Genomic DNA, 118,570 nt, shown 5'->3' with positions numbered 1-118,570 from the left:
TATTGCATTGATGCAGTATTTTTATATTTTGGCTGTCAGGAAAATCATGTTTGGAGTCGAGAAGTTGACATGGGCAAAGTTAGAGCCTCAAAAATGGGGGGGCTAAAGCCCTCATCCAGGGGCAGAGCTACACGAAGAGGTGAGGGGGTGGCCAAGTCCGCAGGCGCCGCCGGAGGTAACACATTTTTTGGTGGGCACTTTCATTTTCACTTATAAGCCGTTAAAATTATTAAAAAAAAAAGAATAGTCTTAAACAGCTTCTATTCTAATTTGCTGTACTATATAGATACAATATCATGAATTTGTTTTACTTTTATTTTCATATTAGGTTTCATCCAAGGAACACGTTTCTGAATTTTATTGCAATATCCATAATGTATGAACCATTCTGTATATGTATTGGAGTATATTGCATACACATCAAAAGTCAAAAGTCGCTAGGTAGTTTTAAAAAAAAATTTTAACTTTCAAGAAAAATTTCAAAGTTCAAAGTAATATCAATTTAATATCTAATTGTCGGACTTAATTAATTTAGACAAAGTTAAACACGACGTTTCGGTTGGGAAGTATCTCCAACCATTATTATATTAAAATGTTATATTAAGTGTAAACTAGCAGTTTACACTTGGTAACGGTTGGAGATACTTACCAACCAAAACGTCGTGTTTAACTTTGTTTAAATTAATTAAGACATTGCAAATCCGACAATTAGATATTACTTCTCCATTGTATGCCACCTTCAAAACCAATATCATTTTAATAAAACGCAATAATTCGTCAAAACTAGTAAAAGCAAAATTTATTTAAAATGTCCTTAAATAAAATGAAATCCACTAAAATTATCTTATAGCTACTCTAATAAAAATTTTCGATTTCCTTTTTTTAAAAACTCTTTTAAAATTTCATCTGGCGACAATGACTTTGTTAGACCACTTTCAATACTAAGAGTGGTTAGTGCTAAAGAACTAAATCGATCCTGACCCATCGTTGACCTAAACCAATTTTTAATTCTTCTCATTGTTGAGAAAGAGCGTTCGCAGGACGCTGAAGAAATTGGCAAAACTAATGCTATTTGCATAAGGGTATATACATTTGGAAAAGTCTCTTTTCTTAAAACATCTTTAATATCAGAAATAGTAATGTTGTGGCTCTGGCTTTTATTTATGCAATTCCCAATAACGGTAATTTCAGCTTTTAATAGCTCCTTATCAATTAAAAAGGTATCTCCATACAATTTAATGAATTCCAAACTACCATCAAAATCCATCTGCAAAAAATTGAAGACAGATTTAGCAAATTTCTGACTTTCGGAAGAAAATCTTATTTTTAGATGATTTATTATATTGTCGAGAGACCTATAATAAATTGAAATTAGCCAAAACTTTTTGTTTTGGCTAAATTTTGTGCCTAAAAGTTTATAATATAAAATAAAGTTTTGTGCCTCATTTTTTATCAAAGGTGAATTTAAGAACGTTTCTTCGTGTACTGCGGAAGTGGAAGCTTCGACCACATATTCTTTAAGTCTTATACTTTCTGTTTTTTTACGTTTTGAACAATTTTTTTGGGGGGGGGGGGGCTAATTTCATTTTAAAGGGGGCTAAGCCCCCCCAAGCCCTCCCCTAACGCCGCCCATGGAAGTTGATTAGCAAAAGCTGATCTGGTCACTGTGATTTCGGTATTTTTAAATTTATTGTATTGGGCCATTGCAGGGCACTCTTTACACCTAATCTCATAAACTCCTGGAGAAGATAGCGGGGGTAGTTTATTTTTAGTTTTAATTAGATGTCTTTTTAAGGTATTATTGGTTTTAAAAGCTGGGGTTATGCCAAAGGGAGAAAAAAAAGCGGGATATTTGTGACGAAATTGGTCCAAAATAAGTAAACGACCTAAAAGTTTTGATATTGTTTGTTTGTTGTCTGATAAAATTAAATGATAATTTATACTTGTTCACATACTGAAAATACATTTTATATATAGGTTTAAGAGGGAAAAAGTTACTGACTGCTAGTTGTTTAATGGTAAGGAATTCTTTTTTAAAAGCTTCACGAGAAAGTGGGATGTTAAAAAGTCTGTAAAATAAAGAATGGAAAGCAGCAAATTTATGTGAGGACGGTGATGTTGAATTATATTGTATAATATTATCTGTTGTTGCTTGTTTACGAAATATTTCAAAGGATATCTTATTTCTTTCCCTCTTAATTAATAAATCTAAGAATGGTAAGGTGTTGTTCTGTTCCCATTCGATTGTGAACTCAATTTTAGAGTGAAGAGAGTTGACATAATTATGGAAATTTGTAAGCTCTACCTCACTTCCATTCCAAATCAAACATATATCATCCACATACCGTTTATAAAAGATGATGTTATTTTTAAAATTACTGCTCATTATTTTTGTTTCTAAGTTGCTAAGAAATACTTCACTAAGAAATGGCGATAAACAAGAGCCCATTGCTAGTCCTTCTTTTTGTTTGAAAAAACGGTTGTTAAATTGGAAAAAATTTTGATCTAACACAGTAGAAAGGAGCAAAAGTAGATTTACCACCAAGAGTGAATCAAGTTTTCCCCTCAGAAGATCTATGACTAAGACTAGACAATCAGCGGGTGGAATGCTTGGAAATAAGTTTTTCACGTCTAGCGATATAAGCTGGGCTGTATCTGGAACGTGAACATTCTGAATGCTTTTGGCAAAATTCACTGAATTTGTTACAGAATATGGCGCTTTGAAGTTTGAGACATTTCTAAGAACGTTGTTAAGCCAAGATGATAACTGGTAACAAGGGGAGTCAACAAAGGAAACCACAGGTCTAATTGGCATGCTAGTTTTATGGAGTTTTTCGAGTTATATGACAATATGCCTAGGCATATTGAAAAAGCCTAGGCGTATTACAATACGACTGATTTTACAATAAGCCTGCGACATATATATATTTAGTATAAAAACAGCGTTATTACATTGGATATTATGAACGAAAAACAGTTATCTTTCAAAGCAATTTCTTACTGAGCAACTGTTTGTGGTGGTTGGAGGGTTAAGGGTTGTTTTGATAAAAAACAATGTTTCTGCAGAAAATATATTTGCAATATTTAATTTGATAACACTGTTTATTTAAATTCCATCTAATTTTATATATAAATATTTAGTACAAAAACAGCGTTATTACATTGTATATAAAAACAAAGGTAAGGACACAAAGTCACGGTCTCATCAAATCCATATAATTTCTTAAAAAAGCTTAAAAGCTACACGTGTTTCGCTCCTGTCGGAGCATCATCAGGCCTAGACCTACACAGATCACATTACAACTAACAACTTGGATATTACATTTTTTTAATGTAATATCGTGTATTTTTTAAGAAATTATATGGATTTGATGAGACCGTGACTTTGTGTCCTTACCTTTGTTTTCGTTTGGTCTCTTAGAGAAAAATGGATGATACGTTTCTATACATTGTATATTATGAACGAAAAAACAGTGATTTTTCAAAGGAATTTCTCACTGAGTAAACGTTTGGGGTGGGTGGGGGGATTCACGGTTGTTTTAATGAAAAACAATGTTTCTGCAGAAAAAATATATGCAATATTTAATTTGATAACACTGTTTATTTAAATTCCATCTAATTTTATATATGAATATTTAGTGTAAAAACAGCGTTATTACATTGGATATTGTGAACGAAAAACAGTTATTCTTCAAAGGAATTTCTTACTGAGCAACTGTTTGGGGTGGGTGGAGGGTTACACCTCACTTCCATTCCAAATCAAACATATATCATCCACATACCGTTTATAAAAGATGATGTTATTTTTAAAATTACTGCTCATTATTTTTGTTTCTAAGTTGCTAAGAAATACTTCACTAAGAAATGGCGATAAACAAGAGCCCATTGCTAGTCCTTCTTTTTGTTTGAAAAAACGGTTGTTAAATTGGAAAAAATTTTGATCTAACACAGTAGAAAGGAGCAAAAGTAGATTTACCACCAAGAGTGAATCAAGTTTTCCCCTCAGAAGATCTATGACTAAGACTAGACAATCAGCGGGTGGAATGCTTGGAAATAAGTTTTTCACGTCTAGCGATATAAGCTGGGCTGTATCTGGAACGTGAACATTCTGAATGCTTTTGGCAAAATTCACTGAATTTGTTACAGAATATGGCGCTTTGAAGTTTGAGACATTTCTAAGAACGTTGTTAAGCCAAGATGATAACTGGTAACAAGGGGAGTCAACAAAGGAAACCACAGGTCTAATTGGCATGCTAGTTTTATGGAGTTTTTCGAGTTATATGACAATATGCCTAGGCATATTGAAAAAGCCTAGGCGTATTACAATACGACTGATTTTACAATAAGCCTGCGACATATATATATTTAGTATAAAAACAGCGTTATTACATTGGATATTATGAACGAAAAACAGTTATCTTTCAAAGCAATTTCTTACTGAGCAACTGTTTGTGGTGGTTGGAGGGTTAAGGGTTGTTTTGATAAAAAACAATGTTTCTGCAGAAAATATATTTGCAATATTTAATTTGATAACACTGTTTATTTAAATTCCATCTAATTTTATATATAAATATTTAGTACAAAAACAGCGTTATTACATTGTATATAAAAACAAAGGTAAGGACACAAAGTCACGGTCTCATCAAATCCATATAATTTCTTAAAAAAGCTTAAAAGCTACACGTGTTTCGCTCCTGTCGGAGCATCATCAGGCCTAGACCTACACAGATCACATTACAACTAACAACTTGGATATTACATTTTTTTAATGTAATATCGTGTATTTTTTAAGAAATTATATGGATTTGATGAGACCGTGACTTTGTGTCCTTACCTTTGTTTTCGTTTGGTCTCTTAGAGAAAAATGGATGATACGTTTCTATACATTGTATATTATGAACGAAAAAACAGTGATTTTTCAAAGGAATTTCTCACTGAGTAAACGTTTGGGGTGGGTGGGGGGATTCACGGTTGTTTTAATGAAAAACAATGTTTCTGCAGAAAAAATATATGCAATATTTAATTTGATAACACTGTTTATTTAAATTCCATCTAATTTTATATATGAATATTTAGTGTAAAAACAGCGTTATTACATTGGATATTGTGAACGAAAAACAGTTATTCTTCAAAGGAATTTCTTACTGAGCAACTGTTTGGGGTGGGTGGAGGGTTAAGGATTGAATTTCCTCTATTAGAAGCTGAATTGCATTCGAAATTTAACTACAAGGGGCCGTAATTCAAAGGTCAATAATCCAATTCTATATTCGTATACTTACCCTGCTATAACCTTAAAAATAAGTGTGTGCAATAATTTATTTGAAATTTCACTTACCAATGCACACAAACTTATATCCATCTATCGATAGATATGACAATACTCAAATGCACTTTTTCTTTAATAAACGTTTTTTAATATGTATCTCAGACCGTCATATATCGCTAATAAATTAGAAGCATTTTACATGTAAAATATAGTGAACAAGTAGAAAATCAGTTGGATATTAATAAAAATGGGAACCTAAAGGAATATTTAATATAGCAAGACAATATTCAAGCGATACACCTCCAGATCGGTGGATTGGGATAAGAGGTTCGATAGAATGACCGCCGTGATCCCCAGATCTAACAGCCCTCGATTTTTTCTCTAGGGTCACTTGACCGTTGTGTTTCAATCACTATCAAATTCCCTTGACGATCTTCGACAAAACACAATGTGCAAACTGTCCTAAATTTTTAAAAAATGGAATTCATTATGAGCATTTTGTTTAATAAAATAGCAAGTATGACCTAGAACCCCCCAGATAATTGCACCAAAAGCACTAGGGGATAAAAACAGTGTAATTTCAGTATATTAAGTTTAATCCGTCATAATGACACAATATTAAAATATGGCCTTCCGAAATTGTTTAATGGCTTTATTTCGATACTCGTAAATTATTTATCACAAACATTAAGTTAGGTTAAATAAATGATAAAATATTTATTTATATAACTACACTCTAAGCGATTATATTCGAACTAATAGTCTTGACAGCACGATTGCCCTTAAACTAGAAGTTTGATTAATTAATTAAGAAGGCAAGCACTTAACTATAATTAGTGACTAATTTTGCTTAGTAAGAGCAAAACCGACCCGGTTATTCCCTGCGTCGAATTCGGTGTAATATTTGCCGATGAAAACGTCCCCCAAGATCCACAGTGGACCGTTTGGTGGCGGGATGTCGATCCCCATAAATCCAGAGAGGCAGATCGTTTTACCCATTTGACTCACCTAGAAAGAAACCCTCAACTTTTAAATAATTTCTTGATTAATTGACTACGTATTAATTTGTAAACCTATCTACTAAATCCAAGGCACTTATTTAACCTTTAACTGCTCGCACTGGTGTAAAACATACACCAAATTGGCGCCAACCGCTACCGATTCCATTTTTTCGGCGTCACCGAGCTAGCTATGTTTCGCTCGATGTGTCTTTCAAATGCAGTGCCAATACGGTTTTGATCGCCTAAGTAGAAGCACAGATTTAACTAGCTACGCTCCAGATAACCACTCCAATGTATTTCATTTTTCCCCACTGAGAAAGCAGCCGCTTGCTCGCGATTCAGCCGAAAACGGATATTTCGCTCCGATTGTGGCCCTGCGTTGCAAATTTTAATTTTTGTCGGTAGGTATGCTTCCGGGTCTTCGCTTCAATCATCGCATCGTAGCATCGCTTTCGTCGGCCACTGACGCACTTTTTTTTCCTCGATGCGACGCCGACGCGACGGGGTTAATTTTATTGACTAAGTAGGTACTGTGACAATATTAATTGACGAATTTTTAAAGAGGTTTGTTTTACTTGAAAATTTTTTTTGCGATTTTTTTTTATTCGATAGTTTTATATTTTGCAACAAATATAAAAAAAAATGAAAAGTATAAAAACGAGCGAAAAAGCTGTTCTTTTATTTTTTTGCTTCTTTACTGTATAATCAATAAAAAAATTATAAATCATAAAAGTTTTTTTTATATAAACAATAAAGTATATATCCGAAATATTTAAACTATAATAATGTAAGGTTTATGGTATATTAAAGGTAATTAAAGATTTTTAAACGATAAATTCGAAAATAAAAATTTGATTTGATTCCCCCTGCCCCCAGTAGGTATTTCTCAAAAAAATCAAAATAGCTAATCGATGTATTTTAGCTCGGAGAATTCGAAAAGCGTAACAAAAAACCAATTGCATGAGAAACAAAAGACTTTTTGTTCAAAATTTTTGTCCAATTTTAAAAATTTTTAACCATTTTTTTTTAATAAGTTTTATTTGACATTTATGTGAGAAGATAGGTATTAAAGAGTTAAGATAAGGAAGTGCAATTTGTTTTTCTTATTTTTAATAAAATAATCTGTAGGTCATCTTTAAAACAGTTGAATAAAAGTATGGCATGTGTCATCTATATCAAAGTTTTTGGAATTTTATAAGGAATATAAAAATGTAATAATATATAGGGTGTTCCATTTAAAAAAAAGCATCACTTATGGCGTAAGCCTTTTTTTGCAATTGTTTTTTTGTTACGCTTTTCAAATTATCTGAGCTAAAACACATCGATTTAGTATTTACATTTTTTTGTAAATACAAGAGAAATCAAAAAAATACCATTTTTCCTCTTCGTTGGAAGACCCTGTACATTGTACATATTTACCTTATTTATTTTAATTATGAGCCTTGAGAGAGACTAGGTACCTTCAGGAGAACACAGCTTTTAAAATTTTCTTCTCTCTAAGCTTTGGAGGAAAAGGTAAATATGTATATAAAAAAAATAAATATTAAAACCGTATATTTTGACTTTGCAGATTTTCCCAATAAGTATTTACTTAGTCGATGTATACAGGGTGTCTCACGACGACGTTAACAGCGTAGAACTTCAGCCTATCTTGTAGATAAAAAAAATCTAAAAATGCGTTTTTTATGGGAGGCAATGCTACTCTTTCTAAAAATATATTCAAAACTACCTCTGCATATTTCACCTCGAGAGACTACCTGTAACTTTTTTTTTCAACTGGCTCCCTCAATTTTTTTTTTATATTTTAATAGCGTTTTTCAGTTTGAATAGGTACTACAGTGGAAAATTTTTTTCTCATTAAAAAAATGAAGAAAAAATACATTTACATTTATTTTTTAATAAAATTTTTATTTATTTCCTTTTATTTTTAATTATTATCAAATAAGTGCCCAAATAAATAAAAATTTAATTCAAAAATATAATGAAAATGTGCTTTTTCCTTCATTTATTTAATGAATTTTTTTTTAATTGTACTCGAAAGAAAAATGCTGTCAAAATATTTAAAAAAAAATTGAGGGTGCCATTTGAAATAAAAAATAGTAGTAGTTTCTCGGGGGTGAAATACGCAGTGGTAGTTTTGAATACATTTTTAGAAATAGCATTATCTCCCATAAAAAACGCATTTTGGGTTTTTTTTCTTCAAAAATGTCCAAGTTCTACGCTGTTAATGTTGTTGTGAGACACGCTGTATAGGAAACAATAAAACTTTTGTTGTAGAAAAATTTTGCATTACATTTTTGATACGTTAGAAAGTAAATTGAGTGTAGGGCATCAGACATGCTCACCATTGGACATTGCTCACTATTCACCAAAGGAGAACTTTCTAAACGGAGGGAAAAAGAGACAGAGAGAGAGACAAAATCGGGGAAAAAGTTACGCAATTTTTAGCTCAATAACATGCCATTTAAATTTTTTTAAAAATTAGAACGATTGTGAGGATAATCGAAAAAAACCGGATCTTTGAAAAATCAATTTATTTTTTTCTGAGCCTATTTTTATTCGATTTTAAAATAATTTACAGTTTTGCATTGCCCCTTTTTTCCGTCCTACATGGTGGTATTTTTAGATTTTCAATACGACGTTTCGTCTTTTGCTGACCATCATCAACTTTGTTTTTTCGTAGGGACGCCATATTGGATTTTTGAATTTTTAAAAAGTACATACCTACTTTTTATTAATGTATCACACTTACATATTATTGAATATGCGATTTGGGTACTTGGTGTCATCAGTCTGATATGCAGGTACGATACATCAATGAAAATGTATTAAAAAGTACTTTTTAAAAACGCAAAAATCCAAAATAGCGCGCATAAGAAAAAACAAAGTTAATGATGGTCGACCAAAGTCATATTGAAAATCTAAAAATACCACCATGTAACACGGAAAAAGTGGCAATGCAAAAGTGTGAATTATTATAAAATTGGAGCAAAAATAAGCTTAGAAAAAAATTTTATATACATACTTAAATCTTTCAAAATTTCGTTTTTTTTTGGATTATCATCACAATTTTTTAAATTTTTTCAAATGACATATTATTGAGTTATTGGACTATTTTTATTGAGTTATGCTGATATGGTTTGATTAAATTAGGGTATTTTATAAAAGATTTTTTCGAAAAGAAGTCTCATTAATATATGTATAATATTATTGATTTGTAGTTTAAAAATCAAAATTTTGTTTATTGTTTCATTTATGTTTCAAGTTTTTAATTTTTTGTTTAGGTTTTACAGATCTTTTGCGATACCACTTACAAAACTTGTAAAGGTTGGTGTGAACGAGCTTTTTTAATAAAAATATGTTGTGCTCATAACACTCATCATTTTATTTTTAATTTTTGTTCCTAAAAATTCGCGATATTTTATCTTTTTAAATTCCTTACTAGTATGGTAATGTGGTAAAACTGCTTATTTTTCATTGAACCGAAACGTTGTAACTAAAATTTGACTACGCAGATGTTTTCTACTTAAAAAGTTGCTCCAAAATAGTTTTCACAAATTTTAAATATTTTAAAAAGTAAAGAAATTACATTTTCGAAATGGATGAATTTTGTTTTTTCAAAATATCTCAAATATCAAAAAAGATAAAATTCTACACTAAACGGGACTAAATTTCAAACAAAATTTTTAAAAACTTTCCCTATATATTTAACCATTTTTCTATCTCTAATGGTTTTCAAGATAGCAATATGCATGTATCACCAATTTCGGACACACTGTGTAAGTATTGTATTTCTTTATTTTAGTGTAAAAACCTTTAACAAAAAGCGTTTCATAAAAAATATATTTACTTAAATTCTCTCATTAACACCTATTATTATTTTTTATATTCTCAAAAAGCTCTTTTTTTTATCCATATAATAACATCGTATTTCTGATTTGAGCCGCTTACAATACGCAGCGTATTTCGTAAAGTTCATACCTACCCAAAAATAAAATTGTTCCATAACAACTTAACAAGTAGAGATTATTCTTTACATCTTAGCTAAGCCCTTAAAATCCTCTTTACAAAAATATTATGAAACACTCTGTATCGTAAGCGACTCAAATTACATAGGTAAACATGATGTCATAATTAAAAATATAAATATTTTTCTGATATATCCACTTTTATGAAACGCTCTGTGTAAAAATTAATAACATCAACTTATTTAAAATAAAAAAGTGCTTCGACAATATTTTATACACAACTAAAACTAAAAAAATCTAATGGGCCCGTTCTCGATTTTTTTTTTATTTTACAAATCGAAAGAAAAACACCTATAAAGTAAATTCCCAAATTTTTAGATTTTTATTCCTACTTTTAACCCCTTAAAAAAATTAACAAAGTTGCTCCACGCGAAAACGGGGCGGAGCTTCGGGTGACGTCACGATGCAGCAGACGAGACGGTGCGACCGCGCCGCGGTATCGGGAGACGGCCAGAAACAGTGGAAATCGAATTAAAAAACGTGTTTGTTTAGTCTGTTGCGAGTATTCGTGTGGTGTTTTCTGTTCTGTAACTTTTTTTAATTTAATTTCTGGTGTACCATGAGTGACAAAAAAACTATAAACTATATTGGTATTTGATTCATAGTTTACTACTTGAGCAAGAAGATAACGTGACAAGCGAAACAGAACCGAAACAAAAAGATGTAGGCATTCAAGTTTTATTTAAGGTAGAAAGTCGCAGCAAGGGAATTCAATGTATGCCAGATGATTTGGTGCCAGTGGAAAAAGAGAAGAAAAAAAGAAAATGTGCATTTAAGCAAAATGATTCGAAGATAATGCGGTTTGCTGAAAAAAATAATTCTATCTCTATTTCCACTACGTCCACATTTAGCTTGTCACAGCTAAGTATGTCGGATTCTGACAATACGCAATATATGGAGAATATGGACTTTTCAGAAGAAATACGAAAAAGATCTACGTTTTTAATAGAAAGAAATCCAAAACTTTATATAGGTATTCCTAGCCATTCATTGTTTATTGTAAATATTCTAGCGCAAAAATGTAAATTAGATAGATTAGATATTTTTTTAACTTTCAAAAAGATAAAACTAAATTTATCCTATAGAATATTAGCTGACGATTTTGGCATACAAGTTGCTAGGGTATGTAATATTATTCAAAAAAACTATACCTTTATTAGCAGGTTACCTTTATTCATTTGTGCAATTTAAATCATTAAATGATGTCCAAGAAAAACTTCCTATTCCCTTTAGGCATAGATATAAAAATGTTCAATGTATTATTGACTGTTTTAAAATATCGATACAAAAACCAAGCAACCCAATACTACAGTCTCTTTCATGGTCAGAATATAAAGGTTGTAACACTATGAAATATTTAATAGCATGTACACCAAATGGTTTTATTTCTTACATTTCTAGTGGCTTTGGTGGTAGAACTACTGATAAAATGATAGTTGAAGAATCAACTTTTTTGGCAAAATTAGATCCAGGGGCTCAAGTAATGGCCGACAGAGGGTTTAAGCATCTCGAAAATCAACTTTTAGCCAATAATAATCAACTGGTTAGACCACCATCTGTTTCATCAAGTCAAAAAAGTTCGAAGAATGAAGTTACAGAATCAAAAAGAATTGCAAGCTTAAGAATACATGTTGAACGAGTGATTTCTCGAATAAGGGAATTTTCCATTCTTTAACCTCATGCTAGTGTTCATTTAAGTTTAGTTAAATATTTAGATTTAATAGTGCAAATAGTTTGTGGAATTATTAATTTACAAGATTATTTAGTGAAATAAGTACACAGAGTAATATTTTACATTATTTTATTAAAAATGTTTTCCAACCAAAATTTATTCAGTTGTTTTATTACAGATTTCACAAGTTTTTCATCAAAATCACAATGTTTAATTGTAATTTTTTTTGATTTTTCAAAATCGGGATGTGAGATGACAAAAATTCCATGCGCTCTATTACTAAGATACATTTGTATCTGAATTTGATACAAGTATTTTTTCTTAATATTTCCGTCGGAATCTATGTAATTTAAACATGATTTTTCGGTTGTTGGACTTTTAATTTCAACTACAGATGTACTATTTATAGCATCAGGAGAGGCACCTATTAGAGGATTTTCTTGAGAAAGAAATATACCTGCTTTCGAGAATTTTTGCCCCATTCGGTTTTCCAATACTTTTAAAATGTCACTTTCCAGATTTAATCCCCTCTTCATTGCTTTTGTTTGAAAAAGTTTTGCCCCTAAAATGCTTTCGACTAAACATCCATCTAAAACTCGACATCTGGTCACAGCATAAGCCTTTGATGCAGTAATTCGCCCATATCTCATTTCCTGCCAAATATTGCTCTCACTCTGTTTTCTAGTATCTTTTTCTACATCTAAAATTAACTGATTTTTCATTTTTGTTTTAATAAATTCAACAAAGCATGTTGAGCTTATTTCTGCTTGTAATGAATTTTTGTATGAAATTGATAAGCTATGGATTGAAAGATCCGAATATTTATCAATGTTTTCATATCGCATTAAGGTATTTTTTTTAATTTTCTGCCTTTTAGCTGTATATATATATTCTTGTAGTACCGAATCATTATACACCGCTTTAATTTCTTTTCCAAAATCAGATGATGAAAGGTCAGATCAGATTCTGTTGGAGAAGGTTCTTCACTACGTCGATGCAACCACATCAAAAATGCTACTTCATGTTTACATCCTTCTTCTGACGCTGCACAGCCCTGACATTGTGCTTCCATTACTTCTTTTTCATTAGTGTTAATAACACAGAACACGTCGTAATTTTTTGACTTTATTTTATGTTCTGGCGTAATTTTAGCTTTTAGTTCACAAAGTACTCCTTGCTGTTTGACTTGTACATATCCAATGGCATTATCACCATAGTCTTTTCTACCAGACCTGAAATTAATGGTTTTCCTATCAAATCGGAAGATTTATTTTAAATAAATAAATAAATAAATATTATTGTCTTTATTAGTACCAAAAATGTACATAGGCGAAGTCTAGCCAAAGCTAATCTACCTAACCCAATACACTTATTACAAAATAAATTATTTTAAATACGTAGATAGCAATTTAATAAATTATCCAAAAAGAAATAATTATAATAATAACAATAAATAAATATAGTTTAAAAAAACACGCTTTTAGAGCATATCAAACTAAAAAGTAAAAAATAATTTTTAATATAAGCTGAAAACAATAATAAACGGAAAATACTAGTATTAAGGTGAAAAAAGCGTGGGGCGCTTTGTGCCATTTTTTTTTTTTCATATATCGAGCAACCCACTCTTTTTTCACATTAATACTAGTATTTATGTGAAAAAAGCGCAGTATAGTCGCCAGCGCCAAACTTTCCAAGTTATTTTGTTATCTTACTTAGAATGAGACGCCCGGTACCTATCACTCTTTACTCTATTATTTTTACCTATTACTATAGTGGTATATTATACCTATAACTTGACTACTTACCTTATCAATTTTATTCCACGCATTTCTGAACTTATAAAGTCTTTATTTTTATTAAAATAATCCAGCACCATGAACATATCTACTTCTGGCAAATTCCCAGAATCTGCCTTTATGAAGCCTCTTTCGACTGAAAACATTGCACAAAACTCCACTAATCAAAACAATAGTTTAACTAATAATAATAGTGTTTTATTACATGCAGGCATCAAACAAAATAGACCCTTTTTTATAGCGGCGAACTAGATAATAACAAATAATAACATCAAAAACACTGAAATGTCCGACTCAAATGCGTTCGGGGTCGGCCGCCCGCAGAGAGCTGCTGCGGCGTGACGTCAAAAATGGAGGGAGCGGCTTTTACGGATATTCAATATTTAACGTCGAATATCTAAAGATTGAATATACATAGAAAGCTGAAATTTTTACAGTTTATTTAGGATGTTAAGTGTTGTTGAATTCTATGAAAAAAATTGCGAAAAAAAAAAGTCGGCAACAAGCCCATTACCAGAATTTATTATCCATTGATTACAAATATTTGGATCTTTACTGAGAAACCTAAACATCCTGACCGTAGAGTTTCTACGCGAATTAGAACAATTAAAATATTCGCATTTGCTACCCCCTGGACGTTTTTTGTGATCCAAATTCATCATGTTCGGATTAAAAAATCAAAAGTAAAGCCACAAAACAAAAAGTAACACTGCAATTTACAAAATAATAGTCAACATCAATTTAAATGAAGTATTACTGGATTAAAAGCCGATCAACGCATCGACTCAACATGCAAGCGACGAATGAACAAAAACAAATGAAAACATAAGGTGTGTGTGACCTAAAAAAAAATGATGCCCATGTGCCAATAATAGTCAATAAAAAAAATAATAGGACGCCGACGATACAAGAGGCTCACCGCAACCCCTTACCGCGTACCACGCCGTACGCCCTAATAAATTTATGGTCTTATTACATTTGGCAACAGAGCGCAACAAAACGTGCTGTTGGTCAACCGGCTTGAAAAGTCGGGCGACATTTCTGGTGACGTTGCTGCCTATGCGAGTGTTTATCTGGAGCGTAGCTAGTTAAATCTGTGGCTCGATGTGTCTTCCAAATGCAGTGCCAATACGGTTTTGATCGCCTAAGTAGAAGGTCGAATATCCCGAGAAGTTTGTCGTGGTGTACAGAATACACCAACGCGAGTAATTATGTAAGTAAAGATATAAGTACATTAATAAAATGAATACGTTTACTCCAACTCTATTGAAAAATTAAAGGAAATCCATGCATTATACTACTGCTCCCACAGATCGGCCTTTTATTTTTATTTTAGTTTATTTTATAAAGTTTATCTTTATGTAAACTATGAGAAAGAAAAACCTAATGCATATTTTTTGGAAGTATTTACTTTTTATTCAGATTAGCTGATAATATCAAAAAAGTCTGCAAGACTGTTCATAATTCTGACCATTACCAAATTACTATCAATTGAGATGTAAAACCACCTTAATAACTTACCCTTAAAACGTAATCCTTTCCTTCCAAAGTAAAGGTTTTCCCTCCGAGAACGAAATCGATAGTGGGTAGTTTAGGGATCAAGGTGCAATCTACTGTGTACTCTCCACCAATGATCGGTGTCGCTCCGATCGCCTCATTTATCCCTTTAATATCCGCCATTGGGCCGGCAATTAAACTAGTACCTAACAAATATCTCTCAATCTATTTTAATTTCTTTACATGATAAAAATAAATAGTTTAATTAAGGTAAAACTAAAGGGAAAGGAGAACAAATTGAAGTCCTACCTGTATCAGCTATTGCCTCACAACCACCTTTACAGAAGGACTTTCCTCCGATTTTAACGCCGTCCATCTTAAACTGCCAGTAAGCTTCACGATCTACCGGTAAATATGTAAAATCGCCCGTGTAGTAATTAGGGTCGGACCCTCCCAGAATTAGTTCACCACCTGCCTTACCATCAGGATTTCTATAAAAATACGATTTAACTATAATATTACTTTATATACAGGTTGTTTCAAGAGATACGACGATGGTTAAATTGGGGCAAAGTTGAGAATTTTTGGGCTTAACAATAGCATAAGAATGTATCTAAAGCGTTTAAATCAGGAGACCTTGCCGGTCATCTGAGAGGATCATTGTTTCCAATCCACCTGTCACCAAATCTTGCTGTAAGATCATTTGAAACTTGTCCACCATCTTGATAAAACCAGACTGTATAGTAATTTTGTAAAGGAATTATATAGGTTATCAAAATTGGACCTTAAAAACTGGTAATAAGAATGTACGTTAAGAGTTCCGTTAATTCAAAATTCGATTTTTATAAATATTTGCCCGGGCATTTTTATTTATCCTTTTAGTCATTTTTATTGGTCATTTTTTATGTTTTCTAAACATTTGATGTCATTTCCGTGAAAGATGTGAAAAATGACTTCAAAATCCTGGAATAAAAGGAAGCCTTATTCCAACTACATGGAATAATAGATAAATAAACTAGATAAATTTAGAAAATTAAAAAAACATTCCAAAAATTTCAAATTAAAAAAACAAAATTACCAAAACCACAAAAAGCTAAAATTAAAAGGAAAATTATTTCAAATTCTCGAAAGACGTGAAAAAAAAGTCCGAAATCCTGGAATAAAACGATATTTTATTCCAAACGCCTGGAATATTAACACAATGCATAAAAATCTGGAAATTGCTGAAAAATATTCAATAATCTTGAATACAAGGAAAGAAGTGAAAAATGACATCAAAGTACCGGCAAAAATCCATATTTTATTTAAAATGCCTGGAATATTAACACAATGCAGAAGAAATCTGAAAATTGCTGAAAATTATTCAAAAAATCTTGAAAACAAGGAAAGAAGTGAAAAATTACATCAAAGTACCGGCAAAAATCCATATTTTATTTCAAATGCCTGGAATATTAACACAATGCAGAAGAAATCTGGAAATTGCTGAAAATTATTCAAAAAATCTTGAAAACAAGGAAAGAAGTGAAAAATGACATCAAAGTACCGGCAAAAATCCATATTTTATTTCAAATGCCTGGAATATTAACACAATGCAGAAGAAATCTGGAAATTGCTGAAAATTATTCAAAAAATCTTGAAAACAAGGAAAGAAGTGAAAAATGACATCAAAGTACCGGCAAAAATCCATATTTTATTTAAAATGCCTGGAATATTAACACAATGCAGAAGAAATCTGGAAATTGCTGAAAATTATTCAATAAATCTTGAAATCAAGGAAAGAAGTAAAAAAAGGCATCAAAGTATCGGCAAAAATCCATATTTTATTTAAAATACCTGGAATATTAACACAATGCAGAAGAAATCTGGAAATTGCTGAAAATTATTCAATAAATCTTGAAAACAAGGAAAGAAGTGAAAAATGACATCAAAGTACCGGCAAAAATCCATATTTTATTTAAAATGCCTGGAATATTAACACAATGTAGAAGAAATCTGGAAATTGCTGAAAATTATTCAAAAAATCTTGAAAACAAGGAAAGAAGTGAAAAGTGACATCAAAGTACCGGCAAATATCCATATTTTTATTTCAAATACCTGGAATATTAACACAATGCAGAAGAAATCTGGAAATTGCTGAAAATTATTCAAAAAATCTTGAAAACAAGGAAAGAAGTGAAAAATGACATCAAAATACCGGCAAAAATCCATATTTTATTTCAAATACCTGGAATATTAACACAATGCAGAAGAAATCTGGAAATTGCTGAAAATTATTCAAAAAATCTTGAAAACAAGGAAAGAAGTGAAAAATTACATCAGAGTACCGGCAAAAATCCATATTTTATTTCAAATACCTGGAATATTAACACAATGCAGAAGAAATCTGGAAATTGCTGAAAATTATTCAATAAATCTTGAAAACAAGGAAAGAAGTGAAAAATGACATCAAAGTACCGGCAAAAATCCATATTTTATTTCAAATGCCTGGAATATTAACACAATGCAGAAGAAATCTGGAAATTGCTGAAAATTATTCAATAAATCTTGAAAACAAGGAAAGAAGTGAAAAATGACATCAAAGTACTGGCAAAAATCCATATTTTATTTCAAATGCCTGGAATATTAACACAATGCAGAAGAAATCTGGAAATTGCTGAAAATTATTCAATAAATCTTGAAAACAAGGAAAGAAGTGAAAAATGACATCAAAGTACCGGCAAAAATCCATATTTTATTTCAAATGCCTGGAATATTAACACAATGCAGAAGAAATCTGGAAATTGCTGAAAATTATTCAAAAAATCTTGAAAACAAGGAAAGAAGTGAAAAGTGACATCAAAGTACCGGCAAATATCCATATTTTTATTTCAAATACCTGGAATATTAACACAATGCAGAAGAAATCTGGAAATTGCTGAAAATTATTCAAAAAATCTTGAAAACAAGGAAAGAAGTGAAAAATGACATCAAAATACCGGCAAAAATCCATATTTTATTTCAAATACCTGGAATATTAACACAATGCAGAAGAAATCTGGAAATTGCTGAAAATTATTCAAAAAATCTTGAAAACAAGGAAAGAAGTGAAAAATTACATCAGAGTACTGGCAAAAATCAATATTTTATTTAAAATGCCTGGAATATTAACACAATGCAGAAGAAATCTGGAAATTGCTGAAAATTATTCAAAAAATCTTGAAAACAAGGAAAGAAGTGAAAAATTACATCAGAGTACCGGCAAAAATCCATATTTTATTTCAAATACCTGGAATATTAACACAATGCAGAAGAAATCTGGAAATTGCTGAAAATTATTCAATAAATCTTGAAAACAAGGAAAGAAGTGAAAAATGACATCAAAGTACCGGCAAAAATCCATATTTTATTTCAAATGCCTGGAATATTAACACAATGCAGAAGAAATCTGGAAATTGCTGAAAATTATTCAAAAAATCTTGAAAACAAGGAAAGAAGTGAAAAGTGACATCAAAGTACCGGCAAATATCCATATTTTTATTTCAAATACCTGGAATATTAACACAATGCAGAAGAAATCTGGAAATTGCTGAAAATTATTCAAAAAATCTTGAAAACAAGGAAAGAAGTGAAAAATGACATCAAAATACCGGCAAAAATCCATATTTTATTTCAAATACCTGGAATATTAACACAATGCAGAAGAAATCTGGAAATTGCTGAAAATTATTCAATAAATCTTGAAAACAAGGAAAGAAGTGAAAAATGACATCAAAGTACTGGCAAAAATCCATATTTTATTTCAAATGCCTGGAATATTAACACAATGCAGAAGAAATCTGGAAATTGCTGAAAATTATTCAATAAATCTTGAAAACAAGGAAAGAAGTGAAAAATGACATCAAAGTACCGGCAAAAATCCATATTTTATTTCAAATGCCTGGAATATTAACACAATGCAGAAGAAATCTGGAAATTGCTGAAAATTATTCAATAAATCTTGAAAACAAGGAAAGAAGTGAAAAATGACATCAAAGTACTGGCAAAAATCAATATTTTATTTAAAATTCCTGGAATATTAACACAATGCAGAAGAAATCTGGAAATTGCTGAAAATTATTTAAAAAATCTTGAAATCAAGGAAAGAAGTGAAAAATGTCATCAAAGTACCGGCAAAAATCCATATTTTATTTAAAATGCCTGGAATATTAACACAATGCAGAAGAAATCTGGAAATTGCTGAAAATTATTCAAAAAATCTTGAAAACAAGGAAAGAAGTGAAAAATGACATCAGAGTACCGGCAAAAATCCATATTTGTTTAAAATGCCTGGAATAATAACACAATGCAGAAGAAATCTGGAAATTGCTGAAAATTATTCAAAAAATCTTGAAAACAAGAAAAGAAGTGAAAAATGACATCAAAGTACCGGCAAAAATCCATATTTTATTTCAAATACCTGGAATATTAACACAATGCAGAAGAAATCTGGAAATTGCTGAAAATTATTCAATAAATCTTGAAAACAAGGAAAGAAGTGAAAAATGACATCAAAGTACCGGCAAAAATCCATATTTTATTTCAAATGCCTGGAATATTAACACAATGCAGAAAAAATCTGGAAATTGCTGAAAATTATTCAAAAAATCTTGAAAACAAGGAAAGAAGTGAAAAATGACATCAAAGTACCGGCAAAAATCAATATTTTATTTAAAATGCCTGGAATATTAACACAATGCAGAAGAAATCTGGAAATTGCTGAAAATTATTTAAAAAATCTTGAAATCAAGGAAAGAAGTGAAAAATGTCATCAAAGTACCGGCAAAAATCCATATTTTATTTAAAATGCCTGGAATATTAACACAATGCAGAAGAAATCTGGAAATTGCTGAAAATTATTCAAAAAATCTTGAAAACAAGGAAAGAAGTGAAAAATGACATCAGAGTACCGGCAAAAATCCATATTTGTTTAAAATGCCTGGAATAATAACACAATGCAGAAGAAATCTGGAAATTGCTGAAAATTATTCAAAAAATCTTGAAAACAAGAAAAGAAGTGAAAAATGACATCAAAGTACCGGCAAAAATCCATATTTTATTTCAAATACCTGGAATATTAACACAATGCAGAAGAAATCTGGAAATTGCTGAAAATTATTCAATAAATCTTGAAAACAAGGAAAGAAGTGAAAAATGACATCAAAGTACTGGCAAAAATCAATATTTTATTTAAAATGCCTGGAATATTAACACAATGCAGAAGAAATCTGGAAATTGCTGAAAATTATTTAAAAAATCTTGAAATCAAGGAAAGAAGTGAAAAATGTCATCAAAGTACCGGCAAAAATCCATATTTTATTTCAAATACCTGGAATAATAACACAATGCAGAAGAAATCTGGAAATTGCTGAAAATTATTCAATAAATCTTGAAAACAAGAAAAGAAGTGAAAAATGACATCAAAGTACTGGCAAAAATCAATATTTTATTTAAAATGCCTGGAATATTAACACAATGCAGAAGAAATCTGGAAATTGCTGAAAATTATTTAAAAAATCTTGAAATCAAGGAAAGAAGTGAAAAATGTCATCAAAGTACCGGCAAAAATCCATATTTTATTTCAAATACCTGGAATAATAACACAATGCAGAAGAAATCTGGAAATTGCTGAAAATTATTCAATAAATCTTGAAAACAAGAAAAGAAGTGAAAAATGACATCAAAATACCGGCAAAAATCCATATTTTATTTCAAATACCTGGAATATTAACACAATGCAGAAGAAATCTGGAAATTGCTGAAAATTATTCAATAAATCTTGAAAACAAGGAAAGAAGTGAAAAATGACATCAAAGTACCGGCAAAAATCCATATTTTATTTCAAATGCCTGGAATATTAACACAATGCAGAAGAAATCTGGAAATTGCTGAAAATTATTCAAAAAATCTTGAAAACAAGGAAAGAAGTGAAAAATGACATCAAAGTACCGGCAAAAATCAATATTTTATTTAAAATGCCTGGAATATTAACACAATGCAGAAGAAATCTGGAAATTGCTGAAAATTATTTAAAAAATCTTGAAATCAAGGAAAGAAGTGAAAAATGTCATCAAAGTACCGGCAAAAATCCATATTTTATTTAAAATGCCTGGAATATTAACACAATGCAGAAGAAATCTGGAAATTGCTGAAAATTATTTAAAAAATCTTGAAATCAAGGAAAGAAGTGAAAAATGTCATCAAAGTACCGGCAAAAATCCATATTTTATTTCAAATACCTGGAATAATAACACAATGCAGAAGAAATCTGGAAATTGCTGAAAATTATTCAATAAATCTTGAAAACAAGAAAAGAAGTGAAAAATGACATCAAAGTACTGGCAAAAATCAATATTTTATTTAAAATGCCTGGAATATTAACACAATGCAGAAGAAATCTGGAAATTGCTGAAAATTATTTAAAAAATCTTGAAATCAAGGAAAGAAGTGAAAAATGTCATCAAAGTACCGGCAAAAATCCATATTTTATTTCAAATACCTGGAATAATAACACAATGCAGAAGAAATCTGGAAATTGCTGAAAATTATTCAATAAATCTTGAAAACAAGAAAAGAAGTGAAAAATGACATCAAAGTACTGGCAAAAATCAATATTTTATTTAAAATGCCTGGAATATTAACACAATGCAGAAGAAATCTGGAAATTGCTGAAAATTATTTAAAAAATCTTGAAATCAAGGAAAGAAGTGAAAAATGTCATCAAAGTACCGGCAAAAATCCATATTTTATTTCAAATACCTGGAATAATAACACAATGCAGAAGAAATCTGGAAATTGCTGAAAATTATTTAAAAAATCTTGAAATCAAGGAAAGAAGTGAAAAATGTCATCAAAGTACCGGCAAAAATCCATATTTTATTTCAAATACCTGGAATATTAACACAATGCAGAAGAAATCTGGAAATTGCTGAAAATTATTTAAAAAATCTTGAAATCAAGGAAAGAAGTGAAAAATGTCATCAAAGTACTGGCAAAAATCAATATTTTATTTAAAATGCCTGGAATATTAACACAATGCAGAAGAAATCTGGAAATTGCTGAAAATTATTTAAAAAATCTTGAAATCAAGGAAAGAAGTGAAAAATGTCATCAAAGTACCGGCAAAAATCCATATTTTATTTCAAATACCTGGAATAATAACACAATGCAGAAGAAATCTGGAAATTGCTGAAAATTATTCAATAAATCTTGAAAACAAGAAAAGAAGTGAAAAATGACATCAAAGTACTGGCAAAAATCAATATTTTATTTAAAATGCCTGGAATATTAACACAATGCAGAAGAAATCTGGAAATTGCTGAAAATTATTTAAAAAATCTTGAAATCAAGGAAAGAAGTGAAAAATGTCATCAAAGTACCGGCAAAAATCCATATTTTATTTCAAATACCTGGAATAATAACACAATGCAGAAGAAATCTGGAAATTGCTGAAAATTATTCAATAAATCTTGAAAACAAGAAAAGAAGTGAAAAATGACATCAAAATACCGGCAAAAATCCATATTTTATTTCAAATACCTGGAATATTAACACAATGCAGAAGAAATCTGGAAATTGCTGAAAATTATTCAATAAATCTTGAAAACAAGGAAAGAAGTGAAAAATGACATCAAAGTACCGGCAAAAATCCATATTTTATTTCAAATGCCTGGAATATTAACACAATGCAGAAGAAATCTGGAAATTGCTGAAAATTATTCAAAAAATCTTGAAAACAAGGAAAGAAGTGAAAAATGACATCAAAGTACCGGCAAAAATCAATATTTTATTTAAAATGCCTGGAATATTAACACAATGCAGAAGAAATCTGGAAATTGCTGAAAATTATTTAAAAAATCTTGAAATCAAGGAAAGAAGTGAAAAATGTCATCAAAGTACCGGCAAAAATCCATATTTTATTTAAAATGCCTGGAATATTAACACAATGCAGAAGAAATCTGGAAATTGCTGAAAATTATTCAAAAAATCTTGAAAACAAGGAAAGAAGTGAAAAATGACATCAAAGTACCGGCAAAAATCAATATTTTATTTAAAATGCCTGGAATATTAACACAATGCAGAAGAAATCTGGAAATTGCTGAAAATTATTTAAAAAATCTTGAAATCAAGGAAAGAAGTGAAAAATGTCATCAAAGTACCGGCAAAAATCCATATTTTATTTAAAATGCCTGGAATATTAACACAATGCAGAAGAAATCTGGAAATTGCTGAAAATTATTCAAAAAATCTTGAAAACAAGGAAAGAAGTGAAAAATGACATCAGAGTACCGGCAAAAATCCATATTTGTTTAAAATGCCTGGAATAATAACACAATGCAGAAGAAATCTGGAAATTGCTGAAAATTATTCAAAAAATCTTGAAAACAAGAAAAGAAGTGAAAAATGACATCAAAGTACCGGCAAAAATCCATATTTTATTTCAAATACCTGGAATATTAACACAATGCAGAAGAAATCTGGAAATTGCTGAAAATTATTCAATAAATCTTGAAAACAAGGAAAGAAGTGAAAAATGACATCAAAGTACTGGCAAAAATCAATATTTTATTTAAAATGCCTGGAATATTAACACAATGCAGAAGAAATCTGGAAATTGCTGAAAATTATTTAAAAAATCTTGAAATCAAGGAAAGAAGTGAAAAATGTCATCAAAGTACCGGCAAAAATCCATATTTTATTTAAAATGCCTGGAATATTAACACAATGCAGAAGAAATCTGGAAATTGCTGAAAATTATTCAAAAAATCTTGAAAACAAGGAAAGAAGTGAAAAATGACATCAAAGTACCGGCAAAAATCAATATTTTATTTAAAATGCCTGGAATATTAACACAATGCAGAAGAAATCTGGAAATTGCTGAAAATTATTTAAAAAATCTTGAAATCAAGGAAAGAAGTGAAAAATGTCATCAAAGTACCGGCAAAAATCCATATTTTATTTAAAATGCCTGGAATATTAACACAATGCAGAAGAAATCTGGAAATTGCTGAAAATTATTCAAAAAATCTTGAAAACAAGGAAAGAAGTGAAAAATGACATCAGAGTACCGGCAAAAATCCATATTTGTTTAAAATGCCTGGAATAATAACACAATGCAGAAGAAATCTGGAAATTGCTGAAAATTATTCAAAAAATCTTGAAAACAAGAAAAGAAGTGAAAAATGACATCAAAGTACCGGCAAAAATCCATATTTTATTTCAAATACCTGGAATAATAACACAATGCAGAAGAAATCTGGAAATTGCTGAAAATTATTCAAAAAATCTTGAAAACAAGAAAAGAAGTGAAAAATGACATCAAAGTACCGGCAAAAATCCATATTTTATTTCAAATACCTGGAATATTAACACAATGCAGAAGAAATCTGGAAATTGCTGAAAATTATTCAATAAATCTTGAAAACAAGGAAAGAAGTGAAAAATGACATCAAAGTACCGGCAAAAATCCATATTTTATTTAAAATGCCTGGAATATTAACACAATGCAGAAGAAATCTGGAAATTGCTGAAAATTATTCAAAAAGTCTTGAACTAAAAAACTAAAGTCTTTTTCTTTAACTAAAGTCTTTTACTAATAGCATTTGCTTGAAATTAAAGTGAATAACATTTTGCTTTTACTTACTAGCGAAAGCTAGATATTTTAAGTATTTACTTAAAGTTTTTATTTAGTAAATCATCCAATGGCGTTATGCCGTACCCTTTATCGCCTAAAATAAGTCCATAGTTCTGTTGACGTCTTCTCATCATACCAAAAATGTTTGGTCTACTTAAAATACGACTGTTGTGCACCGAGCCAGGCCATTGAGCATCTACGGATGTAAAAATTTCTTTTACGTCACAAGTTGCTTGCACATTTATACTACACCATCCTTTCCTATTGATATACTTGTCACCATGTAGCGATGACGTTATTATTGGTACATGAGTGTCAATTGCACCAAAAGCACAGGGAAATTTATACAACTGTACCCATTCGTTGATTGCCTGCTCAGTCGAGTTTTTTGTAGGAAATTTCATCCAAATTCCTGCCTTTTCAACTATTTTTGGTAAAACGTGAGATATCGTTTTACATATTGTTGTTCTATGAACTCCTTCTTTTCTGATCCTTATTTGAAATCCAGGATCACTTAGAAATTGCAAAAATATTTGCATTTTTTTTGGACTCAATGCACCAACTCTAGTCTCCACTTTTGGCTCCAAAAAATGGTTAGCTATCTACTCAACATTTTCTTCACTAAATCTATACAGATCGTGGTATTCTTCGGCACGACTTTCTTTTTTCTTTCGGGATAAAATTTTACAGATCTTATATTCATAAATGCAGCCATTTCTACCAAACTGTTTAACAATACTAAATTTTTAAGCCAGGGTCTAACAAACTTGCAAAAATGTAAGCTTTTCCTTAATATTCTTAGTAATTGTTTACTTTTATTCCCACCATTTTTAGACAATGCTAACAACTTTAGCTTTTGCTAATTGTATTAATTAGTAAAAGTTACTACTTACTTTTATCCATTACAAACTAAGCATTTGCTAGGAAAATATAAGTTTTAGCTTTTACTGAATTCTTATTCACACTGCCCATTGTAATTTAATAATTAGTATTTTTATTTTTGGGTGTATAAAAAAGATTTTTTTAGTGGATATTAATGCGACTGTTTGATATTGGCAATTGTATTTTAGTTGTGTTTTTATTTGTCTTTAATTAATTTTAAAATAATGGATATTATGGATTTATAAGTTATGGTTATACCTATGTTGTGTTTTTTTTGTAAGTAGTATTTATTTTTATCTATCTATCTTTTTATGCTAGTAGTAATAATTTTTTTCTTTTTCATATCACTACATATTTTTCTCTTTGAGTTAATATTTCATGCGCTTTCATTCTCTATTTCATTAAAGTGAATAATATTGAATACACATTTTTTTCTAATTAACAATTTTTATTGTTTGTCTACCCGAAAGAAAAGTTCACGCTTCGCCACTGACAACTAGTGTCAATTCACAAAAAGTGGCATTTTTAGTTGCTTAATTTTTAAAAAAGTTTAACACCCTGTATACAACCAAAATTATGTTCATATAAAAAAAAATCTTTTTCCATGTAGAAATCACTTTTTAAATTATTCGAACGTCCTTACCTTGTTTCTTATCTTGCGAAAGTTTCCTATGCTCCTGCTTTTTACCAATAAAAGAATTTCAGTTTTTTAAATAAGAAACAAACTAATTTAACAAATTAGTGGTAACTCAGCAAGGGCTACAACGCGTACAAAATCTGTAATTTTCAGTCTCAGAAACGACAATTTTTCTTTAATTAATCTTTATCTCGTTCTAAATCAGACACCAAAATATTGATTTGACAAATTAGTTCCAAAGTTTTGCGTTACACGGTAGAAATATAAGACACCGAACCGAATATCAGAGTTCCGTTCTCACATAATTACAATTACTTTATTTAACAATTTGTTAAATATAAGTAATTATGTGAGAACACCTCACCCAATAGACCTAATTTCTCAATTTTAATGTAAACATTATTATAAGACTTAATTTTTAGGTGAACACTTTTGTCCCTACTTAAACACTTTTTCGGCTTTATCCATTAATAATTCCATTAAAGCAACATCTTGAAGAGTTTTTTTAAACTTCGTCTTCCCGGGTGGGGTACAAATGTACCCCATACATCTCTTTTCTTGCATATTTGCCCAAAAAAAGCTGATTTTTTCTGAAGAATTTTATTTTCTGCTAATAAAAGCTTTGTAAATATTTACTGCCTTTTAAACCACATTTTTTTCTCGGTTTTTCAAAAATAAAGTTGTTTGAATAGCCTGGGGTACATTTATACCCCACTGGCTTGGCGGTGCTTTTACTTCGATCTGGCGCGCGCTGCTTCTAAAAATAGACCATTAGTTGATTATAGTGATCGTTGCAGTGTGCGCAGACTTATTTACTGTTTTATTTATTTCAAAGCCATTGAAGTGTTTTGTTTTAGCAGTTAGTTTTGCTAATTTTGTGGTATTTCGCTTTTTTTAAATTTAATCAAAAATGTCGAAGTGATGCCGAATTAGAACGGCTATTATATGCAGACTCCGATGATGAAATAGGGGAATTTGACGTACTTTTGTCTGACGATGAGGAAAGTGACGGGGAACCGGAAATAAATGACGAGGAGTCGGATCTTATTGAATGCGATAGTGACAGTCAAGGCACATCTGTGGAGCAGGAACAGCAAGAGTCTATGAACGGTGGAAATCTATTTTATAAATCTAAAGATGGTACCCAGTGGTCAAAAGTTCCCTATCCTCAGACACGCAGAGGAGCTAAAGATATAATAAAGAATAAACAAGGTCTTACTCCGTATAGTTCAAATTTTACCACTGAAATTGAAGCTTTTTTACTGTTCATGTCAGACAATATATTGAATACATTAGTAGTTCAAACGAATAGAAAAGCTGAAGAGGTAAGTTTCCTTTTTCATTGATCTTATTTAAAATTTTATTTGATATTATTTATTAGTATTATTAGTTTTCTTTATTTTACTGTTACTTATTAAGAATTATTTTGTTATAGGTAGTAAGACAATGGAATGAAAAATATCCACATAAATTGCAACGAACTTGGCAGCTTACCGATTCTACGGAAATCAAGGCGTACCTAGGAATCCTATTGATCCAAGGAGCGCTTCAAGCAACCAAGGAGCCCCAAAAAATGTTATGGTGTACAGATAAGAAATATGTCAGGGCTATTATTCCAGCAAGAATGTCACGTAATCGATTTCAGTTGCTTACAGCATTTATTCGATTTCACGACTAGAGTCCATAAAATGAGAGAATATGCCGGTGACGTCAGACTTCGCGCATCTAAGCTGGCTATCGTTAAGCGTAGAAGCGTAGAATTCTAGCAGATGTGAAAGAGAGAGATGCATGTATTCACGGTCAAGTAAACCTAATCAGGGAAATATGGGGCCTCCCCTTTATTGATTTTTTGGTTTAAATTTAAGTTTGTGCGCATTTTACGTCACCGGCATATTCTCTCATTTTATGGACTCTATTCTACTAGACCTCAGTGTAAGATAAACGATAAATTGGCGCTAATTAGAGAAGTTTTTGATTTGTTTGTTCAGAATTGTATCATGGCCTATTCACCTGGGTCACATGTTACTATAGATGAGTAAGTAATAGTTCTACCTCATTTTACTCCTTACTCACATCCTCAACCACTAAGAAATATCACTCATCTGACTTATTTATGATCTTCACATACGAGGATAATAATTTTATAGCGATCGTCTATGATTCGTGGCTCTCAGAGGGAGATTTGTGTCAAAAAGTGGGTAAAAGTAAAGATGTTGAGTTTTTACCTCATTCCACTCCTCACTGACAACCTCAATCGCTTGGGAAAATTACTCACCTGACTTATTTATGATCTTCACAAACGAGGATCATCATTTTATAAAGATCGTCAATGATTCGTGGTTCTCAGAGGGGTTTAAAGGTCAAAAAGTGGGTAAAAGTCAACTTTTTGAGTTTCTACCTCATTTCACTTCTTACTCACAACCTCAATCGCTTGGGAATATTACTCAGTTGACTTATTTATGATCTTCACAAACGAAGATCATCATTTTATAGCGATCGTGAACGAGTCGTGGCTCTCAGAGGGGTTTAAAGGTCAAAAAGTGGGTAAAAGTCAACCTATTGAGGTTCTACCTAATTTCACTCCTCACTGACAATCTCAATCGCTTAGGAATATCACTGATATCACTTGGTTATGATCTTCACAAACGATGATCATCATTTTATAGCGATCGTAAACGATTCGTGGCTCTCAGAGGAAGATTCCAGTCGAAAAAGTGGGCAAAGGTAAGTTTTTTGGATTTTTTTTTAAATTAAATTTTTTTTGGAAATGGATAAATCGTTCAAAAGACGTCAAAAAAGTCTAATAAAACTTGTGTGAAAAATGTCATCAAATCAATGCGACAGGTATATTCGTATAAAGAAATCAACTATGCAAGAACCATTATGTCCAGAACACAAAAGTGACTATAACTTCTATGCTTCTTAACTTATTTTAATTATTTAAAGTTATTTGGAAAGAAGATTTATCCCTTATTAAAAAGACGATAATTAATTTCTCTTCCAGGGGTTTTTTATTTAAGCCTAATCGGTCTAGAAATTAGACTTTTATACATTTACAGGTTTATCTTGGTAAAATAAATAACAAACCAGAAAAAAATCAGGGTGAGAGAGTGGTTCTGGATCTTGCTGAACCTCTTGGCACCGGATATGGAGCAACCACTGATAATTTTTTTACAAGCCTACCCTGTGTGGAACCCTTAGAAAAAATAAGTCATACATTCCAAAAAAGTTGCAACCCAAATTATTTAGGCCTGAATTTTCTTATACACCTAGCAAAGGCAAAGCAGTTATTTTATTGTCTACGGAACATCATGATGGTACTGTTGCAGATGAAAAATATAAGAATAAACCTCATATTATACTTCATTATAATGATACAAAGGATGCTGTAGACACCACAGATAAAATGGTAAAGCAATACTCTGCTCGCAGAATTTGCAATCGATGGCCAATGGCAATTTTTGGCCAATTATTAGATATTGCGGCACTAAACTCTTTGATTTTATGGGACATCAAGTATCCAAAAATCAAAAAATCTAAGGACGACCGGCGATATTTTTTGCTTCAGTTAGGAGAATATTTGGTAAAAGAATATATTGTACGAAGATATAATAACTCAGGACGCTTGAGCAAGACGCTAAGGCAGTATATGCGCGATGTTGTTCCAGACTTGGCGTCTCCTCCAGTTGAAAACCAAAATGAAAGACTTAAAAGTGGACGTTGTTATCACTGTGATCGAAATAGAGATCGCAAATCTAGACAACTTTGCAAGGAGTGTCAAAATTTCGTATGCGCGAACATAACACCATGTAAAAGAAGTGAAGTGTGTTAAGTGCAAAGAAAATTAACTATGTTTTTTTATAATTTGATTAGTTACAAGTTTATTTTATGTATTTGTATAATTAAAAACATGTAAATGTATCAGTAGTATCATTTTCATGATGGGGTACAAATGTACCCCACTTGGGACTTACTACATAACTTTTCGAACGTGGGAAGACGAAGGATAATGTCTTGTTCTATTTTTCGATGACGCAAGTCCCTAGAAAGTGAAAATTTAAAATCTATTAATGCAGTGGCACAAATTGGGTTGATAATTTGAAAGCAAATGGAACAACCAGAATATCAATTTATTGATATTATTCAAATTCCTGGACAAGTTCTCACTAGCATGAAGCACCTGCTAAAAAAAGACTATAAATGCCTGGAAATTGTAAATAATTAATTGTTGGAAGATGGAAGATCCTGAAAGAGGCGTGATAGGAATGCCTTCAGAAAATAGTGGGGCACTATTCAGCACTCAATTCTTGATTCAGTTCCCACTTAAATTTATTCGAATTTTAGTCTTTCAGTGTAAAAAAAACAAATTGTTTTGCTGCTGATTATTTAGAAAAAAAAGGGTATGGGAAAAAAATTCAAATGGATGATTTTTTCGAGGAATTCAATGGAATGATTTTTGCCCAAGAAATTTTATTTCTTTTCCAATAAGTGGATACCAAAACATTTCTTGTACCTCAAAAACTCTCTGAACTAGAGGTAATTTTGTCCATCAAGGTCCAAACTGCCAAATTTGAGTTTTTGCAACTCATATTGCAACATCATGATTTTTATGCAATTAACCACTGGGAATTTTTTCACAGTAATAATATGGAGTTCCTGGGAACGGATTTGAGGGTAAAAACACCATTCTAGACTAAAAATTTCGAAAGTTAGAGCAGTTTTGGTTGGGGCATGTTTTTTTTTTGTCAATTTTCATAGTAAATGTCCACGATTCTTGGGAATATTTTAAAAAATAATTGAAAATGTCTTAAAAGAGGTTTGTCTCAAGAAAGGGTGTTTCTTTTCCAATAATTCCATAGAAAAACATTTCTTGCACCTCAAAAACTTTCCGAACTAGAGGTGATTTTGTCCATCAAGGTCCAAGACTTGCCATATTTGATTTTTTGCCACATCATGATTTTTATGCATCAATGGATATTTTTGGGTATAACTTAAGAACCGCTGAGGATATTTTCATAATTTTTTCACAGTAATATTATGGAGTTCCTGTGAACGGATTTGAGTGTAAAAACACCATTCTAGACTAAAAATTTCGAAAGTTAGAGCAGTTTTGGTTAGGGCATGTTTTTTTTGTCAATTTTCATAGTAAATGTCCAAGATACTTGAGAATATTTTAAAAAATAATTGAAAATGTCTTAAAAGAGGTTTGTCTCAAGAAAGGGTGTTTCTTTTCCAATAATTCCATACAAAAACATTTCTTGCACCTTAAAAACTCTCCGAACTAGAGGTGATTTTGTCCATCAAGGTCCAAGAGCTGCCGAATTTGAGTTTTTGCAACATCATGATTTTTATGCATCAATGGATATTTTTGGGTATAACTTAGGAACCACTGGTGATATTTTCATAATTTTTTCACAGTAATAATATGGAATTCCTGGGGACGGATTTGAGGGTAAAAACGTCATTCTAGACTAAAAATTTGGAAATTTAGAGCAGTTTTGGTTGAGACATGTTTTTTTTGTCAATTTTCATAGTAAATGTCCACGATTCTTGAGAATATTTTAAAAAATAATTGAAAATGTCTTAAAAGAGGTTTGTCTCAAGAAAGGGTGTTTCTTTTCCAATAATTCCATACAAAAACATTTCTTGCACCTTAAAAACTCTCCGAACTAGAGGTGATTTTGTCCATCAAGGTCCAAGACTTGCTATATTTGAGTTTTTGCAACATCATGATTTTTATGCATCAATGGATATTTTTGGGTATAACTTAGGAACCACTGGTGATATTTTCATAATTTTTTCACAGTAATAATATGGAATTCCTGGGGACGGATTTGAGGGTAAAAACGTCATTCTAGACTAAAAATTTGGAAATTTAGAGCAGTTTTGGTTGAGACATGTTTTTTTTGTCAATTTTCATAGTAAATGTCCACGATTCTTGGGAATATTTTAAAAAATAATTGAAAATGTCTTAAAAGAGGTTTGTCTCAAGAAAGGGTGTTTCTTTTTCACTAATTCGATATAAAAACATTTCTTGCACCTCAAAAACTTTCCGAACTAGAGGTGATTTTGTCCATCAAGGTCCAAGACTTGCCATATTTGATTTTTTGCAACATCATGATTTGTATGCATCAATGGATATAATATGGAGTTCCTGGGGAGTTCTCTTTTTTTGTTTCGTTTTCTTTTCTTAATATATTTGTTTGTTTTTTCATATTTTTGGGTAAATAATCATTGTTGTATTACAGATACTTATATTTCCTTATTGGTAACTTTTTTGCTTTAGTTTATATCAGCTTAATTTTGTGTGTTAAAATTAAGCCAGTTACTAATAATTATTAACTATTATGTATTAATAAAAATTAAATTATTTTTTTAATAAATTTAATATATTACGCTCAATTGTTATGCTGCGATATACCTCAACAGCTCTTTCTATGATCAAACAAAACAGTTAATTAAAAAAAAATAGAAAAACAAGGAAATCTGTAAATTTACCTTAGTTTCAATATATAAATCTTCTCCTGCTTAAGAGAGAAAGAAGGATACTATTACTATACTTCCTGGCAACATTGCAAATGATCCATTAAAAAAACCTCAATTTAGTTACCAGGAGCCAGTTAGTTTTAGAAATTACTATATTATTCATAACCAAACTTTTTTTCAGACATAATATATAGCAAAAACTGCCCCAACAAAGTTGCAGCGTAATATTCCTGCTATCATACCAAACAAGGAGGTTAAAAGATGCCCTATTTGTTACCCGTTGTTACCAATTTAGTTATTTATATGAGATGATTAGCTAATTTCAGTTTTTAAGTAATAAAGTAAACTGTATATGAATAATATATATATAAAACATACCTGTTAAGATAAAAACTAAAAACAGGCTGATTTATAATTTTCTGATCGACCATGTTATAAAAAACGGGCACCACTCCATCGACGGAAATGCGAGAATAAGCCATTCCGAGGATACCGTCAAATTTGGCAGCCACAAATGCCAAACCGGGTTCACTCAAAGCCTCACCGAAGGTTTGGTCCTTGACTATGGCAGAACCAACCTAGAGAGGGTTATTTGATTTCATTTAAACGAACTGAATATTTATTTATTTGGCATTTTCCAATACTTACAGCAACAGTGTCTGTCGAGAGGAATCCCGAAAGACTACCGGATCCATACGTAATAGCGAATTCGGTGCCGTTCTTTTTATAAGTAGATGATTTAGTTGAGTCGTATTTGTTGTGAAGTACTGAAATAAAAAGTTCTACTCGTAAAAAGTGAATAACTCGTTAGATTTTAAATTGCTTTGATTATGTAAAATGTTTAGATCGTTGATATTTTTACTAAAATGCTTCGGGATTTGTCGCGTTCAGAGGGGAGAGGGTTAAAATTCTAAGTTTACACTGTAAGAGAGCTAATGTAAAGATAAATTCTGTGAGAAGAGATGTTATACAATTTTTCGAAAATTATGATAACAGTCGTCTGTGTGCGGGAAAGAAAGAGTGTATTACATACAAAAAAGTTAAAAAGCAAAAACGCTATATGAATTACTCACCTTGCATCAGAAATATTTAAAAGAAAAAAGATGTAAAATATCTTACACTACATTTTGCCGTCTTAGACCCTTTTGGGTAGTGCCACCAAAACTTGGCTCCCGGGACACTTGCTTATGCATAACGCATGAAAATTTTCGTTTGATCGTTTCCGGATTACACTTTGAAAAAATTATAAATTTGAAAAATCCCGAGGAAGTTATTAGTGCTGTTACGTGTAACCCCCATAATGAAGAATGTTTAAGTCGACAATGTAAAACTTGCAAGGAAATTCACGTTCCAGTAAATGAATTTAATGCAAAGAGCCAATGCCAATACCAGAAGTGGTGTACTAAAAAAGAATCCCGAGTTAGTAGTAAGACTGGTAAGACGATTATTGTGCAGGTAACTTTGAAAGAAGATATTATTTATTTATTTATTTATTTATTTTACAATACAAGCCTTACAGGTAAATAAATACCCATCTACAAGGCAGCAAAGACCTTCAAATACATAATAATAACTTATGCTAACTAAGAAAAATATATATATAACTTGTTACAAAAATCTTCTAAGCTAACTAAAACTAACTAAAAAATTACATAAAAAGTAATAAGAGGCATAGAAAATAAGTAACAAAAACGATCAAAACCTAATGTGCTGACTATAAACCTCAATTTTTATTAACGGAAATGGCTATATTATTTACAAAAAATAGCTTAATACAAACTCAGGTTACTTGTGGCTTAGTGTTCAAGTGAGCGACATAAGGCTTCCTTTGTAATATTGAAAATGTCAAAATGAGCATCATTATTGTAAATACTACACATGGTATAAATTGGTGAAAATTTAAGTAGATTTGTTCTAGGAGTAGGGAGATGAAACGTGGTATGATGTCTATTATTGAGACGAGGCACAAAAAAATATAATTTTGACACTAATGGCGGACTATCGATTAGATAATTAAGTAATTTATGTCATAAGAGCAGAAAAGGTTCGTCGAGTTTCTAGGGAACAAATATTAAAACGTTGGAGCAGATCATCATGTGGAAAACCCTGAGGTGGGTATACATTATCACACTTAAAACATAAGTATTTTAAAAAGCGCCTTTGCACTTGCTCTAGATTGTTAATGTGTACATTATAAGCCGGCGACCATACCATATCACCGAAGCATATTCCAATCGTGATCGTACATATGCAAAATATAATGTTTTTATGGCATCTGGATTTCTGAAATCCTTAGTGCTTCTATAAATAAATCCATATGATTTTGACGCTTCTGAGACTACTGTGTCAATATGGTATGAGAAAGACAGTTTGGTATCAAAGTACACTCCCAAGTCTTTAAAAGAATTTGTGCGTATTATTGTAGTCGTATTTAAAGCGTAGTTAAATAATAACGGTTTTAATTTGTTGGTATATGTCATAACATTACATTTAGAAACATTCAACTTTAGACCATTTTCTACACACCAAGCATTTACCAAGTCAAGATTATACTGCAATCTATGACAATCTGCGAGATTTCTTATTTTATTATATAACTTGATATCGTCTGCATAAAGTAAAAAATCGCAATCCAATTTATCACCAATATCGTTAATAAAATAGTTAAACAGTAGCGGTCCAAGCACAGATCCCTGCGGGACACCAGAAACTACATCATAGGAGCTTGACCTTTCGCCGTATAACTCTACGTACTGACTTCTACCACATAGATATGAGCGAAACAATTGAAGAGAGACAGCTGAAAATCCAAAATTACTAAGCTTATCAACAATTAAACTATGATTCAATTGATCGAAAGCCTTGCTAAAATCCAGGTATATAACATCCATCTGTTCCCCATTATCAACTGCCTCAGCAATATTCTGAGTTATAAGCAAAAGGTTTGTGCTCGTAGACCTTCCTTTAAAAAATCCGTGCTGTTGGGGAATAATAATATTTTAGGTTAACGGAAAAACTCTATCGTGAATTAAAAATTCAAAAACTTCACAAAAATTGCAAATTATAGATATAGGTCTATAATTACATATATCGGACTTATTACCTTTTTTAAATACAGGACAAACCTTGGAAACTTTCCATAATGCGGGAATAGACCCCGATAAAAGACAGTTGTTAAACAAAACAAGTAAAGGCTTTACAAGTATATGCCTACAGTCCTTAATAATAAATGCAGGAATAAGATCCGGTCCTGTTGTAAATTTAGGTTTTAATTTGTTTAAAGCATTGAGTACTTCGCGTTCTGAAAAACAAGAAATATTTATATTAAGAGAGTTATTTGGGGTATGATGAGAATTAGGGTGTAAATTATTATTTAAAAAAGATCGTTTAAAGTAGTCAGCGAAGGAATTAACTATCTCAAGGGTGCCCTTTATAGGAGTGTCCTTGTAAAACATATCTTTAGGAATATCTCTTGTATTTTTTTAATTCTTTATAAAACTCCAAAATTTGTTAGGATTATTTATGATACTGCTTTCCACATTTGAAACGTATTGATAGTAAGATTTAGATATATCTCCTTTAGATTTATTGCGTAACAATTTAAACGTGTTTATATCATCGGTTCTTCCATATTTTTTAAATTTGTTGTAATGAAAACTCTTAAGCTTTATATCCCTTATAATACTATTTGTGAACCAAGGTGGAAAATTTCTCCTAGGTATATTAGGATATTTTGGTACAAAACTGTCCAATTCCTTTAATATTAAATCATAAAAGACCTTAAACTGATGCTCCACAGAAACCGTAGCTTCCATAAATGACCAATCAGTCTTTGAAAAGGCATCATATAAATTAGGAAAATTAGCTTTTTTAAAGTTAAATGCATTTTGTAGGTTAAAAAGTGTCTTACGCTTAAAATTCATAGAGTGGCAATATTTTAACGAAATATCAAGAGCAGGATGGTGAGTATCTTCGGTTAACAACGGATCCAAAGATTTTTCCACTATGCAATTTTCATTATTGTTTATGACCAAATCAAGAATTCTGTTATTTGAATTTTGTATAGAGTTGCTTTGATTGCAATTAAGAAAAGTTATAAAGTTCTGCAGTATTAAAATATGCTTATCTTGAGAATTGTTACAGTTAACGTAATTAGGTAGATTAAAATCACCCAATATGCAAATATTATTACCAAAAATGCAGTCAAGGGATGTTAGACACTCAAACAGATTTTCCAAAGTTTCAGGAGATACTGGAGGAGGAAGATATACAGCAAAAACTAAAATTGACGAGAAATCTAATACAATCTTAACACCAACAATATCTATACCGGGCTCAAGATCAACACTTTGATTTACATCTATTTTAAAAGCATTAAACTTTTTATTAACGGCTATCAGACAGCCCCCACCTCGTGATTTTCCCGTATTTAGAAAATCTCTATCGGCTCGAAAGACATTGTACACAGCCGCAACCACCTCACCATCAGATATTGACAAATCGAGCCATGTCTCAGTAAGCGCCATTAGATCATACCAACACGCAGAGGTGCTATTTAATAAATCTGCAGTCTTTGTTCTCAAGCCACGTACGTTCTGATAATAGATCAAAAAGCGCTTACTAAATCCGGTACTCGGTGCAGTATAATAATTTTGGTTGCTCGCAGTAGGCGCCATCAATACGGGCGGGGTCAATGCAGGAGCATAGTTCAAAATCGTTAGATGGGCAGGTACAGAAGCAGCACCTTGAGCTATGAAATTATCGATTAATTGCTATTGGCCGAGAATATTTGCCCGTAGTTTTGCACACGCATTCTTGAAAACCGAACATACCGATATATCCCAAGCAGCATGATCCGATTTGACAGTGTTGCCACGATTATGAGAATTATGATTAATACAATTAGAAGATTTTAATGTGGAAGATTTGCATTCTTTTACTGAGTGATTTTCACTACATCTGGGACAAATTTGAGTTTTAATGCAATTTTTTGAAGAATGGTTAAATTCATTACAGTTAAAGCAGCGATTTACTTCAACACCATCAAATACAGAGCACGCATCATATCCCACAAAAACAGTGCCCACCTTTATGATCCTATCATATGTCGCTCTATCTAATTGAACAACAGCCTGAAATACCTTGTCACTTTTTTTTGTCGTACATATTTTAAAAACATTACATATGGATTCAGAAAAAAATACATCTTTATTTATTTGTTTAATTAAATTAAGAAATTCGTCATTATTATAATTTTCCCTAAAACCTACTATACGAACCCTAGGACTAATTCCGTGAAGCTCCTTAATTTCATAGGAATCAGCTAACTTTTCTTGAGCCATCTCTCTAAACGTTTTTTTTTTCTTCCTGACTTTTACAGCCTACGACAATGGAACCATTTTTAACCGCTTTTACTTTGGTTAACTGTAAATTCAATTCCGATGGGTTAATTCGATGGGTTATATCTTCCTTGGTCTTTTCAGTGGTCTGGGCTTGGTTCTTTGGCACTACCAAGACAGCAGGTTGAGTGTTATTTTTTGCTATACTTGAATAGCTCACCGGTGCAGTAGTCGCCGACTTGACACTTAAGATCTTCTCAGAGATTACAGTAACTAAATCAGATTTTAGGGATTCAAAAGCAGCAGTAATAGAAGCCAGTGATGATTGTACATGCTCATTTACGAGAAGTTTTAAACGTGATTGGTCAATGGAAATACATTTTGAAACACATTCATCACACTTCCAGGATAAACCTCTTACTTCAGAAATCAAATTGGCTACATCGACGGACTTGTGAACGCAGTTGATATGCGAAGCGTTTTTACATTCACTACATGGCAGTTTTTTTCGTGATGGTATAGATTCCTCACAAAAAACACATATAGACATATTTGGTCTATTGTTTGCACTTAAATCACTCTTTTAACACATCTTTTACACTCTTATTACAATATCTCACTACAATCTTGTTCAGGAGGTGTTCTTGCTTCTTCCAAAATATATGAACATTATCAACACTCAAAAAGTCACTTAATGACTCCGAATTGCTTCTTCATATTGACTTTTCAGAAAACTATTCATGCAAATATTTCTCCGAGGCACAGGCATCAGCGTTGCTTACAGCAAGGATCGGGTAAGCTCATTTTCCACTATATCTCCGAGTCTTAGACATGATGCCAAAGCAATTGCATCTCACTTGATTCCAATTTTAGAACGTTTTTCCAGGCCATTGATAAATACCATCTATTTTCTTTCGGATAGCCCTAGTACACAATACCGCAACAAGACGATGTTTAATATCATTGGGTATTATTTGCCAACTAAATTTACAAATATTAACAAGATTTCTTGGTCATACAGTGAGGCTGGACATGGTAAAGGTGCCCCGGAGGGAGTTGGGACAACCTTAAAACGTACAGCGGACCGATTGGTAGCGGAAAATACAGACATACCCTGTTACGAAAAATTTGTGGATGTAGTTAATAAAAATGTATTTAACATACATATTAAAAAACATCTTGTTGAACTTGCATTGTCTTATTTATTTAATGTAACACGACGTTTCAGGACAGTGTAGGATCTAGAGAGAGGCGTGTCCTCCCCCCCCCCCCAACTCTTTTCACGGATGACTTTCCCTTCCACATAGCTACACACATCTAGTATATAAGCCTATAGAATAGTAGTTTGCTGTCAGTTTACACTTGATAACGGTTGGAGATACTTACCAACCGAAACGTCGTGTTACATTAAATAAATAAGACAATGCAAGTTCGACAAGATGTTTTCACTGTACCATTGTCTACCACCTTCAAAAACAGATTGGATAACCGGTACGGACCCGGAACCAGCAACCTATTTAGAGGCTTTGAGAAAACCAAGATAAAGATGATCAAGGAGGAGGAACACATTAGCTTTCTGCGAGAGACAAGAGACGCCAATGTCATTCCTACTGGTCTACGTCTCAAAACCGCTATACCAGGTAGAAGATCAGAACGTGCTAGTATGGAGCTGCTGCGATCTCAACTTAGCTACCACCGTTGGAAGAAAGCAAAAATAGAAATCGAATGCATTCAGCGATTCGAAGAAATCAAAGAAGTTACATTGGAGGAAGACTATCAACCAATCTTTGCCAAAATAGACTTCACTTGCCAGAAGCTAAGAGCAGGCCACCTTTCAAAACTCCAAAACCTTAAATCCAGACGAACCAACAGGACTCAACCAGCACCAACCTCTAACCTCCCCGCCACCATCATTAATGTATCAAAAAGAACCCTTACCGATGCTGAACAAAAGGTGTTAAACAGAGGACTAAACTTCGCCATATCCTCAAAACCATCCTTTATAGACATAGTGTCTTCAGTAGAATCAATCCACCGTAGAATCAATCCACCTACCACGTCCTGAGGCCGATGAATTTCGACACGAGGTAAGGGTTGCTCTAGACTCACTTAAAAAACAGAAACCTTCGCAGAACATCAGCAAAGAAGAGGAAACAGCTCTCAGGAATCTCAGAAGTGAAAAGAACATCTGAAAATTCTTCCTGCAGATAAGGGCAATGCAACTGTGATTATGGACCTGGAAACCTACGAAAACAAGGTCGAGGAAGTTTTGAACAAAGGGGAATACAGGCTACTATCTAAGGATCCGACGGCAACATAAGACTCATAATTTCAAAGAGCATAATTTCTAAAAAGTTATTTCATATATACTTCTGCCTGTATTTACAATGGCCTACCTGCAGAAATCAAAGATTTAGGCATGGCCTCTTTTAAGTCTAAATTTAACAAATTTTTGGAGACTGCTGATATTTTAATACGGGTGTAACTTTGATTTTGGTATGGTTGGTTCTCTGAATCATTTTTGTTCAAATTTTTATTTTTAAGAAAATTGTGTGTTTAAAATGTCCTTTTATTATTTATTCTGGTGGTTATTAAAACACGCCTAACGGTACTTTCCACCTCTGTATGTATATAGAATAGATGTTGATAGTGTCAGAAGAAGATGCATCACATGTATTAAACAAGAGAGAAGACATTTTGAACATTTGTTATAATTTTAGGTTTGTTTAATGAAATTTTGATTTTTTAATTTTGGTCAATCAGGAAATATAAATTTTGAAAATTTTAAAAAAATAAATAAATATAAATATATAAACCATTTTAACTATTACTTTGTTTAACACGATAAACTAAAAATCAATGATCCGATTTCACTCTGATTAAGTCGAATTGACCTCTAATTAACATTATTTTGATACTAATTAACATTATCATATAATACTAAACTTATCGGCGGTTCAAGAAATTGTAAGAAAAATTTTGTATTTCCATTCTCAAATGTTTATTATTAATTTTTTTGAAATGGTTTTTCAATATAATGTTTCTAAAATCGATGTATCTAGAGACGTATGGAAAGATTTTTTTATTTCTATCTTTTTGGTTTTTAAATAAAAAATCAAAATTTTAGAAATTAAAAAAACTAGCACCTATCAACTCTTGAAAAAAGTATGTACATTTCATTAGTGAAAACCGCATTAAAAAATATTAAATAAAACAGTTATCCAGGAAATAGAAATTTATAGGTGAATAATCCCCTTAGTGTTTGGAAATTCAATTTATGGACAGAAAAGGTGGGCAATTCTTTTGGCCAAAAAAGCGTGACATCCAATTTATTCCATGTAGTGAAATTTTGTATAAACTGTCTAAAAAAATCAGTTTTTAAAGAGAAAAAACGGCACATTTCCAAATTTTATTATCTTTGGACATTACCATGACACCAATTTAACATTACCATGTCGTCTGTACATTACCGTGTTTGATAAATCTCATTACCATGTCATTTTTTATTTATTTTTTTTTTTTGAAAAATATGAGGGGTACCTAATTTTTATAAAATAATTTGAATATAATTTTTGCACCAAAATAAATTATAAAAGTATTTTATTTGTAAACTTCCCAATGTAATACTCAGTTTTCGTTATGTTTTGAAAATGATCCATATAGGCATGATTCGTGTTGCAAATCTAAGCAACAACACTGTAATCACTATTAACAGCTTTTTAAAATATAACTATGTTATAGAATCCAGTCCAACATAAATTCTTCAGTTGAAAGGGAATATTTCTTTTTTTTTTTTAATTCTGTCTCTTGATCCTGCAAAAGGAGAATAAAACATATACACGCATATGTGAGAGTGTGAGAGGAAATAGATCAATAGATCTTAGCTTGAGCTATTTTGATTTTTTTAAATTTCATTGTTTATAAAATTTTGGTTTGCAGATCTACCTATACTCTCTATATATTATCATAATATTGCAAACAAATCTCAATCATAGTCATAAAAAATAATATCACATGATTCACTTTAATTTCGACCTTTGGTTAATCATTGCCCTGTTCACTGTAAATATGCTGATAAACAATCTTAATTAAAATGAAAATATTATTCTTAGTCAGTTACAAGATAAATATACAAAACATATAATTTACATTATAAAAAATTGTTTATAATACAAAAAGTAATTTAATTGTTTTTTTTTTATAAGACACTAAGGGTATTTTCTGCATTGGCTTTTTTTACCTTTATTGCATGCATTCAATAAAATTTCGATTTTTTTTCATATATAAATACTTACAGCAAGCAATATTTGTGTAATGACACTGTTTGGAAGGTATCCATAAATTCGAAGATCCCGTATCAAAGACAACAGTAAATTTCTGTGGAGGAGTGCCAATGGCTATTGCGCCATAGTATTGTGCCTAAAACACATAAAACAAACAGTTGTTACTGTTATAAATATTTTATGCAGCTACATACAAGATATAAATAAATTTAATCTTAATTCTGCTTAATTTCTATGTCAGATCTACAGCCTCCTTAAGCAACACTGTCAGTTTTGTCCATGTTCTATGAAATTTTAGGAAAACTCATTAGTACTTAGAAATCTGTCTGAAAATGTATCAGTCAAGGTTCTTCACTTCTGGCCAATCCTATTTGCTTGCTTTATAACCTCTTTTTTGTTATCGATTAAATTTGGAAAAAATTATTTAAATTTCTCGTTTTTGTGCGGAAAAGGTTTGGCAACATGACAAAAAAACATGTTTACACTAATGTAACGGTTATCAAAAAAACATGATAACTGTAGTGTGAATAACAAAATATTTCCACATTCTTCTATGAATCAAGCATACTAATATTTCAATATAATAATTCGGGCATAATATAATATATGATTGAGTTACCCAAAAAAACTATATAAAAAAAAACATGACATCTAATTAAATTACTTAAAAAAAAAATATTACTCACATCTAAGTAGTTAGATAGAGGTTCAGGAATTGGGTCCGAACTAGTATATCTCAGCCTGACTTGCTGAATATGGGTGCCGACCTCTCTTAAAGTGTTCCTTGCAGATTTGTCTTTAGTCAATGGCACCCTGTATATAAAAAAATAAGGAGAACTGAATAAACCAGGTTTTGTTGCTGTATGGTTAACTAGGTTTATATTATATGTAAAAACATTTTTTATTTAAGGTATTAATAACTCTAAACCTTGCTGGATTGTGCTCTATATGGAGGAGATTTATATATTAGGAAAAGCATTGATTGGTTCCTGTATTTTGCATGAATCAATCAATGCAGAACAAATAGTAGAATTTTTAATTTTTCATGTTGGATCACAATGTATCAAGTATTGGATTGAGGAGAAGACTTAACTAATTTAATTGGAAACTAAGAGTATTTTGTTCATCATCCACTAAAAACGATTAATCTGACATATAGAATGTCCATCATCAGGGATAACAAATTAAGAGGTTCTGTCAATTCATCTTATAGTTCCAGTGCCTCAGACAAGGTTACAATGAATTAAGATACATGAGAATGGGACAATACTTGGATTTACAAAAAAACTTTAAACTACATAGTTAAGACAATAAGTCAATAATCAATAATACAACTATTGTTTTATAATAAGAGTGCTATTTGGAGCACAGTTTACTTTCACCAAATGTACAGAAAAACCAACTATATAACTGAGATACCGAAATTACAAATGCTTCGACCATTAGCAATGGGTTGGAACTTTGGAATCAATGGAAGATTGACCTACTGTAGTGTCCTCTGAGAATTCTTTCTCAAGGTACCATTTGTACGAATAATAATAATCTAATAATCTTTCCCTGGTAATGCGGTTCAGATTGAAATAAGGAATGGTAAGTTAGTTGAATACGGAATATATGAGAGACCAGTTTACATTTCTGTGTTTTATTTATGGTAATTATCCTAGGGATGAAATAAGTCAAAGTCAAATATTGCTTTATTGTTATAACATTAAAATGTTTTTAACAAAGCTAGAAAAATCAAAACTTACAAACTACAAGTATAAAATTTAAAATTAAAAAAGAAATATTTAAGACACAAATATAAAATACGAACATACATACAAAAACACAACCATTGATCTTATATATATAATCAGTCACTTAAAGTATATCATTAAAAAATTCTTCAACAGAGTAATAGGTCTTAGCCGCAAGCAATCTCTTTAAATGTTTTTTGAAAATCCTAGGCGAAGTTAAGTTTTTAATAATGATAGGCAGATGATTAAAGATAGAAATACTGTCATAAAAAATTGATTTTTTTGTTAAAGCTGAAGTAGGTCGAGGAAGGTGCAAAATCATCTGATTCCTGCTTGGGTACCGAGCACTCCTGACCATGAACCTTTCTCTGTACTTATAGATTATGCAAGCAGTCTCAAGAATATACAGACATGGGAGAGTTAGTATTTTATTTTGGTGAAATAGAGGACGACATGAATCCCGGGGGTTAGCCCCACATATATATCGAATGGCCCGTTTTTGAATAACAAACAACATTTGAATAATGTAACTGCTTGCACTGCCCCAGAAAGCGATACCGTAGCGAAGGTGGGATTCAAAGAGGGAACAATAAACGACTTGCCAATTTTTGGACCAAGTTCCTGTACACTGATCCTGACAGCATAACAACCAGATGTTAGCTTTTTGGCCAGAACATTTATATGTGTGTCAAATTTGAGATCTTTGTCTTTGAAAATTCCAAGAAATTTGCTGTCAGGGTTAATCTGAATTGGATCACCATCTATCGAAACATTTTTAAGATTACATTTAAAACATAGCAAATTAGTTTTTGTTAGATTTAATGTAAGTAAATTAGAGTCACGCCACCTTTTTGCCATCTTAAGATCCTCCAGGATGATCTTATGGAGAGAAATCTGAGTCCAGAGCCTGCCACAATATTGTGGAATCATCTGCAAATATAGTGAAGACACCGTGAATAGAGAGACCAGCCAGATCATTTATGTAAAGCAAAAATAGAACTGGGCCTAAGACTAAGCCCTGAGGCACTCCCAATCTAATAAAGCTATATTCTGAGTATTTTCCAACTTAATACTGTCAACAGAACAAATCCCTGAAATTTGGAAGACTGCTAAAATAATACCTATTTTAAAAGCTGGGGACTCTGATCAAATCGTGAACTACAGGCCAATCTCATTACTCTGTAACTTCTCAAAAATTTTCGAAATTATCCTGAATCGGTCGCTATTTAGTCACGCAAAAGAACTCATCTCTGTAGACCAGCATGGATTTTTTAGCGGGCGATCTTGTGTTACTAACTTATCCTGTCTGTCTAGCCACATCTGTGAATCACTTAATACTCAAGTCGATGTTATTTATACCGACTTCCAAAAAGCCTTTGATCGGATAGATCACTATATTTTGCTGCATAAATTAACTCAGTATGGTTTTTCAGGGAGATTATTTAATTTATTTCATTCCTACTTGATTGGTAGATCTCAATATGTTAAATATGAGGGCGCTAAATCGAAACTTTTTAACCTAACGTCGGGTGTGCCACAGGAACCTGGGTCCGCTCCTGTTTAGTTTTTTTATAATTGACTTGATTGAGTCACTCACTTGTCATAGGCTGGCTTTTGCCGATGATTTGAAGCTATATAAATTTTGAAAGCATTTTTAACAATGATGATCCAGAACTAGCATTGGAAATTTTATACAGTACTATTACACAAGCATTAAATCATTCAAAAACCCAAAAATTATGTCAAAATAAGTATAAAAAAATAAAACCATGGATCACAATTGGTATAATTAATAGTATCAAAAAGAGGGACAAAATGAAAAAAACACTACTAATTCATAACAATTTAGAAAACAAAACTGCCTTTAATAGTTACCGTAATACCTTGTGCACGTTAATCAAGAAATGTAAACAGGATTATTACAAAGCCAAAATCGAGTCTAGTGGTACTGACCTAAAAAAAATATATAAGATAATAAATGAAGTAACAGATTCAAACAGTAACCAAGATTTTAAGTTTAACGTAACTAACAATAATTCTAGTTTTAATAATAAGTTGGATATGGCAAATTTTTTGCGACAAATATTTTGTTGATGTCGGTTACAATATGTATAATAAAATTAAAAATCCTCCAGATTCCCTGCAAATAAAACCATCCACACAGGCTTCAATGTTTCTAAGACCTACTAATAAGAATGAAATTATCAAACAAATTGCTTCTTTAAAAAATTCCTCTGCACCTGGAATTGATGGTATTACAACCAATATTATAAAACATTTCTTCCCCTCTCGCACACATTATAAATTTAATTTTTCAAACTGCAAAGGTCCCAAAAAAATTTAAACAAGCCATAGTAAAACCTATTCACAAGGCAGGTGATAAATCAAATATAAATAATTATAGACCCATAAGTATAATGAACATTTTTTCTAAAGTCTTTGAGAAATGCCTTAAGGACCGCCTGGTGGAATTTTTTAATCAAAACAATATAATTTCTAAGAACCAATTTGGTTTCCAGAGTGGCCTCAGCACAACCGATGCAGTTTGTGTGCTTTGTGAGCAAATAACAGACCATTTGGATGGTGGCAGAAAGTGTCTCACGGTCTTCCTAGACCTAGCCAAGGCATTTGACACGGTCCCTCATAACAAATTGCTCCAAGTCCTAGAATCCTATGGGATAAGGGGAACCGTGTTAGACGTTTTTGCTGATTATTTGATGGATCGAGAGCAATCCGTCAAAGTTGAAAATACTATAAGTGAACCCCTTCAAATTAAAATGGGCATCCCTCAGGGGACTGTTCTGGGTCCAATTTTATTTGTAGCATATGTAAATTCCTTAACCAATATGTCAATACAAAACGGTAGTACTATCTCTTATGCTGACGACACAGCAGTAACTTTCTATGGGGAAACATGGGATTTGGTGAAGGAACATGCTATAAACGGTATAAAGAAAATAAAACACTGGCTAGACTCATTTAAATTATCATTAAATATCACTAAAACTATTTATATAGCATTTTCCCTCACAGCTGCAAACCGTCCATCATTTAATAGTATTTACATAGATAGTCTTATGGATAAACTTCATGAAGTTCACTCTACAAAATATCTTGGAATCTATATTGACAAACACTTAAAGTGGGACCACCACATCCTTAGACTATCAAAAAATATTCGAAAACTAATATACAAGTTTTATGTGCTCAGGGAAATATTAAATAAACAACTTTTGATTTCGATTTATAAAGCAATTGTGGAATCACTACTAAGGTATGGTCTAATTCTTTGGGGTGGGATATACCAAAACACATTGACTTCTTTAAATGTTACCCAAAACTACATTTTAAAAGTTATTTTCAAAAAAAACAAAAGATTTTCTACTGCATTACTTTATTCCAGAAATATTTTTGATGTACGCACATTATACTGTTGGTCGCTCTGTATATATATTCACAAGTCGAATAAATTTAAGAACTTTGTTAATCATCAGTATCAGACTAGATTAAATGTAAATACACACTTATCAATTCCAACTGTTGCCACTACTATGAAATTAAAATCAATTTTTTACCACGCACCCAAACTGTACAACTTATTACCACCATATATTAGACATACAAAAGTTGTCAAAAAATTTTGTAAAATATCTGGGGATTACATTTATGATCATTTACATGTATTTAAAAAACTACTTACTGTTAATTAATTTTCATATTTCATAGCTTTAGGCATTCATACGTGATCGTGAAAGATTTTTTGTTTTCTAATGTTTAATTATTTATTGCGTGTTAAATGGAAACTTTGCAATAGTTAGTGGATGGGACATATTTTGTTTAAATATTTATTTTTATAAAATTGTTTTTGATTTTTTTGCACATACAGGTATTTGGTTACCTAGGTGCACCTTAAAATGTACTGAGATAGATTATAATTATTGGATTTTATTACACATACTTTGTAAAAGCTTATATGTAATATATCCGAGAGAGAGTTAATAAATTTAAATGTATATGGTTTGGAGGATTGTATTTTTCTTCAGAACTGTCTAAATACATTCGAGGTATGGTGTGCTGTTAACAGGTTAGGCTTGAATGCGGCTAAGTGTAGTGTGGTCAGTTACTCTAGATCAAAAACACCCTTAAATTTTAATTACTTTATTAATGATACTATTTTGAGTAGATTAGGGCAAATTACTGATCTTGGTATAACCTTTGACTCTGAATTTACATTCGTTCCACACTTCAACATAGTCAAGTCAGCCCTGAGAAGGCTTGGGTTCATAATTAGAAGTTCTCAGAGTTTTACTTTGGAATTTACATTAAGACTGCTTTTCTGTTGCTTTGTGAGATCAAAACTGGAGTTTGGCTGCATTATATGGAACCCGCTCTATCAGAATCATGTTGGTCTCTTTGAATTTGTTCAGCATAGATTTGCTAAGTTTTTGGCCTTCAGGCAGGATGGCATATATCCGGTAAGAGGGTTTGATCATCGGCAACTATTGGAATGCTTCAATCTACATCCATTACATCTCTCTATATCTTCTTTCTGGTGTACGTTTCATGGTGCCTAGGCTTAATGCTAGACATCCCCTAACATTCTTTCTGCCAAGGCCTCATACTAACATCCTGTTGAAATCGCCACTATATACAATATGCGCTATATTTAATCAGATCTGTCACATGTGCGATATAAATTTCTCTCCTGTTCATGTGATTGTCGATATCTTGGTGGATCATTACTATTGGGATTAGGGCCCATGTGTTTAAGTTATAGTTAGTAGGTATATTGCAGTTAATTTAATTTAATTTTGTTGAATATGTGATTATCTTGTTAAACTTTTATAATTGGGTTTTTATATCATATTAATAGTTATTTGTTCTAATTTTTTGGATAACTTTTGAGAATGTCACTTTACTTTACTCTTTTAGGTTTGTTTGTGTGTGTTTTTTTTAACTATATTTTTCATTGTTTTGCAACTGTTTCCTGTTATTGGGCAAGTTGCCTGTTGGAAATAAAGGCTTATTATTATTATTATTTTGACCCAACCAAAACCCATTGCCGTCGACCTCGCAGGAATGAAGAAAACCCTGATAGAGGAAAGCCTCTAAAACCATAGCGGTGGAGCTTCAGCAGCAGAATGTCATGATTAACACAGTCAAAAACACGTGTCAAAATCTTTTGACAGATCTCCCCCACCATTGATATGAGAGTACAAGTCCTGAAGAAGATGGTATACAGCATCATTTGTATTGGAAAACCAAACTGACACTTACTAAGGATGTTATTTGCATTAATAAAAGACCGCATACGAGTTGACAGCATCACAGTTTTTCTATGATTTTTGACATGGTGGATAGAAGTGATATTGGCCGGAAATTAGAAGGATTTTCCATGTCTCCTTCTTTGTGGATTGGGATGACTTTGGCTGTTTTTAGACAAGAGGGAAATGTTCCTGTTTCCCATGACTAGTTAATTGCTTTTACCAGTACCATTAAGGCTGATTTTAAGACACCTTTTAATTCTGTCAGATCAGTTGGGAAAAAACAGAAAGGAGTCTGAAACGTTGACAGCTGACAAGTAAGTCATTGGATCTACTGATGGAGTCAAGCATTGTTGAAGATTATCTGCCATACTGCAATAAAAGTTGTTAAGCGCGTTTGGGGAAACATTGGGAACGGAAGCAGGGCAATAAGAGTTTTTATTGCATATGCCATTTATATTATTCCAACATTCCTTCTGCCAATTTTGGGACTTGATCAGCCTGTTGGAATAATATTGTTCCTTGGAGCAGTGTTGCCAGGTGAAATAAAATGAAATCATGAAAAATGTAACCAAAAATCATGAGTTTTGGAAAAAAAATCATGAGATGGCGTTTTAAGCCTTATTTAAAAAAAAAACATACATTATTTTTATTAAAATATTTTTTTGATGAAATAAAGATACAAGTACCAAAATATCTACTTTTTTATTAACAAATTTAAATAAAAACATAAAATTATATGTTAAAGTAAACAAACGTACATAATCTTAAAGTAAATAACTGAAAAACAAAAATCCGAAATATCCGTTATTTTATTCTGACTCATCGGAATCATAAATTTGTTCATTTAATTTTTTAAGCAAATCTTTTCCTATTGGAAAATTTGAACAAATACGGTTTTCTCTGCCCACTAAACTTTTGGTGTGCAGTATAGCAGCTATCATAGGAGTTTTCAACCGATTTCTCTGTTTTGTTTTGTTTAAATTTATCTGACTAAACACCCTCTCTACGTTAGCACTGGAATGCGGCAAAGTTAATAAATTAAACACAAAATTACTTAAATTGGGAAACCGGGATTCTGTATTTTCCACACATTTAATCTTAGCAATTTTACCCCAAAAATCGCAAATACCTTTCCAGGTAAAATTAATTTCATAATTTCTAAGTAACAACCATTCATTGTCAATAACTTGCATATCAGCAGGAATTAAATTTTGAAACAACATAGAAACATTACTTATAGACCTGATTTTTCTTGATTTAACTACCTCAGGATCTAGAAATTCTAATTTCTGAAACACAGAGTTTTTAAGTGGAAATCTTGACAATATTTGCTCCACACTCTCAATATAAAAGTCTAGACATCTTAATTTTACCATGTCGAGTCGGTTTTTCTCCAGATCGGCAGAGTTTATGTGGGCAGAAAAGTACATGTCATTTAAATTAAAAAAAAGTCTAGGGTCTTTAAAATCTATATTTTGAATGTTGGCATTTAGATATTCGTCCTTAATATAATAATCTAAAATTGTTTTAACTGTTCTAGCAACCTCTTTATAAATAACGTGAATTTTGGGCGATTCGCTTTGCATTAATTTGTTTAAGCTATTAAAAATAGGTAGTACATGCGATAAAAATGATAAGTATAATTTATTTTCGGGCGTGTTTAGTTTTTCTAAAATAATATTTGCTTGACTGATTTTAAGAGACGCCTGATCTATGAAATAAAACCTCAAAGCTTCATATTGATTAAGAAGCCTTTTAACCACGCATTCCAGAGATAACCAACGTGTCTGGCTAGGATGTAAAATCTTCGATATTGAGACATTTGCAAATTCCTGGAATTCCTTATATTCTTCCACTCTCTTCGGACTATTTGAAAAATAGTTATATACCTGTAAAAAATTATATTTTTTAATTAAGTATACATTTATTTTATTAGCGTATAGCTTACTTCTCTCGCAAATTGTTCCACTTCCTCAGGCAACTTGTGGCATGCATATGATGCACACAAATGAAAGCTATGGCATATGCATTTCATTATGAATATACCTGGAATATTTTCTCGCAATCGACTGACCACAGAATTATTAACGCCAACCATGTTGCTCGCTCCATCTGAAGCAAAGCCAATAAAGTTTGACTTATATGGAACACCATTTTCGGTAAGGAAGTTGATTAAAATTTCATAAAGTGCAGCCCCTGTGGTCTCTACTACTGGGATTAACGTCAAAAAGTTGTCTTCAATGTCAAAATTAATGCACATTCTTACAACTAAACATAAATGTTTGGTGCACGAGTTATCAGTAGACTCATCTATGATAATGCTAAATTTATTATCCCTCATTAGGCCAAGTAGCCAAGATTCTTGAGACAAGCCTGTAACTTTTTGTAAAACACTTGACATCTTTGTTCGTTTACATTTCATTTGTTTGACAATATCTGAATCAGTGCCTACAGCATTGAGATAATCGATGAAATGCTCCATCAAATTCATAGGGAGATTATGTTCGGCTAGAAACCCCGCAGTTCTTATAATTCCTTCTTTCGCTTTTTCTTCAATGCTTATTTTTTTAGAACTTTCTGCAAACATTTGACTTATTTTTACTTGACTTTGCTTGCCCATTGATGCTCTCTGCAAAGCTTTAACATGCTTTTCAGTCTCAGAATGTTTTACTAGTTGGGTTTTCCCTGCAGATACCTTAACATCACATTTACAGTAATTGCACCTTAAATTAAAAAAAAAAAAACGTTTACCTCCATTAAAATAAAAGTTTTGTTCGCCTTAAATTATATATATCCGCATTAAAGCAAATTTTAATTAGTTACAATTCAGTAACTCATATTATCATTTAATTCTTGATTTAACATTATTATAAGTGAATTTAGATTTTGTACTCAATAAATCCAAATTGAACTTATTTTTACAGAAAGTACCTTAACTTAAAATATCATAAATACCTACCAGGCAAAGCCTGTCCCCTTTCTGCTGTTCGCGATCCATTGCAAACCCGGTATATTTTTCCATTCCTTTTTAAAATTTTGCTTATAAACCTTTCTTTTCTTGCTAGGTCCTGGAAGAGATATACTCTTGGATGTACTACTACTAGAACTACTAGAATCACTGTCACTCATATTTTTTAATTATTTTCAACTCACAAATAATGCTTTACAATACCAAATACACGAGCAAATGCATAAAACTTCGTGAAAAATATAGCCCGTAGAAATATCCGAGAATCTTGGGGAATCCCCATACTCGTCAGTATTTCCCGTTTATATAGGGCTGTGCGGATATTATTTAAGGCTTTATGATATTTATATGTGTACATTTAGTTGTAGTTTTAGGTTATTTTTATTTTATTTTTATTTTTACGACTAATATTCTGAGTTACGATTTTAAATCTTTGTTTTTTTTTTAAATCATGAGATTTTTAGACAAAATCATGATATCATGAGATGTAAGTCAAAATCATGAGATCTCATGATAAATCATGAGACCTGGCAACACTGCCCTGGAGAGTCTTATTAAGCGACGAATATGGAGCGATATTTACCAAAATACTCATTGAAATAAAGAGATGATGTATATTTCCTGATGGTATAGAGCGAACGGAGATTTTTTGAAGAAATAGTTAGACCCATAGTAAACCACTCTTTTTTAGACAGTTTTTTGCGTTTTATCTTTTTGATAGGAAAAGCTGGATTAAACAAGTCAACAATCCTATTGTGCAAAGCAGATATAGGGTCATCTGATTCAAGAATTGTGTCCCAGTTAGAAGAGGCGCATTAATTGTTAAATTGTTTGTAATTTGTAGTGCTAAAAACTCGGCCGAAATGTGGTAGAGATTTTGCTTACTGTTTAGGTTGTAAAACGTTAAAAAAAATTGCTTCATGGTCGGACAGTGCAGCATTTTCAACGGTACATATAGTGATCTCAGAACAGTAGTTAGAGCACATATAGTCAATACTACTCAAAGAGAATCGAGCAATACGTGTCGACGATTTAACATGCATTTGCTAGCCATAACACTCAAGCAGATTACTCAAGCGAGTTGTGCATGCAGAGCTCCTATCATTAAAATTTACATTAAGATCCCCCTGCTACAATCATGTTTGCAGAGCCCGAAATACTGGACAGAATCTCATCCAGACTTCCTACTAATCAGGGCAAATTTATACAGGGTGTCCCCTGCATAAAAGATTTGTTTAAATATTTTTCTAATAATGTAATAGTAGTTTTTAGTGTGGTTCGACTTAATATTAACAACTTGGCAAGGCTTGCAAATGCCATACTATCAAAACGGTCAAATTCCAATGAGTATTTTAGTAGTAAGTAGGTGTATATGTTGTTTTACAAACTTACCGGATCAATTCTGAAGTACCTAAAGCGAAAATGCAACAAAGTACCAAAAATGCCTGCGGAGAGGCCATAATAGTACCCTGATTTAATTATTTTATATTTATTTAAAAGATAACGTTTTTAGGTTCACGCTGAATGCACCGACTACGTTCAATTACATTTAACAACTAACAATAACAATTTAACAATATCACAATCACTATTCAATAATCACAATTTCGAAACCAATGATTTGGATTTTTTGAATCAGCTGACAGCTGAGTCAGCAATCTTTAAGCGGTGTTTACATGCGAAGCGCTTTTTACGCACGACGTACATCCATCGATTGGGACAAAATTCAATTGAATATTTTGAATTTGTATGTGAATCTAGAAAGTGAATGAATTTAAATAGATTTTAGCAAAGCGTTTGATACGATTTCCCATACTGTCATGATTTACAGGCTGGCAGAGACCTAAATCGAAGAGAAGTACTGTTGCAAATATACAACAAATTTAGGAAAATACTGAGTAAGGCTATTAGATAATTAAAAAAAGGAAAATAGGTAATTTTCCTTTTGCAATGAATTAGATTAGGATATATTTAGGTAAACATACCACATGGTAACAACTTCGCTTCATTAGGATGACGCTATTAAGTATTCCTAATCTAATAATCATAAAGTGATCTTCAGGGTTTTCATGTGACTATCATAGTTTTAGATTTGGTGATAAAAGTTCAGAATTAATTGAAGTGAGCGACTTTAAGTCCTTCAGACCAGAGAGCCTTATCGGTTTCTCTAAGGCCGTTGGGCTCTGGTAACCCCCGGTGGGGCATGACGGGTCCATCAGGAGACCTATATGCACAACTGCCTTGGCAGCCCACTGTTTCGTCAATTCAATTCAAAGTAATAACTAAAAATAATAAACCCATCAGTTATTCTTATGAAACGGTTTATTTATAATAAAATGAATATAAACAATACATTTTTCAATTAATTAAATTTAAGAAAATCAAATTTTGGATTCATCTACATGTCCGCCTCGATTTTTAATAACAGCTTCACAGAGTTTCGGTAGTCTTCTAATTAATTTGTCCAAAGTTTCCTGGGGTATCTTGTGCCACTCTTCTTGGATGATCCTCCACAAGTCTTCTTTTGATATGGGGCATGATTTTCGCACTTCTCTATCCAGTTCATCCCACAGTAATTCGATAGGATTGAGGTGCGGTGATTGTGAGGGCCATACCATAACTTTCAGAAGATGTTGCCTTTGTAATAGACCTAAATATTGCTTGCACAATTTTGACGTGTGCTTGGGGTCATTGTCATGTTGAAAGATGAAGTTTTCCCCAATTATTGGAGTACCAGAAGGAAGTACATTGTCACTTAAAATTGTTTTGTAACCCTCTTTTCGAAGAATTCCCTCTATTCTAATTAGATCGCCCACTGCAGATCCTCCGAAACAACACCGAACCACCACCGTGTTTAACTGAGTCCACCGTACAGTTCTCAGCGACCCTTTCATTGGCATAACGGCGAACAAAAACTCGCCTCTTCGTTCCCAAAAACCTCGAAGTCGACTCGTCACTCCAGAGAACTTTCTTCCAGTCATCAATGGTCCATTCTTTGTGTGATTGGGCCCACTCAAGCTTCTTATTAATATTTCAGTAGCGGTTTATTTTAGTTTATTACTTTAAAACAATCATAGGTGGGCAAATACTTTTGAGCGGTAGTGTAAATGAGAAAATGAGGTGACCAAATTATATTGGAAAATTCAAGAAGAGATCTCTCTAGGTAAATATATCGTGACTTCAATGGTGACACATTCGTAAAGTCTTTGCAAGATCTCTTGATAAATCCAAGCAGTTTATTAGCTCTATGTATGGTATACTCGAAGTGGTGGGTAAAATTAAGTCCCGGATCCAAAAAGACATCTAAATCCTTGACTGAGTGAAGCTGCTTTAAGGGGATACCTTCAATAACATATTGACAAGGAGGGGAGACCCTCAAACGAGTAATCATAAACTCACGTTTCTCGATATTTAATGACATTTCATTCAACATACACCAGGAAAACACTTTGTTTATATCTTTCCGGAGCACCAACTGATCTTGAGAGGAAGAAATCCGTCGAAAAATCTTCAAATCATCAGCAGACAGCAATAACTGAATCCAAGACGATTGATTTGATGAAGAGGCTGAATAACAATGGTCCTAAGTGGGAGCTCTGAAGTTGATTGAGGTAGACACCAAGAAATTTAGCCTCCTTTGCACAATTTGAGAGAAAAGAATGCTGAACTGTATTATGCCTCAAGGTAAAGTTAAGTCTTTGAGTTTTTGAAGTGTTAAGGGAAAGACTATTTGCCAAAAACCACCGAACAAGGTTGTTTTGAAAATGGTGTATACTTATTTCCCTCGTAAAAACGCCAAGTTATTGATAAAAATAAGAAATGGTACAGGTCCCAAGACAGAACCTTGTGGCACTCCGTACGTCAATGGTTTAATATTAGATTTATTCTAATTAAAGCAAACATATTGAATTGTATCTATAATTGTATTATATTAGAACACTCTGTTTGACAGGTACGACTCAATCAAACTAACTGCTTCAGGATCAAAATTATAGGCATGAAGTTTTTCAAGAAGAATAGTATGTGTTACACAATCTAATGCCTTAGTGAGATCAAGGAAAGGGGCAAGGGTATCGAGAAAGTTCTTAAATCCTTCCAAACACTACTAGTAAGATGGTCCACAGTAAGAATTGTCGTTCTGTTTTTAGGGAATCCATAGTGAGAAGTTGCAAACAAACCATTAGACTCAAAATAGTAATTAATTTGTGTTTTCATACACTTTAGAAAGGTTACCCAATTAGCAATTTTTCGACGCGACAACGTTGCAAATTGCAACGCAACGATGCATTGTTACGTTGTCTTAACCGTAGAGACAAGCCCGTTTTACACCAATTTGAAAGAGATTTTTTTGGTTGTCTCAACGTTACGCAGTGACAGAAAAATTAATTACTTTTTTAACAATAAACTAATAGATAACTCCAGTAGGCAGCTACTCCAAAAATACAACCTTTTTAATCCATTTTTTGAACAGTCCTTATTAATATTTGTTTCTGTAGTTCAATATAGTCAATTATACGGGTAAAATACCCGTTTTGAAAGATTTACAAGCAATTAATTTATAAACGGAACATATTTTACTGTGAAAAGATGTTATTTCAGCCCTAAATAACGCGCGCGCCCAGAATTTATACCGGATTTCGAAAAAAAAATATTTTTTTTATTAGTTACATAAGAAACCCGCTGTCGTTGTCCCTGGTTGGCCTGAAACAAGAGGAAGAATGGATGGATGGATTAAGTAGGTTATATTGAATTGAATATTTTTTCTTCCTCCTATTCTCTCTACATTTGTTTTTCATCTTCTTCCTAAAACTCTTAACACGCCAAAAAGCTCCCTTTACAGCGAAAAATGCTTAACACAGACGTCGCTAACGATGAGGTAACGTTGTTCTTACTGGGTTTTTAATTAGAAAAATTGTGCACGTCTGCACGTCGTTGTTTTAAGTGTAAATTACTACTGCTTCTATCTATGATTGGCAATATTATAAAAACTTGAAAAACCAATACAAAGTTTCTATAATAAAAGCAAAGAGAGTATTGAATGACCAGGCAATTAGAACATCAAAAAACCTCACAAAATCAATGTGGAATATCATAAACACAAAACAGTGTGCAAATTAATCTAAAGATCTGAATTGTACCGTAAGCCCTGAGCAGTTTAATACTTTCTTTGCGACCATTGCAGAGAACATTCTAAAAGATCTTCCATCGAGCAATTCTGCCCCCTTTTTCATCTCTCTAGATCGAGCTTTGGTTGTGGAGATTTTAAAATCAAGGAAGTGAGCTTTAATGACATTAGGGAAATGATTAATGGTTTGAAATGGTCTAAGTGTACATACCTTATTATCAATTAAAAACCAAATTATCTGTCCATTAACTAAGTTAATTAACATGTGCATACGTGAGAACACCTTTCCATCTTGCCTTAAACCTACCTACCATCCGGAAGAATGGAGGATACCTACCATCCTTCTCTGTCACTTGAATTCCATGCAGGCCTTATCTCTCTCAATAACCTACCCCTTAATAAAGCTGAAATAAAGGAATTTAATTTTAGAAAGGCTAACTTTCCGCTTTTGTATCAGCTGCTGCTAGATACTGATTGGTCGCCTGTCATGGTGCAGCAGGACGTCAACTCTGCATGTGATGTTTTTTTATGATATACTGAACAACACTTTCGCTAGAGCGGTACCCTTCAAGGTAAAACGTAAAAGACGTTTCCCTCCCTGGTTTTCGGGGGACATAATTCGTAATATATATAAAAAGGAAAGAGCATTTCGTGATTTTAAGATTTCCAAGTCTAATCATCATCTAGAGATATTTAGATCTCTGCGCAAGACAATTAAAGCTCTAACTGCACAAGCCTACAAAATGTACATCCATAGTATTGAGAACAAAATAACCTCCGACCCGAGTGAATTTTGGTCTTTTATTCGAAGCAATCGTAATCAGTCTCAAATCCCCGGCTCAATGAAGCTTTCTAAAGATCATCCAGTACGTTTAGTACTGTTAAGATATCTGGAATCATCTGGACTAATCAGCGATCATCAATACGGCTTCCGAAAGCTTAGATCCACCGGCGATATTCTGGCTTACGTCACACACTTGTGGATGGAGGCCATGGAGAAGCACGGCGAGTCCCGCTCAGTCGCTCTTGACATTTCCAAGGCATTTGACAGAGTGTGGCATGAGGGACTACTAACCAAACTCTCCTCAATCGGCATACAAAACTCATTATTGAATTGGATCAAAAGTTTTCTTGAACAACGAACAATCCAAGTAGCCGTCGATGGATACCTCTCCGACAAATTTAACATTAACACTGGAGTCCCTCAAGGGTGCATTCTATCCCCCACCCTTTTCTTGATATATATCAACGATTTGCTAGGAACCACTGTCAATCCAATCTACAGCTTTGCGGACGATAGCACACTTATTTCCACATTTAAGTCCGCCAAACCAACGACAGCCGCAAGTTCTCAGAATCTTAGGCAGCAACAAGTAGCTTCAACAAACAACGATATTAGAGCAATCTTGGAGTGGGGTGGTAACAATCTGGTCAATTTTAACGCTAAAAAAATACAGGCTGCAGTATTTACCATGAAGACTAACCTCGGTGGCCCGGAGCTGGTTATGGCAGGGAAAACATTGCCAACAAAATCATCTTTACATCTTCTAGGAGTCGAGGTCACCAACAGTGTGTCCTGGCATGACCACGTTGCCGAGGTCGCCAGGGCGGCTTCCAAAAAACTCGGAGTGCTTTTCAAAACGAAAAAACTGTATACACCAGAACAGCTGCTGACTCTTTATAAGGCTCAAATACGCCCTTCCCTCGAGTATTGCTCGCATGTCTGGAGCTCTGCACCCAAGCATAGTTTAAACCTGCTGGATTCTATACAGAAGAGAGCTATTCGTCTTATCGACAAACCAGAACTGACAAAGAGTCTGGATAGTCCGGAGCACAGGAGAAAGATGGCTGATCTGTATTTATTCTACCGTTATTATCACGGTAAGTGCTCCTCTGAGCTGGCAGGCCTGATTCCACCCAGGGCTGTTCCGGCAAGAAGGACGCGTCTAGCAGTTGCGGCTAATCAACATCGAGTCCACCTGCCTACCCCAAGGACGTCGCTGTATCGGGACTCATTCATCTGGAGAACATCTTCTTTGTGGAACCCGCTTCCACCTGACATATTTCCCGACGCATTCAACCTACAGCGATTCAAGATAAATCCCACAAATATCTTCGCGCAAGCCCTATATCACTCCAAGAGTGACATAGGACTTTCCTCTTGTGCTTGTGTTTACCATAAAAAAAAAAATACTTATAATGCGCAAGTCGTCATAATTTTCTGGGCAACCAAATTTACCATTGATCGGGGAAATAGTGAGCTTCTATACAACAATTTATAATGTGGCATATGTACTTATCAATAAAGGGGCTACAATACCTTCACATTTTTGGTGAAATCTGATCCACATCAGTCGCATTAGACTTAATACTATTTAAAATTCTACTTACATTAGATTGAACTAAATTTTTTCAAATCTAGCTTATGAAGATTTTTTTTATGATTTCCGAAACGGTAACTACAATGAGCTTAATATCTTTCTATCCTCAATTAATTGGAACGAGTGTTTATCTCATAGTGATCTTAACTTATCAATCAGCGTTTTTTATAAATATCTCTCCATGGGGATTGCATATTTTATTCCTTTAAAGAAATATAGAACTTCATCATTTCCTAAGTGGTTCTCCTCTGAACTTAGAAAGTTAACTAGGAACAAAAGGAGTGCTCATTCATTATATATGAGAGATAATACAGACGAAAACTATATAAAATTATCTCGCCTTAGGTCTGAATGCAAACGTATGTCTGATTTGTGCTTCCGACAATATATTGAAGGGATAGATTCTGGCTTACAGAATGACCCTAAATCATTTTGGAAATATATCAAGGATAAGAGGTCCAATTATACCCTTCCCAATACCCTCTTTTATGGTGACAAGCAAGCGTCCAGTGGTTTGGATATTGCAAACATGTTTAAAGAATTTTTCCAAACTGTTTATTCTCCTGGTATTGATGATAATCAGCTGCAAAATGGTCCCACTAATGGTTTAAATTTGAACATTACTAAGATCTTAACATATGATATATTTGAAGGTATTAGCTCACTCCCTAACAAGATTACTGCAGGCCCAGATGGGATTCCAAATTTTCTCTTGAGGAAATGTGTATGTACTCTTGGCATTCCTTTATCTTTGTTATTTAATGCTTCCTTACAAACATCCACATTTCCAATTGCCTGGAGGGAAAGTTTTATTGTGCCATTGTTTAAGGCTGGCCGTCGGGATGTCATAGATAATTATAGAAGTATTTGCATTCAATCTTCAATACCTAAACTTTTTCATAGCCTTATAGCTAATCAACTTTCTTGGTTATGCAAAGGCTTAATATCAGATTCACAGCATGGGTTTTGCAAGAATAAGTCTACTGCCACTAACTTGATCTGTTACCAATCTGATCTTATGAGTAAATTAGAGGATCATAAACAAATTGATTCTATATACACCGATTTTAGTAAGGCGTTTGATCGTATTGATCATCAAATTCTTCTGTCAAAACTGATATTCGTAGGGTTTCCTGTTGATTTTGTGAGTTGGATTAAAAATTCTTTAACTGGCCGTATTCAAAGGGTCAGGGTACGTGGACATCTTTCTGATCCTATCAGCGTAACATCAGGTCTCCTTCGGGGAGGGCATACATCACCCTTATTATTTAATTTATTTATTAATGATATAGTTAACTGTTTCCTGTATAGTCAGTGTTTGATGTTTGCAGACGACTTAAAATTTTGGAGGGTGGTTGGTAGTATTATGGATCAAGAATTACTACAAGCAGATATGGATCGCTTAAATAATTGGTGTGAACAAAACAATCTTCATTTAAATGTTAAGAAATGTTGTGTTATTAGTTTCACTCGCAGGATCAACTGGTTTCAATCCAATTACTTCATTAATAATGAGCCACTGAATTATGTTGCATCTATTAGGGATTTGGGAGTTATTTTTGATGAGAAACTCACATTTATTGATCATATTAATTTAATTTCTGTAAAAGCATCAAAATTGCTAGGGTTTGTTATGAGAAACTGTTCATATTTCTCAGTCTCTTCAACAAGAAGGGTTTATTGCTCCCTAGTAAGAACTATATTGGAGTACTGCTCTGTAGTTTGGTCTCCATACCACCAGATTCATATCGATGCTTTAGAAAGAGTTCAACATAAATTCCTGAGATATTGTGCTCATAGAACTTTAACTGTTATTGAGAACCATGACTATTCTTATATTGAAAGTCAATTATCTATTCCGACACTGTCGCAACGCCGTAATATTTCTGGTGCTAGTTTTATATATAAGATCGTTAATAGGCAATAAGCCTATGCCTATTGCCCTGATCTGTTGGGTCGCATACGATTTAATGTTCCTCATCACGGGTTGCGCCATAATGTAACCTTTAACATTCTATTCCACAGAACATCCTATGGAATTAATAATCCTATGGATAGGTATATGAATTTGTTAAAGAATTCGAATATTGATGTGTTTATCTTAAGTTCCTTAATGCATCTAAAGAGGTCACTTACTTCATAATTGTGCATAAAATTTTGTATTTACATTCTTGCATATAAATTATTAAGGTTGTTTCTAGTATATGTAGTATAGGTGTTTTTTACTTTAGTATTAATTTTTTAAGTAGGTTTAGATTATGACAGTTGTTTATGTAAATATTATTGCTTTGTAAAAAATTTACAGTTAATAGGGTTTTCCCGTATTATGAATTAAAAAAAAAAAAAAAAGATTGGGTGGGAATTATTACGATCATCAGCTGAGCCTTTACCCTTAAAGAGAGGGATTACTTTTGCACTTTCAAACATTGTAGGACAGGCACTAGTGCGTAAAAAGTGACACTTTACAAGTTCTGGGAAGTGTGTAAAGTGAATACTTTACGATAGTAGAAAAGTAAATTTAAGGCGATTGTTTATCAATAATTCTCTTTTTGAAAGCGTCAAATTAAGTGAAAATAATAACAACATGCAGAGTTAGGTAAACAGCGCCGAAGTGGCTACTTTGCGAACCCAGTAATCGTTCGATTTTGCGTACACGCCACCTCATGAGAATCGCGCAGATCACTCTCCTTAATCCAGCCTTCTTGCCGAGAATCTAAATAAAACTCGTGAAATAAAAACCTTGATATTCCCGAATAAGATCCCACCTACACCTGAACCAGAAATAAAACCGATAAACTAAAAATCCCGAGATTCCCGAATATGATCCCACCTACACCTGAATCGGGCCAAACCAAAGGAAAATTCCCGGTCAAAAAAATCGAAATAGAGCGGAAACAGTCGATAGCGGCTCCCCCGTAGCATTTCGACCAATCAGGGCGCTCGAAACCCAAGCGGCGGCCATTGCTCACGCGGATTTCTCGTTTTTCCCCCCGTTTTCTTTCTTTCTCTTAACGTATCGGTTAGTGACGCACGTCCGTTGCACGCTCCGCACTTTTTCCCCATTTTTTCCACCGGAAAACTCCCGAAAAACGTTTTAACGACATTTTGAACGATGGCTGACACCGAAGCGACCAAGATGTAAGTAAACGTTTTCCTACTTTTGTCATATTCGCGGAGAATTTGTTAAAAAAACAAAATGCGAGCATCTCGTTTTGGCGGCATGTGTAGACGAAGATGGCGGATCGGTGTGTTGTAGCTATGAACTACCGGTATTTTTTTTTTTTAATGAGTCTTATTGTTTGTTTATTTATTTTAAAAATATTTTGTATTTGTTACTGTATTCGCCTTATTTGTTGCTGTAGCCTTAGGCGAAACCAGTTTACTTTCTTCGCGCCTAATTTATGCATGTGACACATGTTTATTTGCTCCCATTCCACTGTTAGTTATGTGGTTTTAACCGTTATAATGGCATTTTCTTAAATATTGTTATATCCTAGTTTGTGCATAATTGTGTTTTTAATTATTTCTTCCCTTGGTTCTATCCTTTTGGCTTGTGTATTTCCCTTTAGCTGTTATAGGTTATGAGAAGGAGTTGTTAGTATTTGTTTAGATATTGAATTACAATCTGTTAGTAAACTGCTAAATCTTAACAAGCACTAATTTTTGTACTCATCAGAGTAAAATGCATTCAAATTTAAAAATCACTTTATTAGTATAAAACAAAATAAGGAAACATTATAATGTAAAGGTTTTAAAGCTTATAAAATACATGTATCGAAACTAGTCCCTGAGTGTAAATATTAAAACCCGAAAGGCAAAATTTTTTAACATAGGTATGACAAATTGATTTTGGTCTTTGGATCTTTAACCCTTCTACCTCAAAGTCGGATATCTTTAATTTAAAAAGCTGTTACCCACAATTGAATAATTTGTCACGAAAAACAGAATAACGGTAAAACTAGTGTCAAAAAAAATCCTAAATATTTTTTACATAAAAAAAAGACCATTATTATAATAATTACAACTAATAACATTTATGAAATTACAAATTAGAATGGCAATCTTGACTTTCAGAGTGATGCGTTTTGATGAGATAACTCATCATCATCAGACTCATCACTTATGTATTTAAGGTAAAATGAAAATCCAGCAGTCTCCCTCCAATTATTTAGTAAACATTCAGTTATTCAAAACTCCCGACATGTTTTGGACACAGCAGTGTCCATCATCAGCGGATAAAAGATTAAAACTGGTATTAGATATATGATGCCCCAGGATTTGATTTCATGTCAAAAAACCCCCTATTTATTATTATTATTATTGCTTATTTTTATTTTAATATTTTTAATTTTATTTGTTTACATTCTAAAAACTAATTCTGAAAAATAATAATGGTTTTTTAGACATGTGATGGGGCATATATCTAATCCCAACTTTAAACCTTTTATCCCCTGATGATGAACACCTCTGTGTCCGAAACATGTCGGGTGTTTTAAATAACTAAATGTTTAATAAATAAGTGGAGGGAGACCGCAGGATTCTCATTTTACCTTAACCTCTACGACTCCACTGCAAGTAGGGACTATTTCTTCACTTATGTAATTTATTTATTATTACAGTATTAAAAGCCAAAGGTCAATTACAGATACTAAACTATGGGATATCTTTAGTAACATCAAAATATTAAAAATAAAATATTTGACAAATACAGCTCTCATCATTTTTGAAACAGAAATTATATTTGCGACTAGATCACCTGAAATTTAAAAATGTGTCTTAAAAGTTGAAGATAAAATATATAAAAAATTCAATAGTGTTAAAGTACTTTTAGTTATAGTTTAATACTACTTAAATATTTATGTCCAATTATTTGTAATTAAATATGTATATAATATTTAACACATATGGAAACAGTAATATTTACTTTGAATATTTGCCTAGTCTCTCATATATTAAGAAAATATATAAATAATTAATTCTACTAGGGATCCAATACATATTACTAAAAAACTACAAAACAATTAGCTGGTGGTAATAAAAAAATTGCATAAATACTACAAGTGTCAAATATCTATTTATTATTATTATTATTATTATTACATGGGATCAAATCTAACAACCATATTAACCATTTAATTGTCATTAACACTGATTTGGCTCTGATACCCCAACTTTAACCCATAAATGAATATAAAAAAAAAGAACAATTACTAAAAATATTAATAATTGAAATACCTTCCATAATCAAAAAAAAGTCAAATAATTCCATAATTTGATGCCTAAACTGAGACAAGGTAATGCCCAAAATGTCCCCTTCACCTAAGTTTAATAATCTTAAATTCTGATCGCAAGCACCAAAATTATTCGGGCTATTCTGTTCATATACAGTGGAAAAAAATTATTTATTTCTCTTCCAACAAGCAATAGCCCAATTTACAACAATATAAAACATTTTACAAGAGAATAAAGACCTAACCTACACTACACATTGCACAAGAATCATAATACCTGATAAAAACCTTAAAAATAGATAGGGTACAATTTGACTTAAATATTTTCACATCACAGAATAAATTCATGGAACATTGGCTTTCAACAGTCTTAAAAATTCTATTTTATTAGTAAAACAATCCAACTGATCCTAGTACTGGTTAGCAAGTTTGCCTGCCCTGGTAACAAAGAAATTATAATTGGTTCGGTGGGATGGGATATGGAATGAGGTTGTCTGACGGGTCTGCCTATAAGGAATATGTAGACCAATTTTACCGAATATATCTGGGCAGCAAGATCCACAATGGAGAATGTCATAGAAGACTGACTCAAACTCGTGGTAGATAATAGGAAGTGGAACATTCCTTTTGAATGCAATGTGTCTTAAAAATTTGTGCTGAACCTGTTCAATCATCTGAATGTGAAAATTGAGCAAGACCCTCTGCAACTTCCTCACATCCCAAGAATTCATCAAATTAGGTATTCCATTTACCTCCCTATCCTTATTTGAATGAAACTGGTCCTGTGACACTTATTGAGCCCCTTTCTTTAATATAATCAAAGATCTCAATTCAGCCGGAAAATACTACATCCTACTACTTATAGTGGGTTTGATTCTCAGCAGTATAAATAACTAGTGAATTTTTCTAAATATTTGTTCTGTGAAGGTCCAAATGACAAATCTTTCTTTGTCTTGTATTCCGTCCATCATTTCCATCCAAATAATTTTGCAAATAAACAGAACCATCTGTTTTAATAATTTCCCTGTATATTTTTTTAAAGTTTCAATTTGATTGTTTTTCTTCTTGATTTTAAGAGTGATGCATTGATTGATTCTTGTCAAAATGCATGACTCTTAAAATCAAGATTGGTATTTTATTTTTTTGGTAAAAGATTTCCTTTAAAGGAAGTTCCTTAAAACCCTAACTAGAATCTAAAAAGACTTGAACTGTAAATAGTCCTAAATCAATTAAATTAGTTCCAATTTCAATTCATCAAGAATCTTATTAAAAAATGCCGCACAAGAATAGTGAGTTGGAAAACTGAGGTCCATGTGCTTTAGAAATTGATCATTATTACAACAGAAACATCAAGCACCCATATATGTACAATCCGGCAAGTGTGACAAGTTAAAAACTGTTCTTTGTATGTGCATGTTGCCTGAATATTGAGATGTTTAGCCCTTTTTTGAGCAACAAATGCTCAGTTTGCATTGGTACTCCTGCCCCAGTTTATGCTATACCTGAGTACCCAGTAAATGCTTTGAAAATAGACAACCTTGAGATGCTCTTAAGGGTAATCTTTAGCAAGTGCTCAGCAAAGGAGTTTCATATATATCAGTGTACATCATTTTCCAATAATACCACCCAAAACAAATATTTCATTTTTCAAATGTCAATTAAATACTAAAAAAATTAAATTTTTGGGCTTGTATGCAATAAGGTATCTTGCAATTAATCCTACTTTATAAGGGAAAAATTATTAACATTATTATGCATTTTTATTTTGGAAATTCTGCTTGATGTATAAGACGTACCCCTCGATAACTAACTCGGTTAAAACAAGTTCAATATTTAATATTAATTTTCCTATTCTAGCTTTTGCTCTTATAAAAATCCCATTTCACTTGGGCAATTATTAACATTCAAACTATTTAAGAAACAGCTAAAAGTGTTTTTGTGTTCAAAGGCATACCACAGCATAGACAAGTCCTTTTTCCAACCATTTTTTATTGAATCAAATGCAATTCATTGTTTGTTGAATTGAAAACTCAGCAGGTGGTATCAACGGTTACTGACCCCAGGAAAGTGCATACTGAGATCAATAAACATGATGATTTTCGTCCAAAGCTTCTGTTTGTGGCTGGAAATTATAATAGATTGTTTCTTTTACGTAACAAAATGGGACATGTGTACAAAATTCAATATTTTCTAAAACCTGGTTGCTTGACTCGTGATTTGGTACTAACTGCTTCAGCTCTTGCTTCCAATTTTACCAAGAACGATTTGGCGATCTTGTGGTTGAACGGAACATATTCTCCTACATCTATTATTAACGATTTTATCATTCCCTGTAAGAACCACTATTTTCCTTGTGATGACAAGCCCTTGTTTTGGACCAAGTTGCAGTGTTGTATATAATAGCAATCTGTCATTATATAAGCTTTCCATAAAAACAACATTGACCTAAGTCGAATACTTGAATGCAATTCTGTTAATCATTTTGCTGATTTGGCTTGTAAATTACATGGTCACATAAAAAAAAATTTCTAAACCCACTGCATAATTCTAAGCATCTAAAACTAAATAGATCACCTAATTTTGTGGAAAGCGTGGAAACTGCGTCTGAGCGTGTGACTGATTCTGACTCTTTTTTATAGATGAGACTGTACAGATTGAAGCTCCCTTTCATTCAACTGCAATATCAAAATTAAAGCATTGTAGTGCATTTTTATTAAATATTCAATCCCTTCGGAATAAGGTGGATGAGCTTCAACTTCTGCTTGCTAATTTTAACTTTCCTGACATTGTTATATTAACAGAACATTGGCTTAGACCTAATGAATGTTTTTGTATTGATGAGTATGTACCACTGTTTATTATAGACAAAACTCGCTGCATGGAGGGACTGCTGCTGTTCTAATTAAGAGACATTTTCAAAACTTTCTGTACTGTTGATAAGTTTGGTGATGCCTCAGTTGAACTGGTTTTTGAGTATTCAGTGTGTTTTTGTAAATTGTTTAATATGTACGTTATTTGTATATACCGCCCGCCCTCTGGGGATATCAGTGTGTTTCTTGACAGGTTAGAATGTCTTCTGTCCCAGCTCCCTATTCACTCGCGTGTTATCTTGGCTGGAGATTTTAATATTAATTATTCAGAGGTTTCCTTACCGCAAAGAATTTTTCTTGATGGAATCTTCGAATTATTTGCACTCACCATGCATGGTAATGCATCCACTTGTATTTCGTCCTCTTCATCGACCACTATTGATTATTTCTGCAGTAATTTATACGGTGTTACCTGTTCAGCGCACTCAGTGGGTATATCGGATCACAAGTGGGTGTATGTCCAATTCCCAGGTGACTTTAAAAATAAACCTGACCCTCCCGCATTGGGAAAGTATTAAGTGGGAACAATTTCAATTTATTTTCTCAATCCATTTCGTCTGTTAACTGGAATACAATTCAGGCTGCTCCACAACCATTTTCTTCCTTTTATTATAAATTACATGATAAAATAAATATCTGTTTTCCCTTGGTTAGACTTAAATCCAAGAGACGAAAACCATGGATCACCGCGGGACTAAAAACATCTGCCCAAACTTTGCGATGCTTAGCAAGACTTCGCAAATCTATTGACAATCAATTCATCAGGTCTTATTTTCAGGATTTACGGAAAATTTATAGGCATCTGATAAAGGTCAGAAAGGAACTGTATTACAATGAGCGCTTAGACTCGTCCAGTAACAGACAGAAGGAAAGTTGGTTAATCATTAACGAATGTAGGCAGTCTTCTCGTCGGCGGTTGGTTGAATCGGACTTGAGGCCCGATGATTTCAATGACTATTTTTCTAATATTGCTGAGAAGTTGCTGGAAGCAGTTCCCAGTGACGGCGATTCATTGCAGTATCTTAATCGGAACGTTATCAACCAATTCCTCCTTTTTCCACCCTGTAGATGCCACCGAGGTCCTTGAAACAATTCAGTGCTTGAAGAATCATAAGTCTTCGGGTTCCGATGGTATCTCTTCACTTCTGCCTGTGAGCACTTTAGGTACTTTGGTGTGGGCAATCAAACAGTCATTGCTTCAGGGCAAGTTCCCATCCTGTTTAAAGGAAGCTATGCTAATCCCTCTTGAGCTGATTTTGAATTATAATCAACATCGGCAACATGGGCTGTTAGATATGGGTCGATCTATTTTTCAAGCAGTCAAGGGGAGTCGTCGCAAAGACTAGGACGACCCGTCTTGTCGTTTGGTTTCTTTCTAGTTTATAAGACATAAACGTCCGTGTATTTTGTACATCCCGACTTTGTGGAATAAATAAATTCAGTTGAATAAAGCCAGGGTGCTTGTAGTATATTCCCGGTGTGTTATTAAACTTTTCCCGTGCTGCAGTGAAGCCGTCACCCACCCTGAGAGCATAAACTTAAATACGTCTCACTCTTCATAAAGGTGGTAGCTTGGACCGACCCTCTAACTTCCGTCCCATATCAATTTTGTCTACCCTTCTCCAAGGTTCTTGAGCGGCTTGCAAAAAAGAGAATTGTCTTTTCTCATTCAATGTATTTGATCAATTTTTTGATCAAATACAATGTGCTGTCCCCTAATCAGTATGGATTTCAGTCATCTAAGGGCACGCAATTTTCAGATTCTTGGAGAGTGTGTATCTATCTATGAACTCCAAGAAGGCTGCAGCAGCGGTGTTCTGTGATCTGTTCAAGGCCTTTGATTGTGTGGATCATGGAATACTGCTGTCAAAGCATGATTTTTATGGATTTAGGGGAGTGGTTGAACTCATACCTGTCTGGTCACACCCAGAGGGTGGTTGAAGCTCTCTATCACTGCATGGACTAGTGGTTCAGTTTGCCGATGATACTACAATTCTGTGGCATAACAAAGATGAAAAAGTAGTCAGATCTCTCATAGTAGAGGACCTTCACAAAATTAAAGAGTGATGCAACTGCAATCAGCTTGTATTCAATGTTGATAAGACTTTTGTTCTGGGCTCTAAGTGTAATGTGGAGGGTTTTTTGTTTGATGAGCAGAGCCCACTACATGGTAGGGATTATTGTCGATTTCTCGGCCGCTTCATTGATGAGAGTTTAAGGTTTGACAACCACGTTTTGGGTCTCGCTGCTAAACTTTCTTCTGGTTGTTTTGGAGTCAGGGTTGCCAGGCATGAGTTGGGTGGGGTTGTTTGCTCGTTCAGTTTATTTCGCCTTAATAGACTCTCATATCCGTTATGGGTTGCCATTTTGGGGATTGTGCTCCAAGGGACTCCTTAACATAATTTTTACTATTCAGAAAAAAGCATTAAGGTATCTGTGTGGTGTTGGTCTGAGAGTCTCTTGTAAACCTCTTTTTATAGCTGAAAGAATTTTAACAGTTTTCTCACTTTTTATACTGGAAACTGCAACACTCATACATAAGTCCGTTAGTCCACCATCCTACACCAGTCATAATACTCGTCAAGTAAACAACTTATCTCTTCCAATCCCCACCTCCTCAATTACGAGAAACTCTCTTATATTTATTAGTTGTAAAATATTTAATCATGTTCCTTTTTCGATTAGGACTGTTACAGACCTTAAAAAGTTTAGGAGAGAACCAAAGAAATTAATCTTAGCAAAAGCTTACTTACTAAATTATACTACTAAATTACTTTACTAAATTAATTATATATCTGTTGATCAGATTTTTTTTAATTATTCTTGTTTTGTGTTTGCGTCAAGCATCTAATTTGTATTCTCTTTTGTGCATTTTTGTATATTATGCTATTGGCTCATTACATGCTATAGGCCACTGTTAGCCTCTTTGTAAAATGATTCTTACTTTAATTTTATTTATGCATTTTATAGTATTGATGTTCACAAAATTGCAAACATTCATTAAATATCCAGTCCAGATTCTGACTGACATAGATGATTAAGAATTTTGTACTCTTTTTATCACCTGTACAACTTAATTATTATTTAAAACCTGATCAGGTCATGGAGTTCTGAGAGAGTCATTGCTATTGTTAATAGATTTGAGTTGTCAGCAAAATGTCCAAGGTATGATTGATCATTTAGTATCTGACTGCCAAAGTTATTCATATTTTAAAAAATAATTAAAAAAACTTGGTCCCAGTATCCATTTTAAATCTGGACCATGGAGGCCTTAACCTCTCCAAGTATAATTTAATGGTTTAAATCTAAAAATGTTTCCATCTTTCCTCTTCAAATACAAAATTGTATGTGGATGTTTCAACAATTCTTCCACTGATGTAACCATGTTAAGATTTATTTATTGGTTCCTCAGTGTAGAAAAATACATTTAGAAAATGTTCGTAATAAACTGATCGGTCTATAGTTTTCGAGTAATAATTAGTAGGTTTAATATTATGTAAACTTATAAATCTTTGTAGTGTTGAATCAACTGTTGAGGAGAAGAAGGCCGAAGAGAAGGAGAAGGTTGTAGAAAAGGTAGCGGCCAAGGCTGAAGAAAAATCCGAAGAGAATGGCGACTCAAAGGAAGACAAGAATGATGAAGAGAAGAAGGAAGAATCTGAAAATGGTAAGAAATTCACACAATAAATTAATGTTGTGTTTTTACCAAAAGTCCATAAATTTCCTTAAAAATGTCATTAGTTAATTTAGGTACATATTACCAAAAATTTAAAATTCGTTCATTTTTCTTTATGGTACCCACATTTTGCCAATACTATTAACTTTTATTTGCTTACCCATTGATCACCTTGTAACCATTTTAACCTTCAGAGAATTAACGTGTTTCCTAAAATAGGTATTATATCATATTTCAGTCTAAGCAAATAATACTGTTCATCATATTTCAGTGCATTTTTATGATTAGGTTTGCACATTTTTAGGTTAATAACTTTTTTTACAATAATTATCCTTTGAAATATAGGATGTAGAGTATGTTGGAAAGTCCTTGATTTAAATAAATTTATAAATAGTAATTTTTAGGGAATATAATGGGACATAAAAGTATACATCCTAGTTGGAAAAACTGTTTTTTTATTTAAAATTATAATATTCCTTTTAGTTATTAAATCTGTTGACTTGCGGCTCAGGTCACAGTAAGTACACACACGCTAATTCTCTAAAATTTTATGCTGCAGTATACCATTTAATAATATATGAAAAAAGAACCAGTTTCTTGGGCATATGTTCATTCGGCTGTTGGTCTTTTATAGAGCAATATAATTCAGTAATTGTAACTTGGATATATAATTTTTTTCATGGTTCACCTTTGAAAAACAGTGATTTTTCCTAGGAATTTCTTACTGGCCAAATGGTTGGGGTGGGTTGGGGGGGGGCAAGGATTGTTTTGATGAAAAACAATGTTTCTGCAGTAAATATATCGGCAATATTTAATTTAATAACACTGTTTATTTAAATTTGATATAATTTTATATATGTTACGCTCAATAGTCAAAAAAAATACGCAATTCTAGTTTTGAGCAAGAAATATTTTCCAAACCCGAAAAAAATATTTTATACGACTTTTGAGTATTACAAAATAAACAAAACTAGTTTTGCGCAACTCAAAAAAAGCACAGAACTAGTTTTGAATATTTCTAAATGGCCAGCTCTAATTCTGCTTTTTTTATTCAATTAGCGCCAGCATCGGAATAAATTAGATATAAAGTTGGAAATGGTATTTAAATTTATTTTATTTAAATTAAAAATAGGAAGTGTATAGTCTGCCGACCGTTCGGCTGTTTAGTGTATTCCGCTAGTCTACCGACCGCTTGGTCGGCAGAATATACAAAACTATTGTTCTGCAGACCGCATTCGAAACATAACAAAAAAAAAAACAAACAGAACGAAGGATGCTTGATGCTTATAAAAAGTTTATAGGAAATGTCAATTTTTATTGAGTAAAAAACTATTAAAAAATGATTAATACGTAATAATGTAAAAATTATTATTTATTTAACATGAAAGTAATAAAAACAATAATTACAAACTTAATACTTTTTTGTCACTTTCCACGTTTCTTCCTCAGACCCACAACGGTGGTACTAATGCCCCTAGGACGGCCTCTTCTTTTCATTTTGAGAGGCGTAAAATTGCCTTGTTGCACAATTAATCGCACTCAAGATTATTACCTTCTGATAGTTCTGATGAGTTTATTTCATTATTTGTAATAATCATATTCATGTTCATGTCAACATCTAATTGTGAATATGAAGTTTCTGGAAAGTGATTAGCAAATAAATACTTATAAAAATAACTGACAAAATGACATTAATAACATATACCTTTATTATGCATAACTTCTGCCACTACTGGGTTATCTTGATTCCCCATTTCCAATAAATCTGATTCCTCATTTGATCCTGGATATGAAGTTTCTATAAAAAATCAATAGACCGTCAAACGACTTGCTGGAATAAAATAGTAATAACGTATACCTATATTTTTAATAACTTCTACTATACGTTAAGGCCAATTCCCATCTAAGCAACATCAAGCGGCGCGACGCAGAGCAGAGCAGCAAAATGCTGCTTACAATTGGATACGTATAATTCAATGGGGTCGTTTCCATTTATTGTGACAATCCGCGTCCTGAGTAAGGTCTCATTAAATAAGTTTTACAAGGGAACGCTTCGTCTCCCACTATTATATGTGGTAAAGGTTCGAATCAGTAAATATCCCACCATCGCTATTTTTACCGTATGCTCCAACATCCACGGCAATGAACCAGTATTCTGCGTCTTGATCTTGTAAAACCATCGTTAAATGAAAATAGCCCACTAATAGATTTTTTTATTAATATGGGCAAAACAACGGCTACATTTCTCCCACCACCGTAAAAAATAATAAAGTATTTTAAATAGTAAATTCATACGAATTGCAAATGTTATCAAATTCCTCCTCTTTGATAACACAAACTTCTAGTGACAGTCAAGACACCAGCCCAAATTCATGAGACTGTACCACTTCAGCCACCAATGCAAATACAATCACCTATGTACAAACTCGACCGCCAATGCAACAACACATCTCTGTACAAGATAAATCGTCTACATTCTTCGGGGAAACTATTCACAATTCTACATACTATTCACAATTCGCAACTCAATTAACTCACTCATAGACACGTCACTAATCTTGCCCATTTTTTTGTGAAGAGATATGTTTTTTAGTTTATTTTTTCTATGTGTTTCCTTAGGACTATTTTGTTAACTAGTGTTTATTTTTACAATCATATTATCAAACATAAAATCAGTTTATTTTGTTGCGTTAAATAAAAAATTATGTTTTCATATCACTTAAAAATAAATGTTTGGACTAATTAAATCAATCATTTGCTTACCTTAGAAAAACAGTTAGCCTCTCTTGTGGACTGATGCTCTGCCGAAATTTAGTATTTTGTTTCGTCAAAGGAATGCGCAAAAGATCGAATAGTTCATTAAATTTTTCTGAGGACATTCTATAGTACTTACTACATCTTGCTGGAGACGCCCGAAAAGTGTATGGAATTCGCCCGCATTCAATCTCGCACGAAATATGTCATGGACCCAATATTTTCGTTTAGTTTTCTTTTTCTTTTTAAATTCATGGCATAAAGCAACTGCAAGAAATATAAAATCGTTCGATGAAGATAAAGACATCTTGACGACCAGAATAAAATAACAAAAACTGAAAATTCTGTGCTGCGCTGCACTGTCTATATACCGTCTCGTGCTGCGCTGCTCGATGCTGCTTAGATGGGAATCGGTCTTTATTCTGTTCGGTTAAATCTAAAAGACAACAATCATATATGACTGTTTCCTTAATATTTGATTGTGGATCTGAAGTTTCTGAAAAAACAAATTACGGAAATAAAATAGTAACATTACCAATATTTTCAATAACTTCTACCACTACGTCTTTCTGTTGATTCACCAGGACATCGCCGTCGGTTAAGTCTAAAGGACTACTATTACATAGGACCGTTTCGCCAGCATTTGATTGTGGAGCTAAAATATCTAAAATATAAATAGAAAATAAGTGAATTATTGTAGAATAGAAAGAAACCAAACAATAACTAACCCATATTTTCAATATGTTCTATTACTATTACGTCTTTGTAATGATTCGCCATGTCACATAGATTATTTATAACTGTCATGTAGTGCTTGTATTTTTGTTGCTGAGATTTATTTATTTATTTATTTATTTCATGTACTTTACAGAAGTTTACTAAGTAAACGGTCCTATTACAAAGTACATACCAATGATAATAATAATAATAAAGATAACAAATGTTTTAAAAAATAATTCAAAATAATACTTAATACTAACTTAATCTGGCCAGCACTAACTATAAAATTATATCTAACCGACATTTGAGTTCAGCACAACTTGTATTAAAAATATCAATGCTTTCTTGAATTCTGTTATAAGTTTCACACAAATTAAATAATGGTGAACTCAAATGTCTATTATTAAGAGCTACATCCGACACATAAAATGTCTTACATCTTCTAGTAAGATACGCTGGAGCATTCACACTCAACCTTGAAAGAAATGTAGGATCATTTATTTGCCCATTTATTGTTTTATATAGATAAATAACTGCAAATTTTTGCCTCCTCTTATCTAATGATTGGAGGGCATATCTTTCGCGTAATGTCGTGGTTGACACCTCACGGTCATATACCCCCCTTTCTCTAAAATAGATATAGCGGAGCATTTTATTTTGCACCCGCTCCAACGTATGTTTGTAACAGTTATAATATGGCGACCACACTATACATGCATAATCCAACAAACTACATACAAATGAGACATACAACTGCTTGAGACAGGAAACACTCACGAAATCCTTAGTACTTCTGGCAATAAATCCATACATTTTGCATGGTTTGCCACTTCGTTTACATGTAGATTAAAAGTCAATCTTTTATCAAATAACACACCCAAATCTTTAATCTTTTCTACTCTAGTCAATAGACTATCTTGTATTTTATAAGGAAATAATATATCTCTTTGTTTTCTATTATAAGACATAACTACACACTTATTGACTTTAAAATATAATCTATTTTCTATTGACCATTGTACAACATTATTTAAATCGTCTTGTAGCATTCTACAGTCATCTATGTTATTTATTTGATAATAGTTCTAAAAATAATGGTTTCAAACACTTTAGCTGGTGCTGAGAGCACAGCAATAGGTCTGTAATTTTTTATTTCACTTTTATTGCCTTTCTTAAAGATTGGACATATTTTTGCTACTTTCCAAGCATTGGGAAAAATTCCTGTTTTAAGGCTTAGATTAATCAAAAAACATAATGGGTAACTTAATATGTCACAAAATCCCTTGTACAAATAGCTTGGAACATTATCTGGACCTATTGCTTTGTTCTCTTCTAATTTCTTAATAACATCAATTACATCATCTATATTTACATTATTTAAAATTATTTCTGGTGAATAAATATTTTCTAATGTATTCGGGTTATTACCCTCTTCCCTCGAATAAACACTACTAAAATAGTCACTAAATGCATTACATATTTCTTCACCAGAGTTAAATTCCGAATTGTCCATAAACATTTTGTTGGGTATATGCACAGATCCTTTCTTATTATTTATATATGACCAGAAAGATCGAGAGTCTACACTGATTTTGTCTTGTATTGCCTCTAAATATTTTTTGTGGGCGGTATTTATATCCTTTTTAATTTCAACTCTAAGTTTTTTAAATTGAAGATAATGATCTTGATTTTTGCTTAATTTGTATTTTTTCCGAGCTTTTTCTTTGAATTTTAGTTTATTTATAATATTTTTTGTAAACCAAACAGGATATTTTTTACATTTTTTTTCGCCTTTAGGTACACATATATCAAAAATTGAATATAAAGTTCTATAAAATTCATCAATTGCTTTATTAATATCAGTGTGAGACTCCAGAAAGCTCCAGTCTATTTTTAGAAAAAGGTAATACATAGACAAAAAGTCAGCCTTGCCAAAATTATACCTTGACGATAAAGATGCCAACTCTTTTTGATTACTATTACAGCACAATGACAAGGATACTTTAAGAGTAGGGTGGTGTTTATCTTCTTTAACAAAACAAAAGTCACTTCTTAAAACAGTACAGTTACTTTTTGTAACCACTACATCTAGTATATGATTTAAGCTATTGGAAACAAAATTGACTTGTGTAGCATCATAAAAATTTAAAAATTGCAAAAATGTCTCTACAAACCTGTCTGACTCTCCTGTTTGGTAATATCGATTAAGATTTGTGATATTTAAGTCACCTATAATAATAATGTCAGAGTCAAACAGATATTGCTGTTTTTCTAGAAAATCATATAATCTTTCATACGAGTTAAGAGTACAAGATGGTGCTACATATAATGTCAATAAATACAAACATTTACAATTTTCCTTTGTAAGTTTTACACACAAAAAATCAATATTTTCATCTATAAATCCTGTGTCAACAGTACTTACACAGAAATTATTTTTGGATGCTAGTAAAACTCCACCCCCTCTGGTTTTTCCACTTAGTTGAAAATCCCTATCAACTCTAAATATATTTGGAAATATTTCACAATCATTTACAGAGTTATGCAACCATGTTTCGGTTAATATTACAATATCATATTCATCAGATGTAGTCCAAATGCTCTCTAAAAACTCATCTATTTTCGTATTTAACCCTCTTACGTTCTGATATACAATATTTAGTGTCTTAGGTTCACTTACTGTCACACTTAGTTTCTCTGGTTCCTGTTGAAGCCTCTTCGAAAATTCTGCGAAGTATTCATCCCGTTGAAGCGACGTCCCATAGGGCGAAATGAAAAAGGTTTGACCACTACATTCAAAGGCCACAGATCACTGTTTAATACAAGTTTCTCCAACTGTGGCTCAAAAGATATTTTAAATGCTACTTTATGATCAAACTGACTATTCAATTTTTCACAACTGGACAAATCTATATCGTTCTTGATTAAATGGTCCTTTAGGCGTTCCTCTGTACAGTCAGGATGTAAATTTCCCACATAGTACCACTTTCTTTCGGCAGCTGCAGTTATATCCAAAACTCTTCCTGTGCCCTTAACCATACTTTGAATTTGGTTGCTAATTGATGTCTGATTTATTGTCGCTGACGATGATGCACTTATTCCATTTGCTATGGTAGGTCTGGTTTGCATTAGTTCTTTTGCCGGATTTGCATTTGTAATATTTAACAGTTTCTTTTCCTGCAGTGGTGTTTTGGTAACTGGACTACTTTTTGTTATGTTTTGAGTCAAAAATTCGACTAGTTCTTTGTTGGTACTTTTAATAGCCTGCACTATGCCATCCAATTTAATTGCAATCTGCTCAGATTGATCTTTCAGTGCACCATTAATGGTGGTCAACAAATCGTCATCTCTTCCCTGCTTGCTATTTTCAGAGATTTCGTCCACCTCAGTGACCGTTTCAGAGCTCAGAACCAGCATTGGTGGCTTAGTTTTTAAATATTCTATGTCTTGTTCCATCTCCTCAATTTTTTTATTTATTTCCATGATTGGATTATTCAATGACGGTGATTCTTGTAATTGTTGATTTTCAGATTTTTCCATAAGTTTTTTAATTGTTTCTTCAAGAATATTTATTTTATTATTTAGTTTTAGAATTGTTTTATTTTGACTTTCCACTTCTTTAGCCAATCCTCTAACATCAATATGACGACATTGCTTATTCTTTGCTTCATTAGCCTGATTCATGCAAGCTGGATGAAATATTTTCCCACATCTTAAACATTCTAGACAGGTCACTACATTTTTCTTGCAGTGTACACATATTTTATCTGAAGAAGGAACATCATTTTTACCTTCCATTATATTTGGTATTATAAACAAAATGTTTATTTACACTGTACCAGCGTGAGCAGCGGCAATAAAGATAAGAACTTTAAACTGATAAATACCTTCACTATCGTATAGAAGACGCCACCACAAACAGAATGATGAGAGATAGAACCTTTACATGATTTTTAATCTTTATAGTCCCAATAGGATGGTCTTCCATATTTCCTTTTCACCTCCAAAGTCATTAGTGTGACTCTTAATTTAATGAAACTTTTGAAATCGCTTGGCAACTAAGTTCTCACAATACAGACTTAACTCAATTTTTCGCCTTACTGCAAAAATATGTTAACTCATTTAAATTTAGAACATCCACTTTCATGCTTAACTCAAGTTGCCTTTGTATAAAATGGAAGGCATAGGGTGTTACCAGTTTTAGATACCTTCCCTCTACAGAGTTTGCTTGAAAATCCGTCACGGGAATTTTGGCTAGAACTATTTGAACAGCGTGATCCTTTTCAGTGCGAAAAATTTTAATGAACGTTAAAAAATCTTCATAAAATGCATTTATATTGTTAAATTTCGAGCAAACTTGTTTGATTTTTTGATTCAAAGACTCTTAAGTGATTAGTTGTACTATTGTTAAAGGTAACAGCACTTTTCTTAAACCCCTCAACCCATTCTGTCCGTATGTTATGCCAATTTTCATTAAAGTAGTTTAAAACCTTTGGTACATTTAATGCTATTAGGAGATCATAGTTTTTAAAATATTCCTCTTCGGTGCATGAATAGGCCATTTTTTTACAAATATTTAAACATTCTTGCCTTTGTGCAGCAGATATACTCATTGCCTCTGTTGTGATATCAGTTCTGAATGCCTTCAGAGTATGAAAAAGACAGAGCAGTAGTTTGGCATTAGGAAATTCTTCGGTAAATGCCGTTCTTTCAGTCATGTCTTTATCCGTCCGTCATGATTGTATGGGTCATATGCCCATTTGGATTTGATGCCTTAAACATTTCTAGCATTTTTCTAATTGCTTCAGCTGTTTCAGAAGCCATCAAAAAAGCGGCCACTATTTCATAATGTCCATTTCCGTCAATAATAATTAGTAAATATAGAGATTCCTACTTTTAAAAATACCGTCTCTTGTGAAAGAGGCTTCATCGGTCCACAAAACATATCGTAAAAAATTTGGTTGTGCAATGATGTGATCCAGAAGCCATCGACACAATTGAACTCTAGGATGATAATCGGCTGCAGTCATACCTTGAACTTTCTGGAAGTGGTAAGGATGGAGTTGTTTCTCGTGTAGTACCCGCCAGACAGAAGCGTTACTCGTATTCATATTCTTAGCGACGTCACGTGTGCTATTTGATGGTTCATCGGCAACTCGCTGAAGCACCTCTTCTTCAAATTCGACCGTTCTTACGATTCGAGCAACACCAGTATCATGTATCTTGGTCTTAAACATGCGTGCCGATGAACCGCAATAAACTTTTTGTATCCAGGATGCTGTCGTTCGGGATAACGTTCATGATACAACCGCGATGCTGCTCGTGCATTGCAGTTTGTTGCTCCGTATGCCAAATTCATATCCGCCAATTCTTGATTGGTAAAGTTTTCCATTCGCAATAAATTTTAAAAAAATTGTAAGCTATATAATTTTTAAACATGACATTGAGAATTGATATTGATAAGCGTTGATTTTAAACAATTGTTGTTATGGTATTATGTACAAAAGGTAAAAATAAATGCAGCAGATCCTATTAAGGTAGTGACGCATTTCCGGACATGGGTTCCTATACTCAAATGGATTCTTCTCTTGCACTGAACAATCCCCAGAAGTTTGATCCGATTGTTCTGAAACACCCTGTATTTAATAATCGACTAAAGCATAATAACCATTTATAACGCTGATCCCTAATCAGCTCCTTTTATAAAAAAACTTTCAATTCCTTTTCGTTGTCCCATAAATAAAAATCATGTCTGGCAACTTAACAGTTATGTATTGTACAATGATTATTAGGAAATTGATGTTGGTTTATATTCCAACGTAAACAGATTTTTTTATCTCGTCTATAGACAAATGCACTATCAAGAGGCAATCGACCGACGGCAACGACGTAGACAAGTGCCCCGTCGTCAAGACGAAAGCGACACCTGACAACGACGCATCGGACAAATGTTGCGTCAAGCGAAAATCGACCGCCGGCAGCGACAACGTCGACGCCCCGGACGGCGCGACGGTCGACAAAAAGGCGAAAGTCGACGATTCCGTCGAAAACGACGCGAACAGCGAAGTTACGGAAGCCGAGGCGGCGGCTTAAGTTTCCTTTTTTTTTATTTTTATTTTTTTTATAACAATAATTAGTTAATCGTGTTTATTAACCAAACTTCACCGAAGCAGTTTGCGAAACAACTTCTTGACTCACCCTCAATTGAGGTTCTTAGTCATCAAAGTTGTTTTTAAAACCGTAAAGCGTTCTCTCGTTTAGTTTACGTCTGATTTAATCAGCTGATTTTCCTAAGGACTTAAGTTGTAAACTGAGTTTCAAATGTGTATATCATATATTTTTAATAATCGGTTAGGGTTATTCACTTTTCTGGATAAGAGAATTAATTAAACCCAGATATTGCCACAAACTGATGTGCAGTACATCACTTCCAAAGGTTTTCTATTGGGTTCAGATCGGGTGACCAGGACGTCCAGTCCCTAATTAATTTCTTGAAACTTGACGTATATCAATTATTTAACATACTAAAGTAAGTATGATGTATGTCATTATTTTAGGGGGGTTTTTGGCATTATTTGGGGTTCAAAAATCACACTAAACTATGATCATTAACTAATTACGTCTTTCTCCAGACGGATAACCCTAAAAGTATTTTTTTATTTTAATAACGAAGCAGAGTGCATTTAATTTAGTGTCGCGGCATCTGATTTTATGAAATCTCTGAGGTTGTGGGTATTTCTAACAATTGATGCCAAAAGTGTTTTTTTTTAATTAAATTAAGTAGTGCGTCTGTACTTATTCATTTAATTTTTTTATCTTATAGAAAGTACTTTAGTAATAATAATAATAATAATCATGTTGCCGATTTCCTTCTATTTATGTGAGAAACTGGATAGTTTGTAATCCGTGCTCGTCATAGTAGGTGCGTGTGAATCTCCTGAAGCCAGCTCTGCCATAACCTCACAAACAGGTTTCTAAATATGTGTTCATATCAGATTAATAATACATATTGTATAGCGCTAATAAACGATCTGTATTTATTATTGGCAAGTCAACAATTAAATAATAATGGGTGGTATCACGTATATAGGATATTTTTTTTAACGAAATGCCTTTTTCTATGTTAATTAACGTACCTTGCTAGAAACAGTATTTACTATAGATTAACGAATTCTGTTGTTGCGTTTTATGCCACAGAGTACAAAACAGAAGTGTATTTTTCTTAGTTGTATATGGCAATAAAGGGTTAGTTTTCAGTATTTGCGTTGTTTTAGTTTGAAGCCGATTTTAATGAGTTAAGGGCACTTTATTAGTTGCAAATCAAATGAGTCCATGTCGGGCGAATTCCCCGGCCAGTCGGGACTAAACAGGATGTTTGGAAGGTGAGTAGTAGCCAAACGGAAATGGTGAATAGGTGAGGTTACTGACTATTTAAAACGTGTAGTATTTTTTGTTTTTCCTCAAATTTAAGGAGTAATACATTTTTCCTTTTTTTTTTACTTTAACCTTTTTTTTTTAATTTTTGGCCAAAATGGCGCACAATTAATTTTATTTTAAAGACTAATGTTGGCTCATTCAGATTTAGGTAATAACTGAGAAACATATTTAAAGAGAAACTAATAGTGGAGTAACAAACTTCCTCGAATCAATAGAAAAAAAATGTTACGTCAACTTCACAATGATAAAAATAATATTAAAAAAAGTTGTGTGGTTTTAAAAAACTTCTCTAGTTAATAGTCTTTCTAATGATATGCCAAATGTAACAAAAATAAGGTAACTTACGAAAAACAAATAAGTTTGTCTTCAAGGACGCGTGAACCAATTTCTTGAAAGCAACCTAATTGATCAGGTATAAACTTATGCCTCTTTCTAACACAGCTATAAAAAACGTAATAAAAATAAATATATTATAAATCTGTTACGCTATAATCTCGTTTATCATTCGGCGACACTCCCTTTGTGCTCCGCTACCTTAAACTGTTACCTGTCACTAACCATAACACGAGTCAGCGTCGGACTGGTGGAATAAGGGCTGGGTATACAGGGGGTTCCGAAATTACATCGCAATATTTTACCTGCCGCATCTTTGTCCTACTATTGGTTTTATTAAAAACTGATACTGCAACCATTTTTGCCAAAATGTATACAGGGTCGTGTAAAATAAGTGGTCGGTAAAGTTTAAATTGTTAAAACTTTTTTTCTAGCAACTCCGTGATAATTTTGGAATTAGAATTGAAAAGAACATTTTTACATAAAAAAGGTGCTCTTGTCTAATTTCGATAGGAGCTTCCGTTTTCGAAAAAATTAGATGTAAATGTTTTGCAAAGAGAACGCGTAAGTTATTTTGGTAACAGTTAATAAAATTAAAAAGCATCTTAAAAATCCGTTGGGGATCAACATGACCTAAGACTATCACAAATACTTTATTTAAGATCAAAAATTGTTTTTCGAGTTCAATTGTCTTTTTTTTAATGTAATTAAATAGGTAAAAAAAGGAACAATTAATTTATTACGTAAAAACACCAAACAAAAAAGCATATATTACAACAAATGTTCAAAGTGGTTTTCATTTTGCTGAAGACACAATCTTGCCCTACGCGTTATTGCGCGAGTAGCCCTTAAAACAAAAAATGGATTTCTCTTTATTTCATTAACAGCCCAATTAATCCTTTGCATCAGTTGTTCACGGGTATTTATCTCCACGGCATATACCAACTCATTTAAATGTCCCCATAAATAATAATCTAACGAAGTTAGATCTGGAGATCGAGGAGGCCAATTTATAGGACCAACGTTCAGGAAAATGGTTATTTATCCACTCACGCGACCAAAATGAGCAGGCGCGCTCCGTCTTGTTGAAAAATCATGTTTTGGCGTAAGATAAGAGGAACTTCTTCCAGAAGCTCCACAAGATTATTTTCCAGCATATGAAGATAATTCTCCGAAGTTAGCCGATTGGGTAATTCTATCGGGCCAATAAGTTGGTCCCCGATTAATCCCGCCCACAAATTTACCGAAAACCTTCTTTGAAAATTACTACGCCTTATGGCTCTTGGATTTTGATCTGCCCAAAAATGCATATTTTGCATGTTAAATGAACCATTTCGTGTGAAAGTGGCTTCGTCCGTCCATAAAATGGAAGGAATTAAGTTTGGATTATTAATTACCCATTGACAAAATTGGATCCTCAACGGAAAATCGTCTGGCTCTAAATCTTGGACCCGCTGGTAATGAAACGGATGTAAACCTTAGCATTCTTCCAATCTAATAAAAATTAAATTACTATCGTAACAATAAGTAATTTTTTTAATTACTTACTATAGAGCGAGGGATATGTGTGGCTCTTGACACATTTCTTATACTTGCCCCCGGATTTTCTTCAAAAACATTTTCTAAATTATAATATTCTTGTGGTCTGCCTTGTCCACGAGCTCTTTGAAAATTTCCGTTATTCCATAAATTTCGGTGAGTGTTTATAAAAACTTGACGATCTGGAACATGTCTTAGGGGAAATATTCGGCGATCCTCACGGACAGCCGCTAAAGAACTGCCATTACACAAACCATAAACAAAATGCATGTCAGCTAACCCTTAATTTGTAAATCTATCCATAATTTTTGAAAAATGAAATTTACTTTGCCAAAGCGAATTTAAAAAATGTGAAATGTCAACAAAACGTTAAACAAAATTTAACAAATAAACTAATTGTCAACAAACACAGCCAACTATTATTTTACAAGATGTTATTTGTAGTTACTTTTTGAAATACCAATTCATGATTTATTAATAATTGATTTTTTCGAAAACGGAAGCTCTTATCGAAATTAGACAAGAGCACCTTTTTTATGTAAAAATGTTTGTTCTTTTCAATTCAGTTGCAATATCAGTTTTTAATAAAACCAATAGTAAATGTTGAAAATTTCAAAAGATTACAACTACGCATTCCGGATATATTAACAAAAAACCATCTTTAACATGATTCATAAAACACCCTGTAACTTAAAAACGATGCACTTTTGAACCATACTGTATATGGACTTTTTGTCTTATTTTTAGACAAAGATGCGGCTGGTAAAATATTGCGATGTAATTTCGGGACACTCTGTATTATTTATAGAACATATTCTATTATCTGCAGTATACTAATTAAAGCTACGTTAACAGAAATCAGGAACTCAAGCTCTAGTCCTATAAAATTATAACACAAAAAGGCAAAAAAACAAAAAGTGAAATTTATAAAAACTTACTTATTAGATAAGAAGTTTTTTTTGCAACAGCACGTAGAATTTGCAATTTTGTCAATTAAATGATCATAGTCTAAAGCTTCAAGCAAATCTGCTTCTGAAATTATTATTATAAAAGCTTCTACTAATTCTTGCCCTAAAGGGGACCTAAGACGATTTAAGACTAATTTTAATTTGGAGAAAACACACTCACAAGCAACTTGCGTACAAGATAATGTCAAAAGACACGTCTTGTATACTATATACAGATGACTATATGCTCCGACATGCAAATTATGTTCAAGAAATATTTTTAGACAACAACATCAGCAACCTGCACAGTTTTTTTTTGTGAAGTTGGAGAAGTTTTATTATCATCAGATTCGGATTCACTGTTTTCTATTTCTACATAAAATCCCTCTGGTAAGCATGAAATTTCCTCAAAAACGATCAGTTTGTTTTACTAAGTGCTCAAAATTTAGCTCATTCAAGACTCCATTAGACTGGGAAAACACACAACAGCAGTCTTCCTAGACCTTAATAAAGCCTTTTACTCAATTAACAGGCAAAACATAATAAATTCCCTAGAAGAATATAAAATAAGTGGATACATGATGTCATTTATAAGTAATTTCCTTACTGATAGAACATTCCAAGTTAGATTGGGAAACACCTACTCAAACTACTATACACAAGACACGGAGTTCCCCAAGGTACGGTCCTTAGCGCCATTTTGTTTGTACTAGGCATTAATGATATTACAAATCACCTTGGGAGATCTGTCAAAGTCAGAATATTTGCAGATGACATAGTAATGCACCACTCTTCTATAAACCCGAATAAAAGCCGTACTGTTTTACAAAAAAACTTAAATAGATTAGTAGAGTGGGCCTCAAACAACAACCTGGATTTCTCACCGAATAAATCAGTAGGAATACATTTTTGTAGAAAACGGAATTGCAGCAAACTGATTGATCTTCATATAAATAACCAACCAATCACCACTAAATCTCACAATAAAGTTCTGGGGGTCTACTTTGACTCACTACTAAATTTTAAATATCATATCACATACACAAAACAAAAATACAAAAAAGACTTGCAAGTTATGCGCATGCTATCACATACAAAGTGGGGAGCTGATCCATCTTCACTACTCATCATCTACAAAGCTTTAATAAAATCTAAAATAGACTACGGATCTATCGCCTATTCATCTGCTCCACAAAGTTATATTCAATCACTTAGACCTATAGAGAATGCAGCACTCAGAATAGCTCTTGGAGCTTTTCATACAAGTCCAATAAATAGCTTGTATTGTGAAGCAGAATGTATCCCCCCCAACATATAGAACTGCTTACCTTACCTTAAAATATGCAAATACACAAAGTTTAAACCCAGAACAGTCTAGCACGAGCAACATTTTCAAAATTCCATATCCAACCCCCTTCCAGGAAATACCATCCAGGTGCAAACATTAGACTGAAACAAATACAGCAGAGATTACAAGTTCAACAAACACAAGCATACAGTTACAACACATACACACACTCACCATGGACACTAACACCAGTTAAAGTAATAAAGGTCCTAGCAAAACATTCAATACTTCTACAATACTTATTTTGAAAAAACTTTCTCACTGACTAAATCAACAGAGATTCTTACAGCAGAACTATTCGCAATACATAAAGCAATTGAACATCTATTTACTTTAAAAAACCCAAATTGGTTAATAGGCACTGATTCCATTACAATGTATTGAATCATATCTCCCAAAACACCCACTTGCTCTTGAAATTAAGCACCAATTAGAAAACGCACATTCACATAAATATAATATCATGTTCATCTGGGTCCCCAGTCACATTGGAATAAAAGTATTAGTTAAGTTAAAATTTATTTTATTTTTTTTAAATTTAATATTAGTTAAAAGTTATTAATTATTTCACTTTTTCTTTGATTAGCCAGAACAACATTTATTTTTACCCTCGATATTCTGATTGCTTATTGCCCTAAAGTAGGCTTGCACAGATAAGGAATGACCGAGCGACTCTTCATGCTCTCTAACACGTTGAGTTGAAAGTCGCTCATTCCTTCTGAACTAAATGTTTGTCTATTTTTAACATTATTAAAAACCTTATTTAATTCCACAGAATAAGACAACCAGTTTCTAACAACGAGTTCCCCGTTTGGTAATTTTCTCTGGTATAATTTGGGATTAAACGGCAGTTTATCTTAGTTGAAAATTCCATAGCGTCACATTCATTTTCCGATAAATCCGATTCTGAATCCGAAGAGTTTGAAGATAACAAAGCCGAAGCTTCTGATATTTTATAAGCCGAATCTGTTGAATCCTGAACATCAGGCTCCAAGGAACTACAGTTATTACCTTTGTCTGCAACTACACTGCTATGAATGATGACATTTTGGCTATATACTAGTAGGTAAAGGCTCTTTTACATTAAAAAATGACGGGATCTTCATGGAGGATGCTGAAGTTACTTAGACCTAAAAAATGTAAGCATTAATATAGAAGAGGTACACGACAAAATGGAATCGTTTATCAGACTCTCTGAGTAAGTACAAAAAATTTGTTTGCATACAGTAACGGACAAAATCGAAGCAACTTTACGATAATTAATTATTGATTCAAAGTTATTCAAAATTAAATTTTCTATAAGAAGTCTTTTATAAAAAATTTCAATAGGAGCCTTAGTTTAGGAGATATGACCAGTTGAAGTTTTACTCTTATCCAATAGGGTATGGGAGCACCAAGGTCCATAATTTGACAAATATCTCGCTTAATTTTCACTTTACGATGATTAATTATTGATTCAAAGTTATTCAAAATTAAATTTCCTATAAGAAGTCTTCTATAAAAAAATTTAATAGGAGCCTTAGTTTAGGAGATATCACCAGTTGAAGTTTTAATCTAATCCAATAGCGTATGGGAGCACCAAGGTTCATAATTTGACAAATATCTCGCTTAATTTTCACTTTACGATAATTCAATATTAATCCAAAGTTATTCAAAATTAAATTTCCTATAAGAAGTCTTTTATAAAAAATTTCAATAGGAGTCTTAGTTTAGGAGATATGACCAGTTGAAGTTTTACTCTTATCCAATAAGGTATGGGAGCACCAAGGTCCATAATTTGACAAATATCTCGCTTAATTTTCACTTTACGATGATTAATTATTGATTCAAAGTTATTCAAAATTAAATTTCCTATAAGAAGTCTTCTATAAAAAATTTTAATATATATTATTGTACTTGTATGTAGCAACATGCTAAACGAAAAAAATTAAATAATTTAATTTTTTTTTCAAATTTGCCGCCTTTTTTAGTTAACGCGAATCACGTGGATGACGTCACATTTGTTACACACGATAAGCTCCCGGACTATTATTTATTATTATTATTATTATTGTTATTGTAGTTAGACAGAGGGGTTCTTCGCCTTCGGTCTCTGCTATTTATTCAGTTAGAACTAATTAAAAAAAAATAATAATAAAATGCGCATACGTCAATAATTCTCTGCGTGAATAATTAATTGTTTTTTTTTTTCAAAATTGCCGCCATTTTTAGTTAACGCGAATCGTCCATGACGTCACATTTGTTACACACGATAAGCTCCCGGACTATTATTTATTATTATTGTTATTATAGTTACACAGAGGGGTTCTGCACCTTAGGTCCGTATTATTTATTCAATTAGAACTGATTTAAAAAAAATAATAATAATTTATTGCGCATACGTCAATAAATCTCTGCGTGCATAATTAATTGTTTTTTTTTTCAAATTTGCCGCCTATTTTAGTTAACGCGAATCACGTGGATGACGTCACATTTGTTCACAATAAGCTCCCGGACTATTATTTATTATTATTGTAGTTAGGCAGAGGGGTTCTGCACTTTAGGTCCGTATTATTTATTCAATTAGAACTGATTTAAAAAAAAATAATAATAATTAATTGCGCATACGTCAATAAATCTCTGCATGCATAATTAATTTTTTTTTTTTTCAAATTTGCCGCCTGTTTTAGTTAACGCCAATCACGTGGATGACGTCACATTTGTTCCCAATAAGCTCCCGGACTATGATTTTTTATTATTATTATTATTATTATTATTATTATTATTATTATTATTATTATTATTACAGGACCGAGTCGAAACGATCCCTTCCACTTGACAAACCTCTAACAAAGGGGGCGTCGATGACGTCACATTTGTTCACATTAAGCTCCCGGACTATTATTTATTATTATTATTATTATTATTATTATTATTATTATTATTACAGGACCGAATCGAATCGATCCCTTCCACTTGACAAGCCTCTAACAAAGGGGAGTGGTGCACCTCGCGCGCCACCTGTGAATCCCCCCGGCAACTACATTGGTAATTAATAACATGCCCGAGCAGTTTGTTTATTAAATTTCACATATATGAGGGTTTTACGTTAATAATTTAATAATTTGCGTTTAATTAATGGTTTAAACGTGCTAAGTTAAGTTAGTAGTGGTAGGAATAAATAGGAAAGAAATCAGGGGTTAAAATTCGAGTTTTAGTGCGCGAAAAAACCGACAGGTGGCGCACAAGGCGTCGGTCTACGTCAGTTCGACTAGACCCGTCTAAAATAAATTTATTATCAAAATCGAGTCGTGTCGAGGGGGTATTTTCGTCGCAGCCATTTTCTCGATTACGCGCCTTCTAAATCCGGGATTTTCGGATAAATAATTAAAAAAAAAAAACCGCCCGTTAATTAACACATATATACCGTTAATTCGGGTGTCCCACCTAGTCGAGGTAAGACAGGACCGAAGGAGCAAAAAAAAAATGTACGTGTACGGTGTGTGTTGACACAGCACAGTGTGTGGGGCTGATTATTATTATAAATAATAATTTTAAGTGACGTTTCGGTCCTCCCGTCGCTCTTTCAAGCAGCAACCGATCCGGTCGGTGCTTTAGGGGGAGCGTGTAAAGGAAATTCGAAGCCCTGGAAGGGTTAAAAGTGCAAACCATGGGCAACAATGCCGCTACGGCTAATAAGAAGGTCGATTCCGCAGAATCAGTCAAGGAGTTCCTTGACCAGGCCAAGGAGGACTTTGAGGAAAAATGGAAGAAGAACCCTACCAACACGGCTTCCCTAGATGATTTCGACCGAATAAAGACCCTGGGCACAGGCTCTTTCGGTCGGGTCATGATAGTGCAACACAAACCCACCAAGGAGTACTATGCCATGAAGATCCTCGACAAACAGAAAGTCGTGAAACTAAAACAGGTGGAACATACCCTGAACGAAAAGAGGATCTTACAAGCGATTAGTTTTCCCTTTTTAGTTAGTTTGCGGTTTCATTTTAAGGACAATTCGAACTTGTACATGGTCCTCGAGTATGTTCCCGGTGGCGAAATGTTCTCACATCTAAGAAAAGTGGGTCGGTTCTCAGAACCGCATTCGAGGTTTTATGCCGCTCAGATTGTGCTCGCTTTCGAGTACCTTCACTATTTAGATCTGATTTACCGAGATCTGAAACCTGAAAACTTACTAATTGATTCGCAGGGTTACTTGAAAGTGACAGACTTTGGGTTCGCCAAGAGGGTCAAGGGTCGCACCTGGACTCTGTGCGGAACACCTGAGTATTTAGCACCTGAAATTATTCTTAGTAAAGGTTATAACAAGGCGGTCGATTGGTGGGCCCTGGGAGTGCTGGTCTATGAAATGGCTGCGGGTTATCCACCGTTCTTTGCCGACCAACCAATTCAGATTTACGAAAAGATTGTATCTGGCAAAGTGAGGTTCCCCTCGCACTTTGGGTCAGATTTAAAAGATCTCTTAAGAAATTTACTGCAAGTGGACCTGACTAAGCGCTATGGGAACTTAAAAGCTGGTGTCAATGACATCAAAGGTCACAAGTGGTTCCAGTCGACCGATTGGATTGCAATCTTCCAAAGGAAGATCGAGGCACCGTTTATTCCTAGGTGCAAAGGTCCGGGGGATACGAGCAATTTCGATGATTACGAGGAGGAGGCTTTACGCATATCATCAACTGAAAAGTGCGCCAAAGAGTTTGCCGAGTTTTAAATCTCAATTTGTTATGGACCATTATTGTTTTGGTAAGTATGTCGTTCAAGTGGTAAATAAAACAATTATGATTACAAATATTTTTATCAAATTAAATAATTTTTTTGTGGGGTAGGTACTTGAAATCAAAGGTCAAGAAATTTATATATAAAAAATATTAGGTCTGCTAATTGGGTAAATAAATACATAACAAAAATACAAGAGAAACACTTTGGGTGTATGCACATTCAGTTTGATAGGTATATTACATAATACCTAATATATTAAATTATTCTTTAGACACTTAAGTGACCTGTGTGTGTCTTAAATTATTACAAACTAAACTATTAGACATTACCAATGTATGAAAGTCTTCAACAAAAATCTTTTATAAATAAATAAACAAAATAAATAATTAAAGGTTCAGTAAACCTTGATGCAATCAGAACTTAAAAATGAACATAGAGTCTTACTATAGATTTTTTTAATAGCAAAAAATTTACTTTCTTATCCGAAGACATATAAAAACATACTCAAATTCATATATTGTATACATTAATATATAAATGATACATGGAAACAGAAAGTATATAGAGGTTGTTCCGTTGATTATGTTATAAACTTTAATTCTGGTGCTGTATCTTAATTTACTTTTAGTCAATTTTTACAAGAAACACCTTTTTTATGCAAAAGTTATAGGAGCATCATAATCTGATCCCCAATTGAGCGGAAATTAAAGTCTTAAAAAAATGGGGTTAAATTGGTTTCCATGACCATGGTTAAAATTATTTTGTAATATTGCTTTCTTCTAGAATGCTATTTTTGGCAATGTTTTAATGCTTTAATGGTAAATTATTGTAAAGTCTGATACAGCTGTAATATGGCCCCTTTTTATACATTGTAGTCCTTTGTTTGGGACTGTGTTGACCCTACATATGTTCTCGTAGAGGATGCATTTTGTGGCTTGCAATAGTTTAAAAAATTCTTACTTTTAAAAAAATACAATATATTATATTCTTGGATATTTGTTCTGATATATGTATATGATAAGTATTTGAAATTCTTAATACAAAAACAGTCCTATTAGATTGGATATTATGGACAAAAACAGTGATTTTCAAAGGAATTTCTTACTGGGTTGATGTTTGGGGTGGGTGGGGGGCAAGGGTTGTTGTGATGAAAAACAATGTTTTTGCAGAAAATATATATGCAATATTTAATTTAATAGCACTGCTTATTTAAATTTGATATAAATTTCTATCTAAATATTTAGTGTAAAAACAGCGTTATTAGATTGAATTCTAATTGAAAAATGATATTATTCAGTTGATAAATTCCTAAATGAAAACGACATACTCTCTTCCAGCAAAGCTAACACAGGGAGTACCCCAGGGTTCTATTTTGGGCCCTGTGTTATTCCTTTTGTATGTTAATAACTTAAATGCAAATATATTGGCTGATCTAGTTAGTCAGTTCTCTGATGACTCATTGGTGCTGGAAAGAGGTTCCACCCAGAACATGATCTCAATAAAATGCTCTCAAGCAGCTGAACAAATGAAAAATGCTGTGAAGAAAAAAAACTTAAATTAAATACTGAAAAAACTGGCCTGCTTACATTTCTAAGACACATCACTCTATGTAAAACTTAATGGAAGGTCTATAGAGTGTTTAAGCAGCCTCTGTGGTCTTATTTGTAGACTCAGGGATCAACTATCAATAGAAACCATTAAGATTTTTTACTTTTCAAACATTCAGTCAGTGCTGAATTATGGCATCATGTTTTGGGGTAGTGGAAGGGATGCCCAAAATATTTTTAAGGCGCAAAAACGAATAACTCGGTGCATATTTGGACTCGCTCCCAGAACATCATGTGAGGAGTATTTTGATGGTTTCGGTGTACTTACTGCCCCATCACTATACTTCTTATCACTTGTGATGTTCATTAAGAAGCATCCTCAGTTATTTCCAACAAATCAGGATGGGTAATCACGAGACATGACGACCATAACAAGAAACAGAGAAGCTCTTGGAATACCTGCACACGGGTCAGCTTTCTTTGAAAGAAGCCCAACTTATCGAGCAGTAAAGGCATACCACATGTTACCGGCGGGTCTGCGACAGGTTCAGAACCGTAATTTATTTAAACAGAGTGTTAAGCGATTTCTTATTGAAAAAAGGTTCTACTCTTTTAAATTCAATAAATAAAAATGTATCTTTATGAATTACAGATTTTTAAGTTTTTGTGTTTATACAGGGTATTTGTTGATTTTAACGTATTACTTTATAATTTTATTTATTTTGAAAAAAATTGTTTTAGATCTTTTTAACTTAAGTCATAAGATTTTAATTCGAGTCAAAATTTGTTGATGTTGCTTTGTCTTATTATTAAGGATTTGGATGGCAATAAAGGAATTTATTTATTTTTTTTTTTTTTTTAAATGATACAACTTTCCTCTCTGAGTCTGAGCTGATAGATAACATAACACTACTTTTTATTTAAATTTTACTTGAATGCATAAATACCCACCTTGATATTATAATTAGTTCCTCAATTGCCATTGTGTCGAGTGTGTGTGCATTTTTAATTGTATTATATTTAAAATTGTATTGTATTTAAAATTAGTGTAAGTTTTATTTTAGAAAATTTTATTATGGAAATACTGTGTAAGCAATCTAAGTTTTATTCTAACTTTAATTTAGTTTATAATTTTATTTCTATTTTCTTTTGATACATCCTACACCTATTATCGGTTATTGTTCTTTTGGATTAATAAAATTAAATGAATAACATGGACGAAAAACAGTAATTTTTCAGAAGAATTTCATCAAATATTTGAGGTGTAGTGTCAATTTTTTTAAATGCCGATTTTTTCTCCCTTTTGTAAACAGAATAGTATATGATATATGTATATTCGCACCTATTATTTTCTTAAAAAGCATTTTTCTCAGGCAATTATTTTCTGCAAATAAACTGTTTTTCATTAACCTTACCCTTACCCCCCCCACCCACCCCACACAACTTACCAGTAAAAAATTGTTTTCAAAAATCATTGTTTTCCAAAATAATATACATGAATAACAGCTGATTTCGTCGTTAATTTACAATTTAATAACACGGTTTGTTTATTTAAATTTGATATAATTCTATATATGTATATTAATAAATATTTAATACAAAAACAGTGCTATTAGCTGGGATATTATGGAGGAAAAACAGTGATTTTTCAAAAGAATTTCTTACTGGGCAAATGTTTGGGGTGGGTGGGGGGTTAAGGGTTTTGTTGATGAAAAACAATGTTTTTTGTTGAAAATATATATGCAATATTTAATTTAACAACAGTGTTTATTTAAATTTGATATAATTTTATATAGAAATATTGAATACAAAAACAGTGCAATTAGATTGGATATTTTGGACGAAAAACAGTGATTCTTCAAAGGAATTTTTTACTGGGTCAATGTTTGGGGTGGGTGGGGGGGCAAGGGTTGTTTTAATAAAAAACAATGTTTTTGCAGAAAATTTATATGTAATATTTAATTTATTTATTTACGGGATGTCCTCATTCTAACAAAATTACAAAATAAATTATATCCTAACCCTAAATGTATATAATTATTCTGCCATCAACAAATATATTAATAAGATATTGTATAATGAACTTAATCTATTAAATAACCAAATTTTCTATAAATCAATAATATATCTATCTATCTATCTTTCTATCTATCCTTAATTTGTTCTTTGATTGGTGCCACTTGAATAGAATGGCCCTTAATATCAATAAGTGCCATAAGATTACTTTTTCTAAGCAAAGAAACCCTATTGCTTTTCTTTATAAAATAAATAATGTAGCAATTGGTGTCAAAACAGAGGTTTTTGACTTAGGAATATTTATTGACTCCAGGTTGTCTTTTAAAAATCACATCAATCAGGTGACTGGTAGGCCAATGAAAATGCTGGGTTTTATCCAACAGTCTACAACTGATTTGTCTTTGTTTACTTTTAGATTACTTTATTTCTCTCTTGTTAGGCCCATCTTGGAGTATGTCCCCGTCATATAACTGCTACATTGAGCATATTGAAAAAACTCAAAATAAATTTTTAAGGGTGGCTGCTTTTAGATGTGGTTACAGGAGATAGGAGTATTACTATCAGTGGGTCAGGGATAACCTGAACTTACCCACATTAGAGTCACGAAGAACATTACTCGACTTATGTTTTATGCATAAGGTTTTAAATGCTACTATAGATTGTCCCGAGTTATTGTCTCTTTTTAAACTTAGGGTGCCTTCCAGATTGAATAGAGAATCAGAAATATTTTCAGTCCCATTCCACCATAACAATTATGGCATTAATGAGCCAATTACATGAATGGCTCGAAGTGCTAATGGTCTGTCAGGACAGATAAGCTTTTTTGACTCTAGGATAACATCTTTTAAGGGGCAGTTAAAGAATATTATTTCATAGGGGCTTTAATTAATTAACTCATCTACACCTTTCATTGATTTATAGATGGTTTTGTATCTGAATATATATGTTTGTATGTAACACTTTTGTAAATGGCTTCCGTAAATAAATAAATAAATATGTAGCAGCCCAAGATATACAAATAAGATAAAACTTCCAATAGCTTAACCAAAAACTTCCAAAAAAAATATAAAGCAACTAAAAACATATCATTAAAATAATCAAAATAAGAAAAGTAAAAGCAATCAAATTTATTTGATACTTAACACACGTACTCAACGGGTAAACTCACTCAGACACCGTTTAAGTCAAAAGCCTGATTAAATCTATTTCCCAACATGAGGAGTCGATTAATTGGAGAAAATTTACCATAGTTTGTATGGTGATATTCAACCAGAAAAAGGGACGTCTCTCTAAGGACTCTGGTATTGCATTTTAACAACACTACTTATTGAAATTTCATATAATTTTATAATTAAATATTTAGTATAAAAACAGCCTTATTAGAATGAATAATATGGACGAAAAATAGTGATTTTTCAAAGGAATTTCTTTTTGGGCAAATATTTGGGGTGGGTGGAGGGGCAAGGGCTGTTTTGATAAAAAACAATGTTTTTTGTTGAAAATATATATGCAATATTTAATTTAATAAAGTTGTTTATTTAAATTTGATATAATTTTATATATAAATATTTAATACAAAAACAGTGCAATTAGATTGGATATTTTGGACGAAAAACAGTGATTCTTCAAAGGAATTTTTTACTGGGTCAATGTTTGGGGTGGGTGGGGGGGGGGGGTAAGGGTTGTTTTGATGAAAAACAATGTTTTTGCAAGAAATATACAGGGTGTCCCGTAAATAGTGGTTCAAATGAAAACTCCTAATAGATTGGACTATTTCCAATCAGAATAATCCAACATAGCTCCAACGAAAGTGTTACGGTTTTCGAGTTATTTTGATTTTTGCGAAATTTTAAGAAATACCTACCTGTAATCAGTTTTTTTATGGTGTGTCACTAAATGAAAAAAAAATCACAATTTCTTCGGTTGGATATTATTTGCCGATAGATGCGCTTTATAATGCGTATTAAAATTTTTCAGTTATGCAACAAAATATTTGCATAACTGAAAAGGCGCAGGAGAAATTTTTGAAATTGCAATATCGGATTTTTTTTCTTTTCAAAAACTTTCTTTTTATAAAGGATCGCTTAATCCGTTGAGCGTGGCCAGCTCTATTTATCTCTTGAGCAGCAGTCTGGCGCCAGATTTTCAATGTTTTGTATGGGTCTCCTGTAGACAATTTCTTTGAGGCATCCCCAGTAAAAAAAATCAAGAGAATTTAGGTCAGGTGACCGTGGGGGCCACAGTATAAGTCCACTCTCACGAGATGTGTTCGGTTAGGGTAGGATCCATTTAAAAAATTTCTAACTTGCACACCGTAGTGCGCAGGACATCCGTCGTGTTGCAGCCACATATTTCTGCAAATGTCTAAAGGAACATTTTCCAAAAGGATGGGGAGAAAAAAAGATAAAGGAGAAAAATTTTGTCCCCAAAACACCACCCTTAGCCCCCCCACCCACCCCAAATCCTTTTTCTAATAAGAAATCTTTTGCAAAAATTGTCCGAAAATTATTTTAATCCAACTTAAAAAATTCATAAGAAACTTAAATCAAGAGCAATTTACTTGAAACTTGTTGAGATTATAGACACATCTATTCCTAATTGGTGGAAGAAGGTTGCAAGTAAATCGGTCCAATATTTTTTAATTTACGAATTTTTTGGCAAAAACACTGATGCATACAAAACTTTATGTTGCATTATGAGTTCTGTTGGACTGCTTTTGGTAAAAAAATTATTACTTAAAAAATAATGAACTAATTTACTTGCAACCTTCTATTATTGAGTAGGAATAGACAATTGTATAATCACAAGAAGCTTTAAGTAAATTGCTCGTGATTTAATTTTTTTATGATTTTTCAAAGTTGAATTAAAATAATTTTCGGACTCTTTTTGATAAAAAATTCGTAATTTAAAAAATAAATAACCAATTAACTTATAACCTTCTTCTATCTATTAACAATAGATTTCTTTATATTCACAAGAAGTTTCAAGTAAATTGCTCTTGGTTTAAATTTCTTATGAATTTTCAAAGTTGAATTAAAATAATTTTCGGACTCTTTTTGATAAAAAATTCGTAACTTAAAAAATAATTAACCAATTATCTTATAACCTTTTCCCATCGATTAGCCATAGATTTCTTTATACCCACAAGAAGTTTCAAGTAAATTGCTCTTGATTTGAATTTCTTATGAATTTTCAAAGTTGAATTAAAATAATTTTCGGACTCTTTTCGGTAAAAAATTCATAACTTAAAAAATAAATAACCAATTAACTTATAACCTTCTCCCATCTATCAACAATAGATTTCTTTCTACTCACAAGAAGTTTCAAGTCAATTGCTCTTGATTTAAATTTCTTATGATTTTTTAAACTTCGATTAAATGTTTGGACGGTTTTTGCAGAAGAATCTTTTACTGGAAAAGATGTTTGGGTGGGCGGGGGGTGTAAGGGTAAATGAAAAACGGAATTCTTGCAATAATAATTGACTTATAATTTTCTTTCATCGATTAGCAATAGATTTCTTTATACCCACAAGAAGTTTTAAGTAAATTGCTATTGATTTGAATTTCTTATGAATTTTCAAAGTTAAATTAAAATAATTTTCGGACTCATTTTGATAAAAAATTCGTAACTTTAAAAATAATTAACCAATCATCTTATAACCTTCTCCTATCTATTAACAATAAATTTCTTTATACCCGCAAGAAGTTTCAAGTAAATTGCTCTTGATTTGAATTTCTTATGAATTTTCAAAGTAAAATTAAAATAATTTTTGGACTCATTTTGATAAAAAATTCGTATCTTAGAAAATAATTAACCAATATTCTTATAACCTTTTCCCATCGATTAGCAATAGATTTCTTTATACCCACAAGAAGTTTCAAGTAAATTGCTCTTGATTTGAATTTCTTATGAATTTCCAAAGTTGAATTAAAATAATTTTTGGACTCATTTTGATAAAAAATTCGTATCTTAGAAAATAATTAACCAATTATCTTATAACCTTTTCCCATCGATTAGCAATAGATTTCTTTATACTCACAAGAAGTTTCAAGTAAATTGCTCTTGATTTGAATTTCTTATGAATTTTCAAAGTAAAATTAAAATAATTTTCGGACTCTTTTCGGTAAAAAATTCATAACTTAAAAAATAATTAACCAATTATCTTATAACCTTCTCCTATCTATTATCAATAGATTTCTTTCTATTCACACGAAGTTTCAAGTTAATTGCTCTTGATTTGATTTCTTATGAATTTTCAAAGTTGAATTAAAATAATTTTCGGACTCTTTTCGGTAAAAAATTCATAACTTAAAAAATAAATAACCAATTAACTTATAACCTTCTCTTATCTATTAACAATAGATTTCTTTATACCCACAAGAAGTTTCAAGTCAATTGCTCTTGATTTGAATTTCTTATGAATTTTCAAAGTTGAATTAAAATAATTTTCGGACTCTTTTCGGTAAAAAATTCATAACTTAAAAAATAAATAACCAATTAACTTATAACCTTCTCCCATCTATTAACAATAGATTTCTTTATATTCACAAGAAGTTTCAAGTAAATTGCTCCTGATTTGAATTTTTTATAAAAATAGGTATTTTTTGCACATTAACCCCTTGGAACCCCGATGCCTTTTATGCATAAAATTAATTATTTATTACACTTTATTACACAAAAACTAACACAAAATTGTTTTTTTTTGCAGTTAGGTCAGTTCGGGAACATGTGAAATTCCAAGAAGCTACTCGAGGGCAGGATACAAGGTAGGCATGGTAGTAGCGCCATCATGCTGTGAAAAACCTTTTATTAGTGTGTATAAATATATTCTAAAGTAATTTTATTTATTAAGTTTAATAAAACTGTATATATTGTATTATAGCAACTGAACACCTATAGCACTATTTACATTAAATAGGGCAAAAAAACAAGTCATTTTAATGAGTGCGGATGTAATGTAGCAAAAATAAATTAGTTGAATAGTTAGCGAAGCTATTTAATAATAATAATAATATTTTCCCCAAAATTGTCTCTTATCCTGAGCTTTTAAGGGGGGGCTTTAAATTCAACGGTTTTATGGAAGTTTCAGCCTTTTTTTTAAATACTTGTACTGGGTACTTAGTGTTGTACGGGATGGTCCTTTTATTTTCCGCTTTATGTATTCTTTATAATTCCTTAAATAAATAAATATTGTAATTAAATAAGTTGAAAAGAACCCAAATGTTAGTCATTAGTTTATTAGAATAGTGGTCCCCGAAGAAACTGCCAGAATAGAACGAATGTCCTGTACAATTGAATAAACATAATTAAAAAAATTTAACTACTTATATATTGTATTATGTAATTAATGTTCACCATTTTAGAGCCGCTATTTAATTGTTATTAAAAGAATGTTTAATATAAGATGCCAAGACGTTATTTATTAAATAAAAAAAAACCTGCTTATAAAACTTGGAGTGGGACAACGTCATAATGGAAGCATGCGCGGTTTTCACGTAATGCCCTCTTTATTTAAGTAATTACTGAACGAGAAATTTGAAGCGAATTGTTTATCGTGACCTCAGTTCATAAATTTGTTTAATTTTTATTTTTGTTGGATATAGGTCAAAAAAACTGCTTCAGACGATCAATTGTAGATATTTTGTCGACGTTTCGATCTCTATGATATCATCCTCGGGACTATTTATGTTGTAGATGTTACCGTTATCGTTATTGACGGGGACGATCTATATCCAAAAGAGATTTTAATTCTTATTTCGGGAGTAAGAGTTTTTTATTGGCGAGTGAATATCTTGGGTTCTATTGGTCCAAATTTGAAAATTATTGGTTTATGGACTAGTCTGAAGGCTTTTTTAGTGTTTTTTGAAAAAATCACTAAAATCCGTTTACTACAAGTCAAGATAATTGAATTCTTATTCCAAGAGTGCCTGTAAGGAACAAAATAATTTGTCTCTTATTGGCAAGTGAATATCTTGGGTTGTGTTGGTCCAAATTTGAAAATGATTGATTTATGGACTAGTCTCAAGGCTTTTTTAGGGTTTTTTTGAAAAAATTACTAAAATCCATTCACTACAAGTCAAGATAATGGAATTCTTATTCCAAGAGTGTGTAAGGAATAAAATAATTTGTCTCTTTTTGGAAAGACTCTCACGAGATGTGGAAAATTATTGATTTATGGACTAGTCTGAAGGCTTTTTTAGTGTTTTTTTGAAAAAATCACTAAAATCCGTTCATAAAAAGTCAAGATAATCAGAATTATTGCAGTTTTTTATACTCCTGGACTTATTTGGACACATTTTTAAGCATTCTGGACTTTGAGGAACTGCTGGACTTCTTTAGAACGGAATTCCACTCAATTCGACCCTTCAAGGTCCTCCTTGGAGCTCTTAGAAGATTGAGAAGTTTTGTTACAGTGTTTCAGGGACTCCTGAACTTATTTGGAGACGTTTTTAATCATTTTGGACTTTGAGGAACTGCTGGACTTCTTTAGAACGAAGTTCCACTCAATTCGAATCTTCAAGTTCCTTCTTGGAGCTCTTAGAAGATTGAGAAGTCCTGTCACAGTGTTTCAGGGATTCCTGGACTTATTTTGAGACGTTTTTAAGCATCCTGGACTTTGAGGAACTTCTGGACTTCTTTAGAAGGAAATTCCACTTAATTCGACCCTTAAAGGTCCTTCTTGGAGCTCTTAGAAGATTGAGAAGTTATGTCACAGTGTTTCAGGGACTCCTGGACTTATTTGCACACGTTTTTAAGCATTCTAGACTTTGAGGAATTGCTGGACTTCTTTAAAACGAAATTCCACTTAATTCGACCCATCAAGTTCCTTCTTGGACCTCTTAGAAGATTGTGAAGTTTTGTCACAGTGTTTCAGGGATTCCTGGACTTATTTTGAGACGTTTTTAAGCATTCTGGACTTTGAGTAACTGCTGGACTTCTTTAGAACAAAATTCCACTTAATTCGACCCTTCAAGTTCCTTCTTGGACCTCTTAGAAGATTGTGAAGTTTTGTCACAGTGTTTCAGGGACTCCTGGACTTGTTTGGAGACGTTTTTAAGCATTCTAGACTTTGAGGAGCTGCTGGACTTCTTTAGAACGAAATTCCACTTAATTCGACCCTTCAAGGTCCTTCTTGGAGCTCTTAGAAGATTGAGAAGTCCTGTCGCAGTGTTTCAGGGACTCCTGGACTTATTTGGAGAGTTTTTAAGCATTATGGACTTTGAGGAACTGCTGGACTTCTTTAGAACGAAATTCCATTCAACTTGACCCTTAAAGCTCCTTCTTGGAGCTCTTAGAAGATTGAGAAGTCCTGTCACAGTGTTTCAGGGACTCCTGGACTTGTTTTTAAGCATTCTGGACTTTGAGGAACTCCTGGACTTCTATCTGGACTAATTTGATCCTTCAAGTTCCTTGTTAGACTCCTTAGAAGCTCTCTTAGTCTTCTGAACGTTGTTTCGTCCTCCCTACGTGCTCCTATTATTTTTCTATTTAACCTCATCAATTTGATTTTTGCTATATTTGATTCTTCTTCTCTTTTCAATACACAGAAGTTGAATACAAGGTTGAATTTCATACTACAAACAACCAGTAGAACATTCTTTGTCTATCCAGGGTTTTATTGCAGGTAAGAGTTACTACATGCTGGATGTAATTAATTAATTAATATCTTGGTGTATTATATTAATAACATTAACAACTTTATATTATTATATTTAATTTCGTGCAATTAAATTAAACAATATTACGGGAAAATTTAATTACTGCCCAAGATGGTGTGCATTAAACTAATTAATGAATAACTCCCGCTGTATTTTCAGCTATTTAGAGGTCCTAGTCAATTTATTGTTACGTTTTATTGTCACATCATTAGCTGAACAACAACCTGGTCGCGACGATTTATTTTTAGCATGTGTAAGGATCAAAATAAAATTGTGAAATGATACCGTTGTTAGTTGATACATAGATACGATAATAAATCGGTGTAAAGCGAGTTATATTAAATATACAATTTTTTTTTCTGTTTTTATTATAATTCATTCTTGTAAGGCAACGTTGTCCGTTTAGTTGTTTAAATTTTAGAACCAAAGTCAAATATATAATTCCTGATTAAAACGGTGGTGGTCTTTTATTATTTTACATTATCCTCGGAATTAAATATATAAGGTAAGTAAATAAGGGTGCTCGTTAGATTAATTAATTAAAAACAACGTCAACATTTGAGGTGTACTATCTATTTAATAAGTGCCATTCCGCCACTGATTTCAGCACTTTTTTGCCATTTTATGCCTCAATATATGAAAAACCATCTAAGACAATAACCATTTTATTAACTAAGAATTAAGCTATTACTGCTCTTTAAATCATAATAAAGTCAACCCCACTTCTATGTGAGGAACACTTGTTAAAGCAGACTATTTATTTATTTACTTAAGTGCCATTCCGTCACTGATTTCAGCACTTTTTTGCCAATTTATGCCTTAAATGTATGAAAAACCATCTAAGACAATAACCATTTTATTAATAAGAATTAAGCTATTACTGCTCTTTAAATCATAATAAAGTCAACCCCACCTCTATGTGAGGAACACTTGTTACAGCAGGCCATTTATTTAATTACTTGTGTGCCATTCCGCCATTGATTTCAGCACTTTTTTGCCATTTTATGCCTCAAAAATGCCTAATGTTATCTAAGACAAAAGGCGTTTTATTAACAAAGAATTCAGGTTAATTCTTGAAAATTAAGAAACGATTTAAGCTGAAGTGCTCTTTGGTTCATAAGAAATATTTAATACAATTTATTTGTGAGGTGCCAGGCCTGATACAGCAAACGGTTTATTTAATTCTTTGTGTGCCATTACGCCCTTGAATTCGGCACTTTTTTGTGACCTTTGAAAAATGGAAGAACTTCTTTTCTTCTTCTTCTCTAGCCTGTATCTATCCACTCGTGAATGTAGGCTGGAGTGCCTGTAAGGAACAAAATAATTTGTCTTTTATTGGAAAGTGAATATCTTGGGTTCTATTGGTCAAAATTTGAAAATTATTGATTTATTGACTACTCTGAAGAGTTTTTAAGTCTCTTTTAATAAAATGACTAAAATCCATTGACTACAAGTCAAGATAATTAAATTCATATTATAGGAGTGCCTGTAAGGAACAAAATAATTTGTCTCTTATTGGCAAGTGAATATCTTGGGTTCTATTGGTCCAAATTTGAAAATTATTGGTTTATGGACTTCTATGAAGAGTTTTTAAGTCTTTTTAAAAAAAAATTACTAAAATCCATTCACTACAAGTCAAGATAATGGAATTCTTATTCCAGGAGTGTGTAAGGAATAAAATAATTAATTTGTCTCTTATTGGAAAGTGAATATCTTGGGTTCTATTGGTCCAAATTCGAAAATTATTGATTTAGGGACTAGTCTGAAGGCTTTTTTAGTGTTTTTTGAAAAAATCACTAAAATCCGTTCACTACAAGTCAAGATAATTGAATTCCTATTCCAAGAGTGCCTGTAAGGAACAAAATAATTTGTTTCTTGTTGGCAAGGGAATATCTTGGGTTCTATTGGTCCAAATTTGAAAATTATTGATTTATGGACTAGTATGAAGGCTTTTTTAGTGTTTTTTGAAAAAATCACTAAAATCCGTTCATAAAAAGTCAAGATAATGGAATTTTTAGTCCAGGAGTGCCTGTAAGGACCAAAATAATTTGTCTCTTATTGGCCATTGAATATCTTGGGTTCTATTGGTCCAAATTTGAAAATTATTGGTTTATGGACTTCTATGAAGAGTTTTTAAGTCTTTTTTAAAAAAAATTACTAAAATTCATTCACTACAAGTCAAGATAATAGAATTCTTATTCCAGGAGTGTGTAAGGAATAAAATAATTTGTCTCTTATTGGAAAGTGAATATCTTGGGTTCTATTGGTCCAAATTCGAAAATTATTGATTTAGGGACTAGTCTGAAGGCTTTTTTAGTGTTTTTTGAAAAAATCAGTAAAATCCGTTCATAAAAAGTCAAGATAATGGAATTTTTAGTCCAGGAGTGCCTGTGAGGAGCAAAATAACTTGTCTCTTATTGGCAAGTGAATATCTTGGGTTCTATTGGTCCAAATTTGAAAATTATTGGTTTATGGACTTCTATGAAGAGTTTTTAAGTCTTTTTTAAAAAAAATTACTAAAATCCATTCACTACAAGTCAAGATAATGGAATTCTTATTCCAGGAGTGTGTAAGGAATAAAATAATTTGTCTCTTATTGGAAAGTGAATATCTTGGGTTCTATTGGTCCAAATTCGAAAATTATTGATTTAGGGAATAGTCTGAAGGCTTTTTTAGTGTTTTTTGAAAAAATCACTAAAATCCGTTTATTACAAGTCAAGATAATGGAATTTTTAGTCCAGGAGTGCCTGTAAGGAACAAATAATTTGTCTCTTATTGGCAAGTGAATATCTTGGGTTCTTATGGTCAAAATTTGAAAATTATTAATTTATGGACTACTCTGAAGAGTTTTTAAGTCTTTTTCGAAAAAATGACTAAAATCCATTCACTACAAGTCAAGATAATGAAATTCTTATTCCAAGAGTGCCTGTAAAGAACAAAATAATTTGTCTCTTATTGGCAAGTGAATATCTTGGGTTCTATTGGTCAAAATTTGAAAATTATTGATTTATGGACTACTCTGAAGAGTTTTTAAGTCTTTTTTGATAAAATGACTAAAATCCGTTGACTACAAGTCAAGATAATTGAATTCTTATTCCAAGAGTGCCTGTAAAGAACAAAATAATTTGTCTCTTATTGGCAAGTGAATATCTTGGGTTCTATTGGTCAAAATTTGAAAATTATTGATTTATGGACTACTCTGAAGAGTTTTTAAATCTTTTTTGATAAAATGACTAAAATCCGTTGACTACAAGTCAAGATAATGGAATTTTTAGTCCAGGAGTGCCTGTGAGGAGCAAAATAATTTGTCTCTTATTGGCAAGTGAATATCTTGGGTTCTGTTGGTCCAAATTCGAAAATTATTGATTTAGGGACTAGTCTGAAGGCTTTTTTAGTGTTTTTTGAAAAAATCACTAAAATCCGTTCACTACAAGTCAAGATAATTAAATTCTTATTCCAAGAGTGCCTGTAAGGAACAAAATAATTTGTTTCTTGTTGGCAAGGGAATATCTTGGGTTCTATTGGTCCAAATTTGAAAATTATTGATTTATGGACTAGTATGAAGGCCTTTTTAGTGTTTTTTGAAAAAATCACTAAAATCCGTTCATAAAAAGTCAAGATAATGGAATTTTTAGTCCAGGAGTGCCTGTAAGGACCAAAATAATTTGTCTCTTATTGGCCATTGAATATCTTGGGTTCTATTGGTCAAAATTTGAAAATTATTGATTTATGGACTAATCTGAAGAGTTTTTAAATATTTTTTGAAAAAATGACTAAAATCCATTCATTACAAGTCAAGATATTTGAATTCTTATTCCAGGAGTGCCTGTAAGGAACAAAATAGTTTGTCTTTTATTGGCCAATGAATATCTTGGGTCCTATTAGTCAACATTTGAAAATTATTGATTTATGGACTACTCTGAAGAGTTTTTAAGTCTTTTTTGAAAAAATGACTAAAATCCATTCACTACAAGTCAAGATATTTGAATTCTTATTCCAAGAGTGCCTGTAACGAACAAAACAATTTGCCTCTTATTGGCCATTGAATATCTTGGGTCCTATTAGTCAAACTTTGAAAATTATTGATTTATGGACTTCTCTAAAGACTTTTTAAGTCTTTTTTAAAAAAATGACTAAAATCCATTCACTATAAGTCAAGATAATTGAATTCTTATTCTAGGAGTGCCTGTAAGGAACAAAATAATTTATCTCTTATTGGCAAGTGAATATCTTGGGTTCTATTGTTTAAAATTTGAAAATTATTGATTTAGGGACTAGTCTGAAGGCTTTTTTAGTGTTTTTTGAAAAAATCACTAAAATCCGTTCACTACAAGCCAAGATAACGGAATTTTTAGCCCAGGAGTGCCTGTAAGGAACAAAATAATTTGTCTCTTATTGGCAAGTGAATATCTTGGGTTCTATTGGTCCAAATTCGAAAATTATTGATTTATGGACTACTCTGAAGTATTTTCAAGTCTTTTGTGAAAAAATTACTAAAATCCATTCACTACAAGTCAAGATAATTGAATTCTTATTCCAGAAGTGCCTGTAAGGAACAAACTAATTTGTCTCTTATTGGCAAGTGAATATCTTGGGTTCTATTGGTCCAAATTTGAAAATTATTGATTTATGTACTACTCTGAACAGTTTTTAAGTATTTTTTGGAAAAATGACTAAAATCCGTTCACTACAAGTCAAGATAATTGAATTCCTATTCCAAGAGTGCCTGTAAGGAACAAAATAATTTGTTTCTTGTTGGCAAGTGAATATCTTGGGTTGTGTGGGTCCAAATTTCAAAATTATTGATTTAGGGACTAGTCTGAAGAGTTTTTTAGTGTTTTTTTGAAAAAATCACTAAAATCCGTTCACTACAAGTCAAGATAATGGAATTCTTGTTCCAGGAGTGCCTGTAAGGAACAAAATAATTTGTCTCTTATTGGCAAGTGAATATCTTGGGTTCTATTGGTCCAAATTCGAAAATTATTGATTTATGGACTAGTCTGAAGGCTTTTTTAGTGTTTTTTGAAAAAATCAGTAAAATCCGTTCATAAAAAGTCAAGATAATGGAATTTTTAGTCCAGGAGTGCCTGTGAGGAGCAAAATAATTTGTCTCTTATTGGCAAGTGAATATCTTGGGTTCTATTGGTCAAAATTTAAAAATTATTGATTTATGGACTACTCTGAAGAGTTTTTAAGTCTTTTTTAAAAAAATGACTAAAATCCATTGACCACAAGTCAAGATAATTGAATTCTTATTCCAAGAGTGCTGGTCAAGATATTATTGGCAACCAAAGGAAGAGAAAGTATACTTATAGTCAAAGTCTCACAAATCAAGCGTCTATTTATAAGGTCACGCGTTTCGCCGCATTAGGGCATCATCAGACCTAAATAAAATTATCAAAATTAAATATTAAGGAACAAAACGTTAATCACCAGAAAAGACGTACCTCATCTAAATACAAGAACTACATAAAACTACATGTCTTTTCTGTTAATTAGCGTTTTGTTCCTTAATATTTAATTTTTATAATTTTATTTAGGTCTGATGATGCCCTAAGGCGGTGAAACACGTAAGCTTTTAAATAAATAATAATTGATTTGTGAGACTGTGACTTTTTTCTCTTCCTTTGGTCATATATCTAAGTCTCTTTGAGAAAAAATTGATGAATATTTTGAATTATTATTGGCAAGTATATATCTTGGGTTCTAGTAGTCAGAATTTAGAAATTATTGATTTATAAACTACTCTGAAGAGTTCTGAAGTCTTTTGTGAAAAAATGACTAAAATCTATTGACTACAAGTCAAGATAATTGAATTCTTATTCCAGGAGTGCCTGTAAAGAACAAAATAATTTGTCTCTTATTGGCAAGTGAATATCTTGGGTTCTATTGCTCCAAATTTGAAAATTATTGATTTATGGACTAGTCTGAAGGCTTTTTTAGTGTTTTTGAAAAAATCACCAAAATCCGTTTATAAAAAGTCAAGATAATGGAATTTTTAGTCCAGGAGTGCCTGTAAGGAGAAAAATAATTTGTCTCTTATTGGCAAGTGAATATCTTGGGTTCTATTGGTCTAAATTCAAAAATCATTGATTTAGGGATTAGTCTGAAGGCTTTTTTAGTGTTTTTTGAAAAAAATCACTAAAATCCGTTCACGACAAGTTAAGATAATGGAATTTTTAGTCCAGGAGTGCCTGTAAGGAACAAAATAATTTGTCTCTTATTGGCAAGTGAATATCTTTGGTTCTATTAGTCCAAATTCAAAAATTATTGATTTAGGGACTAGTCTGAAGGCTTTTCTCTAGTGTTTTTTGAAAAAATCACTAAAATCCGTTCACTACAAGTCAAGATAATGAAATTCTTATTCCAGGAGTGCCTGTAAGGAACAAAATAGTTTGTCTTTTATTGGCTAATAAATATCTTGGGTCCTATTAGTCAATATTTGAAAATTATTGATTTATGGACTACTCTGAAGAGTTTTTAAGTCTTTTTTGAAAAAATGACTAAAATCCATTCACTACAAGTCAAGATATTTGAATTCTTATTCCAAGAGTGCCTGTAACGAACAAAACAATTTGCCTCTTATTGGCCATTGAATATCTTGGGTCCTATTGGTCAAACTTTGAAAATTATTGATTTATGGACTTCTCTAAAGACTTTTTAAGTCTTTTTTAAAAAAATGACTAAAATCCATTCACTACAAGTCAAGATAATTAAATTCATATTCTAGGAGTGCCTGTAAGGAACAAAATAATTTGTCTCTTATTGGCAAGTGAATATCTTTGGTTTTATTAGTCCAAATTCAAAAATTATTGATTTAGGGACTAGTCTGAAGGTTTTTTTAGTGTTTTTTGAAAAAATCACAAAAATCCGTTAGCTACAAGTCAAGATAATCAAATTTTTAGGCCAGGAGTGCCTGTAAGGAACAAAATAATTTGTCTCCTATTGGCCAGTGAATATCTTGGGTTCTAATACTCAACACACATGTATATATAATTTATTAAAAAACTACACATGTTTCGCTCCTATCCGTGCATCATCAGGCCTAAAAATAAATAAAAATAGTACATAAAATATGCTAAAAACCTTCTTACCTAGACATTTTTAGCATATTTTATAAGCGTTCTTTTTGTTTGCAATTTTTATTCACTTTTACGCCTGACGATGCGCCGATAGGAGCGAAACACGTGTATCTCTTTAAGAAACAGGGTGTCCCAAAAGTATGGACACACCCAAAAATCTTGGGAAATATGGGCGCTAGAAAAAATCTTTAAATACAGAAGTTTTGGCGAATCAATCGGTGCATCTGATGGTGACCTTAAACTTGACCTCGAGCTTGACCTTCCAGGGTATTTGAAGGTCAAAGCGATTTTTTTTAAATGGGAACCCCTATTTTTGACACCGGATTCTGAAAGAGCGGAAAATTTTACATCCGGGTATGTATTCAGGTATGAGGTTGAAGTAATCCCGAGAGGTCAAATAATGACTTCTGAAAAATCTCGCGAGTTCAGTGGTAAAAGAAAACAAATAAAGGTCATGCCCTAGGTAAGTCTTAACGAGGAACCCAACGGTGACCTTGGATTTGACGTTGGACCTCATTTTCAAGGTCATTTGAAGATCGACCACATTTCTTCAAATGGAAATCCTTATTATTTCTTATTCCTTTTTCTATTCATTATTACCCTTAAAATTAAATTAAAGGTAAGTAAATAATGGCAGTTTGATGAGGGACCTGCTTGGACAAATAATTAGATCAAAACAGGTAAGATAATAACCTGATTTCATTCAATTTAACTCAAATTTTATATATAATTGAAAGGCTTAAAAAGAACCACAATGATGTTCATCCATCTTTCCTTCCAGTAATCATAATATAGTGAAACTTACATATTTATGACATATATTATTATAAATTTCTAGATGTATGATTATGGAGCTTAAAATTGCTTACTGTACCTACATTTATCAAAAATTAATAAAATAATTGTAAACAATGAATAACACTTATTAAAATTATATACAAATAACGTTCCCATCAGAGCGCGAGTCAAAATTTATGCAATATCATCAATTTTCGTCACATTAGCAGCAAGGCGACATATTGTTTAAATTAAGCGTTTTTACGATCGCGATATTATCTACGTAATAAAAGCACACAATCCACTTCATGCCGTTATATATGTAGGTATGCATGTATGTATATATGATGGAGAACTCTCTATGTGTTTATTATTTATTATCCTTATCTTTATATTTAAAAATAATCGAAGCCGTTTGCTCGATTCATTTTTATTAAACAAAGGAAATTATCTTGAGTAGGTACCTCCGATTGAACTTAACCGAAAATGTGTAATTACCGTGTGGGCGTATGGAGGAAATGAATTAAATTCCGTCGATTTTTTTTTTTAATAGGTGACCTTTAATTCGATTAGATAAATAGATGCATAAATAGGGTGTTTTGAGTGGAATTTTTTAGAGAAGAATGAAATAAGCGCTTTACACCTAATCCAAGACTTTATTATAGAGTTTCCAAGTTCTTTGGACTCTGGATGAGGCTCTGGAAATCCATCAGGGTTAATCAGTCGAGTTTCATAGATTGCCGTATAGCATATTATCATCCATGACCACGAATACAGCTCCAGTTAGAATTTCCTTCAAGGAATTTGGAGATTCTGCAAGAAAGCTCTTCATTTAATTCGGAGAAGAATTAGAGGAGCTTAAGGCCTTAGATCTACCCCACGACGACCCATTAGCATATCTTAAATTGAAAACTTAAGGATAAAAATAATTTGTCTTTTATTGGCAAGTGAATATCTTGGGTTCTATTGGTCAACATTTGAAAACTATTGATTTATGGACTATTCGGAAGAGTTTTCAAGTCCTTTTTGAAAAAATGAGTAAAATCCATTCACTACAAGTCAACATAATGGAATTTTTAGTCCAGGAGTGCCTGTAAGGAACAAAATAATTTGTCTCTTATTGGCAAGTGAATATCTTGGGTTCTATTGGTCAAAATTTAAAAATTGTTGATTTATGAACTATTCTGAAGTGTTTTCAAGTATTTTTTGAAAAAATGAGTAAAATCAATTCACTACAAGTCAACATAATGGAATTTTTAGTCCAGGAGTGTCTGTAAGGAACAAAATAATTTATCTCTTATTGGCAAGTGAATATCTTGGGTTCTATTGGTCAAAATTTGAAAATTATTGATTTATGGACTACTCTTAAGAGTTTTCAAGTATTTTTCGAAAAAATGACTAAAATCCATTCACTATAAGTCAAGATAAATAAATTCTTATTCCAAGAGTGCCTGTAAGGAACAAAACAATTTGTCTCTTAGTGGCAAGTGAATATCTTGGGTTCTGTTGTTCTATAGACTACTCTGAAGTATTTTCAAGTTTTTTTTTGAAAAAAAGAGTAAAATCCATTTACTACAAGTCAACATAATGGAATTCATATTCCAAGAGTGCCTGTAAGGAACAAAACAATTTGTCTCTTATTGGCATGTGAATATCTTGGGTTCTATTGGTCAACATTTGAAAACTATTGATTTATGGACTGCTCTGAAAAGTTTGAATTGAATTGTCGAAACAGTGGGCTGCCAAGGCAGTTATGCATATACAATACCCTACTGGTATGTGGGATCCCACCACAAAGCCCTGACCAGCTCTGTTATTCATTCTGGAGCCATCTGTGTACCAGATGGTTCCCCTATTTAGTAATGCAGGTCTGTTGGAATGCTGCTACTCCTCTCTACCTGCAATGTGCGTCACGAATCCCTCGCAGTCCACAGTCCCTGGAGCCATGCAGTCACTGCCCATCAGAAGGAGAGGACATTCCCGTATGTCCCGTATTTTTGCGTGACCGGACTCGCCAGCACGTAGTTCGCCGAGGACGTATAGCCTGTACGCAGTCCTCATTGCCTCGAATTGCACAACGAGGTCCAGAGGCGGAAGACTCAGCAGAGCCTCGAGCGCTCTAGTTGGCGCCGTCCGCATGAAACCCGTTATGCTGAGACATGCAAGACGTTGGACTCTGTCCAGTTGAGCACGAATTTTCGCTTTCTCCGTACATGGCCACCAAACGATAGCCCCGTATGTGAGAAGAGGTCTCACAATGCGCGAGTAGATCCAGTGGAGGATCTTAGGAGACGGATCCCAGGTATTGCCGAAAGCCCGCCTGCAGGCCCATAGCGCGCAGGTGGCCTTCTTCATTCTGGTGTCTGCATGATAGTACCAGGAGAGCTTGGGATCTAACTTGATTCCCAAGCTCTCCTGTTCAATCTCGTTGTTGAGCTGGGCAGATACATGACGTTTCGAGAGCATGGCCTCTATCCAGCTAACCAAACAGGGTTCTGAGCCGCGGCTCCTCTCGAGTGCTTGGCAGATTAATGCGAAAGGGGTGTTGTCGAACGCCCCTTCAATGTCTAGAAACGCACCCAGACAGGCCTTGTCACTAGTCAGAGCACCCTCCACCTTCCTCACAAGGTGGTGTAGGGCCAGGTCCGTGGATTTGCTCGCCTGATAGGCGTTACTCTGAAGAGTTTTTAAGTCTTTTTTGAAGAAATTATTTGTCTTTTTTTGGCAAGTGAATATCTTGGGTTCTTTGGTTTTTATTAAATTCACTTAAACGTTAACTATAAAGGAATTAATTGATTAGTGCAGGCATTTGAGGCATAATGTTAATTAAAGCACTTTAAATGGTGAGAAATCTACAGGTCGTCTGCCTGGAATTGCAAAGTAAGGTTAAATTAAACGTCGGCTGTAAATTAATTAATTAATTAATCATTCCAGGCATCAATAATTTAAACGTTTTCAGAACGATATGGAAATACGAAATGTTTATTTATTAGCCGTAATTTTTTGGTTATAACTGGAGAACTACTTATTTAACATCAATATAGTGGGATTCCTGAGGATGGATTTGAGGGTAAAAACGTCTTTCTGGGTTAAAAATTGGGATAGTTAGGGCTGTTTTGGTTGGGGTAGTTTTTTTTGCTAATTTTTTTAACAAATTCTAACTTTCTTTGTGAATATCTTAAGAAATAGTGGGAATATTCTTAAAAGAGTTTTAGTCTAAGAAAAAGTGTTTCTTGCCAAACAATTTCATATGAGAACGATTTTTGTACCTTAAAAACTTTTTGAGTTAGAGGGAATTTTGTCCTAAGGTCCTAGAGCCATAAAATCAGAAGTTTCTGGAAGCAAATTGCAATTGCAAGATTTTTGTTATTACGGACATTTTTAACCATAACTTGTGAAATACTGAAGATATTCTCATGGTTATTATAAATCATTATTCTATGATTCCTGAGCATGGATTTGAGGGTAAAAACGTCTCTCTGGATTAAAAATTATGATAGTTAGGGCTGTTTTGGTTGGGGTAGTTTTTTTTACTACTTTTTTTAACAAATTCTAACTTTCCTCGTGAATATCTTAAGAAATAATGGGAATATTCTTAAAAGGGCTTTAGTCTAAGAAAGTGTGTTTCTTACCAAACAATTTCATATAAGAACGGTTCTTATACCTCAAAAACTTTTTGAGTTAGAGGGAATTCGGTCCACTAAGGTCCTAGAGCCATAAAATTTGAAATTTCTGGAAGCAAATTGCAATTACAAGATTTTTTGTTATTACGGACATTTTTAACCATAACTTGTGAAATACTAAAGATATTCTCATGATTATTATAAATCATTATTCTATGATTCCTGAGCATGGATTTGAGAGTAAAAACGTCTTTCTGGATTAAAAATTGAGGTTGATATGGCTGTTTTGCTTGGGGTAGTTTTTTCTGCTACTTTTCTTAACAAATTCTAACTTACCTTGTGAATATCTTAAGAAATAATGGGAATATTCTTAAAAGGGTTTTAGTCTAAGAAAGTGTGTTTCTTACCAAATAATCTCATATAAGAACGGTTCTTATACCTCAAAAACTTTTTGAGTTAGAGGGAATTTTGTCCACTAAGGTCCTAGAGCCATAAAATTTGGTTTTTGGAAGCAAATTGAAATTACAAGATTTTTATGTATTAGCCGACAATTTTAGTCATAACTTTAAAACCACTACAGATATTCTCATAATTTTTTCACATCCTTATAATGGCGTACCTGAGGTTGGATTTGAGGGTAAACCCGTCTTTTTGGATTAAAAATTGTGATAGTTAGGGCTGTTTTGGTTGGGGTAGTTTTTTTCGCTACTTTTCCTAACAAATTCTAACTTTCCTTGTACTTTTCTTAAGAAAGAATGGGAATATTCTTAAAAGGGTTGTAGTCTAAGAAAAAGTGTTTCTTACCAAACAATTTCATATAAAAACGGTTCTTATACCTGAAAAACTTTTTGAGTTAGAGGGAATTTTGTCCACTAAGGTCCTAGAGCCATGAAATTTGAAGTTTTTGGAAGCAAATTGAAATTACAAGATTTTTATGTATTAGCCGACAATTTTAGTCATAACTTTGAAACCACTAAAGATATTCTCATAATTTTTTCACATCCTTATAACGGCGTTCCTGAGGTTGGATTTGAGGGTAAACCCGTCTTTTTGGGTTAAAAATTGTGATAGTTAGGGCTGTTTTGGTTGGGGTAGTTTTTTTTGCGACTTTTCTTAACATCATGAATGTCTTAAGAAATAATAGAAGGAATATTCTTAAAAGACTTTGCTACAAAAGCTTGCGACTGCTTGCAAGTTCTTGTTGTTGGTTACCAAATTTTGATTCTCTTTTAATTAACGCATACTCCACAGAAAAATGAATTTTTTTGCATTTATTAAACCATATAAAAACGATCTATCCTCCCACCTATTATTATTCAGCAGCATCCAATAGAATGACGTCAAGGGATGGTGACGCGCGTTTAAGTAAATTAGCCCAAAGAGATTGAAGCTGTCGACACCAACGCTTAGTTAGATAAAAAAAAATAACAACGAATTACAGTCCGTTAAATTGTATGTATATATCTATTATTGATTAATGTTATCCCGTTCTATACATCTGCTTATATAACTATAAAATCACATGTATGGGCGCTTACGTAAAAACAAAGGATTTGAACACACATGGTCCTTCTCTCTCTCTGATTGCCTGACTTGATTAAAAAAAAAAAAAAAAGTTTCTTTAAACGTTACCCAATTACTTCTGACGCAAGTTGTTATTCCTGAAAGCAGATCTTCTACATCAAACACTATAAGCAACATCGAGGAGTATGATAAGAGCAAACACAGAGAGTGTTATGTGGTGGTGCTCCAAAGAGACTAGAGAGTTGCAACTGCACAAAAGCATTAAGGAGTCGTTGCATGATCCACTACAGCAGTGGCATTGCATCCACTAGTAACCAGCAGTACCTAAGCAAGTTAATAATTCTTATACAATCGTGTCTGACTAACGACTTTTTTCAGATCTACTTCGGTTGCATCACTAATAAATCGCCCAAAGATAATTAAATTGTGTTTAAAAATATCTCGTTTTTGCCGGTAATAGCCGGAGGCATCATTCGCAGACAAGATGACACTGTTGCTCCTAAAATAGCACGCAAAACCTTAAATAACCAGCTACGCGGGTCAAAAATACAAAATTATTATAGTCTAAATGTTTCGATGAGCGTGATGTGAAGAAAAAAACAGCCCAATCGTAATTACGCTCGACCCACGATAAGTTTAGATTAATTGTTTGGTATAACTGCAGTTAAATGTTGTTGTAGTTGCTTATGAATTTATGAAAAATAGTGTTAAACCTTCTATTGAATAAGTAGCATCTGGACAATCTAAATAATAAGTTCCATCATCAAGCTTAACATGTTGACTCTGTCAAATGCCTTGGAGAAGTCGGTGTACATTGCCTGAAGACCCTTCTCCATGGTATTAATAATAATTTAGGGCCCTGTAAGTAAAGAGATTTAGCTCGGTAGATCTACAAAGTCTAAATCCAAATTGTTGTTGCAACAAATAAGTTCTGTCAAATTTAAATAAACAAATAACAGTGCTTAATTAGATTGCATATTATGGACGAAAAAGAGTGATTTTTCTTAAGAATTTCTTACTGGGCAAATGTTTGGGGTGGTAAGGGTTATTTTTATAAAAAACAGTGTTTCTGCAGTATATGTATGTATATGCAATATTTAATTGAATAACACTGTTTATTTAAATTTAATATAATTTTATTTATAAATATTTAATATAAAAACTCTATAGACTAAGATATAATTTTATATACAGGGTGTTCCTTAAAGACGTGCTAATATTTAAGGAGTTGATTCCTGGACCTATCTTACGAAAAAAAGTTACTATAAACATACGAGTATATCCTAATCGTCTTAGCTTTTGAGATACAGTGTGTTAAAGTTTAAAAAAAATCAGTTTTTTAATAATAACTTATAATAATAACAATATTGTAGACATTTTTATGAAATTTGGTACAAGTATTCTATACATCAAGGCGCACAAACATTTTCACACCGCATCAGATTTTAAGGGAAGTAAAATGGTTTTTTTTTTTTAAAGCGAAAACCCAGGAAATCAAATTTGCTAAAAAATGATTGAGGACCTTAAAAATAATTTTTATTTTAAGAAAAAGCAGTGGCGTCGTATTTTTTTCACTAAAAATATTCAATAAAAGACTCGCAGAGAAAATATTTCATTTTGCGCGTCAAAAAATGCGTCTTGATGCATGATGAAAGTTATTATTAAAAAACTTATTTTTTTTGAAAATTTTAACACCCTGTATCTCAAAATTTAACACGTTTAGAACTTTTAAGGAACACCCTGTATATAATTATATCACATTTAAATAAACAAACTGTGTTATTGGATTGGATATTAACGACGAAATCTGCTGTTATCCATGCGTATTATTTTAAAACAATGATTTTTGAACAGAATTTTTTACTGGAAGTTGTTTGGGGTGGGTGGGGGGGTAAGGGTAGGGTTAATTAAAAATATTTTTTTGCAGAAAATAATTGTCTCAGAAAAAATGCTTCTTAAGAAAATTATAAGTAATAAAAAAAATTGACAAGGGATTTACATATTGAAAAATCACTGTTGTTTTGTCCATATTATCCAATCTAATAACGCTGTTTTTATAATAAATATTTATATACAGGGTGAGTAAGAAATTCTGTTCAAAAATCATTGTTTTAAAATAATACGCATGAATAACAGCAGATTTCGTCGTTAATATCCAATAACACAGTTTGTTTATTTAAATTTGATATAATTATATATATGTATATTAATAAATATTTAATACAAAAACAGTGTTATTAGTTTGGATATTATGGACGATAAACAGTGATTTTTTAAAATAATTTCTTACTGGGTAAATGTGTGGGGTGGGTGGGGGGTTAAGGGTTCTGTTAATAAAAAACGATGTTTTTGCAGAAAATTTTGCAGCTATATTTATTTTAATAACACTGTTTATTTAAATTGCATATAATTTTATATATAAATATTTAGTATAAAAACAGTGTTATTAGATTGGATAGTATAAACGAAAAACAGTGATTATTCCAAGGAATTTCTTACTGAACAAATGTTTGGGGTGGGTGGGGGGGGTAAGGGTTGTTTTGATAAAAAACTGTGTTTTTGCAAAAAATATATATTCAATATTTAATTTAATTTAATTATACTGTTTATTTAAATTTGATATAACTTTATACAGGGTGAGTTTTTTAAAGTGTTACAATGCGATATGTCAAAAACGGCTGCAAATTTTTTTTTGACATTTTGGGGACATTTCAAGTATACCGGGGGCACTTTTTGTGATATTTTTGACATTTGTC

At 32.4% G+C, this 118,570-nt stretch overlaps 6 protein-coding genes and 1 long non-coding RNA gene across 11 annotated transcripts; 3 read left to right on the top strand and 4 right to left on the bottom strand.

Annotated features, from left to right (window-relative positions):
• Positions 1-5,904: 5,904 nt before the first annotated feature.
• LOC126748000 (lysosomal aspartic protease) lies at positions 5,905-54,100 on the bottom strand. Its single transcript, XM_050457002.1, has 8 exons — positions 53,900-54,100; positions 43,223-43,349; positions 42,549-42,672; positions 33,563-33,681; positions 33,293-33,492; positions 15,570-15,751; positions 15,285-15,466; positions 5,905-6,274 (listed from the first exon to the last, which is right to left on the bottom strand). Exons 1-8 carry the CDS (start codon positions 53,965-53,967, stop codon positions 6,107-6,109), a joined length of 1,170 nt encoding a protein of 389 aa, XP_050312959.1. The 5' UTR covers positions 53,968-54,100; the 3' UTR covers positions 5,905-6,106.
• Positions 34,382-39,956, bottom strand: LOC126747999 (uncharacterized). The gene is made up of 2 exons (XM_050457001.1): positions 36,018-39,956; positions 34,382-35,892 (listed from the first exon to the last, which is right to left on the bottom strand). The coding sequence occupies exon 1, from the start codon at positions 37,588-37,590 to the stop codon at positions 36,397-36,399; it is 1,194 nt and encodes a 397-aa protein (XP_050312958.1). The 5' UTR covers positions 37,591-39,956; the 3' UTR covers positions 34,382-35,892; positions 36,018-36,396.
• Positions 50,223-53,882, bottom strand: LOC126747995 (uncharacterized). 2 transcript variants are annotated; one of them, XM_050456994.1, is made up of 3 exons: positions 52,499-53,882; positions 51,488-52,262; positions 50,223-51,428 (listed from the first exon to the last, which is right to left on the bottom strand). In XM_050456994.1, the coding sequence occupies exons 1-3, from the start codon at positions 52,666-52,668 to the stop codon at positions 50,349-50,351; spliced, it is 2,025 nt and encodes a 674-aa protein (XP_050312951.1). In that variant the 5' UTR covers positions 52,669-53,882; the 3' UTR covers positions 50,223-50,348. The 2 variants fall into 2 exon arrangements, with proteins under 2 accessions (XP_050312951.1, XP_050312952.1); XM_050456995.1 differs by having other exon boundaries at positions 50,223-52,262.
• An 8,886-nt stretch (positions 54,101-62,986) lies between the features above and the next one.
• LOC126748010 (cation channel sperm-associated protein 2-like) lies at positions 62,987-82,523 on the top strand. The gene is made up of 3 exons (XM_050457015.1): positions 62,987-63,151; positions 71,633-71,781; positions 81,113-82,523. Exons 1-3 carry the CDS (start codon positions 63,126-63,128, stop codon positions 81,355-81,357), a joined length of 420 nt encoding a protein of 139 aa, XP_050312972.1. The 5' UTR covers positions 62,987-63,125; the 3' UTR covers positions 81,358-82,523.
• On the bottom strand, positions 73,186-81,042 carry LOC126748003 (uncharacterized). Of its 4 annotated transcripts, none has more exons than XR_007664577.1 (4): positions 75,273-81,042; positions 75,080-75,208; positions 73,496-73,621; positions 73,186-73,429 (listed from the first exon to the last, which is right to left on the bottom strand). XR_007664577.1 is itself a non-coding variant. In XM_050457006.1 (4 exons), exon 1 carries the CDS (start codon positions 79,060-79,062, stop codon positions 77,953-77,955), a length of 1,110 nt encoding a protein of 369 aa, XP_050312963.1. In that variant the 5' UTR covers positions 79,063-81,040; the 3' UTR covers positions 73,190-73,429; positions 73,496-73,588; positions 75,080-75,208; positions 77,945-77,952. The 4 variants fall into 4 exon arrangements, 3 of the variants coding, with proteins under 3 accessions (XP_050312963.1, XP_050312962.1, XP_050312964.1); XM_050457006.1 differs by having other exon boundaries at positions 73,190-73,429; positions 73,496-73,588; positions 77,945-81,040; XM_050457005.1 differs by having other exon boundaries at positions 73,194-73,429; positions 73,496-73,588; positions 75,273-81,031.
• Positions 82,524-90,128: 7,605 nt separating the features above from the next.
• Positions 90,129-100,553, top strand: LOC126748005 (cAMP-dependent protein kinase catalytic subunit 1). Its single transcript, XM_050457010.1, has 2 exons — positions 90,129-91,611; positions 99,859-100,553. Exon 1 carries the CDS (start codon positions 90,518-90,520, stop codon positions 91,577-91,579), a length of 1,062 nt encoding a protein of 353 aa, XP_050312967.1. The 5' UTR covers positions 90,129-90,517; the 3' UTR covers positions 91,580-91,611; positions 99,859-100,553.
• A 757-nt stretch (positions 100,554-101,310) lies between these two features.
• On the top strand, positions 101,311-103,266 carry LOC126748011 (uncharacterized). The gene is made up of 2 exons (XR_007664578.1): positions 101,311-101,822; positions 102,426-103,266. It is a non-coding gene; the product is annotated as an uncharacterized LOC126748011 (long non-coding RNA).
• Positions 103,267-118,570: the final 15,304 nt, after the last annotated feature.

Source organism: Anthonomus grandis, chromosome 20 (assembly GCF_022605725.1).
Source record: "Anthonomus grandis grandis chromosome 20, icAntGran1.3, whole genome shotgun sequence".
NCBI lineage: Eukaryota > Metazoa > Arthropoda > Insecta > Coleoptera > Curculionidae > Anthonomus > Anthonomus grandis.
This window is presented reverse-complemented; position numbering and strand designations above follow the sequence as displayed.

Coding starts and splice junctions, on each gene's coding strand:
- LOC126747999 (XM_050457001.1), bottom strand. CDS start 37,590: ATGGCGCCTACTGCGAGCAACCAAAATTATTATACTGCACCGAGTACC.
- LOC126747995 (XM_050456994.1), bottom strand. CDS start 52,668: ATGAGTGACAGTGATTCTAGTAGTTCTAGTAGTAGTACATCCAAGAGT. Junction 52,263..52,498: donor AAGGGGACAGGCTTTGCCTG/GTAGGTATTTAT, acceptor TTTTAATTTAAG/GTGCAATTACTGTAAATGTG. Junction 51,429..51,487: donor TGGAACAATTTGCGAGAGAA/GTAAGCTATACG, acceptor AATTTTTTACAG/GTATATAACTATTTTTCAAA.
- LOC126748000 (XM_050457002.1), bottom strand. CDS start 53,967: ATGGCCTCTCCGCAGGCATTTTTGGTACTTTGTTGCATTTTCGCTTTA. Junction 15,752..33,292: donor TTTAGTTTTTATCTTAACAG/GTATGTTTTATA, acceptor GTATTTTTATAG/AAATCCTGATGGTAAGGCAG. Junction 6,275..15,284: donor GAAAGGATTACGTTTTAAGG/GTAAGTTATTAA, acceptor GTTTCTTTCTAG/GTGAGTCAAATGGGTAAAAC.
- LOC126748010 (XM_050457015.1), top strand. CDS start 63,126: ATGGCTGACACCGAAGCGACCAAGAT. Junction 63,152..71,632: donor GACACCGAAGCGACCAAGAT/GTAAGTAAACGT, acceptor AAATCTTTGTAG/TGTTGAATCAACTGTTGAGG. Junction 71,782..81,112: donor GAAGGAAGAATCTGAAAATG/GTAAGAAATTCA, acceptor TCTCGTCTATAG/ACAAATGCACTATCAAGAGG.
- LOC126748003 (XM_050457006.1), bottom strand. CDS start 79,062: ATGGAAGGTAAAAATGATGTTCCTTCTTCAGATAAAATATGTGTACAC.
- LOC126748005 (XM_050457010.1), top strand. CDS start 90,518: ATGGGCAACAATGCCGCTACGGCTAATAAGAAGGTCGATTCCGCAGAA.